At 41.9% G+C, this 144,179-nt stretch overlaps 2 protein-coding genes across 2 annotated transcripts; both read right to left on the reverse strand.

Annotated features, from left to right (window-relative positions):
- Nucleotides 1–23,518: 23,518 nt before the first annotated feature.
- TGFB2 (transforming growth factor beta 2) lies at nucleotides 23,519–89,486 on the reverse strand. Its single transcript, XM_052806395.1, has 7 exons — nucleotides 88,579–89,486; nucleotides 46,217–46,380; nucleotides 32,448–32,580; nucleotides 32,224–32,334; nucleotides 29,699–29,873; nucleotides 28,977–29,130; nucleotides 23,519–27,072 (listed from the first exon to the last, which is right to left on the reverse strand). Exons 1-7 carry the CDS (start codon nucleotides 88,919–88,921, stop codon nucleotides 26,914–26,916), a joined length of 1,239 nt encoding a protein of 412 aa, XP_052662355.1. The 5' UTR covers nucleotides 88,922–89,486; the 3' UTR covers nucleotides 23,519–26,913.
- Nucleotides 89,487–102,978: 13,492 nt separating this feature from the next.
- Nucleotides 102,979–126,375, reverse strand: RRP15 (ribosomal RNA processing 15 homolog). Its single transcript, XM_052806190.1, has 5 exons — nucleotides 126,275–126,375; nucleotides 122,516–122,790; nucleotides 120,513–120,610; nucleotides 119,468–119,669; nucleotides 102,979–103,928 (listed from the first exon to the last, which is right to left on the reverse strand). The coding sequence occupies exons 1-5, from the start codon at nucleotides 126,336–126,338 to the stop codon at nucleotides 103,776–103,778; spliced, it is 792 nt and encodes a 263-aa protein (XP_052662150.1). The 5' UTR covers nucleotides 126,339–126,375; the 3' UTR covers nucleotides 102,979–103,775.
- Between the last annotated feature and the right edge of the window lie 17,804 nt (nucleotides 126,376–144,179).

Raw genomic sequence — 144,179 nt, forward strand, 5'->3', positions numbered from 1 at the left:
GCCAATACAGAGTTCCCTTTCCACAGCAGGCAGCCCATGTTTCCGTAGCTGAGTGCTGTGTGCTCTTCTTGTGGTTGTCCATCCTTGCGGGGATGGCATTACTCTTAATAGTGGTAAGAAATGAAAGACTGTTACACTACTGAATTCTACAGTGATAATGGTAGGTTTGGGATAGAAGGCTCAGTAATGTTTCCACTACTCTGCCTACTTGTCTCTTTGCCTTTAAATATGGTAGCCTAGATCCCAATGTTATCCCTGTGGCAAAAGATCCTCATTGTAGTCTTGCTGCTATCGTTGTAGTTTTACTGCTATCGTTGTAGTCTTACTGCTAACTGTATTTGATAAATAAATCCTTACAACAATAGTGAGGGTTTATGCAATGTTCTAGCTTGCCTTTTATTCACTGTCTCAGACTGCTTTAAAACAAAGGCACAAAATACTCCCCTACTGCAGGAAAGCCTTCTCCCACTCCTCCTTCCCAGGTGGATAATCTCCTTTCAGCTGGGAAAATAAAGGCCTTTCTTTTGTCAAAGGTTTTCAAATCTACTGACAAAGGGAGCTAACTGCCAGGAAGTTACTGAAATATAAGGGCAATAACAACAACAAAGACAGACAGCATCTCAGTAGCCTAATCAAAAGCCGAAAGAAGTTTGGGGCATGGTCAAGAACAGAATGCAAGTTCCCCTCATCCTCAGATCAGAGCCATAACCACAACTATATTAAATTTCCCTATTTAATATATTTTGGTACATTTTTACCTATCAACCAAGCAGTCTCATTTTCCGGAATTTTAAGGTTTATGGCCCATTTCAGTTTCTTCCTTTACTTTATGGGAAAGACACATTGCAAATATTGGGCAACATCTTGCAAAGTCTTGTCCTAACCTAACATGACTGAGCAGTGTGGGAGGAGGAAGTAATGACTTCCCCCTGACCTGTGTAGCTGACATGAAGTCTGCCAAGAATCACAGCCTCTTTGCTCAAGGGAACACAGGAGCAAGTCTTCAGAGAGGAGGCAGGGAAGGGGGAGCGGGTTGGGGGGGGGACAGAAGTATGTCTCTACCCCCTCCTGTGCTCCATGTGGCAGAAGAGAGTGGCTGCACCACTTAAAAAGAAGTAGTAAATTCCTCTCCACCTTTTCCCCCCATCAGTAGTTCGCTTGTGAAGGGTGGGGCGGTGTAGCTTTGCACTGCCGCTTCCCGGATTGGTACAGTTTTGCAGTGCCCACAACGTGGGGTAGCGTATAAAATGCGGAGTCTAGCCCATTTGGAAACGAACATGGTTTTCCTGAGTGGCCAGAAAGACAGAGCTGTGCTGTAAGGATGGAATTTCACAACAGAACAAAAATAAAGCACAGCGCTGTTCCAGAATTTCTCGATTCTTATTCTAAACAGTAATAAACCCACCTCCCAAACCCCAGTCCGGACGAAATATTAGCATTCCCTCCACTCTGGTTACAGCTCACATCCCTCTTAATACCTCTTGCTCTGCCATGAACTATTTGTATAAGAAAGGCTTATGTTTGAACTGGAATTGGCACAAATAGTTACCCATTGGATATTCCTTTTCTGCAGAAATCTGATCTCTTTCAGTGCTTCACAAATCACAGAATCCACTGAGGACAGAAGCCTGTGTTTTCTTCTTCTCCAAAGAGAATAAAAAATCATCAGTAACCCTGACAGCTTCCTGTAGTGTGGCTCTCACAGCTTATTCCAGATGAGCCGAACATTAAACTTGCCATAAAAATGTTATGATGGGAGGATGTATCTCCCACAGTACTCAGAAATTATTTAGTGAGTTTTACCATCATCACCCCCAGGCTGTAACCATTTCCCAGCTCTTCTGCAAAGTGAAGACAGTAAGAATAAACTTAAAAACAGACCATAACAATGACAAATAACAGCAACAATTATTATAGGCAGCAAAAAAGACCCAAATGGATCACGGAAATGGCCATTGCTTCTGTGTCCTCTGTGAACAGCTTGACCTCACCTACTTGGGCACAGGGGAGCCACCGAAAGCAGTTTGCAAGGATTCACCCAAGTCTGTGTGCTGGTAGGACTAAGCGGCGGCAGGGAGGCTGGCCCCGTGCTTTTAGCAGGAGGATATGTTTTATCCCTGCCTCCACCACATACTTGCTGTGAGATCTTAGTGACTCAGCTGGCCCCAGGTTCCTTTCTGCGTAAAGCAAGGCATGCTCTCTTTACCCACTCTCAGCTCACTTTACAGTGGTGTGTATGAAATGCCCAGCAGAAAAACGAGTATTTGTAGCCTTTATTGATCTCTGTGAGCGATCAGCTGCTAACATCTGTCAGGCTGCCTCTGATTTTGCCAGTGACTGCCAGCTAAGGATCTGCCCCCTACGATTTTCCTCTCACTGAGCAGCTGCTGCTCCTTTATAGTCTATTTGGTTATGTCATCATAAGCTTTTCAAATACGGGTAAAGAACCTTAAAAATGCTTTATGCTCTCAAGAGATCTGGAATTTCTCAAAAAAAAAAAAAAAAAAAAAAAGAGTTCTGATGTTTCTCAAGCCTCCCTCCCTTTCCCCTTCTGAAAAGGGTTTAAAAATGTGGAATGTTGTGGGAAATTACTCAGAATGTAATAAAAATGTACATGTAAAAAAAAAATAATAATCTAACTCACAGCTTCCTTGGCTGGAGTGATGTCCCAGGGCTGGATCCAGCTCAGCAATGCTCTTTGGCCTTTCTCTAGTTTTCTCTTTCCAGGACCACATCCCTCATTTAGTCTTTGCTTCCAGGACCCTCTCTCTCACCCACACACACCACATAAATATACAGACACATACAGCTCTGACACACATTTCTTTCTATGGCACAGGATACCCCCAAAGCTTCTTTTCTCTTTTACAAAGTTCAAGCAGCCCCTGTGCAGAGCACCTCCCTTCTCTGCTCTCTGGTCTCCAGCTAGATACAAACAGTCCAAACCACGGTTTATTTACTGGATCTGCTTTTTTAACCATTTGGTCACTGCATCATTCATTTCTCCTCCAAGCATATCTTATAAAAAGTAACAAAAACACTCCTGGCAAGTACCTGCTGCTCAGGATTTTTTGTATTTTACAATGTTATTTTATGACTGCTTATTTTACACATACACTCTTATAGGTCACCAAAATTTCTCTGACAAATAACAACTGAAAAAAACTTTAAAAAATGTGGATGTTAACTTTAAAAAAGATCTTACTAAAGATTAAAAAATATGTAAATATATAAAAGGGAGTTAATTCACAGTTTTGCAAAATAAAAACAGCCCTGAATTTTATTGTTTTGGTAACAATTTTAACTTTCTTATCTAGAAATCACTTCAAAAAGTATGGTGTTCAGAGCTATACATCCATGAGTCATTCTCTCCACCTCTTTTATACCCCTAAATATTTCTGCTGTTACCATTTACCAAATTGCACACTGTTTACGCCTTTTCCATAAAAAAGCAGAACATTTTTGTAATTGAAAGATCTATTGAAGACGATAATTACTATTCAAATGAATATTACAGGCTTAAGCTTGCTGACTTGAGACTAAGGCTGAATTAAATGACTCACATGCAATTCAGCAGTGTAGAGATAGGCTTTTCAAAGCCAGTTAAAAGCATGAATTGAGGAAAGCATTTCATGAAGAGACTCAATTCTGAGCATGTAATAGGAAGTTGATTAGAGTGCTTGCATGCTTAAATACAGGCTTTAGTACCTTGCTTGGTCATGCCATAAATGAGTATAGCTTAGATACGTAAATAGTTTAGAAAACAGTGTGCTTAAAATAACGTTTTACCCTTTAAAAGCTCTTGTCCATTTCAAATTTTCCATCTCTTAGGCAGTATTGCTATTGAAGGACACAGAGCTGGGTACATTAAGTCCCTGGGGCTGCCCAGCTGGGGCACTTCAGCTCCTGCAGTAACCCACCTCAAGCTGGCCAACATGCCCCTTCCCACCACGGTGCGTGGCCTGGACTTTCTCTTAATGAATGAGGTTTTCCCACTGCTAAATTCCCACTCAGCTCTGCTCTGGGACATTCAAGGGGGGCATTAAGGAGGGACCTCTGCAAAGGATGAGTTTCACCCACTCAGTGCTTCTGTTTTGCCACTGCTGTTGCAAAGGCCATCTTGCCACTGCACATGGCCTGCAGCCCAGGAAAGGGAGCTCCACAGCTGAATGCAGTAGCAAGAGCAAAAGGTCTCCCAGTCTTGTAAGTCTTATCGTTTGCAGTCATTTATTCAAATTTTTGAGGCACTGCTTTAGGGAACTTGAACATTTCTGGACGCCCTCATAAGTCCTTGCAAGTCTCCCGTGCTGATGGGAACTGAAAAGGGGTCACGCTTTCTCCACACTGTGCTAGTTTTTCCAGGTTGATGGCCAACACTGACATTATCCTGTTTTCCAGGATAGGTGTTCTTCAGATGAACAGCTCCCCAGTAACTCTACAAAAGCAGTCACAAAGAGAAAAAGCTGTAGTATGTCTCCGCTATTCTATTGCCTTATGACGCTGATATATTTACAAAAGTACAGTGTTAAATGCAGACACAAGCCCAAAGTTCTGCTAGGCATGCTACCATGCTGAAGCAAACTATCTGCAGACAAAAAGGAGCCAACAACTACCTCGCATGGTGTGGTTTCGGCAGAAACCCTCTCCTTGGCATGTGGGAGCTGTCTGGGGTCCAGAGCCAGGGACAAGGTGGGGTTGAGGTCGTTCAGTGTTGCTTCATTCTCTGCCTCTCCTGCCCTTCACAGCGTGACGTGCTCTGTGCACAGAGACAAGGTGATGGGGAAAACCTGTTCATCACTAATATGTAATCCACAACTTCTACAGAGGCTGTGTTTTTGGTGTGAAATGCAACAAGGCTACACTCAAAGCAAATCAATATTGTTTCCCCTCACTTTTAAATTATCCATGTAACTAGGTGCGTTTAGAGTCTGACTGGACACTAGGGGAAGGGCATTTTCACACAGGACCTTTACTTTGTGGCTGCATTGCTGGTGCGAGGGTTCATGCCACGTACCCAACGCTTCCTAGCAGGGAAGACTGACCTGTCTCTGTAGTGTGGCAATAAGTCTTTCACAGATGCTGATGTGACTGTGGTGGACTCAGAGTAGCTACACGTGGGCACCTTGTCAGTTTTGACCAAAAAAAGCACTTGCCAAAGCTCAGCAGAGAGGGATGTAACTGGTTCTTTCCAGCCCCCAGTTTTCGAACCACCCCTCATAAGCCGTGATCCGGATAAGTGCTGCAGCAGTGGAAGGTCATCAAGGTGATCAGAAACCCTCTATTTTTGCATCCACTTTCAAAAAATTCCTCCATCAGAAGAGATCTTCCCAAGACTGAGCCACATAGGCTGTAGTAGAGGTGCAAAATGGCAAGAGAAAAGTACAAGATCAGGTGTCCCAATACCAGAGGAGTCATTTCAGATCTACCCGTATGTCTGAGAACAGCATTTCACCCACTGGCTTCCTGATTAAAAATGCTTCCATCATTTTCTGGAAAGCCGCATTTCCCTTAAAAGCTCTGGCCACAGAAGTCCTTTGCTTATTCCTGTTGCCAGAGCAGGGCTAGAGTTTGCAAAGCAGGTTTTAGGCACCTGGCTCCTACTGGCTTCTAGGGACCCTTGGAAGCCAAACTCCTTGAGGCATTTCTTCTCTAGGACACCGTGGGGTAATCCAGCAGGGTTTGTATACCAAGTAGGAGTGGAACAAACTCTGACATCTCTTCTCCCTGTTGTAATAGTCCCTCCCTGTGTGCTGTTGAGTACTCTGACATCTAGAGTATTGGACGACTGCTAGTGCGATCACTAGGAAGATGTCTTTTCTAACAACTCTTTCTGAAGTTCCTTGCAGGTTGAGAGTGTGCTCTAGGGCCTCATCTGCACTAGAAGCAGTTTGCTGGTATACAAGGTGTTGGCTATGCATATTAAAAATGTAGGCTATTTCTGCCCCCAAACAATTACAGTCTGAGTGAGAAGTGCTTTACAAAACCTATTTGTACTGATAAGCTTTCGTGTTGGTACAGCAAAATAGTTCTCCAGGAAATTGTGTTGAGGTTTGACTGCAGCTGATAATTTAAATTTAATGTAAATAACATTTGCAGATGAGAAAACATGAAAGTATGCAAAGGAGTACCAACAGTCCGCTACAGAGAGTTCTCAGAGTGGCAACCCAAAACTATTATGGTTTGCTGGTAATGCCACGCATGCTTTGGTAGTGCAAGTCTAAATATAATATTGGTGGGCATTATTCATCTGCCACAGCTTGTCACTACCATGATATATGACACAGAAATCAAAACAAACCTGTACTAACACTCAAAAATCTCAGTGCTTTCTACAAATACTAGCCACATCTCAGCTACGTAAAATGCTCAAAGCCTCCCGGAGAAGAGCTGGGAGTGGAGGACAGCTGTGCTTCTCTTTTTTAAAATTCCAAGTTTGGGTTTTGGAGTTCGCCTGAAGGAATGACAGTAAGCAATCAAAGAAAAAGATGGGTAATTCTATAGCTGATTGTACTGGAATGTCTTGGAAAAAGAAACTCATGGAATCACTGAAATGTCATTTTAGTGCCAGTGCGAAAATTACATCCAGATTACTTCGCTTGAACATTAATGACACTGGAGAGACAGGCAACATTAATTGCAGTTTGTGCTATAACCTAAGAAATTAGTGAATGCACCTGCCTTGCATAAATGGCAGTGCTCTGCCTGCTATGAAATTACCTGTAAAACAAACATAGACAAAATTTACTGAGGCTGCTTGCATGTCAGAGAGAATTGCTCCACATGGCACAGGGAACTGAACTGCACAAGGTGGCTAGTACTACAGCGTTTGAACTTTATAGCGGATGGCAGACAATCTAATGGGTAATTAAGCAAAGGGCTGTTCTACTACTCAGCTTTAACGAGAACTGTATTCCAAGGGTTGAAAGTATGGAAAAGTATTTAGATATGATTTGCTGAGAGAATTACAAGGAATCTCAGTGCACACATAAGGACGATGCTGAGATGGAAGAATAGCTGACCATTTCGTCTGAGTAAACTATTACATAACAGCTAAGCTACAATAAAACACCGATTCCAAATCAAATAAGTCTCCCAGACTGCTTAAAATGAGTCACCAACAGCTTTATAAACATACAAAATACTTGACAAGGAAGTCTCTGATAATTTTTTAGTAATTATGTCTGTGAATTGTTCTCTGTTGACATCACTATTAGAAATGGGTTCCCATAAGTTTGCACTGCCTGTTAACATCTGCTCATTAATCACTGAGGCTTTGAATATTTCTGTCATTACAAGTTTATTAGACAGTTTACACTATCCTGAATCTGTTTGCTCAGAGAGATGTTTAATTAGCACAGTAACAATAGCTGAAGACAATACAGTTTTGTTTTGTATGGATTTTTATGGCTTCAAAAGCCTCTTAACAGGACATGATTTCACAAGACAGTCACAGATGATGAAATATCTGTGCATCTCAGAAATTTGTAAGGAACAGAAAGCCATTTTTCATGAGCTTCAAGGACACTTTCAAGCCTTGTCTGTGGTCTGAACAAAACAATAAAAGTTTTGCATTGAAGTATGATTTGGAAGCAAATGAAGAGCCAAAGCTAGGAGGTCAAGCACTGTTTTCTTAAGACAGTCCTACAGGGCTGATACAATGAACAGATAAAATTGGCCTAAAAATGAACATGAAAAAGGAAGGATATAATCAGGGCCCGAGGAAAGAAGATCATCCCTAGGAATATGATTTTTGTGGAGAGAGGAGAGTCTAACAGTTACAACACAGTGTTTTGGAGGCAGGAAGGTCCTAAGTTCAATGGCAGCTAAAGTATCACCACAGGCAGTTCACTTGACCTCTGTGGTACCTCAGTCAGCTAAGCTGTAAGACTGGCTTCCATGGAAATCCAGATGTTGCCTCTGAATTAAACTGTCCTGAGTAAATAAGTTACCAGAAGAACTGCATATCTGAAAAATGCCTTAGCCAGAGGTTACTAAAGGATATTACTAATGACAGACAAATGAGGAACATCAGAGACTGCCATATTTATAGATACTTCAGTTGGGGATGCTACTTTATGTAACGCTTGGAGGAAAATAAATAATGAGTTTCATTATACTTTTAAGAAAAAAAAAGCCACAGTGCAAAGACAGATGCTACTGTTAAATGAAAGCTAAAATGCTTTCAGAAACAGAAAACCTGTAGTGGTAACTCTCAGTTGTTTTAATAGGCTATAAAAGCACAAATGAAATCCCGTGCAGTCTATCTTGCAAGGCACAAAACTAGGGCCGCTCATGGGCAATGCTTATGGAAAGAAAGTATTTCAGCTGCCCAGTAAACCATTGTTCTACACTACCTACGAAGAGGCAGATGCCAGCCCACTCTCACACAGACAGAGGAAAGGAATTGGTGGAAAGAGCCCCTGAGGAGCCAGATGGGAAACGACAGTGACCGTCCCAAGGCCCTGACCCCCGCCCAGCCCAGCTTCATGCTGCGAGGGTGTATGTGAAGCCTTCTAACAGGCAGGTCAGGTTGTGTGCAGATAACCCCACTCAGTTTTGCATTTCATAGTCCACCTAGCCTTTCGGCCTAGAAATTACAGGATGGCAGCAGCTATCTTTCATCTAGTCCTGCAGTAAAACACAAAGAAGGTTTCAAGCTAGTGGGAAATTGGAGCTCAGTTTTCCTTCATTATCTGTAACCTGCTGGGTGGAACTAAACCCACGTCACAGCACAGTGGCTGCACTGCTCTCCTCATTAGCAGAATTAAGTACGAAGCTAAAATAGATTCCTAAGTAAATAAAAGAAACACAAGCGACAGGGCAGCAACCTATATTCTTAGTGGTAAACTCTTTGTCCTGATGTGGACACGATGGTTTGTGTCTCTGGTAATGAGATGGGTAGTGGGGCTGCCTGCTGTTGGCTTCCTCTGAAGAACAGTTTTGGAGGAAAGAGTCGCCGTAGAAGGTAACAGATGATGATAGCTGGATGCAAGGGACAGGCTAGAATACATTATTTTGTCTTCATCAGGACCAAACTCCTTAGTAGAGTACTTTGCAAGAATAACTCCTGTGACAGTCACATTTATGCACTGTCCACAGCTGAGGACTATATGTAATGTCTAGCATGATCATATGTAAAACCTGCACCATGGATTAAACCACAGAAGAAAGAAATGCAGTCAATGGTGATCATAAGCCCAAAGACAATGGGCAGATCTCTGGGTCTTGTGATTATATTTTGCAAATCCTCATGCTTGCTTAATTTTTATTCTCATTTTTTTTCTGTATCTCCTTCCTTCAACAAGCAGGGTGGCAAGGGCTCCACCTAGGATGGGTCGCTATACTGGAGTGGGATGGACTTTGGTGTTTACACCTTTCTTCAACACGAGCAGCTTTGGTTCGAAAACAGTGTCTAGAAATGAACAGGGATTTTGCCATTTTTTTTATTACGTGCAAAATGCTAGGAATGTTTAAAAGTAACAGTAACCAAAGTAACAGGGAATAGGAAATAGGAGAGACATTTATCCCCTTAGAAACAGCTTTATTCCCCTTGCATTTCTACAGGAGCATAGACGTTTTCTGTCTGCTTTGGCACCAAAAGCAACTTTTTCAAACATCAGGAATTTTTCTGCTTTTTACAAGGGCTGCATATATTGGATGTGAGAGCAAGAAAATGGACTTCAGTTTTAAAACACTTTATCACTGCTACCAGCAGGACAGTGTAACAAATACAACATTCTCTTGAACGAGACAGGCTGCTGAAGAAATATATAATTTCACAGCACTCCAAAGTCTTTTTTTTGCTTTGCAACTAATTCCTGCTTTGTCGGATCCTCTCATCTAAAGACATCAAAGCAGCTGAAAACCATGGATTAGGTTAAGATGAATGTCTGTGTCACTTGTACTCCCCTGGTTGGGATGTAAGTACAGTTCAGCATTAGAAAATAGGCATTTTTATTGCGACAGTGATCCAGCAAAATCGGTCACAAGGGACCTGATCCAAAGTCCATTAACATCCACAGAAGATGGAAGTTTTTCCACTGATTTGATAGGCTTTTAATCAGACCTACTGCCTCTTCTACAACATCCATCTACTCTGATCTTTCAAAGAGAAGATTAGTACAAAGCAAAAGAGATACACATTGCCATGAATGTCATATTCACTGATCGGCTATAGCATATGCCACAGACAGTATTTCGTGTACCTTGAGTTGACATCAGAAGCAATTTAGAGGAGAGTATTGAATAACAGCCTTTTAAATACAGTAATTATAAGGTCTTTGAAACAAATACTAGCGTTGTGATTTGGGAAGCCTGAGGAATTTAATCAGCCATTCTTGATCTAATTGCCAGTGTGATTTTCACTCTATCAGATGTGAGTTGTAATTGGTTTTGAAAAGTTTGACATATGATAGGCTTCTGGGTTCTCCTCGACTTAAATGCTTTATTTATTTTATCAGACAACTTTCTAAGCACAATAGGTAACCTGGTCTGAAACTCTCACCCTTTTTCCTAGGACACAGTGAAGTAGGTGCTGAAATGACCAGAAGAACGGCTCTGGGAAGCTATCGCTGCTAGTAAGGGCTGAGGTTTTGATAGTTACAAAGGGCCAGAAATCACCTCCTGCTAGCATTCAGTATTTTAATTTTAATGGAAAGAAAAATGAATCTTTGTCTGGAATCCCACAGTACAAGGACAACTTCAGGAAAATGAAAGGAAATGCTTCTTCCTAGAGTGGAATTCGTTGCTGCAGGAAACACTGAAGTCAAATTCTGTGTCTGGATTTCTACAGGACTGCAGTGGCACTACAAATAACAACTGTAATTTCAATTTATGGGCTCAATCCTGCACAAATAGAGTCTCTGCAGGATCTGGGCTTAGATCTGCAGATTTGCCAAGGCAGGAACCCGTGTTCAGAATTATCTGTGCAGACAATGGAAAGGGATAAGGAACGCTGAGCTGGCACAAGTGTTGTGGGAGGCTCCAGCGAAAGTTGATGCCCCTGTCAAAATATCAAGGGGTTTTGCTACCTGGCTCAGGTGAAAACTCTCCTTTTTCAGGTGTGGAAATTGCAAGCATAATTGCAGTTCAGGGGTAATGCATCTCACAGTCTTCTCTCCTAAATTCAGCGTGATGCAGGGAATTTGGAAAGAGCAGAAAACCGGTCCCATTTTTGGGGTCTGATTATGTGACTGTGCCTCTTCCTACACAGCAGAAAATGGGCAAGTGCTTTCTGTCAATGGAGGAGTGCAGAGAGAGGAACGTAAGGAGGCTGTAAAGAAATGTGATGCAACACGAGCTGGGCCTGATCCAGAGCTCAGCGGAGCTGATGGAAAGACTCGTAATGATCCTTGGATCCCACTCTGGAGGGATTGTAACCATTCTCCACGGGGAGCCCAGGACCCACCTTCACTGGCTGCACAGCATGCCCTTGTCTTCATGCCAGGTGGAGCCGAACTGTGCTGAAACGTTGTTTGTTATTGTTATTGTTATTGTTATTGTTATTGTTATTATTGAAAGAAGTATTTTCACAGCAGTGAAGGTCAGCTACGAATGATGACTCACTTGCACCGCAGATCTACACAAATAGCATGTGCTAAGATTACCATCTGGTATAACAATCTACATCACAAGACTCCACATTTCCTGTTACCCAGGGTAAGTAAATTTCAAGCATGAGGGAAAATTTTAGCAAGTTTCCCCAAGTACCTTTGCAGAAAGAATAATGTGGCTTACACAGAGGGGGGAAGAGAAAGGGAAATTATGAGGTAAACGCTACTCCCCTCCCTGCTGCCCCCTCATCTCCCAAGAAGAAAAACATATTAAGTTTGCAGTTCTCATTTCTATCGTATTTAAAAAGTCAAATCTATGTAATGAATACCTGCCTGGAGGGAGTCCAGCGGGATGCTGACAGCCAGGCTTTCTGGACACTGTGTGAAATGGAGGGTGTACGTTTCACTTGCTCCCTCTATCTCCCTTTCTCCGTCTCTTTTTTATTATTATTTATTTAACGTCAGGACAGTGCTGTTCATGCTGCCACTGTGAAGGGCCTTGCATCTCAGTGGTGCTGACGGTGCTCTCCCCGGCACCCTGCGAGGCTGAGCCTTGTGGCGGGAGCACAGCCGGGCCCACGCCGAGCTGAGCTGCCCCCGAAATGGAGGAAGGGTCCACTCCTTCCACCCTGCTGCAGCCTGGCTGCAGGGGATCCGCACGCAGGCGGCCCGTCTCGCTGGGGACACGAGTCAGGCAGCTTCCTAAGCAAGGCGCAGATAAAAATACAGAGATGGAGCAATCTGGTGTATTTCCATGGGCGCCAGTGGCCCAGCTGTAGCAGCAGCTGAGACTCTTGTCCCAGCCAGAATGGCACCCGCTAGTGTTGCATCTGCCCAAGCGAGCAAAGGGGAAAGAGGTTTTCTGTGACAGCACTTGGCATGCGCGTGCAAGGTGCTGGGGGTCATATTTATTGCTTGGTGAAGTTTCCCAGTGCCACTGAGCATCACTTTTCCATCTCCCTCCGTCCTATCTGCCCTTCCCATCACGCCCACATGAGAGGAGGCCACGTCCCTGCTGGAAGCCCAGCCCAGGGCTGAAGCCACATCCCAGGAGGAACCAGCAACCCCACAGCCTTTGCGGGCTGCCAGACACCACAGCTCCAAGCTGCCATCTCGCCCTCCAGCCGCGGCACCCCATCCTTCTCCTCGCAGCTCCTGGTCACCTCCCACAAGCTGGCCGCTGGCCAGCCGGCCAAGGGACGTGGGCCAGCTCCTCCTCCAAAGAGGCACCCAAAACACGTGCCTGTGGGATTTGGCAGGAACTGAAAGACCTGAGCCACGGGTGGAGAAATAGATAAGTCTCTTCCAGACAAAACAGAGGTGAATAAAACAAATAAATAAATAAAGCCGGGCAAGCCACCGTATGCCAGAGGTGCTGCGGATGAGTGAGGTGGCTGGGAATCCCCTTTGGGGTGCTGGCAAGGGTTTCTTTGGCCTCGGGGAGTTAACGTTGTCTTTCACCGTGACTCAGTGCCGTTCAACATCAGCTGCAGAGAGACAGGCCTCTGCAAGGACGAGAGAGATTTCATCTCTTGCTCACATTTCAGCCAAAATCTGGCACTTGGGAGAAGGCTTCTTTCTGCTCATTTGTTTGCATGCTAAGGGCTGCAGCCTGCGTTGTAGTGGAAATACCAGGAGACAGAGAGACAGCAGGGCAAGAAACACAGAAGTAAAATGCAGAACCGTAAGTGCCCTTCTTTCACAGCCATGGGCACCCTTCCTGCCTGCCCTGCCCTGCCCTGCACTGCCCTGCCCTACCCTGGCTCATCCCCTCCAAATTTCCCATCCAAAACTCTCCTTTCTGTGACTCACAGATGTTTTAAGCTGTCTCAGGGTCAGTGCTGATGCCTAGCCACAAGCAGATCTTCAGCCAGGGTAAACCGGCGTAGCTCTGTCAAAGAAGCCTGAGATCAACGTCATCTGGTGAGAAAACCCTTTTAAGTGAGAAACTTTGTTTTGGTTTTCTCCACAGCTTTAGCTATCTATCTTGCAGTGAAAGGGCAAAGATTGGGTCTTTCTCCATGCTCTGGGTAGGTCTAGGGCTACTGTCAATGCCTGCAAAATAACTGCTGCTTTCTCAAGTAAAAAAGCAGTAAGTAATGCAAAGATCATGAGTTGAAACTCTGCACAGCCTGCTTGCTCACCATTTTAATCCACAGCATCAACAGAACTCTAACAAAATTGGGATCTATATATGATGTCAGCTGGCAGACCTTTGTATATCAACTTTTGAATCTCTGTGAAAACTGCTGCCCAGTGGTGCCAAAAGGAGAGATCTCCCATTCGGTCCAGACAGCCTGCAAATGCAGGGACTGCTCCTCAAACTAAGTAAGAAATCAGCCAGCGAACATGAGAAAAGACTCAATTGTTATACTTTGGATTAGAGAAGGCCATGTTTTTTCCACCCTGTGATCTAAGGAACCTTTAGAGAAACTTCAGAGAGTGAGATGCTCTCATGAGCTAGTAATATATGCAAAGCACGGTAGTGTTCCCTGGGATATGCAGCATCTATTGAATATATGATGATACTCTGGTGCCCCAAAGCTAGTAGTACCCAAAGTCAGGCCAACAACACTTTTGTTACTCATTCTGGTTTATCAAGGCCTGGCTCGGACTTGCACTGACCTAGCTCAGACCTCCCTTGAAAACACTGGACTGAACTAATGCAGCAAATGGAGACCCAGCGTGAAGGTGCAGCGTGCATCAGGACAGTTTGAGATGTGATACAGTCATGAGTAACTTCACGTCTTAGTGAACTGAAGCAAAAGCTCCCAAACCCCCAATTACTTTTATATCATTTCTTTAAAGGATGATGCACTGGACACAACAGATGGGAAAAATTTTAAAGCAGGGCAACTGTAGGGATGTTACACTTGCCTTGAAGCTGAAAATTGGGGGCAGGGGCTGCATTTTGAAAGGTATTTTCTTAGTTTGTAAAAACATTGCCTAAACCCATCTCTGAAACCTCAGTTCCAAGAGTACAGATTTCATTAACAACCTTGCAAGAATAAAACTGTGACTTCAGCACTGCTGAGTTATTCTTAACATATGAGCCATTTTCTGGAGAATCCAAACCTTTGATCAACTTTATGAGAAATACCTGTGACAGAAAGAAAACATTTAATGAGCCAGAGATGTCAATTACGAGCTTTCAAGCAATTTTATACCCTATATAATGCATATAAACCAATATAGTTTAAAGGGTATTTTATCATTCTATAAATGTCCTAAACTATCCTTTTTAATATTTCAACTTTTTTTCATTTGTTTCAAAGCATGAAAGGTAAACCCTCTTCACATGTTCATGGTCTTTCATGGCATAAGGCAAAACAAATTGGGAACAAACCAGCAGAACTGCACAGAGATTGTAAAGTTCAAACAAATGAAACACTTCTGTATTTTTTATTTTAATCAAAATTTGTTCAGATGGATAAGCAACTGATGTTGGTTTTGTGCTTTTTATGATTTGCTGCTTTTTTGTATTCTCCTTTTTTGACCATTGTGCTTCAGGACCTGACCCTGCATCACCGGTATTAAGGAGGAACTTACCACTGACTTCTTTGGAAAAAATACGTTTGTTGGTAAACATCTTCAAAAGATGATTTTAGACATCTTGATTGTTGGTGTCTGTTTTTAGGTGTCTTACAGTGCCTTGGTTTTTGAAAACGCTGAATTCCAGTCTCCTGAACTGCACAACCATTATGTGACTCGAAGACAGACTTTCCAAGTATCTTTGTGCTTCGGTAAATCTTGCTCTTTAGTCCTGGAGTTTTGCAAAGCTGTCCATCAGTATGCTAAGAACCTCTGACTGCTGGTATAATAAAGAGTGTTAAAATAATTCTACTTTAGCTATTCAAAGCTCATGTAGACCAAATTCTACTTTTTACCATTATCAGTACACTTTGATTGAGAGATAACAAGAAGTTTCCCTTATGCAACTAGACAAATGTCCTGGACAAAGAAAATGTTAAAACTTCCAAATTAAGTTAGGTACTCAACCAGCAGACAGGCTAAATCCAGCTGCTTTAAAAGTGCTTTCATTCCTTCACAGTCTCTGGGCCTATCTGTAATACCTTATGCTTCCATTTTGTGAGGTTTCTTGCAAAACATATTAGCCTCAGTAAGAGATCTTCAATTCCCACGGAGAATTACATTTCAAAATGATGCTCCGTGCTAGTAAGTAATATTTTTCCTGGGCTTCCACATATGGCAATATTTATCTTCAAAGTTTTCCTCTTTGGCTCATAGGCTGGTTTGTAAACCAGATGGTCTTGTGTGGCCTAATTGTAAGATGATTTGTTGTGTGATTCAGTAGCATTGTTTATTTGTACAGTGGTTTGATGGAATTTGTAAACTGCATAATATTGTTTTACTGTGTTTTCTTTTATGAAAGAGCCACATCTTGCTCTGGTATTTGTGGCGGTGATTATAATTAAATGTAGTTCTGAAGATACTTTGATCTCTGTTTGCTTGCTGCATTAAACTAGTAACATAAAAACACAATATTTCTTATTTAAGCAGGGAACCAGTGCTGGATTTGAAGGCTGAGTGAATGCACCAAATTTTATCTTAAAAAAACCAGAAATACAATAATCAAACAAATAAGATATTAATTGAACAGTGGACATTCGATAGCTTTTCAGCAATGTCAACTTTATGATTTACTTGGAGCTAATGTTTTTGTCCCCCTTTTAACAAGCCTCTTTCATGTAGTTTCTGCAGAGATGTCTTTGCTTTTTTGAGACAAGAATAGTTTTGCCCTACTTGATCATTACATATGGTTACTTGTATTCATATAAGTATTCCTTAGCTGTGAATATATTTAGACTGCCAAGTCTATAAAAAGATCTAAGAGCTTTCTGGCCTTCCCACTCTGTTTCCACCATGAAAGGTGCCTTCAGTGGTCTGTTTGGTTTCTGGTAGGCAGACTTGTGGAGGGGTGACTGCGACTGGGAACCTAAGTAGTACTTTGGAGAACGCGGCTCCAAGTTTAGGAGATTGGGAGGCTTCTCTCCCTTTGACAAACCCAGCTTCAAGCCAACCCACTTTACTCAAAGTCACATATATGTCTCCTAGCTATCGATGGTCTATATGGAAAACTGATGGATGCAGTTCAATGCCGTGCTCTTTTTCAAGAGATGTCCACATCAGATACAAGAAAATCAACACCATACACTCATGGCACTGATACAGCCAAACCTCAGAAGACAGGCTGGAGAAGGAAGAGATAAAAGAATCAGATTAGTTCTTTAGCCTCTGGAAGCAGCTCCCTTAAAGCAAATCGAAAACTTTTTGTATGGATTAGGAATTATTTTAGTACAAAGATATTGAGTATGCAACCTCTAGTAAGTAATTTACAACAGATTTGGAATAAAGCAGAAGAATCAGAGTCTTCTAAAAAGATCCTGTAATTATTCCTGCAGGAAATATGGGTGCAGTGATGATTCACACAGAAAGAGTCTGATTAACCTTTATTTTTTATTTGGACATTTGCAACTTTTCATCCCTTCATACAAACACATTCTGTGGCAGATTACTCTTGAAAAGATTTCAAAGGAATAGATCAAGATGCAGAGACAGACGCATACCAGCAAGTAACACAAGTTCGTGATGAAGCTGAAACCAGACTGTGATGAAGCTACTCCCACACAGTGCCTGGCCAGTTTAGGGATGTGTCATCGGTTTTTTAGTGCCTTGATAGAGATAGTCACTGCACTTTCCTAAGCAGGTCTTTGTTTGGTATAAACCCTTCTCATTCTGCCTGTTTGTCTCTGAAGATGCAGCTTACAGTTCTTGTTCTTTGTGGTCATTTTTTTGCTGAATGAAATTCCTTCGCGCTTAGATTTTCTCTTAGGTCGGGCAATGGTTGAACATCAAGATGTGTCTGAACACAGTTTGCCTTCTGCTGAGATCTACCTTATCTCAAAGGGCCATCATAGCTTTATTCTCTTGCTAGGTTGCCACTACTCGGCAGTGAATAAAAGCCCAAACTGCAAGTGAGAAGTGCAGCTAAAAACTCCTTTAAGAGGTGTTTGCTTTCCCTTCCCATTAGCTGGTGAAGGGTATTGGCACTGAGGTGCTTCGCCCTCTTATCACAGGCAGGAGAGGACTGGGTTGTTTCTGGAGAGGCTTCTCATTAGGACACTTACACAGGTGGACCAGTTCATGCTAAAAATATATAATTTTTTTTTATTTCTGGAGAGAATATTGTCAAGGCTGAGAACAGTTTAGATGATTAGCTATTTCTTTTTCCTCAGACTTTTTTTTCTCAACAAGAACCTGCAATCCTGACATTTTCATTCTTGTTTCTTAAGTACCAAATAAAGACGACAATGACTGTTTCACTTGGGAGATGTTTCTGCTGTATGCTGGAGGCATGGGGGAGAGGCCATTCCTCTGAAGAGACTATATTCTCTATTGAAAAGCTGCAATGAGCACAACTTCACTCAGTGCTCTCTTTCGGTAATTCTGCAGACTCAAGTAGATGTCGCCGTGTTAATTTAACATAGCTCATGGTTTCAAGCATTTCTTTACAGTCAGGAACAGTGGAAACTTGCTTTCATGTTTGAAATGAAAACTGATATACTAATCTGACTATATGACCCCAACAACCTAGAGTGCGAATGACTGAATTCTGCTCTCAAGCTGAACTATGAGTGCACAGCATTTCTGATTGGAGAGTGTAAGGCAAATACACTTACCTGTTCTCTCAGAAGTCAAAGATAGCTCAACAAAGTCTGATAAACTTTGCAGATAAATTTGTCTCTGGGCTGAATTCCCATATCAAAGGTTCAGCCTGAAAACTACTTGAGAAAGCTGTAAGCAACTGAAAAGGATAGTTTCCCCTACCTATAGTCATATAATATACCCATGCAATAAATACAGCACAAGAATTGACTCCAGCATTAAAGAATGTTATTTTCACTACTGTTGGATGAGATAAAAATGACAGCAACACCTTGTAAAATATACCAATTTAAGTGATAATAAGATCAATTTCCTTCTCCAGAAAATTGTCATATTCTTCATTTCTCTAGATTTCAAATATAAACTCAAATGTGTAATATAGATGCTTTCATGTAGGCGACTGTGGCAATCAGTGTTCAAACACTTTACAAACACACGTGCTTTGTGTGAAGCCATGAGTAAAATGGCAAACTGAGCCTGACTGTTCTTAGACAAATGACTTTAAAGCCTGGTTTGTCCCCTGTTGAAACAGTTGTGCTGGAGTAAAGCTAAAGTAAGAGAGCTGGGAATAAGACCAGTCAGTTCAACTCAAAAAGTAATTTCCTGCATCCAGCAACACAAGTTACAAAAACAACCGGCTATGGCTGGAGTAACCCAGAAGTGAAACAGTCTCTGAAATTTCCTTTTTTCCTCCCGCGGGCCATACAGTACGACTGCTAAGAATATAACTAGAGAAGCTGTCCAGAAAATGCAAAGATACTTAGCAAATAGAAGGAGAGGCTTACAAATACAGAAAAAACTATATAAACATTGCAGTCCAATGCAAATTTTAAAGAGGTTTTTAAATTTATATGCACCACTTTAATCTATGCATACACGGAAATGGATCAAGCATGAATTGCCTCTTTCCTTTCTTGCTACGTGCATTCTTGCTTGCAGGTGTGTAGATGGGGTTTTCAGATCTGCAACCTGTGACATATTTTTGCATATACATATTCATCAGCTTCTGAGGATAGATTTCCCCTGGAGTGGGCGAGAGTCACTGATTCCTCCTACACTGCTTACAAGGGGGGAGGGAGTCTGATCAGTGAGATAGTTAGGTGAATGAGTCCATAAGGGTCTTGTAGAGACCAGGACACAATAGTTTTGCATTATTTACATGGACAGCCCACTGCTGAGAGTGTGTTTGAGGTCCTGCTTTGTGCCCAGCCTGCAGAGAACCTGGTGTGTTACAGCGCTCCTTCAAGGGACCTGGCACCAGAGAAACCCAGGGGTTTAATGCTTGAGATCTCTTCCTTGGTCCCTGGCATACTTGCTGAGATTTCAACTGCCCAATAGAGACCAGCTGTTACCACAAGGCAGTGGAGGAACTTCTAATACTAAAATAAGATATAGAGGCCAGGAGATCAGTTAGGGGTGCTTAGCTACAGGGAAAGTTAATTAAGGTCTTCTTAACAGCTCATTTAAATTACGTCTTCTGACTGCCAATGATCTCAAAATGTATCGGTGACTTTCAATTATTCCTAGGTAAATTCCTACCTCCCTAAAGACGCCCCTATTCCAAGACAAAGGATGAGAAATGGGAACAGCCCTTTGTGCTATGGAAGCACAGCCAAATCCAAAGCAAAAAGTACAACAAAAACCAGTCCAGTTTTCCTGTGGCTTTATGTAGGGCCTATACTTTATGCTGACATAAACCTTCTGTTGTGTTCATCTTTCCTGCTCCGCTTTCTGTAACCCAACTTTGCATACATCAGTTGGCTGTATTTGACACTCGAGATCTGCAGTGATTCACCTCCTGTGTTATCCATCATAGCTGGATATCAACGTGAAAAAAATAGTCAGCTCATATTCTCATTTACAGTCTTTTGCCTTTTTTGTAATTGAGTGTTTCATAGAAGAAGCAGAGGAACCGACATATTTCAGAGTATCTCCAAATCCAGCTTTCCCTCCCAAATGTTCACAAATTGATCCAGACCACCTCTTTGAGAACAGGTTACACACTGCAGAGGAATGCATAACTTGCCCATGAACTGCTGCATATTTTGTCCTTTGTATTTACATTTTTCCAAAGGAAAAAAAAAAGCAGGTTTTTCCGGATAAAGATATTTTCTGCTTTTGATGGATGAAATTAGTCTGCATGTCCTTGGAGACTGCCAACAAGTTTACACTAGGAACTGGAATGAAGCCATTAATTTGTTTCACATGGGTTCCATCAGATGGCAAAAAAACCCATCACACAGTCCCATAATGCTGGTCTTTTAATCACTGAAGAATGAGGTGACCTAAGGTGTGTTGTCCCACTGCCGATTCTCTGGGAATCACCTTGATGTGTAGGGACACTTTGACTGTCTCTGACTGCCATTACTATGAATGGCAATTAGATTTATACATCTTTGTGCTTGGGAAAAAAAATATAAGACTGTTCTGTGAGACTTGCATCTGGCACACTCAGAGCTATTCAAGTGCAAGAACTTCTGGCATCTTAAGCTAAAAGCCTTACACACCCCAGCAGTGAATTTGGTGATTAAAGTTATTAAAGTTTGGTTACAAACTAGTTGCAGGGATTGGACCTTAGTGAATTTTGTAAAAGTGGTTCAGGTTTGAACACGACATCAGAGCCCCAAACACTTGATTTTTTAACTTTGGTAAAATGTGTACTAGCTTGTTAACATTTTGGTTTGATCCATCTCTAATTAGCTGGATCAAATAGTATGTAAGAACTCCTTTCTGAGCCTCACGGTGTATTTCACTGAACAAAAAGAGACTTGGGTCCAATTCGCCATTTTTATCTTCCTTGTTCCCTTTCTTGTGGCAAATGTTTTTGGTATGAGTTGCGTGAATCTTTTAATTGGGACGTGCCTACAGTACGTGCAAACAGTGCCGAGACCCAGAGATCAGTGACCACTGACCCTTCCTCCATTCCTGCCATCATCTTGGTTTGGCTCTAAACCACCCCATTCAAAGGAAATATTTGTTTCTAGGACCACCATATGTTTTAAGAAAGGTTTATACCCCGGGGGTTCTGTATTAGATTGCAGCAGGTTACTTCATTAAATGAGCATATCAAATTTGATTGGAAGTTCTCATCAGCTTTCTGTTCCATTTAATTTTATTTTTATACAGATGAAGAAATTACTGTTACACCCATACCCACTGACAAGCCAACTACATTACTTCACATCTACTTTATAACCACATATAATTACATAACCTCTTGGTTTATTTTCTTCCAGAACTCATGGCTCCTCATAGAATCTGTTCCGTCTGATCTAAGAGGCAGATTTTGGCCTAAAAAATGGTTTTCAAGACATTTACATGGTTTGGTTTTTTTCCTATATTGAATATTCCACATTTATTAACTACAATTTGATTCAAGCAGAGAAGCAAGGGCTTCACTGATACAGTCTGGAGAGGCTGTGTTAGCGAAAGGAAAAGACAAGCCCAGCATCAAAATATTCTGCATAAATCTCATTATCGTGGGAGAGCTTCCATCTTTTCAGTCCCATGCTATAAAATCTCTCTTAGCACACTGTGTTCCCTCCACTTTGTTCCTCTTTCGTTACAGGCACCGCAACCACTTTCCCATCTAAAATTTTCAGTCAGCATTCCTCCTCAGACCCTCCTGTTCTTCACTGACTTCAGAAATAAAGCAGACAGTACTGCAAAGTGTTCTCACATCACTGCGTGAGGGCTACCTTGAATAAGAATGGGGCTGGCAGATTACATTCATGTCAGAGCACATAGCTGGGTAACTAAAAATAGACAGAATGAAAATTGGTATCTGGCAATTTTTGCAGGACCATAGTTTTATGCTAGTATAAACTCACTGAAATCAATTAAGGCAGATCACTATAAGGCTGAAGCGTAACTGTGGTGAAATGGCCCCTAAGATTGTTTTTAATGCTCATCCCAAGTTGCATTCTTAAACACATATTCACAGACCACAGGGTCCGTTTGTTATAATTTATCACAACACTAAAAAAATCTGGCATAAACATATTCTTTCATTCATGCCAAAAAACGCTATGCACCCCTTAGATCCCAGAGAAGGCACCAGGAAGAGCAGATGTTCACCCCTTCTCATCATCCATCCCTGGTTTGGAAGCATTTCCATATATGATTTTATCAACTTTAAAAGTAATGATTCAGTCCTGGAGCCCTTCCTCCCATCAGTTTTATTTATTGAAGTGACTAGAGCTGCAGAGTCTGATAAAGAAAAGCTGCAATACCAGGCTCCTTGATTCTTATTTGCTTAGATAATGCAATTGTATATTGCAGAGTGCATGGAGAGAGACAACAAACTAGGGAATCCTATTTTCTGTCAAAAAAACCCCACTTCCACGTGGCTACGTGGCTGCTGCTGACAAACTGAAATAGCCGAGGCAGTTGATCACCAGCATTTCTCGCGCTCTTTTAGCCAGTGACAGAAATAGCGGTTGGGTTGGACCATGACTGTTTGTAGACTCACGGGGGTGGGCAGGGGTCTGCGGGGTTTCCAGCCCAACCTCCTGTTCAGAGCAGGTGCAGTGGGAGCAGGCTGCCGGGAGCCTTGCCCGGCCGGTTTTGAGCAGCTCCAAGGATGGAGATGTCATGTTCCACAGGTTGGCCACCTCCACTGTAAAAATATTTTCCTTTCACAAAGCCAGAATTTGCCATGTTCCAACTTGTGCCTGTTGCCTCTCCTCCGACACCCCACTTCATCCCATTGTAGACTATTTTGTACAACACACAAACCCAACAGTTTCACTGAGCTCTGCTGAAGGACGCAATGGTGTGGGACCATTTAATGTATGGGCATCATGAAACAGATCACCTTCTCACCTCCCACAGCACTACAGAAATAAGGAAGAAACTACTTTGATATCCTCTACCAGAGAGGAAAGCCCCCAAAACTGGTGCCTGCAGTGACAGGACTGCCAAGGCATGGTTCTGGCGAGGGACCGGGCACAGTGGGGCTGTGGGGTAGCACCGCTCCTGCCCAGGGCAGTACCTGCCCTGCACACACGTGGGACCACGCTGCTGCTCAGAGCAGTCAACCAGAAGCCACTTCTTGTCTACAGAGCAAGACGTATACTGCAGTGGCTGAGGGGAAAGCAATCCTGAGAGTAGACGTTGATTCACGCTCACCCTGGATGGTTGCTCTTCACCTCAGCCTGTGCGGGACTGCATCAAGGTCACACACGCTAAAATCACACGCCTAATCAGGCTTTGCAAGGATTAAGCTGAGCCAGAGCTGAGCTATGCCAGAACACTGCCGTACGAAAGCAACACCAGCATATAGTTGAAATAATTTATTTACCACTAGAGCACCACAAAAACAGACATACAATGTGTTAAAATACAGAGTAATCGATCACCAGAGTACAACACAGCTGTCCTTTAAGTTCCTTTTTTTTTTCTCCTTTAAACCATGCCAACCATACAATTGTAATGATGCTAAACACATAAAAAATGCTGTCCTACCCCACCCAGCTAAGTGCTAAGATTCCCCCTCAGCCCCAGTCAGCCCCTTGGGTCAGATCTTTCAAGGTGCTGAACATTTCCCACCAGTTCTCAGGGACTTTGCTCAGACAGTGGCAATTACCTCGTTGTGATAAGGCCTCTGGCACAAAGTCCTTGAGCTGTTGCAGACCCATCTAAACATCATTTGAGGGGGATTTACATCAGACCTGAGCGGTGCTTAGGACTCACATTACCCCACTCTGTAGAGGGGAATTTCACCCATGAGTTCTGCACATTGTAGGATCAGGCCTAACATCCTTGGTAATTAAAGGGAAATAAATGCCTAATAAACAAACAAAAAAAAATGTAGGAGCTTTATAACAGAGTATTTCAAATACTATCAGTGCATTTTGAGGAAAAAAAAAGTAAAAAAAAAAAAAGTATTTGCTCTTGGGGTAATGACTTACAGAAATAAGGTTCTATACTTAAATTTAGAGAAAACCTCCAAACCCAAACCGAAATTTTCAGCTGCGTCCAGCGCATAGTGAGTATAGTTGGACAACTATTGCCATCTCCTATTCTACTTTTTCAAAGCTTCAAAACCAGTTTTGAGCTGCATTCCCGTAGCAGAGAATTGCAGAAACGTATTTAAGTTTTGTAAAATGTGTTCAACCTCGTCTCCTTTCCTGTCCAACAAAAATACAGTTCTCATACTGAACCTGATAAAACTAATTTTGCTGCCATATACAGCAAAATCCAGAGTATTTACTACCCTGAGGAGTTTCACTGAGTTCAGTGCATCTTCTCACTGGAGTAAGTCTGGCTCAAGCAAGTGTTAGCAGGACAGATTTTTCACTTGTTCATCTCAACTCACTAAATAAATCAGAAGTCTAACATACCTCCTCCTCTGCGCTGAGTCAACGGGTGGGATTAGATCATCTGTGGGGCTACATTTCCATCTAGGTAATAAGCACAGGCTCTACCGAAGTCCCGAGGAGCTGCGTGTGCAAGCCGCTGCGGTACTTCAGTTTTGTATCAGTGTTCTGCTGAAGCCAAAGAAATTGCACTTCTTAAAACTGGAGCTGACAACATCAAGCTCAGGAGCGTCCTCCCGACACCACTCAGGTCAATGACAGAAAATGTCCTTCTTGTCCAAGCAGTATGTTTCTAACGTAGTTTTCCAGCTTTGCTGTGCAAACCCATTCATCATGTGAAAAGAACTGAATGCGCTTTCTTCATGATTTTTTTTTGCTCATTTAGGTTGGGGCTTTTTTTAAATGAAGTATGTGACGTGGAATTTCTTTTTTACTCCCTCTATAATATTTAAACATGTCTAACAACAACAAAATCCTAGGAACCCCACGTTGCTTTTTCCTTTTCTTTTTTTAAAAGAAGCTTTAACGTGAACTCAATTGAAAAAAATTTGGCAAACTCACAAAAATCACGGGTCTGATCGTGCATATCCTTACACACACACCGATAGCCTAAAGGGGCCTGCCGTGCCACTGCAGAAGTTAAAGGCAAACCTCTGTTACCTGCAGTAGGAGCAGGATCGGTCCCACGGACTAACTGCAGGGGCAAGACCCTGCTGCTTGCCAGGCCGACGCACGGCCTCTGACCGCAAACCGATGCCGCTCGCGCCCCATTCGGGGCATCGCCGCAGCAGGTGCTTCCTACCAGCCTTCTGCACAGTGGTGAATGTCATTCTCTGCAAGGGTTTGCCTCGCCTCAGCCAGGCTGCGATATCTCTTCTTGCAACACCTTGCTCCCTGCCCATCTGTTTGAATGTCTATAGCCGAAAGGAAATAAAAAGTTCTAGGAATCCGAACCGCATCGCGATTCAAGTGTTACAAACGGGGACAACTGAGGAGGAAGGGGGGGTGGGGGGGAGAGATCGCTTTAATCCATCCTTTTTATAAAACAGAAAAACAAATGGAGTCAGGTAGCTTATGTCATAATGATGAACAATATACAAAGCACATGTATAGCAATTATTATAAAACATGTATTTGTAGTGCAAGTCAAAATATAGGGACTCTACTCATACTGGCCAGCTAGAGGGAAACACATGATTCTGAGTGATCAAAAAGAGCCCCAAATTCAAATTCAAACTCATGAGAGCTGACAGTATTACAGAGTACAAAAATATGGTGAAAATTTACACATTACACATAAAGTACTTAATTTTTTAATAGTTTACAAATAGAGATCTACAGATATGTTTCCAATTAAGCTGGCTTTTACTACCCACCTATTGTAATACTCTAGGTATGGTTACATATACCAAAAGAACAAAAAAATCCCATAGCATAGCTATACAGCAACATATTAAGGTCTGAAGATTAGACCAGTACATGTTAAATATTTCACTGGTTTACTAAACTGACATTTTAAATCATTTACAGTAAAAAAAAAAAAAAAAAATCTTATAGACTTGTCTTTGAGACTGAAACAGAGTGTCCTTTATTAGTAAATTATTCAGTACTTAAAACAAGGGTTTGAGACCTTACAAGAAGCCTCTCTAGGCAGCTGGCATGAAAAATAAGGTATTTTAAAGGCAGAGTTTCTCAATAATGTAATAACTGATTTCTATTTTAATCAAACTAAACTAACCATTACTTTTCTGATTCTTTTGAGCTTGTATTCCTTTAGGCTTTATATGTATTTCTGGCAGCTTATTTGGTCTCCACTTTGTCCACATTGGCTGGTTTTCTTTTTTTCCAATGGCGATATGGAAATGTTCATTTGATAGTTTTTACACACAAATAAATAATGCACTGTTAACTCTACAACTAAGAGGAATGGGTAGGATGCCTATTGTGTAACAATACAGAGAGATCAAGTAAGGCACGGGACAGATACAGCAACTCCACTTCATGGGATTTTCCTGTTTTTTTCCTTTCACATAGTAACACTAACAAATTTCTTCCAGTGTTTATTTTTTAAAAGGTTTTTTTTTTTCTTTAACTTTGCTTCTTGTCTATCTCACACTATGTGTAGGTGAAATGTAGGATAAAGGCCTTCAATGTTTTGCTTCAGATGCCAGTTTAAAAAAAAAAAACAAAGCAAACTTTCAAACAGTTCAGACTAGTACCGCTTTTTTTCTTCCTTTTAACACTGATGAACCTGGATTTTCATTTTTCTTTCTTTCCTTCTCGCTCTCTCTTTCTTTTTTTCCTTGGTTTTTTTTTTTTAATACACACACGTCATGCTGTTTCAGGGGTATCCTTTAGCTGCACTTGCAAGACTTTACGATCATGTTGGACAGCTGTTCGATTTTGGGTGTTTTGCCAATGTAGTAGAGGATAGTGAGGGGTTCCAAATCCTGGGACACGCAGCACGGAGAGGCAGAAGCTTCTGGATTTATGGTATTATACAAGCTGAGTACCTAGAAGGAGAAAGGAAAAACAAGAGATTAAGACAGCTACCTCTGCCTTCCTGCCACGGCAGTGTAAATTCCTTTCTGCATCACTTCCTCCCACAGCACCTGAGAGCAAGCCCACTGAAAGCAGTATGAAGATTCCTGGAGTTTAGTATTTTTCATGCCTCTCCAGTTCAATCTGGTGTCACAACCTGCCTGAGTTTCCTAAGGTTTTATCTGTACAGTCTTAAACCTCAAAATAGGTACATGCCTGGAGCCTGCCTTGAAAGCACAGCCCTTTGAATCAACATGCACACTGTATTGGTATGCAAAGAAGAAACGAAAGGTTTTTATCTGTGTCTTCAGATTGCCATTTGCTGTTACAGGATTTTGGCTTTACAAGTGCACCAAAGGAAGAGAGCCCTTCAGAGCATAAGCACTCCTCTGCTTTTCCTCTCTGGCTACATCTCAGTAAGTCCATTAATGTCACCCTGCAAGCACCAGGACTCAAGCTGCAGCTACTCCTTTTGAGAAACAGCTACAGTGAAGTTGGCAGTGCTGGTGCTTTATGTCACGTTGGATTCATATGCATGGTTCTCTGCAAGGGAAGTATGTAGGGTTACCCGCTGATGATGCATAGGTATTTCTGAGGATGCCATTAATGTGTTAGCCAAACACCAAGTGACCTTTTCCTAGAACGTCAACACAACATTTGCAGCTTAGAGAGACAGAAGATCTGTTCAGGACAGCAACACTAACTACTTTATTGAGCAATTTCTGACTCCTTGGGCAACTATCCAAACCACATATTTGTGACCATGACAGTTATTCTTCCTTTTTCCTTTAAAAACAAGTGCTGCTCCAAAACGTGTACACTACTACTCCACACCAGCACGGAAACATACTTACCTTATTTATACCTCTGCCTGCTGACATTGCTAATAGTACCATGACACAGCCGCTGACAGCTACTAAAGATACCTCTACCTGGGTCTGTGAGTTCAGGAAGAACACACTGTCATGGCTTTACAGACCAAAGGGAAAGCAAGCTGCCCCTTGGACACTAAGAGTTCTGCCTGCTGGCTAACACTGATCTGGTATTTTAAGGGAGACTTGAAAAAGGGGAGACATCATTCTTAGTATGGACCTGAGGGTGAAATTCTTACTTTATGACAACTGCGATGCAAATGTCCGCCTCTTGCATTTACTGTCTAGACATCCTTATTGACAGTTGAGAGGAACAAGCACTTTACAGCAGAATACTACTCATCCTAAGGCAGTTGGCTAAAATAGCACATCTAATCCCTAAAACAAAAAGTCCCATCTCAGACAACTATCAGTCCTTTGGCATCCCAGACACAACGTTGCTCCTTCGCATATAAATTTTCAAAGTACAAGAATGAATACATCTTTTGAAGTAAAAGAAGCACATCTATCAGTACATTTTCATGAAATTCAGGATGGTAGCATATCAGTTAACAACAAAAAATGAAAAATGGCAGGTCATAAAAGTAGGTGATAATCAGGTGGTACAACTCAGCCCTTTTGTTACTCTGATAGTGCCTCCCTCAGTGTCTTTGCTGACCGAACTAATTGTGCCATCTTCCACTTGTGCTCTGTAATGAAAGGTCCCTTCCCAGGCAGCCTCCCAAAGGTACACCAAGCTCATACTCATAAAAAACAGTCAATCTATCCGTATGTCGTATTGATGAACACATTAAAAGAAAAGTCTCTGGGCCAATACATTCTTACTGCTTCAACACCAGCTTGAGGCCACGTGCGAGTCCCTCTATAGGGCCACATTTCATCATTGTTAGTTATAGAGATAATAAATACAAGCTTTGGGCATTCGTGCTGATGTCAGTCCCAGAAACATATTTTACCCCACAGTTATAAAATAGAAGCTGAAAATTAGCAAAATCATTACTTACCCTGCTGTGCTGAGTATCTGAGCTCCATAAATAAGGGCAGGCTCCTGCACAGAAATTAGCATGATATCCTTTAGGTTCATGAATCCATTTCCAGCCAAGATCCCTCTTGAAGTCAATATAAAGAGGACGCAAACAGCAATTATCCTGCACGTTCCTGGGAAATAAAATACAGACAAACACATTGGTCATAACAAAGACAACACAGGGAATAAAAATAATCTAGTTGCTTGCTCCCTGAATGATGTTTTACAGGCAGGCAAGTCCAAGTCCCAAAAATTCACAACCAAATCACATCAACAGTAGCTTATACTGTAGCTGAAATCAGATGCTTAGACATGGCAGGACTTGCTTATACAGACGAAGCTAATGGTGTCCCTGGAGGACTAGTATTTTTCTCCAGGTCCTACTGAGTGGCCTCTCTGTGTAGGTGAGCACAGTGGAAGTGATAATTTGGCTGCAATTATGGGGTGATGGGTCTGGGAGTCATCCCAGATAGAACTCAGCTTCTGCTTTCTAAGGCCACAACCTTCCTCATCTGCCACTGTCTCTGTGAGATTGGAGACTATTGGGCAGATACCTGCTGCACACAGACCCCGTGGGTCTGCAAATGAGGGTCTGTGCTCTGTATAAATGTCAACCTAAAGAAGCATGATAAGCAACTGCATTACACCCCACAGGCTGGTACTACTATGTAAGTATACTGAATATGGATGCATAGTTACCTAAAACAATAGGCAGCATCTAGAGCACGCTTCTTCCGCCGACTGGGCTGTTGCGACTCAAGTCTGTAGGAGGGTAATAACATTAGCAGAAGATGTGGGGTCTTCCCACTGTATTTTTTCCTATTGGACTTTAAAGCTTTCACATCACCACTGGAATATGTGTAGTCATCAATACCTTCAAAAAATACATTTTGGTGATAAACATTGTGTTGCTTTTTCTTCACAAATTAAATAAACCATCTCTTTAAAAAAATTGGTGTCAGCTGAGCATGTTTACTGGGGAAGTGAGGGCAAATTTCAACCCAAGATCCCTAAGATATTCACAGTTCTCATGTTATCTATGATATCAGCCCTCCCACATTCACAGCCATTTAATGGCATTTCAGTACATTTACCAGAACTGTTGAAACTAGTAACAGAGAAGATTACTTCAGTCACTGCATCTGCATTGCTTAGTTTCAAACGCCCCAAGCAGTGATGCTTTTGTCACTACACTTAGGGCTGTATTCCCATCTTTTAACAGCTATGTACCTTTAAAAACCTTGTAACACCATTAAAGCTGCTCTGGATACTTCACCTGTATTTCCCACTGCTTCCACCTACCCCATTTGTTTTCTCTATCACATTTACCTCTTTCTAATGCTTGTAAATTCTCTGTCTCCCATTGCCAGTTTATTTAAGTCTTTTAATTTTTCCCAGAAAGTCAGTTATTCTAGCGCCTTCTTTTGCATGGGCATGGCAAGGACATTGATCAAAATACTTCTTCTTGAAGCGGCCATCAATGACCTCACATTTTGTATTTTCTCTTGAAACACTAACTGCCTTACTAGCTTCTTATCGTGGCAATAGCATAGGCAAAAGACTCAAGGTATTAGCCTTTCCTAGGAGTCCAAACAGTTCATGTTATGCCTGTTGCTAAGATGCTTTTGAAAATTAACCAGATAATACTTGAACCAGATAATACTATCTAAAGAGAAAAAGATACACTCTTCTTTTCGTAATGTTTGCAATTACAGCAACCAAATATCATACTAACAATTTTTTAAATACACACAATGGCTTTAATCATATGTACAGTACATGTATTTACTTAGAGAAAAAATTCCAATGCAGTGAAACAATGGTTAGAAAAACTTAATACTTGACAAGGAATATAGCCAAATCCTTGGAAAACAAATGAACCAAATCATGATGTACTTTAATAAATGAGAACTGTATAAACAGAATTTGGGTTGGTTCTAATATAGCCATAGTTTTGTATGTACTTGTGGATGATAAATATAGCACAGTCAATTAAATAATATTTCCCTTTTTGAAACTGAAAATTTATTGGCTTAAAAACACAAGGGAGCTTATGTGACCTTGATACATTTACTCTGTATCACCTTGTCTGCTGTCCATAAGAAGTACATATATCCATAACCCTAACTACACACTGTTATTTTTTAACGCCCTCTCAATCCAATCTTTAAGTTTTTACCAAGCTGTCAGCATAAAAAATACTTCGTGTAACTAATATACAAATATGTTACAATCAATTCTACATGTCAATGTAGATATACAGAGATAATCAATGTTAACTACTGTAGTTCTGTTGACTTCACCTGAGAATCAGACTTCCACTGCTGGAAGTAGCAGCACATCGACAGGCAAACCATTGCTGTTTCTTCAACCCACAACACTGGCAGTAAAACACTGTAGGACAAGTCTGTCACCTATTGTTCAGCTCTTCCCAAAGCGACTGATGCCATTGCTCAGAGTAATTTAAAATATTACTGATATGACCAGAAAAAAGAAAAAAAAAAAAACTACCAGAGTAGCTGGACATATTTAGTGTGCCTGAAAAGCTCTAAGTACGTGTGCAGGTACTTACAAAGACCCTCCATAAACACTGAGGACAAAGGAAAGTGCTTCTGTAAGCAAAGCAGCCAACTGTTGCCTTACCTATACTTTAGAAATTTGCCACAACAAGTATTGTTTAACACTTATAAAACACACTATGCTCACACATATATCTACTGCAAGCAGCTTACATCCTAACGATCCTCAGCTGCAAACACCATCCTAATTCTACTTCCCAGCAGTAGCCTTCTCTGCTAAGCCTGAACCATTACAGTGCTAGGATGGACAGCAGTCAAAGGGTTTATTTTGAAAATATTCAGCAAGTTTTCTCATGACTATGCAACAGTGCATGGCCTACTGTGCAACAGCCTTCCCTACATCCAAAACTGTATGTACATCTGGTGTGCATGCTGCAAACTGTAACACAGACACTTACGGACATTGAAGCTGCACACGTGGAATGAGATGGCTTATTCCTGCCATCTGGTTTTAGAGTAGTTCAGCTGATACAGTTTTACCCTTGTGCCTTCAATACCATTTCCTACCAGCTGAGAATCAAGATTCTCAAACGAGCAAGTTTTCAATCAGCTGAATACCATTTAGAGAGGCAGTAATGGCTCTTTGTTTCCCTCGTCAATTAATAAGTAACACAACATTTTAAAAAGTTGTTTTTCTTTCATTACCTGCAAATCTTGCTTCAAGCTCCTCACTTTTATTTGGGATGATATAATTATTGGAAGGCACGAAGGTGCAGCATGGGCAATGTAAGCTTATCTTAAATCCAAGGTTCCTGTCTGTAAAACATAAAAGTAAGCAGAGTTTTACACATGGAATGACCCTGAAATACTGCTGAGTTAATGGAGGAGCAGTTGGGGCAGGTTTGAAGGCAAAGAGCACTTGTTGTCACCTCTGTGGTGGAGCCACTCATGTACAGCCTCAGTGACATCAAAAGACAACCATTCTCCTTCAGCTCTTGTTTTAACTACTTTGCTGTCAATGTAGCGCTGTCCTGGTGATGATAATTCTTTAGATTTTAGAACCTGCAAGAAACAACAAATATGATTGCCTACAGGTTAACATTTACTGTTTTTTATTAAAATGGACCACCAACGTTATAAAATAGCAGAAGAAACTATTACGGCTTAAACCTCTATGCAGCAGATGTACATTCAGGCACGTTTTCAGAAAGAATTTTCTTAGGGTGTGTGGGGAGAGGAAGGTGATATAAAAACACCCTAATGAAATCAGCTTATGCTCCCAAGCAAAACATACCATCGCATATTCTTTCCTAAGAGATATCACACAGAAAGACTGCCTTGAAAATTTGTCCTGCAACACTAGTGGTCAAGAGATCATAGTAACTGGAACACCAAAAGAGGCTATTTTACCTTCTTCAGTAATACTTACACTGGTTAGAGCACAATATCAGATGCTAAGGTAAAGCCTGTACAATGTAGTCTGTATACTGAAGATATTATATTGCTCACCAGTAACTAATCTGTATGGTATTGCCTTATTCATGCTTCCGGCCTTCCCTCTGACTTCAGGTACCAGTCATACATTAAACAGAAAAAAAGTTATTGTCCATACGGGTAGCCTGGGGGCATGCAGAGCTAACCTGGTGTGAATCATGGCCACACATGGATTTGTACAACAAGAGATACTGCTTCCATCCAAACTTTGATGCCAGATGTATCTGCATTTGTGTCAAAAGTTTCAGCAAAGCTTGCTGCTGAGCATGCAATAAAAAAATACCTGTACAAAAGAAACCCAGCCCCTCCCTTTCAAGACACAGCACTACATGCCTAGAATTTCAAGTGCCCACAGTCTTCCTCCTACCTAAACAACTCAGAGAGTGCCTTCCCACATACAAGCATAGCCTGCTATTATTTACCCTAACTCTAGGACGAAAACAACCGGACTTTTGGCTGCTAACAGGTTTCTGGTTTCCTGGTTATTACTATGTTGACAGTTTTGCGATGCAGGAAGCTGGAATGCCATGCAACATTGTCAACTCCAATCAAGATACCACACGATAACATCACTTTGTAACTTTAGGCATGCCAGCTGTGCGACTTCATATATTGTTTTGGGTTCTTTCTCTCTTTAACCATCCAAGTCCATCTCCAAATGAATAACTGACAATGTCTCATTGTTTCCTCCTATTTTCTAAGCCCAGACCAACCTGACATCTACCAAACACTGCTGGAATAAAACAATGGTGAAACTGCGTAACACATGTAAAGACAAATATTTCAAGAGAGGTGTGAAATTATGTCATCATGATAATATTAGGCTTTTCATAATTAAACAGAAAAGCAGGCTTGAAAAGGCCAGATTCTGTCCAACATATAGAGTCTCCCTATTTATTTCAAGGGAGTGCCAGACCTCTCAAGGCCTACAGTGCAGCTCCCACAATAACATTTGCCTTATGAGAAGAACGGCAGCATGACAAGCTCTTTGCCTTCTTTCTGATCAACACATTTAGCAAAAAGACATGAGAAGATGTTGGTCCAAGTCCAGAAAATTACTAAGTGCCCCTAGTAGGTGATGCTGAGTTCTCCAGTAGAAGCTGAGGGCACTCAAACATTGAACGTTGGGACTCCTTCTTATGAGGCAACGTTCAAACAAAGTGTTTGAACAACTGTTTACAGAGAGTCTGGCAGCAGCAAGGGGACTACCATTGCTCAGAAGTGCCAGAGGGATGACAGAACCAGTAATCAATGCTGGGAAAGTCCCAGAGAAGTACAAATATAAAACTTTGCCTTCCCTTTGGTGTTTATCAGGTCAACTCAAGTGTTTCTGAGGATGTAATGCAGCTGTCATTCTGCAAAGATGTGTTGGGGCGGGGGTGTGTGTGAGGCAAATGGGACATAAGAACTTGGCTCATTTCTCTTCCTTTCTGCACAGTCATATCTTTCCAAAGACTCCAGAAACTGCATACCTCAGTTTTGGCAGTGATGTAAGGATCTAAAAGTAAGTAATGTGCCAAAAGCAATCTCCTGATATTAACTATAATTGGTCTTAGATACGTTCTGAAGATTCAGCTGTGCCTTTGTAGCCAAAATAGAATGTCCTTATCCCAATCCCATTGCTACCAAAAGACACAGTCAAGAGCTGGCAGTGTGTACCTGGCATGAAAGGCATTTGTAAAAGTACAAGAAATCATCACTGCATGTATCCAGGGGTACAAAGAACATCTGTCCTCATTGATGAACTGAATGACAAGTGTTTGCAGGTTTCAAAACTGTAGGACACTGTGAGACAAGATGAACACTATGGATTGAAAGAGCAAGATATTATCCATGCTATGGTATCTATGATATCTGAAAGTAAGGCTTCTCTCTATGTTGTTTATGCTGCATGTTCAGGAAGAAAATTATGAAGAATAAGCTAAAAAGTCACAAACTAAGTATGTCATAACTTCCACAATTGACATCATGGGTTAAACAGGCACTAGTGGTTTTTAAGCAAAAGGCTGTTAAGTGTGATGAGTGCCATACTTAGTGAAACTAGCACATCTGCTTCAATCTCCTTCTCCTGGCCTAAGTATCTTTAAAGCGTTAGGGTGATATATGATCTTAACAACCTGATTGCCTGTAAGCAAGAATTACCTTCCAGCCTCACCATTTCCATTTTTTCCTTCTTTTTCTGTTACATCGTTGAAGTGAGGAAAGCTAACAGATGATAAAATCCTAGGCTGGATTCTCAGAGTCTATTTCCTCCCACAAAATAACGTGATGAAGGACTCTTCACTTCTTTTCCTACACTGCATTCTATGTTTCCATCCACACTGAAGCAATTGCACTCTACATTGTGGTAAACAAAGTGGCCTCTTTGTAGGAACCTATCAGAAATTTTTACAGCTACACTATGTTCTTCAAATGAGTCTTCCAGAAATTATTGCATGAGATAAGCATTTTACATTTTCTCTGCCAATTTCCCCCTTTCGTTTGCTTCTTTGTACTTTGCACTACATTTCTGGTCTTACCCTCCCCATCAGCAACACACCTTTTTCTTCCAATACACCCTTAAGCCTATATTCCCATTGAAAAACTTCTCTTTCAGTATTACCAATACTTTCTTCCCACTAGATCAACTAGTTTAGTTGCAAAAAAGAAGAAAAGCTTCTTCTGTGCCTTGCAGCTTTTGTGCTTGAAAGCCTGTCTACTTCTTCCAACTATACGGATTGGTCTTAGAAAAGATATTACCTTTACCTATAAACATTGCCTTGCCTTGCCTATAAACACTGCCCTACCTTTATGCTCAGCCCATCGCAACCACATCAAACACTATTATCAGAAATGTTGCTGCACAACTTGTATCTGCAGGAGCTAAATAAAGGTGCAAAAAGTATGCCTTGGTGCAAAAGAGTTTTCAGTGCACTACAAATATTAACAGAAGACATGGAAAAAAAACCCCAAACCAGCACTGGAGAGACGGAATACTGAGTTAAACTTCCCCTTTAATCCTTCCTCATTTCCTTCTGGCAGCTTGTCTAAACACTCCCTCTTAAAGAGGCAGAAAGAGTTTGGTATGTCTATGGGTCATGACATGGATGGCTAGGGCTTTTGGGTTGGGGGGGAGTACTGTGCATCACCACCTGTGTGTAGAGATGACAGATTCAATCACTTGCATGGGTAAGAGACAGAGTTTCCACACACACAACCTCACCTCCCTCATGAGCGACACATTTAAACACCTGCATGCACAAGTAGCCAATGATGCACAACAACTGCATGTGTGCAGGTGTGAGCATGCACACCTTCACACACGTGTGAGTGAAAGCTCAAAATCAACAAACTCAAAATTCAGGTTGTGCAAAATCTCTGCAGGTCCTGAACATGGGGATGTTCTTCCAGGTGTATCTGTTTATTTGGTCTTGCTTTCAACAGAGTGATAATGCAACACTGCCTTTTCTAACAAAAGATTATGCAAGGAATATATCTATAAGATCACATTATGTGGGGATGAGCTGAATAGGTAGAAGTGTTACCAAAAAGTTATCCAGCAGACTTCTAGCCCAGTATGCAGAGTAATTTTCATTCAGTAGCAATGTTCTAAATTCTAAGAACAATTTGGTTTTGCCTACCCTCTTTTTGTTCGGGCTTCCTCCCTTTCACAGGAAATCAAATAGTTAGCCAAAACACTTGTTAACCTCTTCTTGACAAAGTATCTTGTACACTTAAGCCCTGCCTTTCAGCTATCTTTTTCTATGGGCACTGCTAAGTTTCCCCTCATCAATTTTTTTTCTATTTTGACCTTTCTTAAAAACACCTGGGGAAAAAATTATCTTACAAATACCCATGAAAGATCTCTAGATATCACATACATGCAGCTACTGCCAGCAGATCAAGGCAAAGCAAACACGTGAATATACGAATAATGCAGTTAATTGCAGGAAAGGGCTCATGTAGCAGCCAGATGCAAATAAAGCATTGCTTTTGCTTGTACAGCTACACATATTTAGGAAGCCCAGTCGGGGGTCTGGGTGACGACAGCACTCACATGCCACCCTCATCAGGCCTGCCAGATTTCTGGTATTTTATAAATCCTGTTGAAATCTACTCTTCACTGGTTCTGCAACGGCATTCTGCTCAGTCTTCAGGGGGAGACCCTTTGCTCTGCTGGCAGGGATTTGTCTGTGTTCCTTCTCCTCTGTTAGAGGAGGCTGGACAATGATGCCATATTGGAAACGTATCCCAAATCACCATGACATGGCACTCAGCAGTGAAAACCTTTAGTTTTATCATGAACTGGTTTCAGAAAAATGACAAGCGAGTTTCCAGAAAATACTGATCTCTAAATTACTTCTGCCACCTGCTATGCTTATTTTTCAGATCAACTGGAGAGCATTAACTGATATATTTTTTTAAAATTTAAGTATCAAGTAGCTGAAATCTTCAATAAAATACTGGAGGATGAAACTATTTATTTATATGCACACATGTTTATACTCTCAAGTAACTATCACACAGTTCTGAGTATAAAAGTAAGGACAAGGATTGTCTTAGTCTGTATTTTGTAAACTGTAAAGTACACTGAGAACACTATTATAATTCATGATAACAAACAAAGCAGAATGTTTGCAAAATTAGCAGAAACATGGCTTCTTTAAAAAATGGGGCATATCAGAGGCTGATATAAGCAGAGCAGCAGCACTTGGTGTCAGTTTAATTATACTGGTTCAAAAACAAAACCAAAAAACCTCCAAACCCCAAGACTCTGTTAATAGAAAAGTAATTATTTTGCTCAAATTTTCCTTTGCCTACTCCCCTTGTCATATACATAGGCAGCTAAAGCAGGGGATAACTGAATGAGCACATTAGTGTATGTATTCTAGACAATAACCACCAAGAGCAGACACCAGAACAGCCCGTCTTCATGACTCATTACACATATAAAAAGAAAAAATTTGACAGAAAGACACACTGGTTCTTTCAAATAACTAGACCTCCAGGACAGCAACTTGTTTAGTTCATTTCAGATTTGATAGTCTGGCCCATAACTACTTCTAGTCTTCTATAGTTACCACAATCGGATGCAGAAGAATAGGAAAATTACAGTTAAGTATGATTTACACTGGAATAGTTTTGGCTAATAAATTCATCACCTCCCCAGCAAGCAAACAAACAAACAAACAAACAAAAAACTGAATGTGGTTCAGCAGTGATGATACACAGGCTGATGCATCAATGACATACATCTGCTGCAGCCAAGAAAACCCTAGGCACACATCAAAGGCCAAGCTTTAGCAACAACAAGGGCATTTTATAGCTGGGTTTCAGAATTACGGTCACCAACTGTTAGGAAAGATTTTTGGCGACGTACAGTTTCTTAAAACGAGTTGGTGAACTTTCAAAACATAATAATAAGATCATACGACCACTTAAAAAATATCTGTCCTGTCTGCTGCATTGCCCTGGAACTTGGGATCATCACTGCTGTCAGCCAGCGTGGGTTCTGCAATCACTGAATAGCAGTAAATATGGCATTATCTTGTAAAAACCTGCTATTAATCTGTTTTTCCTCTCCATTCATTCTGGACTGTCTGATCTCCTCCCTCCAGATGCTTTTGGCTCCCTGATAACTTCCTTCCTTCCCTTCTCTTCTCTGTCATTTCAGACTCCTGCGATGTTCTTGTGTATTACAACATCTTGGCAGGCTCACTAATCTTTCTCTTACTTATCAGTCATTATCCATGGTTTCCATTGGAACTTCAAGGGCCTTTTAAAATAATGGAAATAACCTGACATGTACTTGTAAGCTCAAAGTAAATAAGCCCAAACAATGAGATCCAGTGGTAAATGATGTGCTAATGCTGGTTGACATCAGAGATAAGTTCAGCTAAGTACAACATCATGGCTGAAAACTGCCATTTAGGATAACCTCTTCTGAACTAGAAGAAACCTGCAGGGGACTCCAGCCTAACCCTCTGCAGTGGAATAACCAGATTCCCAAGGTCTGCATATGCAGCCACTTGTGGTTTCCAAATTCTTACGTACTATTCACCCTACTGAAAGATTCACTCGCTGTCTGGTTCCAGATTTCAAAAGTCTCCTCAGACAGCTCTCAGGGACTTCATCTAGCCCTTTCTGAAGCTTAAAGTTAAATGACCATGCTAATTCTCAGTCCTTTCTCATTCCCTGGTTGAGTTTGAGGTCTTTGATCCTATCTTGGACACAAGGACAAGCAAACCCTTAATTTTGTTGCAAACCTCTCCGATCTCTTACTCATTGTACGTGGGAACATGTGCTGTAAAGTGCAAAGCTTCCATACAGTACCTTTTGCTGATAGCTGGGAATCTCCTGGCTATCGAAATCTTAGCTTCTTATCATCACTAGTGCAAGAGACTGTATTTTTTTCAAAAATTCTCAGCGTCAATTTTCAAGCTCTTCTTGTAACCACTTCTGCAGTAGAGCAATTCAGACTCTGCCTTCAGTGCTATGGAGTTAAAAGGACTTTACAGCCCCCCTGCTTATCAATGGAAGTCTTTCCATTACTTGCAAAGGTCTCTGAATCAGGCTCAAACAGAGGGTAGAATCTTTAGAGACTAGTATATGAGATGCAGAGCTCCTGCCAAAACACAAAGGTATGCAGTACTTGCCAAAGTTTTTTAAAAAAATCATAGCGCTCTGATCCATCTGCTCAGAACTTGCCAGACACGTTCTTCATGCAAACTTGCAAATAAAAAGAACATATTGCACACATAACCCAACCCCTTTTATATCTGGATGGGCTACAGCTGCAGCAGGATTCTCTTAGTGTTGGCTGCCACTCGCTTGAAGGTAACAGAGGGTGAAGTGCGAGGGGGATAAAGAGATGAGCGGCTAAAGCAGGTCAAAAAGGGAGAGGAAGTAAAGTATGTCATGGAATCGCCATGACTGACTCATTGAATCGCCCTGTGGTGAGGGGATGAGCTCTGGGAAGAGAATGGATCCTGAGAAAGGATTTCCTCTCCATTTGTTCCCCAAGCAGGGCCTTCCTCCTGCCACTGAAGATACATGTGCAGTGTAAGTTGGGGATACAGCCCTGAGGCCGTTCAGTCTGATTTATGCTTAAGCAGGCAGGAAGACTCTGCGTTGTATAAGCAATAAACAAGAACGGAGGGTCTGGGGTCCTTCTCCTGGAAGATTCCAAAATATTGAGTGCAATTTCCTGTCATTTAGGAGATTTTAAGATAGCTCCAAAGAAAGATTTTATATAAAATGAAGCAAAACAAAAAAATCCTGTAAACTTATCTAGCATTTAGCTTTAACTTGCCAGAGGCACATTATGTTTTATTAAAATATCAATAAAGAGGAGCCAAAGTCAACAAAAACAGAGTGGGTTCTCCTGTCTTCTAGCCAAATCCCCTAGATCCTGCAGAGTACTCCTGTGTTCATCTCCCCTTTACGCACCGGTCTCCCAAACCCTTCCTCTTCCTCAGTCCTGTCCTTGACAGCCATATCTCATGTTCACATGCATTTTACTGCAACATTCTAGCATGCAAGTTTCTTTGCTATCTGAATATTTGGACTTACTGCTTCTTCTAAGATGCTGCCTTCTTCTGCAAGTCACTCCTCTTTCTTCCCTTCCTTTTGCCTGCAATGCTCTCCATAAGTCACGATTCTCCTTGTGGTTTTCTCTTCCCACCACCTACAGGCTTCCACCCAAACCGCTCCCGTTCTCCTCCATTTTCTTCCACCATCTGTCCTTCTTCACATAGGCTTCTCTCCAGCAATGCTTCACATTGCTTCCTACACCTCCCCAAAACAGCAATATTACATTCCCCCCTCCAACAGGCTCCCTAGCACAAGGCCAGCAAGCCACCCTGATTTTCCTCAGCCCAGTAACTCCCATGCTGCAGTGCTTGGTTAAAACTTGCTCATGTCTCAGCGTAATGTGGGCTTGGCTACCCCACCAGACTGCAGCCCCAAGAGCAGGAACCCAAACCTAGCAGCTGGTTTCTGACCCATGTCCCGCATTCCTACACTCCTTATAATGTACAGGCACTGCAAATGGCAATTAATGTATCAGCTCAGTGCCCCACATTTCTACCTATGGCAGTGTTGAGCTGGCAGTACGTGACAGCTGGTGCCAGTAGCTAATGGGGATATTATACACTTCAAGTCATCTTCAATAACTGCCCTGTTCCTGGCAAGAGGTGGCTGCATCTGAGATGATAAGCTCTCAAATCACAGTGCATATGACACAGCGAGAAATATTTCCCCTCACCCACACTCCCAGATTAGTTGCCAAAGGTACTCTATACATGGCCTCCAGTGTACTGACTTTTTTAGTAGGGGATACAGTATTTTGAACAAAAAAAAAAGGATTCTGGAAAAAGGAGAAAGCAGCAATTTGACTGAAATACTCTACAAATTAACTTCCTCTGGTCCTGAGCTGTTGCTGAGGGGGCTGGGGAAGGAGGAGGAGGTTGGCAGAGTAGAAAGTTATTAGGACTACACTTTATACCGAGTTTGGTACTTCAAAGAGCACTGTACGTTTGCCATTGAACATAACCTTGTAACCTTTCAGATCGCAAGAGTCTGGTTTCAGGACAGCAATACATAAATTGTGAGATCCAAATATACTACTTCAGATGTGGGTCACAGCAATGGCAGTCAATTAAAATCAAATGCCCCAGGTGATATTTGTAATACAGACATCCTGCGCCAGCTCACAGCCACAAATCCTGCTTCCTGGTATCTTCTTCCGTGGCATTAGAGACGGCACTTTTTGGCAAGAAAAGAGAGCAAGGCCCCTCTGCTCCTGATTATATGGCGATCAGTCTGGAGTAGCTCTGTTGCAGTCAGTGTAAATTGCCTCAGATTTGCACCGTGGAGATTTGGCCCAAGTCTATAGTAGCTCGCTCTAAATGTATTCCCTAACTGAAAAACAAGACAAAACACTGTCTGAATTGGAAGTATTTGAACAACCGACTGTGGTTTAAATTTAAATCTGACTCATAATGGGGTAATATGTTCCACAGCATCTTCCTCCTCTTACCTCCAAGCAGGGAGAGAGGCCCTTAAAGAAACGGGGGTTACCACTGTCTGGCAGGCAGACGGTTCTTCCTAGACCCCGACCAAGCTCAACAGGAGCCCTCGGCATGGACCGGGCCCTCCCTGACATGGAAAGACCAAAGGTCTGCTCCTGCTTGCTTCAAATTCTTCATCGCAAACCTATGTCCCCCCCGGGTTTTAACCTGGCGCCATTCATTTGCTCCAAGCCTGTGCTCTGATACATCCTGTGGTATGTCCCCCCCTGCCATCCGCAGCCTCACAGGTACCCACACCCCAGCAGCCCTGGATAATGATGACGATAAAAACCAGCACTTCGGCTGCATTTTTCATGATGCTTTATGATGTGTTAACAAAACAAGGCACCGCTTCCATAGGAAGTAATTATTACTTGTTATTGTTTGACCGTCTGTACATAATAAAAATACCTTAAGAACAATACCACAACGCTCTCTGAACGACGGCTTTTCACCCTGCGAGGGTTTCCACTCATCCAGCTTTGCGGTGGTGCCTATTTATTTTTTGGAATGCTTATTCATAAAAGACAAGCTTTTTTTTGAAGGGTGCAGGGACTTTATTCATAAATACAGAAGCACCTTAATAAAAGAAAGATGTGATGAAGTCTTCAAAGCAGGCAAGAAAACTGATGAACAAAGACATTCCCATAACAACTGAGCTTTATCTGATCAAATTCCAATAAAGCCTGCATTTGGCATAAATCTTTAAAAACATAGCAAGGGCCACTGGAGGATGCTAAAACTTGTTTGTTTAATATTATTCCTCCTCTCTCCCCCAAAAGTACTTTATCCTCTTAGTGTTTTCTGAAGTCTCGGTGCACACTGAGAAGCGCATCGAGCACATGTGGCGCAGTGGAAGGACGGGAGGAGAAGCGCGGGAGAGCGCTCCCTGCGTCTGAGGTCATGTTGCTTCTTTCCTTCCTGCCCTCCAGCTTCCCACTCTCCAACGTGCTGATGATCAGCAGCACCACCAGCAGATTAACCCTCACTTTTGGGCAGAGGAAACAACAGAAAAGATAGCGCCTTTAAAGAATTTAATTCTCTGTGGCTTCACCTAATCAGAGCCAAGAAGAGACAGAAGCTTTTATACCAGCCTTGTAACAGAAACTTAATTCCTCTTACTACTTCTAATAACTACTTCTATGAGTTTTTATTATTTTCCATCCTAAGACCACTTAATATGTGCACTGTGCTTCCCATCTGCACCGGAACACACAGATGTGGCTGACTAATCCCTAAATACCAAGAGAAGTATTCTGGGTGAAAACAGACATTAAAGAAACTGTTTCTGCTCTCAGGGATTACCACTCGCCCACTGGCTTCGCAGACGCATCCAGAGCACCTCCATGAGAATTAACCTCCAGGACCTACTGCCCGGAAAAACCTGGGGGACAGCAGGCCTGCAAACAGATCCACAACCACTCGCTCCCAGCATAAATACAAGAGGGTGCTCTCTGCTCCAACCATGCCTCTGAAGCGGGAACAGGGTCCTGCTGCTGCTGCGCTGGGGGCCGGGAGCGAGGGGCTACAGCCCGGACTCGCCACGCCAAGCAGCCCCAGACTGCCTTCCTGGAGTCAGTGCAAACAAGGGCTGCAGGAAAACACTAAGTCCTTTTCTGATGTGGTTTGGAAAAGGGAGCCAAGTATAGCCCGAGGAAAGCTTAGCTGAAAAGGTGCAGTCTTGCATTTCTCTTTTCATTTTAAGGGGTAGATCTGTAAGGTCAGAGGACCACACAAAGAAACAATCAGGAGGAGAAACAAAATATTTATATTCTGCTTGCTTATTTTTTCCGTTTACCCTGCACATCTGTCTCTAGCTGTTCCTAAAATAGTCCCTCAGAGTAACATCGTCCCTTCTGCACCAGTGGTATATATACTACTACTAAACTGCCACTGGACTAAATCAGAGAGCTCTTGCAGTGCAGTTAGGAGACTTGCATGTGTTCAGGGATGGCTACTTTCCCAGTGAACCACAACAAGAGAGCTCTCAGTCTCCAGAAGACTTCTGTCCCTCTCTTCCTGCTTGACTGAAAAAGATGAGGGGACACAGGAACAACCATTACCTGAAACTGCAGGTTCAAAAACCCTCATCAAGAAGATCTCCTCAGCAAAGCAAAACACTAGGCAACCTGAAACTTGGCAGGAGGAAAAAAAAAAACCCCTAATAATGAAACGTTGCTTATGCAAGATGAAAAACCACATTGTTCCTTCTGGGCACAACAGCCCTGGCAAGTCTAGCACATATCTCACAAGACAGGAAGCAGTGCTTATGCACGGAGGAGGAGTGGCGGCTGTACATGCCAACTCCACCAGCAATCTCCGCTGCAAGGCTTGCTCTCCATGCGTGGCTTTTCATGCTGGAAGCAAAGATACCCGAGTAAGTCTTCGGCCCTTACAGAATGTATTTGCCTCTCCCACTTCCACTGAAATGAGCATCTTCCTCATTCTCCCCTTTTACCTCCCATGTTTGTACCTTCATCCACTGCTAGACAACCCTATTTGCACTATCCATCTATCATTACACAGCCCTGGAGCTCCTCTAGCATCACTGTGGCACCAATGCCTCCTACCCATCCTTCCTCACCTTCAGCTCCTTAAGATTTTCTTCTTTCTAATCTCTAAAATTCATATACTAAGTTTTAGGATGCTTTCTATAGCACGGTCATACAATACATCATAGAATCATAGAATATCTCAAGTTGGAAGGGACCCACAAGGATCATGTTTCTCTCCTCTTCAATTTCTCCCTGCTTTTGCTTTTCCTGTTAAACACTGCACGCTAACCTCATGCGTTGTGATGGAGATTAGATGCAGTGGTATTTAGGGACTCTCATGCTCCTGCAGTAGATCTGCTGCCAATGAACTCACGCAGTTCAGACTGGCCATCACAGAGCTAAGATAATACCTCCACACAAGGTTTTGGGGAGAGCTGCATACAAGATTGCAAGAAGTAAGTATGAGCAAAGCAGGGGAAAAACAACCAACAGAAAAGGCTATAGGAGCTTGTAAGAAGTAAAGCAGAGAGAGGAACTAACAGGCAGCTTTTATCATTTTAATAGGTGCTCTGCAAGCGAAATGCACCAGAGACATCTTGCCTCTCTACAGGCCAAGCAGCAAAGTAACGTGCCTAAAATACGCCTGGCACACACACTCAGAGCTCGCTGCCTTTGGCTTGCCTGTTACTTGGTGGAGGAAAGACCTAATCCTACAATAACCTGCACTCATTATTCACCTAACACTTCACTCAATATGCCCCACCCAGCCTAAAAAAGAAACTGCCTCACTCACCAGCTATATATTTATCTAAAGGACCCAAGTACCTGCCCTGGATGCAGGTGCCAGTCATTTCTATGGGCACAGGCTTGCTGAAGTCAGGCTCTCTCAAATAAGCTCCAGCTGTTTCTCATCACAAGGAAAAATCCCAGCCAAGCAAAGGCACTTTTTTCTCTACCTCCGCTGAACCCTTTGTCTCCCATGTTCCTTAAACACGGAAAGGCAATGAACTGAGCTCAGGCAACCACAGCTGTACTCCTTTCAGGTGTCTGACTAACAGCTCTCAAAAGTAGAACAACAGAAAGCCCAGAGATGCCATCAACTCCTTTTAGGATGTCTGAACGGTGAGGTCAAGACAGAACATACAATCGTTTCAACAGGCTGGTGCGGCAGCGTCACAGGGACTTGTGTAATTCTCTGTGATGGCTGTTACATATAGACGACACCAGCGACTCTCATTAAAGATTCCTAGCCTTCAACAAATGACACGCTATTTAGTCAACTTTTCTGCCAGCCTGTCCTTTGGACGGAAGGCAGCCAGATCGCAGTCATGAAGCCAAGCACCCAGTGACCACCTGTGGACCTGAACTGCGTTCAACTGGGAATCACGCTCCTCCTATGTTTAAGCAATGTCTAAACAGTCCAGTGCGCAGAAAAGGGTGCTTCTTCTAGAAAAAGTTTGCTAGAAAAAGTTTGCACATTTCAGCTTCATATGATTTTGAATTAAGCCCTTTGTAGGAAAGGCACAGGAAATATGAGGCTACTTTGGAAAGACGGGACTCAACCGCTTCTCCCTGTGGTTTTTTCCACCTGCTAGATGGGTACAAGGCGGGTTTGCTGCAGAAAGATGGGGAGCTGATGCGTGCAAAGTGCCACCGTACCTGGTACAGCTCTATCCGCTGCTCCGAGACCCTCGCCTTCGAGTTCTGCAGGCGGAAGACCCTAAACTCAGCCTTCACCAAGTTGGAGGCATTTTTCTCCATCGCTGAGACGTCAAATCTGACGATTCGGAAGTAGAGGCTGTAATAGCTCGGTGGGATGGCATCTGCAAGAAGGCAGCGTGATTTTATTTTTTTGTAATGATAAAATACATTGTTCCTTCAAACAGTGTAATACAAGACAGCCTCAGTAAGGGGAAAATCTGTAGCATGATTCAGTTTCCAATGGTGAATTTAATATTATTAACAATTTAATAAAAAAACCCCCAAACAACCCCACATGTGTTTGATTATAGGAATACCATATTAACAGAGATTAACAACTATTTCCAACTCTATTTCAGGTCATGCATTTAAACCTCCCCTCTTTCAACATACTGGTGGAAAATCCCGGATTCTTATAAATTGGGAAAAAATCACAGCAGTTGGTATCTGGAAAATGCCTTCAGACTTGCACAGAGTTCACAGGGATCTGCTAAGACAACAAGTTACAGCAACTCATCTGATTCTGTATGTTCTCTGAAGCCCATTTCCCCTCAGAATATGGAGCATAAGTTAGCCAGCTTCAGTTTTTTTCACATTTAGTTATTAAAGGGTTTTATTGGAACAAAATATTCATTCTGATCATAGTGACAAGGGCAGGAAGAGAAGAGGAAGAAGAAAGGGAGGGAAAAGGCAAGCAGATAGTAGACATTATAAACAGAATCACATGAATTTTAACCACTTGGAAGCACTAAAAGCCATAAATGCAACCCCCCCCTCACTATGTATCGGGGAGAAAGCAGAAAAAAACAGAAAAATGGACTCAAGTCTTCGGTAACAGTGTTAAACATACCAGTTTAGGTTTCAAAACAGTCTCTTCCTCCTTCCCAGCTGTCAACCCTGACTGAGGCTAAGCAGCAAAGCACTTCTGCACAACCTGGGCTACCCTAAAGGGTTCAGCGATCATCTGAGGCCTTCCCACCCCGTCCCGGCCAGCAGCACCAAGAGAAACCGGCGCCGGCATCTCGACCACCCTCCCTGTGTGCCCGACACCCTCCTCGCCCTGCTGCCTGCCAAGGCTCTCCTCACGCTGCAGAGCCAAACTCAGAGAGGAGTCCAAGTGACTCAAAGGCGGCAAAAGACTCCGTTCAAACGCAGGGAAAGGTTTCCTCCTCTCTTACAGTGTGAAAACTGAAGTGGAGAGAGGAAAAAAGGGAAAGAAGAAGGTTGTATTTGGGGGGCGAGGGGGGGATTTTCAGCTGAGGAAGCAAAGCTCACAGGCCTCCCCGGGGCCATGCCAGCAGGAAGACTTCCGATAATAATTACAAAATGCAAAGTTTTCCCTCTAGTCACATAGCTCAGGATTTGTCATGCAGCGGCAGGAGATGACAGCCTCGACATTAGGGAGGTGAGCAGTTCAGCGCCTGTGAAAGACCCAGGCCTTGTCCGAAATCCCAGCGAGGCCTCCTGCTCCGCAGCCTCCCCTGGCTATCCAGGCATCTATCAACTGAATAAAGTACCTTCTTCTGGAAGATACCTAATTCTTAATAGATATAATACACACAAGTTGTCACTTCTGTGTAAAGAGATGGGAGAAGCCGAGTCCAGTACATTTACCTTTATTTCTAACTACTAATCATTAAAGATAGTTGGAATAAATCCTTAATGTTTATTCACATCAACAAGACATATTAATAACTTAAAGACCTTCTTCCAATTATTTAGTGTTTCTAGACTGGCTGCTATTACCAGAACTTCTGAGCAATGCAGCAGCTCCTGGCTACACAAGGCAACACCACTCGCAGTTACACATTTAATAACCGATTTGTTGTAGCTCTGAATAATTCTAAATTCAAACTGACTACAGAATAAATACCAAGTGCAAGTCAGCCACGGGAGGAATAAACCAAATTTATTCTGTCTTCACAAAATTCACAAACACACATCCTCTACATAATTGAGCCAAAATCTCTTTTTTAAAGATCAAAGGTAAAAACTCCTAAAAACAATCCTAGCGATGAGAATATCTTTGACAATAAAGAAATAATCTTGACCTCAACTGTAAATGTGTTACAAGTGAGAGATGACTCTCATGTTCTCAAAATACTTAAAAAAATCCTCTGAAAGAATACTTGCTAAAGCAGACTCTCAGTATGGCAAATGGGTAAGAGGTAAAATACAAACAGGAAGCCCCAGGCTTTCTTATGATCCCATTTAATTAAAGAAACAAAAAAAAGGTTCTCAAATTTTCACATCTGCCGTGCTCAAAAATAAACCCCAAAGCATCACGATCAGTATTCTTGCCTACCAGGCACATTGACAGAAAACTGCTACAATCTTATAGTGAGAACTCAAAGAAAAACAGATGTAAATTACCCCCGCACCAGAACTGCTCCTCTCTCCCATGGGCAACACATTAGCGCTGGTCTTCTTCAAAATACCAAATTAGGGTCTTCTGAGAAAAGCTTAACTTTATGCAACAATGATCTTAATTTTGATATGTTTTGCAAATTCTTATAAAAGCTACTCGGTTCAGAGATTATATCCTCATTTAAGAGAGACACAATATCTTCAACTTATTTTTCTGTTACAGGGAACTCCGAGACTACTACTGTTCTTCAGCCAAACCTAATCCTACTAGGAATATAATTTGGCATAATAGTATGTATATGTAAGATTGATGCTTCCAGGATGAGTTGTAAGTTGTCCTTCCCTGTCATTTATTTGAGGCATCAACCTACCATTTCATTCCCTGTGGACAAGCCAAACTAACAGCCAACCACTTGCCCTGGCACAGACAAACCCTGTCCATCTTGACTTTATTTCAGATCGAAAAGTCCTATTTAACTGTCAGTTTGATTTATATTTAGCTTCTAACTTATTTCTAGAACTTTCTTATGCTATATTTGTAGTCTTTATTTTCAGTTTCTGTATTTTCGATACTGTATATTACAAATTTGTGAATATGTATCTGAACGGATTTTCCTGAACCATTTGTGCATTTACATTTTTTCTCTCTTTCATACAGAAAGAAGATAGACAGAGAAGGAATACTCTTTCAGTGTGCATGTTTTTGTGTTTGCATATGTGCATTTGTATAGACAGCGAACAAGTATTTACCTTCTACTGGAAGGCAGACGTGGGACACCCACCATGAATAAGAATGAATTCTTGCTTTACAGAAGTTTCATCTCTCTTATAAGATAGTTTTATAACTTGCAAAAATCCACATAAGAAATTTGATTTCTTTATTCTATCATTCACGACAGTATCCATAGGAAGTCAATTCAGGAAAAGGCATTATTAATGGACAGCTGAAAAAAATAGGGTTTTTTACTAGCTGGAACCCTTCCTCTGAAAAAGAATGGCTGACTGCAGAATTGGGGTTTACGTGAAAATTAATCAAGACTGAGAATTGAGACTTGCAACTCTCTTTAAGGGAATGGAAAGAATTCTATGGAGTCTGCAAGGTTTGGGATTAGCCTTTAAGTGATCTCAGATGCTGCAATTTATCTCTCTTTGTGACTCCACCTTAACCTGACAGTTGTATCAATTCGGACTCAGTTGGATACCTCTGGACTCCCCTCTGGTTTTGGCCCAATGACTCCAGTAGACGCCAGGATGACTCTGACCAAGTTAGTCTGCAAACACAGTTACCCTGCTGTAGACTACACTCCTTAAGTATTCTTTGAACCATTATCATTAATGAGTGGAATTAAATCAGTATGTTTCCTGTAGCTAGGAAAACACAGATTTCTTTTGTTCTGGAGAGAGGTAATAGTAAATGCAATGAAAGATTCCATTTTTATCATCTTTAAATTATTAATTCAACCCTCAAAAAACTGAAGACTTCCAGCTGTAATAACCATAATCACAATCATCACAGTACAGTTGAGACAAGAGTTATAAACCACAGTTGGAGAAGGTGAAGGCAGCATCCCTCCTCCTCCCTCTAGTCTGCTGAACACCAAGCATCACAAGTTTAGCTTTTTTATTCTTTTTGGTTTTGTTTTTTCTTGAACAAGCTGAAACTTCATCAGCTGCTTTACACAGGACAGTCCAAACTGCCAGGTTAAAACGTATTCTGGTATGTGAGTGTTTAAGTGCATAAGGACACTGTGGTTTCTGTGCTTCTTACTGACTTTGTTCAATTTCCAGCATCCTCTAAGCTCCTGTGCCAGCAACTAGGACAGAAAGCAGCCCTGCTCTGACAAAGCAGAAAAGCACTGATGGGAGGGGTGCAGGAGACCTATCCCAAAATACTCAACAGTATGCAGTATTGCTCCGGGTTGGAGCATCGTCGACAGGAGAGACTGAACACATCCTCTGACCGACCATCCAAAACAGCACGTAGACCCCCAGGCATTGCTCCTGGGAGGAGAGCGAGATGGAGTCAAGCTCCCTTAAACCAAAAGTGGGAACGGAAGGAGTTTGTTTCATGCTGGAGATATTCCCCACATCAGGAATCTCCTGCATAAAAGGATGACACTTTTGCCTTCCACAGTTGTGTTTGATGAACTAAGCCCTGCATTTCCACAGCTTTCCTTGCAAGTACTGCGTGTACTGACATTTCAGGAGAAACAAAACACTCTGACACAGCTCTTCTGAGAGTTGTGCTTTCGTTCTGGCGAGGAAAAAGACCTAAATTCAATCGTATCCAAACGAGGCTTTTTTTCCCCTCTGAATTTTCATTTCTGCTATTGAAACAAAAAAATCAATTATATGCACAGCCCAAGTTAGGAAATGTAAACAACTTTTCTCTTCTTGTTGGAAGAGGCCAGACAGGCCGACTTCACACATACACCCACACTGGAAAGGCTGAGAGCTTCAATCTAATCCTTCCATCAAGGGCTTACAATAAATGCTCCAAAGATTTATTTTTATTCCCTTTTGTGTTTATTAAACTTTGGAGGGTTTCTTTTCCTTTTTCTTTTCTTTCTGGTGCTTTGCCCATTCTTTATTACGGCAGCTACAAAACATGGAGTGCCCTTTTCTTCTCGCCCTCTTTTTTTTTTTTTTTCCCCTCCTCTTTCTAACTGCAGTACATGAATGACCATGTAGTAGGCTTTGAAGCAGCACATGCAAATATTTATAAGAGTAGCTTGATTGTTATTAAATGCAGTTGTTATGCTTTCCACGCTCTGGCAAGCTTCCCTAACCCCTCTAACTATTAGGACCATTTAGGCTGTTTAGATTTCAGCTCACTGATAGCAAATCCTACATTTTTTTTGTAACGAGCAGCATAATGTGACATCGTTTCTCCCCCGTGTGAATTTTACTCTCTGCTCAGCATACGAGTTCCTGCCATGAGCCGGGTCAGGCTGCCTTTAAGGACATCCAGACGTGGTATGTGAAGCAGCATCCACAAGACTGCTGGAAGGATGGGCAGCTCGTCAGCTGTAATGGCACATCTTTCCAGCAGGATCCCATCCTTCCTCTCAGGCACACTTGGGTCACAAATCTTCTCCTCTTTTCCAGGGGAAAGTCTCTCCAAGAAATCAGAAACTTGTTTAATGCATCTGGGCTCCCAAAGCCCACAGATAATTACTCTGCTCACCCCTCCTGACCCTGACGTGACTGCAGAATCCTGCTGGAAACTGCCTCTCTGCATTGAAAGGGGGTATATAAATACAGTGAACCAAATTACAGAGGCCTACAGGTTATATTTGGACACTGGGATTGGCCCTCAGAGGTAGATCAGTTGTACATCAGCTTTCCATTAGCTCTGAAACTCTATCCTGCTATGACATTAAGTTATGAGTACATCCATTAGCTAATCAGTGCTCTTGGACAGAAATACTTGTGCTGCTCTCCACTCAGACATTGTTTCCAGCCTCTTGCAGCAAGGGTTCAAAGTCAGAGTACAAAAGCAGTGTAAGAGCCTTACTCCAGTATTCATTTTTACCTACAAAGCTGCCAATGAATTATTACCTTTATCTGTCATCAACCATCAGCTGTTGAGGAGGGTCACTGCACTGAAAGTCAGAAAAAAACCTGCTGGGAACACAGTGGATCAGGCTTTCAGCAAAGACCCAGTGGCTCTGGAGCAGCTCTTCTCGCAGAACAGGGTATGCATGCACCTACAGTGCAACGTTAAGACACAAGGCCTGTTATTGCACCTTTTTTGGTGAAGAACCCATGCCAGAAACTGGCCAGTGGGAATCTTCAGCTGATAGATAATTTATCCATGGCAAAGTGATGTGGATGGTTCACAATTCCACATTCCCCAATAACTTCAGTCTTGGTATTTACTGCACGCGGGTATGCCGACAACAAGAGAAACAGAGAGGCATATATAAAGGAAGACAGAGCTTTCTTCATCAGAAAGACAGACAGACAGAGAGCAGATTGGGGATCCAATTGCTGGATGACCCTTTTGAGCATCAGAACAACCCAAGACTGAAATCTGAAACCACTTCACTCTTTTACCACCAATGCTGACCCCTGGACCTGTCCCTGCAGTCATATGGGGAAGCCTCAATTAGAGCCCTGAGGTGATTCTCCTGGAGAAAACCCAAAGAAACAAAACCTCACTCCTACAGGTACTTTCCTTCACCAGTTACACTAACAGAAGCCAATTCTGAAGATGTTTTCTTATTTCAGTAACTTCTTATATTAGTTAACTTTTCCTTTCTTTGGAATGATGACACACAGAGCTCCTCATATGCAGCAGGGAATCCATACGTGTAATTATTATGCCATAATCTGGCTATGAACACTCAATAAATGTCACTAGCAGACTCTAGAGTGCTCAGATCAAAGACACTTGGCAGTGCTTACATAGCACAACTGCGTGGGTTATTTTTTCTACCTACACTGTCTCTGTAAAGCTCCACATGACCTAAAAATATACACCAGTGAAGGTCTAGGTGGGCATGGGTTTGGAAAAGAATAATTACATAATTACCAGATTTTGTGACATATTTTCCACTGTCGAACCATTTGCTAATCCTCTTTTAAAACACACCAAGATCTATGACAATATATGAAAAGTAAACAACCCCACGATGTCCTCCAGATTGAAGAGATAGGTACAATGAGGCAAATACGGAATTTTCTGAAGATATGTTTATGAAATTATGTGTTCCTTACTTAAAATCTGACAAGGGCCTTTGGTTCTGCTGCTACTTCCTCATTGCTTCACCAAGCCTGAATCAAAAGATGACTAGCCAAAGCTATGACCTCAATAGCACAGTGATATGGTAGTCTTGTTTCCAGTTACCCAAATAATTAATTCCTTCAAGGTATTCCTATTGCTCTGGAGTTTGATGGACTTTGACACTCTTACGTAATTGTCTTTTGTACTCTTGATTTCTGTAATGGTGAGAAACATCCTGCAGTCATCTTTGCGTCAAAATGCAACTGGCATAGTAAGGACACTGAGACAGTGTAATTAGCCACTAGAGAATCATAAGTTAAGTGAAATTTTAGGGTAAGTTCTCACAAAGACAAGTAGTAAAATAAAACTCAAATCATTGGTGTTGTCGTAGTAAAGCTGCTGTGTGGGATTCTTGGTACAAAACAAGTTAAGTCTTGGCTTTGTGGGACATTTTAGAGATGCAAAGAGAAGGGCATCTCATTACATACTCCCTAATTTGTGTCACTTCATCTCCACTAGCACATTGGAGCTGGATATGAGTCCTACATTGGGCATCAAACCCTGCCAAGAAAAGCTATCACTGCTGTTTTAAGGCTGTAACAATACAACCCATTTTAAACTTTCTTCTTTTTTGTTGTTGTAATTGATCTCCCTGGGCTGGGCCAAATCATGTTGCCAGTTCAACCTCAACTGTATTTACATGCTGCAGCTGAAACTGACTTTGGATGTTCCTTAATTTGGTCTGGAGATCATTGTAAGAAGGGCTGTAGTTTTCCTGTACCACTGAACTGTCTGATTTAAGTAAATCTTATCAGCCAGAAAGCCCTCATTTAAATCCTTTTTTCCACTGGACTTTCCCTCTCTGCCATCCTTTCACAATTATTCTCATGAAGCTACCAGTCTTTGTAGGGTCAGTGCAAAACACTGTTTAGCCTGAAAAAATCCATACTAACACCAGCTAGAAAGAAGGAAGACAAAATACCTGTTTTGAACAATCAGCTATGGCTTCTTCTTTCCTCCCTCTCCTGCAGGTACCATATGAAGGAGAACTGCTGGGCCAACATCACATACGTTTGTTCACCTCCTATGAGGTGCAACACCAACAACCAATAAGTCTGGGCTATGACAGATCCCCCAAATGAACCCTTCTTGCAAAAAGGTTTGCAGCTATTCCATCACCCAAAAGGCAAAGGAGAGTAAAATTTAACACCAAAGAGAAAAATTGCAGGAGCATTCTGCTTTATCTGAGATGATCAAAAGCCTCAAAGTCCATGTGATCATTCTCCTGTGAACAACAGAGAGGCAGAGGCGTTACTGCCTCATACATTCCTGCTGCAACGGGACGGAGATTTCATGTGGGCACAGGCTCCCACAGACAGACCCAGCTTCCCTTCCCAGACCATGCTGTGAATGCTAATGTAGAGCAAGCACAAAGGGTTTAACCTCTTTTGTGCTTTAAGCCAGGCTTTAAAGACTAGACCGTATTTTCAAGTATTTAGCACCCAGTATTTTGAGGCTTTTTTTTGTTGTTGTTGGTTTTTTAATTTTTTCAAATGTCCCTAGAATGAAGTCTTCCAACTGGATGTTTCTGGCTTGATTTTCAAAGAGCCTAACTGTTCTTGTGATCTTCTGAACATCAGTTTTGGGTTTTGGCACTGAAATGGAGCTGGATCTCTCTTGGCCAGCTAGCCCCAGCTGTGGGTGCTGACACTTACAGAAAACCTTCACCTTAAATCTTGCCTCCTCACCTTGCCCAAAAACCTAAAGCCAAAATTCTCTGTCAGTCTCTGCGAGCTGGAATGTAGCCACATATGTAGAAAATATCAATGATTAAAAAAATTCAAAAACATATCTGCAGGATTAGAGGCCAAGTCACTTAGCTACACAGAAAACCCCAAAATCTACCAAAAAAGCAGGAAAGTCAGAAAAACCCCCTATGCATCTTTCCTCTCCCACCCTTTCTTTTGATATTGCGTATCATCTGCAGCCTTCATCTAACTGGTCCATACAGTACTGGTCCACTGGTCAGTGCTGGGTGTCAGTGTCATCAGCTCCTATGTTTTCCTTGACTGGACAATTAAAGAACAAATACCCCACAAAAGTGCCGTGCTGCAAGAGCAGAGGCAGCAAGAACCAACCAGTGTGTGTGATGAAAAACCAATGCTCATAGAATAACCTTCTTTAGGGACAGGCTGTAAGCACTGTGGTGTATTGCCTGAGCAATGCTAGTGTAACCTTCTCTCTACACCTTCCCTGTCCCCCATCACTACTCACTTGCAAAGATTAGAAAATCTGAATGTGTTTCAGGAAAGGGAGAAAAATACTTAAGAAAAACATACACAGTCCTTCCAGACAAGCTACACAATTTAGTTTGGAGGAAATCAGTTGCCTGTGCAGGCTGTCCTTAACAAAAAGACAACACTTGTGGAGCGTATAGGAAGACACCTGAAAGTAAGGAGTACAGACTGCGTGCATGAGTTTACATCTTCAAAAGTATGATATGGTAAATCAGCACAGAGACTGCAAAAACTTGTGTTATTACCACTTCACAGCCACAGGGCAGTGCTGAGGCAATTACAAGCCACAATCCTGGTCCTTTACAAACTCCCCTGTCCTGAGAGTGTGTTCTGTTGAATAAGACTGAATTCCTCTAAGAAAGTACACTTTTCTTTTGCAACTCTGAAGAAAGCGAGGACTGCCCAGAAGACCACTTCTGCTATAAAACAAAATGCTCTGAGTATTAACTTATAGAAGAGTCAGACTGAGGACTAAGCCTTGAATCAACTGCCCGGATCCAAACCTCTGAAGCTGGAGGAGGATCAAAAGCCAGCTGAAATCACTGAAACCTTTGGCTAAAATGAAAAGGGGAAGCTGTTCAGTCCCTTTCAGGAAAACAAAAACAAAACTCCAACCCAGGCAGACTTGGTGTGCCTAGTGCCAAATACTCCTATTTCTTAAAAAGGAGTGTGGAGTCCCTCCCAGGGGATGGCCCCTCTTGGGACAAAGCAGCATGCCTAGCACAGCCTCACGCCTGATCTTTCTCTCCCAGCAAGAAAGGCTATTTGCTTATTTGCAAAAACTGGAGTAACTGGAAACAGGGGTAAACTAGCACCTCGCATGGCAACACCTGCGAGTCCCCCTCAGGTGCATGGTGCTCAGTGGACACTTTCTGCCCCTGACTTTACAACTGCTTGAAGATGGATCTCCTGAAGAAAAATTCCCTCACGTGAACTCACCAGACTCTCCTCTCTGCTTGCCTTTAAAACTTTCCAGGCTATTGGCTTGTTTTCCCTCATCCATGCTGAAATGCAGGCGCTGGATAATGCGAACAATACTGATGGATCACGAGAGCTATTTTCAGGTCTAAATTTTGAGCTGTTGAGCAATGCTTAATTGGAGTAACCTAATTACTCGGGGGTATTCTGGAGAGCAGCAAATTCTGTTTTTTCCATTCTGGACCATCTTTCAGCATATACAAATCTCCACACATTTTAGAAAGTCTGAAAGGTCTGACCTCAATTCTCCTCTTCTCAAAGTCCTATTTACACATCACCTGTCACGCAAAGGAGCCAAGAAGGAACGTAAATACAAACCATACTGCTATCTTTGTTTCTCAACAAAGAAATCTTAATCTTGTGGCAGGTTAAAACATACGGGATAAAGAAAGAGCACAACAGCTCACTCGCTCTCAAACATAATCCTCCTATAATCTCACCTCTGCTTATGCAACACTACAGTTTTAATAGTGAAAGAGAAAAACGCATCTTCAGATGTGTCCCTTGCTCCTGGGTTGGATGCCATCATAGCAAGCCCACGACCATGCATTCATTCCCAACAGGAGCTGACAGATCCTTTTCTGCTGGGAAGACATGCGACAAGCCAACAGGAAAGCTGCTGTGTCCGTCAACAGGCATTAGAACAAGTTATAGAGTTACCAAAGCCCCTCTGAAACCTGAGTGAAGTTTTGGTCCCATTGAAGTCACCGACAAAACATTCCCATTGCTTTCAAAATGGCCAGGAATTTATCCCCACACTTGTAAGCACAGAGAGGATTTTCAGCACAAGAAAACCGTCTCCAGCCTCTCTGCCTCCTGTTATCCGTGAATTTAGTTTGCCAACAAAAGGTCCTTCAGCTTTCAGCAGTTATTTTGTGAACATTCAGGGAAGAACAACTCCTTTCAAATCCACATCAGGATCCTTTGAATGAAATCCCAGGTTATCATGTATCACCACTGAAATCAAATATGTAAATAGATGTGTGTTGTGTTTGGAAACTTCTCAGGTATGTACTTTGCTATTCTGCCTACAGTGGAATGTAAGAAAAATACTCCTAGTGTCTTTCATCTCTCTCCATGAAGGGCTGCTCCTCTTTCAGCTAGGAATCATAAGCAATAATTGCAAGTACAATTGCCTATCAGAGGAGAGGAGAGGCGAGGAGAAAGGAAGAGAAGAAAAAAGAGAAGAGAAGAAAAAAGAGAAGAGAAGAAAAAAGAGAAGAGAGAAAAGAGAGAAAAGAGAGAAGAAAGAAGAAGGAGAAGAGGGGGCAAAAAGAAAAAACCTCACCAGGCAACACAAACCTTTCTCAACGGCAAAGTAAGACCTGACTCACTGGCACTGTTCAGCTGAGTTTTTATGGCTGCAATGACCTCAGTGACTTAAAACAGATCAGACATTCGCAAGACTGACCAACAGTTTTCCTCGTAACAAAGACCTTTTTTCTTTCATTTCCCAACCTTCTTCTGGCTGCATGCTACTGAAGTGATCTGATTCTGAAGATATCTTCAGAAGCAGTCTGTAACAAGGGACCTCTCCACTGGCGGGCTGAAGAGGCAGGCATGATCACAAGTCCAGCTGTATTACTTGTATTGCTTTACACAGAGACGTTGGGATGCTGACTGCAGTGCCTAAAAACCCCTAAGCAGTCATCATACCCCCAAAACCCAAGTAACCTTGAATAATTTTTATCTAAGAAAACATTTTACCTTCTCAACAGCAGATTAGGTGTAAGGTTAGTTGTATGTCCATGTGTTTGAGAAAGTCTATGTATGTTTATTATTTCTTTAAAATCCTTCCTCTTCCTGGCACCTTCCTCATGAATTTCAATTGCACTGACAGCCCAGCCAGCAGGATTAAAACTGGCCTCATGGTGTTATCTCAGTGCCAATTTCCTAATGAGCTATATTTAAAAAATATAAATTGTGCAGACATACTTTTATTGAATCCATCAGACTCACCAAAAAAAAATTACTTCTGTTATAAATCTATTCTTCCCATCAGCACACAAGACGAGCTTGGCATGCCTGCACACAGCTGCGCATGCGCCGCATCTCTCCCTCCTCCCAGCTCCAGTGTTTCTGCAGGCACCAAAGCTGAGGTGACGGCTGGGACGGAGGCATCCTGCAACCCCGGCAGGACCTGCCGCCCATGGGCAGGACTTCCCTGTGCCCACGTGTGCTGCGCAAGTTGGGCGAAGAAAGTGGTGCTCCTGCAGCAACGCCAAAGGCAGAGAAGGCAGCCAGCCCACAGGGTCAGGCGACTGGTGAGAGCCACAGGACAGCGGTCCTGCAGGGACAACCCGCATTAGGTCCCCCCAGACTTGGGGACCAGGGTGGTCTTTTTGGGACCCCAGAAGGCAGCTCCGGTGAGGACTGTGATTAAGCCTGATCCTTGGATCAGAGCACAGGCATACACTTTCAATGCTAGAAATCAGGCTAGTATGTGTATAAGGCTAACCTCTCCAAGGAAACGGACTTATTACTTCTTTTAAAGTAAGCTGTGGTTACCCGTCATACATCTACGTCTGTAAAATTAGGCCATTCACTAAACGTCAGTTCGGTACAGCTTGCACTCTGACAGCAAACACAGTCATCACAGGCTCCGACTTGTGCCTTTAGTGCTGGATGACTTGAGCTGTGTTCTAAGCCCATGAATACGCATCTGCATTTTAATTTTCCATGTAGAAGGGCTTCTAATCGCAACTATTGTTATGAAATCCAATAGGATGGCTGGAAATCCCTTGGATATATCCTGAGGATTATACACTGCCACGGCGACGCAACACTATACAAAAATCTACTTTACAAAAAATGTACCACTGCAGAACAAAGCTGCACTGGAGAGAAAAAAACACAACTGGAAAACATTTTGAATTATTTAAAGAACTAAGAAAACTTTCCCCAAATCCAATTTTCTCCAACAGTGTCACAACAACCACAAAGCCGTCATACATGACAAACTCAGTGGTGTTGAAATCAAGGAAATGGCAGTGAAAAGACATTCTCAGGCTATTTCACAATTCAGTTTAAGCTGTTCATACTGCTGTGTTTATGTGTCTCTCTACCTTAGCACAGAATAATCCAAACATCATTTCTCTTGTTTTCAAGTCAAACATTTTACTTCCCCTCTTATTCATCTGCAGGGTGGTTCAACCAACTGGAAGTGAATGTATGCCTACCACTCCGCTTCAGAGAAACAGCATAGGCATTGGCTTCACTTTAAACACAATCCTGCTGAAGTCATCCTATGAGCTTTCCTATGCAGCCAAAACTTAGAAGCTTTCCTGCCTCAGAGCCCCTAGCTGGGAGGGAGAATGGGACGAATCCAGTCCTCATGAAACTCCTCAGACTAAGGAGAGCTCACAGGACCAAATCCTTCATGCACCGCACACTTGCAATGTGATTTTTGTTACTGCTTTCCCAAACTACCCAAACCTGTGTTTTGGAGAGGGCTCCTCTGTGCAGGAGCAATAGTGGGCGATAGCTTTCATGCCTATGCTGTTAGTGGCCTTCCAGTTCAAACTCCTGGTGACAGAGATGAAAACGAGTGTCAACTTTCTGTGAGCATGCAGAGATTTACCTGCTAGGCTGAGCTCATCCTGTTCATCTCAAACTGGCTGAAGGACAGCCACCTGCCACTAATGCTCTCCAGGCCTCCCCAGCCTAGATTAAATTCCAGTCTAGATAGAGCCATCCAGTCTCCCCAAAAACCTTTTCTTTTTAAAATTGGAAGAGAGTACAGTTTTAACTGGCAGAAGTTGGTTAACGTAGATCCCTTGCACAGAGATCAAATTAAATACTGCATCCCACAGAACCCAGTAGGGCAGCGGTCTTTGCTCTGTCATGGATGACTGTACTGCATAAGAGTATACTATAAACAGCGCTCTAAGTTGCTTTTCCTGTTAACATGGACCTAGAAGGAGTAGGGTCCTACTGCCGCAGGTCTGGAGCACAAAGTACTGTCTGTTACCTATGGCTGCAGACTACCGCACATAAGGCGATGCACCTTTGAACTGCTGTCTCCTGAACAAACCATGAACTATCCTTTTCCTCCCTCTGTCTACATACTTATACAGCCCTATGACCACAGTTTTTAAGTGTACATCTATCACTCATCACAGTTGGTAGTAGCTCTTTTACTTTTGCTGCCTCATCTCAGTTGGAGCTCTCCCATCATTTCATTCCTTTAAACCACTCAGCCATTTCCCCTCTTCAATTAGTCCCTTAAAACTTTCCTTCCTCTTAAGCTTATGATTATTCTTTCATTAGAGCATTTTATGGTGCCCTCTAAGGAAAACAAAATGAAATACCCTTCGCCCCACCCCAATTACACTGTCACGTTCTGTGCAGTAGAATAATGTGCAACTTGTAAGAAACTGAGCCAATACACAGATTGATAATGAAGGTAACACCATCAAGTTTCACTCTCTTCTGGAAGGGGAAGAGAGTAAAATTGAATATACAGTCATAAAATATATGAAATTAAATAGGCCTCTGCAAATGAAAGTTGCCTGTGAAAATACTTTCCAGGTCTATGGTTTTAATTACTACATAAATGAATGGAAAACAGGATTAAGGAATTTGCACAATTGTTACACATCATATTTGGAATCGTAGCATTTTTTTCAGCTACAATAGCATGAAGGCATAATCCAATAAAGTCCAACTGAACTGGATCCAGCTTCTCCCTGATATTTTGGTTTGGTAGACAAGAATCTGAAATCGTTCTCCAGCAGCGCTCACATGGGACTGAAACATGCAATATCGGGGTGATTTTGCAAAGCTTCCTCATTTCTTCTCAGGCTTTGGACTTTATGATTTGCACAGATTAAAAATGTTTATGAGTTCCAGTAATTCAGCTTTGCTCATTTACCAGCTGTTTTTAAACAGAGATTGCAAGCACCAATTGAACTGTGGACCACGATCTCTTCTAAAAGGAGAAGTCCTCTGAGTAGACAGAGCCATCTGGGTACAAAAGCAAAGTGTGCACAGGAGCAAAAGTATTAAAACTGCTCTTGTGCCCTTGTAAGAATCCATTTGTGTTTACAAACACAAAAGCTTAGGGCTTTCCATCCATGGCTAGAGTAGACCTTTCATTTTTTTCCCCCTTCCTTTTTCTGTTTTAATTTTACTGCCATGCACGTTGATTTTAGCCTGAATAAACTGCCCATGAGTGACTGTTCTTTACATGTCTTCATGTAAGTCAGTTTCCCAGGAAGAATTTAGCATGCTGTACCAGCTCATTCAAGCTTTTCTTCCTCAAACTTAAAATCTCCCTAACTCTCCTCTCCTCCACAGGCCTGCTCTTCATTTCCAGCTGGACTGAAATCCAGTAAATATTACACTTACAAGGTAACAGGTCTGGAATGTGAAGCATCTAGAGCTCAGCAGAGTCTCTTCTTGGCATCTTAACATATGTACTTTGTTGCCTAGTGCCAAACAGTATTCGACTGGCTTTATTCAATTCAAATGAAGGTATTAAGTCCCAGGACTGTATAAATATCATTTACCAATCAAAACCATAGTTAAGAGAAATGCCTTCCTAAGGGAAGGTGCTACTTGCCTTTTTAGAGTCCCCGAAAAGCACAGTGTCTTGAATAAACCTTTCAATCTTGAATATATGCTTAAATTTTTGTTATCATCATTCATAAATGAAAGACAAGAGAAAGAAGATAAAGGCTGGTTTGTCATGCTTTGTCCTCATATAGGAGCATTCCCTGTGACATTACCATCTGCAGAACAGCAAGAACTAACGCATGCAAACCTCTGACGTTTTGTAACAAGGTTTACAAAACAGCACTGAGAGCCAGCTGAAGGCCTTTGCCAGATGGAAGGTCTGGCACACATTTGACCACTGCCCTGCTTATACATAATTAGCCCTACCACTGAATGAATGAGGGAAGCCAGACTGAAGGCATCTGCTCAAAGCTATCTTCCACAGCTATGAATGCAGAAGAGGATGCATTTACCTGGCCTTCTCCTTACACACAAAAGATACTGCTGATATTGAAGAATAAGAACAGAGTCATAAAGCCACAATTAAGTTCAAATTCTCTTTATAATCAAGCATTATTGAATGGCACCACACAGCATGGCTTGGGAAGGAAAACTTCAAGCATTTCTCACCTGCTAACCTAGGGCTGTGTCCATACAGGCTCAGGATCGACAAACGCTAACTTCCAAGTGCTCTGTTCAGAACTGCAAGACCCTCTAAGGCTGGAAGAGCTCTTCTGAATTTAATGTTTTCTCCTACTAACTTAACTGCATGGATTAGATGCTTCACGTCCAACAAAACAAGTTAGGAAGAGACAAGATTCTTGGCTTAAAAACTTCTCTCCCATGTGAATGCAGTGGCTGGCCATGCCTACATAACCAACAGGCATGTAGCTCTGAATGGTATAGCTGGCTACATTGTAAAGACTGGTTTAAGTGAGATGCATTTCAAGAAGCATTTCTTTATCAGGATGGGGAAAAATGATAATACAGTGTGTAGAATTCAAAACGTAGGTAAGAAATAAACCCATCTTTCTCCTCCTTCCAGAGCACTCAATGGTCTCAGAACCTTCTCAGTGGCACTGTAACTAAATGTAAATGGATTTTCCTCCTATTGCAAATTACAGAACTGTCCACCTAAATGGTTTACCTGGCTGAAGCTGTAACACTGTTGAATTAGTAGTGTCTGTGAAAGGAGCAAAGAAGACCCAACTAAGACATCTACACAATACACAGAAAGTAGAGGTGTCCAATATTTCCTCTGAGGGGTGATTTTAATAACAGAAGTCATCTTACTCAGTGCTAGAAAGTTTACCTCAAGCATAACTTTACTAATCTACACATACACTATATGGTGCTGACATACCTCGAGGCAGAAAGTTATGCCTTGCTAACCTAATCCTCAGAAGCATGAAAGCCCACTCTCCTCCTCACGTGTGAGGGGTGCATTTCTCTACCAAAGCTAAGGAAAGAGGACTACTCCATAATGACATGCCTGTAGAACAGCTGCAGTAAGGCTAACAGAATACTAAAAAAATCCCATACACCCCACACAACCACCAGCTGAAGAATCCTTTTACTATTAAGCCTGGCCACCCAAACCGCTCACAGGTAACTGGCAGGTAAAGAGAGATTGCCATGTGTGCAGAGGAAGTATCTCTCCATGGTCTGCTACAGCCACCGGCAGGGAAGATTCCCACCTTCTGCTGAAAGGAGAGATGGCCAAGGCTATAGACAGACCTCAGCTCAACGTTAGACATGACAGAAAGAGAGCATATTGTTAACTAATGGATGCACTTCAGTCTCTCCTTGTTGATACCAGATCTGGAACTGCGTTGCCCTGGACCGAAATGCAGGTTTTACCTCTCAAAATACAAAGTAGAAACAAGCAAAATCCCTTCGAATCTGAAAAGACACCAATACTCAGCACAGATGATTATGCAAGAACCTCTGACTAGTGGCAAGATGTGGGAAGACCATTGCTTCTCAGACCCTGTTGTTCCATTCAAACATTTTTTTAACCCAAAGCTAGAAATGTTCTAGATACTGATTACTAGAATTTATTTATTCCAACAGTCCACTTTTTACTCAAACCCACCCTTTTCCACTCTGATCTAAAATTGTGGTCTCCAGCCTTTACTGGTCCAAGCACATTAAGAGTGAATAAATAATGCTGTTGTGAGCAAGTGAGAGCCTCCCCAGCTCGCTCCAGAACAGTGATACGATTAAAAAAAAAAAATTTAAAAATGCAGTACCAAAAAATTATAGTCAAGAGTTTGAGCTTTTCAAGTTCTAATATTTGTTACTGCTATTACAAAACTTTGCTGTTTCTGATATTCTTTAAAAAAAGAAAGAAGAAAAAGATCGTTTTTCTGAAACATTTCAGGCTAACATAGTAAGATGTCCTAGACAGCTTTCTGAGTTTTAAAACCATCCCATTTCAAATATTGGTTAATGTAAATCTGGAAAGGTGCCTTGTCTGGAGTAAAATCATATACAGATTGAAAAAGGATTAAGTTTTTTTTTACAATATAAGCACTTTTTATATTTTAACCTTCCAGTGTCTGGAACAGAAGAGGAGAGTTGGGGAATAAGAAGAACAAACAGAGGAAGGTACAGTTCACTGCAACGACTGCTGCTGCAGGTACATACTCTCTTTTCACAATACACAAGGTAATAGAAGGCACTACAGACCCTCAACTGTTATTTTATAGTGTGGCCCCTCCTTGTGACAGGTTAACACATGAGGAAATGGCAGAAGTTCATACCACAGTGGGCACTCAGTTCTTGTCTGTGCTATTCATAGCTGAGTGTTCAGGTTTACAAAGCTAGACTAGTTTTCCTGTGTCCAAATAAAACAGCTAGATGGATCCAGTTGGATTTTCCAAAGCGCAAGATAAACGTCTTTCCCCGAGACACTACAAATATCAATCACTCCAAGCGTGGCCACCTGCTTCAGATTCATCTGCAGAGGACTGGCTTTTAGATAAACATCACCAAGACTGAGTTTCTGATTCCTTTTTATTGGTGAGTTTTATCACACACTGCAGGAGACATCATGATAACAAAACCATGATGCATAACAGCTCTGCAGAAGAGGTACCTGAGCAACAGGGGTACAGACACACACCACAAGCAGGCCCACAGAATTGCCAAGACAATGGAACTACACCTGAGCTTAACAGATGACTTTTTGCCTGCTATTTTTAATGGCGATTTTTGCTTAACTGATTTCAACCCTTTACCTCTACCTGAAGTTTCACCTATTTTGTTTTACATTTTTTTTAATAATTGCAAAAAAAATAGGCTTCATATTTGCAAGCAACTTACTTTTTGCTTTTTTGGGCATGCATAAATGTTTGAGACAAAATTTGCTAGAGAAAGAGGTGTGCATACAAACACATAAATATATGCACATGAAGAAACCAAAAATATAAAAGAATATATATTTCAGACTAACAAGATGATATCCAACTAAATATTAGAAAAAGATGTTCTGACCATTTATGATTCAGAGGGATCCAAAACTAACGCAGACTCCAGACAGAGATCACACTCAGTGAAAGAGCTCCACAAATTGCATCATACAACACCATGACTGCGATAATGAATATGGATAGCAATTACAGAGTCAATGTCTGCATTTCTTAAAGATCAAAACAGACTAGGAATGCATCAGTGGCTTCTCAGAATAACCTAAAGAATGATTTGAAAACACATTAGTTCAAAGGAGCATGAAAACTATTGTGGCTCTTCCCAGAAAGTTTTTAATTTTCTGCTCTACATGCATTATTAGTCATACTTTCTACTGGTGGGGCTCTGCAGGTATTCCACTGACCTGTGCCTACAGAAGCAGGGCTCCAGAAATAGTCTCTACTGCTTTAGTCATATGACACTCGCACAAATTACACAGGATACTTAAGCTTCTTAAGAACCATATTCAGAGGGAACATCACACTGGAAGGTAGGCTGTGAAACAGGGAACTGTCCAGAGAGTCTTGTTGAGTTGGGTGTTTTGTTTGAAGTACTGGTTGCACACCCTAGAGGCAGAGTCCTTCTAAACACTGATACAAAAGAACACGTGACAGTGAAATACCATACATATCTACACAAAACACAGGATGCTTCAGGACTACTCTAGCTCTACCCAATCTAAAGCTGACCTACTATCAAAAGGAAAGGCTCCACATTTCAGAGGTGGAACTTCAGAATTCACAGTGAAGGTGTCTTCAAAACGCACATGCGAATTACATCTATAATGAGGAGGTGATGCCTTTTTCCTGGCTTTGTATATTTGATACACAGATACCGTAACACTACAGGATCACAAATTCAAATGAGAAGTATGGGACACCAGCTAACCACCCTACAGTCATGCCAAATTACAAAGAACAAATATTTGTCATTTTCAAATCTACACAACAGTAGGTTATTTTACATACACAAAAGCGTTACTGGAACCCAGGAGGTGCAAAACCATAATAAGAAGTAATCGCAAATATTAAAATGACTGAGAAAAATTAAAAAAACCTGGTTCAACTGCAAGGACACAGCAAGACAACAAGGGTTGATACTGTATGGCAGATAAATGAGTTCTCACTGCAACACTGCAGCAATGTGCTCTTAGACTGCAAGGAAAGGTGAAAATAAGTCTTTTACTACAGAAATTAACTGGGATCACACACAAAAAAATAATCTTCCTTTCAGTGCTGGACATCTCTTTTCATTAGGATAGTGTCAAAATGAAGAGAAGTCAGAGCTAAGCAAGGATATCTAGCAGCTCCAGAGTCTGAGGAAAGAAAACAAAGACTGAATACCTGTATGAAAAGTAATGGAATGGGTCAAAACTCAACCATGCAGAGACATCTGAAGCATGTAATCACCAAAAAGTGACAGCAATTTTTAGGGCAGTAATATTACCTTGGAGTCCACCTTGCTCACTAAGAGAAGTTACGGAACTGCTGCATTACTTTTTTAGGTACTCCTGGCCACAGGATGATAAAAATTGAGAAGACAATTGAGTGGACCAGAAAAAGTAAAGTGAAGAACCGAAAAAACCACCACCCCCCCCCCCCCCAAAATTAATTAGCATCTTTTTAGACTGTGATATTAAGTGTAGTTTTCTATTTGGTTTGACATGGTTCCATATTTCACCTAACTGTAGCTGGCTGTTAAGTATCTATTTTAAAGCAATAACCCAGGTGGCCTCTACAAGTAGTGCAAATGGCAACTTCCAAAAACTTCTACACTTGGCCTTTAAAAGTAGACTAAATGAAAAAGGACACACCAGCAATGGTGGGGAAACAGACCACTTGCCAAGCAGATCCCTTGTAACCTCATCTTCTACCCCACCATGTATAAGCTGAGCTCTTGGGGAAAGAGTAAGCACTGACTTCTCACATAGAACACCAACAAGTTTTGGGGAGATTAAATATGGCACACCTACCCTCCAGATTTGCCACTTATAAAAATTAAAACTTCGCAGTTGACTTCAAAAAGGAATTAAAAGAAATACAATGCAAGCACATCAGAAGCAGACTCTGCTCTCAGCTCAGCTGGAATAAATCAGGGCAGTTCCCCCTGCAGCGGACACAACTGCTTCAAGTTTTGGCAGCTAAGGATCCTGTTCATCAACATATAGTTCATTTTGAAAATAAGTTACCAAAGTGCTAAACTAATGATTAGGTGCACAGCATCTACTTACGATAAACCACATCTCCAGTTAAACTGTGGCACCGCTTGCCTAAACCATTGCAAACACATAATGTCCCTTCTCCCCTGCCAGCTACCCCAAGGGTGGAGGGAAGGACACCTGGATACAGCAAGGGAGCCACTGAGACTTGAAGCAAAAGGGAAGAGAGAGGAAAGGTAAAAAAAGATGAGCTCATGTGCAAAATAACATAATCCATGGGATCAAATATAGGCCACTGGAAAAAATGATGCTCGGAAATCACTAATAATCAGAGGAGACGAAGCACCACTGTCCTAGACCTGGGCCAGGTACTGTGCTGGGATGAAACTTGAGTAGTCCCTATCCAAAGAAACAAAGCCCAAAGAACCCAGAATATTATGTTTCTCATAAATATCAATTGTATGCTCTGGGATAGCAAACCTAGCCAATGTTGTACACTCAGTCAGAAAGATGATATGGCTTTGTTTTGATTTCTTGGAAAGAGTATGGAAAAGTTACTTCTTAATTCATTTGGTTATTTCCAAATAGAGGCCTGAGCAAAAATGCTTAGAAATTATTTCTCCATTCTTTTCATAGCTTCCATTTTTGAAAGGGCATCAAATCCTAATTCCATCCGAAAAAAAGGAACAACAATAATAATGTAAGATGGGGAGGGTCAGAGCTGAGCTCTATTCTTCTCATTTGATAGCCTACTGTAGGCATTTGTGGAGACCCCTGAATAGAAGATACTACAGAATGCTACTCATCATCCCTCAGACTGATTTTTAAAACAAAAAAAGGTACGATCATGACACTGTTCAAATCTGACAAGTGACTTTGACACACAGCCAGCAACTCAATTCGCTGCTTGCAATATATTTCGACAGAAGGGATTCCCTAAGTCTATCTCACTTCTCCAAGTACATGGCAAGCTACAAACCAACTAATTGACCAGCTGGTGGACAAGGGCCACAGCACAATGTAAAAAAAACCAGACACAGACCATGATTAGAGGCAGAGACCCAGACACAGATGCATTCAGTCCCTCTCTCCATTCTTCTACCCTTCTTATACAAGCAATGCAGGTCTAATGCACAGCCTTGGCTGCAAAGGACTATGGACATCTGCACATTTTTCTACACTTACCTTAACTTTTTAAAAGATCTGTCACAAATTAATACATTACTCTTTATCTAATTTACTGTTCCTTATTGCTTCTAGTAGCAATTACATGTAAGAAAAGATAGTTTTAAATGTAGTGTCAAGTACGTAGTACCAGAAGGTCGGAATAGAGCAACCTATAGAGCAATCCCCAAAAAGGGGGGGGTGGTGGTGGTGAGGGGATTAAGAAGTAGTGAGGAATTAAAGACAGAACAAGAGTGGAAAAATATTCAAACAAACTATTTGTTAGCACCTGGAAGAAAACAAGCAGTTGAGTAACAGCTCACAGGGACTCGTCAGAAGCAATTACTGTCTGAACAACCTGAAGTGCCTTCAGGACTGGATAACAAGCTTTGCAAATAGAGGAGGAACTGCAGATGGCATTTATCTTTCCTTCATTACGTTGGACACTGACACGCCCATTAGCAAATGAGGGAGATATGGTCTAGACTGCAAGTAGGCAGGCTGCAAGACTGGAAAACTGCCCTGAGAAAGCAGTTATCAGTGGTTCCTAGTTAAAATAGAAGCATCTACCCAACTAGGTACTGCAGAGGAATGAGATTACTACAGAGCTATAAAACATGGACTAACAAGTAAATCTGGGTTGCTCAGCCAAACCAGACTACTGAAGGTGTTACATAAAAACAACCTTCAGGCCTGTAAACAGCTGCCACAAAAAGCAGGGGAAAGATCCATTTTTCCATGTCCATGATGGATAAATCATGAGTAGTTCTGAGCTGCAGCAAGGAAGGTTTGTGCCAGATATCACAAAAACCTTTCGATATCAAGGATAACAGTGATGCACTAGAATAGGTTGCACAGAGAGGTTGTGGTGGTGACTAGAAACCTTTAAGAAAAGGTTACACAAATACCTATCTGGAATATCATGGCTACAGTCTACACCCTCTTCTAATGCAGGACCAATGGAGCAGCCCCTTGAAGTCCCTCCAGCTCAGTGTTTCCTCTGTGATTAACTGGCTGTTGGCAAACAGGTTGCCTTCCCAAACAAGCTTTATTAATAGATCTACTGACACCTGCATGTGTCAGACATATTTATACAAAGTAATTTGGAACGTATGTCATTAGGTCAGGTCCCAGAGGGTGCACATCAATACGTGAACTCTAGTAACATCAACAGACCTGCCCTCCAGCCAGCCAGAGCCGTGCCCAGTACGCAGCAAGGTATTAAGAGCTGGGAGCACAGAGCTGAAGCTGCCACACACACAAAGCTTCCACTGCAGCCAGAGTGAGCAACAGGCTTCTAAACCCCTTCCTCTGTGGGAATGATTTCTACATGCTATTAATTACAGACATACAGACAGATTAACTTAAAAATTAACAATGTTTCTTCGAAGCATTCCTGGGTGATGCACTTCAAAGTCTGCTACAACTATCCTGCAACTAGCTAATAAACCGTAAGAGCTCCTTAAGTTAAAGAGATAAGCCCTGCGTTAAAGGAATTTATACCAGGATATTTGAAATGTATAATAATGCAAGTATAATGAGTAAATTCTCTGTGGTATTACTATCAAGTTCATGCTTAAAACAACACAATAAATAATTATAACTGATACTCCATCCCCTGGTCTTGAATTCCCCAAACTAGGATGCTATGTCATACAGTGCTTTCCTCCACTGCTGATTCATTATCTTGGGACTACTTGTTATATTGCTTGAAAAGTTATATTCAGTGTGAAGAGTGATGGTGAAGTTTTAGTAAAATTACTGTGATATGCTTTTTTTATTTTTTCCCTTAGTCTTTGGCATTATTTCATGCTAAACTTTGAACTTGCTGCTTTCACTGACATGCATTTCAAGTTTAAAGTGAAACAGTCCAATAGCTGAAGCCAAAAGTTTGACCTCCATTATAACTGTAGTAATCTTCTGGGAAAATATCCTCTTGACTCTGACTTCTCTTTTCAGACTCACCATGCTGCTGCTGAGAAATAATAGTTATTGGGGCTGTAAGGCCAAGATTAATGTCTGGCCCTGAAAAAAAAAACCAAACCAAAACAAAAAAACCACCAGTAGCACTGAATGACACATGAAGTTTCTCCATTTCTCATGTACGATCACTTCCTAGATAAGCATGCTGGACTAGCGCAGCCGCGAGATGAACACTATCACATGAAGAAATACTTTAGATCACATGAAAGTCTCTGGTTTCGAGCACATGTGCTTTTTGCAGTGTAACTGATCATACCATGGAGCATCATTATCTGACTTGTCAGTTTAGACGGGAAGGTCTGTAGGGCTGGGAGAAGTACTGTGAGATCAACAGCGCCTCACGCAACAGGGTCCTGATCTCTCACTGGGGTTTGAGCAACTACTGTAATACAAATATTACAGCATTCTTCACTTTGCCTCAATTGGATAGTGTTGTTAGATGGATGCAGCATGTTTCTATCAAGAAATATTTGGCCGTGCTTCTACTGGAGTGAAATGATCCCTGTAAATACATGGACAAATTGTGGTTGGCCCTTGGCTCCACACATCAGAAAACCTCTCTGTCAGCAGCTGCAATATGGGGTGAAAGTTGGCTGATGCACTAGCAGGACCAGAATGGGAGCAAAGAAAAGGGTCTCTGTTACAGGAGCTGTGGAGAGCCCTGACTCACTAAACGTGGGCAGTTACAGCCTCCCCAGCTGGACTGTTCCTACCCATGGATGTTTTACTTAGCACCTCTCAATAAGATGAATAAGAAGAGGGGGGTGAGGAAGGAATATCCAGAGTGAACTTCTTTCTCTTTTTTCAATTTTTCTGGCAGAGAGGAACAAGACTGCTTTCACGTAGATTTTTTTCTTTGGTGACATCAACAAAAGTTTAAAGCTCCTTGTCGAAAGTGATGAAAAAATTATAAACAACACAGAACAGTTGCCAATGCCGTCAATCAAAGCGTGCTCATGCCTACCTGCTTAGCTGTCGGTACCCAGAAACGGTACCACTGCTTCATAACACTAAAATTAAGCTGGGTATTTTGGTATTTACTGGAGGTTAACAAAGTCTCTAAGGCAGAAGGATCCCAGGCTCTCACAGGCTTTCCAACTTCCAGTCAGAAACATGAATTCTTACCAGAAAGACTCTGAAGGAGCAAATGCCATTTGCGCAGCACACATGATGTATTTCCTCTTGGTGGTATTGGCAGCTTTTAGCCAAGTCAGCCACCGGCAATTTTTGCATCCAACCTGAGGAGCATGAATTGCAACAATCCAAACTAGAATTTTGTAAAGCTCTTCTCACCATACCTAGACTTTCACAAAAGCAGGGAAAACAAAGCCTCTTCCATATGTCGAATAAATTGTTTCTTCCACCTTGGAAAACCGCATGGGAGCATGTGAGAAGTTTCATCGTGACACCGTGGCTTCATACTGCTTTGAGGTTTCCCATCACTGGTGATGCAAGTGTAGCAATCAGTGCCTCAGATGAGTTACCTTTTGTGTCAGCTGTGACTTCAGGTCAAGACAGGAACGCCTGATCATTTGCCGACTTCACTCAAGGTTCATGGTAAAAGCTGAACCAGTACAGATACAGAGAAATATATCACTTACGAAGGTGGCATGAGAATCCATGGCATCTCCAGATATCTCTGAAATGCCTTAGGAAGGCAAGAGAACAGTGACAGATTTAGGCATGTCAGACTTGGAGGCAACTAACAGAAAGCCTTCTCCACGGCAGTCATTTTCATACTATGATCTCTTCTGAAACATGTCTGTGATGAAACCATGAAAGAGGAGAGATGCTTCCAAACTTCTCGGAGTCTTAGAAGAGAAGTCTTCTCACTCATGCATTTCTGATAAAGGCCCCAACAATGGAGACCAAGGAATGAAGTCTAATTATGTTTTTCCATAAAACCTGCAAAATTTCATCTTAAAGAATACTCCATAAAGTAAAGCATTTGCAGTGTTGCTGACAGCAACTTGTCTGCAGGTCCCCAAAGCCAGAATGCAATGCTGAAGCACTCCTCCTGCCCAACACTTCACCTCAGCAATGGCGTTCAGGTACTCTGCAGCACTCAGGGCTCAAAAACCAGACCCACAAATCCAAACATACGCAGAACTTTGAAAAAGAAAAAAAAAAAATTACACCACCCCCCCCCCCCCCCCAGGAATCAGAATGTTACAGCTTGCATCCAACCCTAAATATACTGAATACAATGGAACAGGATACACCATAGACCTAGAACCTACTCTTAACAGAAGAATCACATGTGGACGATTATACAAAAAGGGGATTCATACAAGGTGATAGTGATGGTGGCCAGGCACGTGGGAGCACCCATCTTCCTTTAGTGGGTATTCAAAATTGCACACAGAGAAACTTGCACTGGATTGCCCAGCACAGATTAGTATTTTTAATCCATTGCTATTTATAAGAGCAAGTTGCTCTCTCCTCCTCTTTTTTTTTTTTTTAAAAGAGTGGGCCTCACTGCTCAGCTATACTAACTGGAAGATTTAAAAGCGGTCAGGAAATTTCAGGACTGCCTTGCAGAGAGGGGAGGAGATGAAAGCGAGTCCCACGGCACAGGCTCTGTTCCTCTCGCCCCACCTCTGCCAGGAAGCGCTCCTGTTCCCCTGGCAAGCAGTGCAGCTGGCTGCCTTCTCCTGCTCAGCCAAGGGTCCAGAGAACAGCCTTTCCAAACTATTCCCTGGCTGGAGGAGGAAATGAAAGCAAGTCATTTTCAAGAAAAGCAGGTTGGATTGTCCAACCCTTTCACTCTGGGGAGGAAAAAAAAAAGAAAAAAAAGGAACTGCAGAAGAAGTAAAAGTGTAATGGAGAAGGAAAGGCAAAAGAAAACTGTACATTTTTTTGTGTTACAGACAAATCAAGATTCACAGACTCAAAGCACAGGCAACACATCTTTAAATGATTAAGATAAATACAGTGGGTAATAGATGAATGTTAGAGACAGAGGGAAGTGAAAGTTTTTAACCACATTAAAATCATGCAATCTTTCCTGCTTCATAGCAGTAATTACAATTAAAATGATTTACACCCTGGTCCACTGTAAATCAGGAACAGAAAAGCACAGAGATTGTAAATCTCTCAGGGAAAACTCTCCAGCCAGTAGAAGTTAGTGCCACTAGCTGCCTGCATGCAAGAGATGCACACCTGCCTGCCCACGTGGAGGAGCTCAGCTTTCAACTCCTTCCTCTACTTTTCACCCCAACTTGCCCTGGAAGCTCCCAGGCGGCTTGCTTCTGAAGATCCCTAAAATGCTTCATGGACTGCATGGGAAACGTGGCTGCTTACTGAGTCCAGAGACTACTATGGAGATGGACATGGAAGGATTAAGAGTTGCAGAACAAAGAGTACGGTACGACAAAGCTTGGAGGAGTTCACCTGCAGAGCTTTACGTACAGCTAGCCCCAAATCATGTTATCAAATCATGGCTATCAGAGAATATTTATGTTGAATATCTAGTCATTCTCTTTTATACAGTAACTTGTCAAAACCAGATTGCTCCCTGAAGATACTTGCCAGAATTAGCTCCAATTTAGTGTTAGGAGGATGGACTCAATAAGAGTATCAACTCTCATTATTTAAGTACAGATATTCCTAATTCCAAGGTCCTTTTACTAAGTCCCAATTACTAGGATGAGTTATGATCCATTGTGCCCTCTATGCTATTTTTAATGCAAGTGAAGTTCATAGGTTAAGGGCTCAGACCTCTGGGTGGGGTAGGAAGAACACCTCCACTAACTACTTTGCAACATGGAGTCACCAACTGAGTCAGTGACTTGGAGGTCTCCCATGTCTTGTGCTATTGAACGTGGAAAAGAAACCCCGAAACATTATTTGCCTTCCAAAATTATGGTTTCTGGCAACAGAACTAACCTCACAGCTGGTGTGTCTGGCCCCTTGTTTCTCTGAAGGAAGAGCTGCCAACTGTACGAGCACTAGATAACCCATCAGCACCTGCTTCCTCCTCTGTAGTTAGGAGATGGAGGTGGCACTGCTCCCACCAGCACAAGGGCAACTAACTCGTCAGGCCACACCATTCTATCTGGTTCCTGCTGTGATATGGTAACTCTCTGATCAGCTGGTTTCTACAGACTCCTTATTTTAGGCCCCTGGCACTTCAACAATTACGCACCTTCAAGGAGCCAGATGTAGGTACTGGTTTACTTTGAAGACGGAACTGAGGTGCTTTGGTTACCCAGATGTGACAGGAAAGTTCCATACCTTACGTAGAAGTGACCACCTCATTTTCTGCACAAAATCAAGGAGTCCCAAAGAACTGCACACATTCAGGTTTAGTATTACGAAGGAGAGAGTCATACGAAGATGAATACAATGATGAGCTCAATTGATTGGACAGAAGCGTTTTACAGAGAAAACTGGAAAGGATAACGGACGTACGCTTAGTTTGCTGGACAGGTAGAAATTACACAGTTCCACAATCAACAAATAAGACCACTCGGGTCAGAAAACTGTCTGTGACTGAAATTGAATGCAACGATAAGAAGATAAAACTAAAAAATGCAACTATATATTACAAACAGAAGTAGAAGTAATAGCTGCGGAGAACTACTATACCTCAGAAAATAAGAACTGCAGATAACAAATGAAAAAAATCAAATGGGCGTACGAGCTTCATGGCCAAGAAACTCAAAGATGAGACTTACTTAAGTACTAGGAAGGTTAACAGTGATATTCATCCATTACAACATAAAAACTGTTGAAAAAATAACACAGAAATACGAAATACATTTCTGCAGATAAAAAAGCCAGGCAATCATAAGATGAAAAGATGATTATTTTTATTATTCCAGCAGAAACTCAGAAGGTCTTAAAACAATAGCTACTACAATCAGACATTGTAAAACAAGCAAGACCAGATAACTTGCACCGAGACTTTTTAAAAAGCTGTCCAAGGAACTATCTAAATTATTAAAACTGGCTTTCAATAAATCCCACATACTGGAAAATATCTTAAGGATTTGAGGCAGAACATATTTGCTAATATGCAATGCCTAAACAGGGCAACCCATGCTATCTCACATATACAGTCAGCCTAATACTGATCCCAGAAAAAATATGCAAAGCGCAGGAATGAGAATCAGCTCAGAGGAACTAAGGGAGTATAATCAACATCAGCTCAAAGAAAACAGATCTCGCTGGTCCAGGATCTTAGCGACTGACACCGGTAGTCCTGTTGGTAAGACAACTATTTTAATATAATGTACTTGGGTAGCCGCAAGACATTTAAGCTGGTGCTACATAATGATTTCATTAGGAAACAGGAACAACAGGACACCAACATGGCCAGGCAGTAAATGAATCAAAGCCTTGCATTTTTATGAGACTCAAAATACAATGGTAGACAGGAAACCATTATTGAGAGACAAGCTTCTAACAACGTCCCATAAGGCTCATTTTACTGTACTCTACTATCTAATATTTTTATCCATCACCTGGAAGGAAACTAAACCATTATTAACCAACTGCAGATGAAATAATGATATGGATATGACAAATAATGAAGAAGATGCATCACAAATACAGTGACTTGAATCTTGAATTATCAAGATGTAAATGTCAGTAGAATCAATACGAAAAGACAACTCTAGGACAGAGAAACTAGACCATACTTACAGAGTAGGGAACTCCATCCCGAGAGTCAGCACCTCTGAAAAGAACTTTGGGAGCGGAGGAGCCTGGTGGATAATCACTCAAGAATGAATCTTTATTTCTTCTTGTAGTGCTCCTGGCAAAGTTACTGCTGAAATTAGCTGCATAAACTGTGTAATATTGAATTAGAGCAGAGTCTGCAACACACGAGTACTCGGTAACGGCACAGCCACTGTTGAAATACTGTGTCCAACACTGTTGTCTACAATCTCAGCAGTACACGAATAAAGGAGAGGAGTTTCAGAGGGAAACTGTGAGAACAATTGAAAAGGTTAGGAAGTACCTCAAGGAGCACAGCGTATTAAACTTAAAAGACCTGTGGCTCGATCACAGTCTATGGATCTGAACCATGCTCGAAGTCGGGTAAAGCAGCCCATGCTGAGCTCCTGGCTGCCTCATTGCAGGGTCTTCCAGCAGCCATGCCAGCTTGCTCTCAAGCCAGATCAGTTCCTGGCTGTAAAACTTACTTCTGCAGGTGCCTACACAATGCCCGCAAATTTGGTAATGGGTCTTGAAAATAGCAAGTGAAGGTTTAAACCAGATTCAAATGCTAGAACTTGAAGCTAAACAACTTAAACCACAAAGATGCTTGTTTCTAGTGAATGTAATTATTCACTGGAATAATTTACCAAGTGCGGTGTGAACGCCCTTTCAAAAATGAGTTTTGCTGAATTCCATGGCCTGGAAAATGCAGGTAGGGAGACCAGAAGACCATCATGATGGCTTCCAGCTTTTTTATCTGTAGGTGTCCATTCCACCATAACTCAAAGCCTCCCAGAGCAATGTCAGTCTCATCCTTTCTCAAGTACAGTATGATATCAATTGGTCATTAGCTATGAGTGTAAACAGATGTGGAACATTATACTCTGAGAAGAACATCTCATCCCTGCTGAGATTAGTATCTCCTTCAGGTGTAAGGCAACATTCATGTTCAATCAGAAACCTGCTTGCAGGTCTGGCTGTCATTAAGGCACTTTATGACACTGTAATATTGCCTTAGATTAAACAAGAACAAAGCCCTTTGGTTTCATATCCCGCATTAAATGGCTTGGGATCAAATCTCATCCCAACAGGACATAGGAAGTACCACATAGATAAAATATAAACCAAGTTTTTTTCTTTTCTCTTTTTCAAAACAAACAAACAAAAACCCAACAACCTGTGGTGGATGTCAAGTCCTCCCAGGCTTTGAAAAGTATGTAGTAGTAGTACAAACATGATACAAAACAGCATTCAGGACATTTCTAATCAGCAAAGCAGATTTACCTGACTCAGGCTTCATCTGAATAAAAGGCTGGGATTCTCAAAGGCTACAAAGGAACCACTGCTTTAGGTGCTGCTTAAAACCCCAGCTACAGTGACTTTTCTGCTTGCCTAAACAATTACTGCACAGACTCCAGTTTCAACAGAAGGAAAAATCTGGAGTGGCTTTACTGACTCAAATTAAATTGCTCCAACTTTTCATCCACGCAAAAAATGTACCTCAAAAGTTAACTCGTTATTTCATGAGCCACTTTGAGACATATCAAGTCAGAGAGGCTTTATGTAAAACCACACGCACCTTCATGCTATAAGCACAGCTCCTGTTCCCAAACTCCTTGGCTTTCCAGCTTGTAAACTCAGCATATATCATGCAGCAAATTGACTTTCAGAAGTTGTTCTCCCGGCTCCAGCTCTACTCAGAACTGACTTTTAAGATTTTATTGATAACATAAAAACACCTTGTTGGCTTAGCCCTGACCTTTCTTTACAGTCCACTGCACAGAGATTTGCCGCATTCTTATTCACAGCCTTTAGATTCTTCCCTGCTCTGAGCGCTTAGGTCTGATTTTGCACGTGTTTATAAGAAGCCTCTGGATGTGGAGTGATGAGCTTCTAGACAAAAACTCGCTGTAGGGAGGATGATAGAGATATATTATGGCATGTTTATTTGCCAAGACCTTTGCAGTCAGATGGTCATTTATTTTAGACAGGGGGAGGTGTGGAATACCTAAGAAGTACAGGACATGAACTCATGCCTCCTTCTCTGCATTCTGCAATTCTTGCCATATTGCTGCCATATGCTGTTGCCAGATGACATCTGCCATCAAATGCTTCTATCAATAAGCTACTAAGGTGTTTATTTTTAAAAGGGATTTTTTTTTTTTTTGGCAAAGCCTTATGCAGAAGAACATCTCCAGTGGCAACTCAATAAAAGGGAAAGCACCACATTACAGTAATACATCCCAATATATCTTGAAGATGTGGCTGTTCCCTGAAACAAAGGAACGGCACTTAATACCTGATCCAAAGACTTTTGCAGTCAATGGAAAGACTTCCAGTGTTTTCAGCAGGCTTTGGACCAGGGCCCTTAATCTGGTGAACACACTCTAAAAGGCAGAAAAATGGAAACGTTTGACTGTATCACATGTATAGCTGGCCTTGTGGCAAGTGTGCATGAGGCAGATTCCTTTCCAGACTCTACCTCAACAAATACACTTCCAGCCAGAGAAAATTAAGTCTCCCAATAAAGTGGGTAAATAATAGGACTCCAACTTGGAAGGAGGTAAGTTCCTTCAGACACACGATATTGTTGTAACTCAGTCTCTGGCCACCTTTATAAAGATCTCTTTTTCTAGATACTTTTGGGGCTCTTTTCCTCCCTGATTAGCAAAGGGAATGTGAAATTTCCAAATACATGGCTCCTAGCATCAGGGAGAAATGCAAGCTGGGATAGGGGAATCCAAATTCAGAGGGAGAGAAAGTTCAGACCCCCAACAATCTGTTCCGAGTCCATCCTAACTGGGATGAAGCTGCTCACTTAGCTCCCTTGTTTTCCAAACTGTATATCCTGGCAAGGAGCCTCTCAGTTCCTATCACACCACCAGATCAGAACAGCAGATTTATTTTCAAGAAAGCTGGAACTTGTTCCTCACTCGCAAACCTAAAGATATATGTATGTCTGCTGCCATAGCCTGCCATTATACACTAGGTAAACACGCAACAAGCCCACAAATGAAACATACAGACATCTTTCAGCGTACCTCAACGTTGAAATGTGGCTACTTCACTTCCAAAGTGTGCATCAGGAAAAATTTGAATACAGAGCAGTGATTGGCACAAGACAGATGCAGCCCTTGCTCTGCCAGGGAGGCCCAGAGCCAACTACAACAGCCAAGAAAACTGGGCTGGATCTCTCAGAGATTGGGCGAGATGAGAACACCAAGGATCTGCATTGATCCAACACATCTCCAGGCAGTTTAAAATATCCTATCATGTTGGAGAATACAATATATCATTTATCCTTCCCCAAGGTCAAACATTCCCTCTACCCCCTGCAGGCATCTGGATGAAGAAATGAACTGTCAGTATTACATGTATCAGTGGACCTGACCCCTGGTATCCATAATTTTTGCTTACTAGGTACTAATTAAATGCTCTGTTTTGGTATTATCCCGTCAACTGGATCGATTCCTGCATCAAACCCTCAAAGCATGAAGGCCAGGAACTACGATGCAAAGGGCAGATCTGCCCCTCTATCGTCACACCTACAGGGGAGCAAAGGCATCGCTCAGCTTTGATAACCGGGGCCGCCGCCGGGACCAAGCAGAGGTGGGACAAGGAGCAGCAGCCTGCCACAGGCTCTGGTGAATGCTAGACCCTGACCACGCTGTGCCTGCCAGCCGCTTCTGCCATTATTTCAACCCGCTGCTGCATCTGAAGAAGGTAAATTTGCTGCATTGTTTTTACACGTCACTTGGAAGATGGAAAGTTCTGCAGGTGTTCTTCTTCCTAGCATACAACTTGGCAGTCGTAGAGAAGATCTTGACCACTGTTTGCCCAAAGCCCCCCAAAAGTCATTTTATACATATTGGACAACACCCACTCAAATAAGCAAGGACTACTCTCTGTTCAATTTGGGATATTGGAGATCATCTGTCAACACAACTGCGGGCTCAGGATTAGTAAGTATTATTATGCAGAAGCCTTCATCAAGTATGGGATTGCTAGGTACTCTCTGACCACTTCAAGAGAGTCAGTGCTGCTAAGATCTATTAGCTTTTCAGCCTCCTCAGCACAAAGTCCACCCACAGGGTTGGGGTTTTTTGTGGGTTGCTTGGTATTTTTTTTCTACCCCAAGGAATGAAAACCAACATGTTCTGATTCCTATCTTTCAATCATCACTATGGTAAAGATAAGTTACCATCACTATTTCAGCTGAGCTAGCTGCTGAATTGCAAATGCTGTACGTAAATAAAAACAAGTAAGAGAAGGAACTTCAACAGGCTTAGCTCGCTTTTTAAAATTCAAGGCAGGGGTTTAAAAGAGATGAAGCCAGGGAAAACACTGGATACTAACACCAGCCAAAGAGGGAAAAATAACGAAGTTGTAAGCCTGAAAAACTGAAATGGAAAGAACGACAGATTTACTGCTGCATTTGATGCACATAACCACTGATAGACTCTCCCCAGGAAGTGTTGAAATTACCATCACTGAAATGAATCCAGAAGCTAAAAATTAAATTATCTTTCCCAGAACATTCCAATTTGGGCTTTGGCAACAACAGATGTTTTAATGCTCTTAAATATATGCATGCGCGTGTGTGCACGCATGCACACACGCACACATATACTTAAGTACAGTATCCTCTTTCACGCAAGACCTCCCTCTTAGTTTTCACAAAGTTAGACTGAACTTATGGTCATTCTGCAAAGTCTTTTCTTCAAAGTCTCTGCTCAAATGCACAACTGTCAGATTAAGCAACCCATAAGGAGTCTTACAGCAGCTCCAAGTTATGAATGAATGGTTATTTGTGAACTCGCCTGTCAAGACAGATGCGGTATTTGTCAGTGCAGCGTGGGTTAGATATGGTGGGAAGGAGCCAAACAAGCAAAGTGAAAGGTCAGTATCACAACATTTCCCTTCCCCCCACCCAGTTCGCCTAAAAGGATGCCAGAGCTTTTGCTGAAGTGTAATACAGTAGTCTATTTTCATGCAACCTACCATGCTTATTTGAAAAGCAATATTCACGCAAGAAAAGTAAAAGAAAAATGGGTGCAGAGGGGGAGAACAGGAACATTTTGATGCAAGAAAGCTACAACAGAGGGACAAATCCAAGACTGACAGAAAACAACACATTTCTAGAATCAAGACCACCCTATGAAAATTGAAACACAACGCATTGTTTTTCTTGTATTAAAATGTAATATTACGAGGATCACAGGTTAATTCATGTTGGAAGGGACATCTAGTCCAACCTCCAGCTCAAAACAGGGTCAACTATGAGGTCAACTTACCATTTATACTTTATACAGTTATTTATAATAACCTGAAGTCAGCATCACACTGTGCTAGGTCTTCTATAACAAGAAAAAGAGGCTCCTGCCCTGAGGGGGTTTCAGTGCGAAAAAGCTCAGCTCTACAATGAAGATCCTGAATATGTCAATGAGCATCACACATGAAATTAAAAGGAACCCTTGCTCATCGTCCAAACTAAAACCTGAATGAGGGAGAGATGTTCTAAAGATCCTCTCCACACTCTCAGCCATAAATCTGCTGCAGGGATGCCTGTGAGATGTAGGATCTCCTGGAAACCAAATGTGGATGGCAGAGAACCCAAACAGCAACACAAGATGTATTTTAGTGGAGTCTGTCTTTCCACAGTGAACGAGCAGTCTCTTTGCGCTGCTGCCTAAACTCATCCCACCTGATCTCCGCAAGGAGCCAAGAGCTTTCCAGGCAGCATGCATGAACTGCCGTGTGTTTCCCTTTGGAAAACCTGGCTGATTTAGAGAATGCTATGCTACCCAAAGAGGCAACTTCTCTACTCTGGACCAACTTGCAGAGCACCAAAAACATGTAAAAACCTGCTCATCAGACAGGTCTAATGAAGCCAGGTCTAGCACTTCATTTCTCCAGGGCCAATCCTGAGCCATTCCAGCTAAGAGAACCACGGTACTAAACAGGCTCATGAGTCATTCATAAATTCAAAAACAACTGGTCACACTGGAAGGAGATAAAACACAACCCTTCACACTAAATTGGTTTGGTTTTTTTTTTCAACTCCTCATCTTCTTGTCACAGACAAATCTTGGAGTTTCTCCTCCACACCTTGCAGCTGTATGTCTTGTACAGTTGGGTGCCCACCTGCAATCACTTAAGAGCAGCAAGGACAGCGAGGACAAGCGTGGGGAGCTGTTTCTTCTTAAAACATAGCTGCTTCAGACTACTACAGGAAGCCAACTGACAGCAATGCTGGAGCTAGGCACCTACTCGTTCACACCACAGACTGAAAGGGAAACAAGCAACAGCTTGTGGCTGAAGGCAGGATGCAAATTTTCCCTAAACAAATGACCAAAACAAACTTTTTAGTCTAAACAAATCAGCAGAAACATCCATAACACAGTATTACATTAAATAAAACCTGGGGAGCATATCATCCTCAAGCTAAAAACTGCCTGCTTGAAAACGTGCAGCATGTGGTTTCACAACAGGAACGGAAACATTTGTGTCTTCATTCATGACTTGTTTTGTCACCTTACCCTGGGGTTCCTCTCTTTATCTGTAATACAGGAGCAGTCTAGCACAGACAGTGCAAAGGCAAAAGAAGCCAGCTGCCCAACAGGGTCAGCCTTCTTCAGGATCACGGGAGTACTGAAGAGCCTCTTCTTTCCTCTCTAAAAAATCCTGTGAAGCATTTCCTTCTCACTGGGCTCCGATGCCCAAATGACAGGTTTGAACGCAGCAAGAGGGATTTGAACTGTCTGGCTTTGTTCATCTCTGCAAATGCGTCATAAACCAGGCCCCAGTTCAGAAAGCTGATTAGGCATACACAGAGCCTTAATGTTAATGAGTCCATTCATGTGTGTGAAGCTCCGCACATGTTTCAGAACCGTGCTGAAGAAGCTCACCGAGGACGACAGCCAGGAGTTCTCATTCATCTTTTTGCTCAGCTCTGGTGCAGGCAGGAATGTCAAACTGACAGCAAAACGCTGGCAGTAGTAACTTCAAAGTAACACAGCCATCCTGGTGACCATTACTGTTCTCACACAGCGCACCAAGGGTGAGCAAGGCTAAAAGCAGCAGCTAATGAAGATGATGCTCTGCTTTCTCCACACAATCACCTACTAACACCCAGTCCTGCAATTAAGTGGAGCCAGCAAGAGTGGCATGAGCCCTGGGCGCTCCTTGCACATGTCCAGCCACGAGCAGAATGCAAGGGCACATTTCCAGACAGGTCTCTGGGACTGTAAAATATTCACACTGCCAACGGGCTGGGGAGTAACAGGGGCAGTGATGCACATCTAACCTTTTCACTCACCAAATTAGAGTGGAAGCGCCTCTTGAAAACAGACACCGGAGATAAAGTCAAGGAGGGTTACGGAAAGGACTCGGGAATATAGCCCTACATTTCTGTCTTGCAGGTCTTCTGACCTTGCAGCGTTAAAGAGGGGGGTCATGGGTGTTTTGCTTCCGCGCTTCTTCCTCTGGAAGAAACGGAGGGACCACGTACCATGCCAGACCCGTTTGTGGACCTGCCCCTCTCCCAGCTTGGCACCCTGCTTACAGCAAGTCACTGGTGATTCCGAAGGCAGGCAGGAAACACACATGGTGCACCCCGCCATCTGCTCCATGAGTGGGAGTGGAAGAAGAGAGCGCTCTGATTTCAGCTGCCCTTGGTTAGTGCACCAGAGTGTGTTATTTTATTATCCCTCTTAGTATGTAGAGGACTGCTGTCCAGAAAATTAGCCTGCCCCTTTTTAAAGCCATTTGCAATTTCCTGGGTTTTTTCATCACCACCTAGGAAGACTGCAGTAAGTGCCATTCGTGAACAAGGAGCAAGGAACTGTTCCTCCCATGTCTCTCCTCGGGGAAGCCTTCGCATTGCTTCAGGTCCTCTCTGCAAACCAGAGAGTAAGCCCGGCAAACGCCTCCTACAAGAGGTGCTCCAGAGCACGACCACGGGGACAGCATAGTTAGAAGGTTTTAAAATAAGGTATTGCTTCTGAGACCGTTTCCGTATCATTAACATAGGAAATTCTGAAAGATTGAGTTCTGTGTTCTGTTAAATGCAAACACACGTGAGCCACGCAGCCGTAGCTGTTAACATCGTGGTAACGATGCAGTCAGTGCCGGCACACGCGGAGCACGGCCATGGCTGCGCAAGTAATTCTGGTGCCCTGAAGACAAGGAGCCCACATACCTATAATTGCTGGTAAATCAAGTCCTTGTTGATAAAGTAGAAGCATGTCATTGTGCCCTGCCAGTTTATAATGTTGTCTTTCATGAGGTGAATATTCAGCAGAATGACTGTCTCTGTAAAGCAATATTCAATGGTACAGAGCTCCTGAGAAGACTAATCCTACCACCCAGTGCAGGCTGGAACCCATGGAGGCTCCTTCATACTAAAGTAGTTTAAAATCCATGCAAAACCAGGCCCAAACCCAGAACTGTGATTTCTTAGGCTACTGAGTACTTACAGACCTAGCCCCAAGAATGCAGAAAACTTAAAAATTTACCTGCATTAGCCTTAAGCCATCTGTACCGACTAGCTCATTGACTGTGATTAAAAATTGCCATGAATGAAGATGACAGAATTGGGCCCCAGCCCCTGCATACACGTGTTGCCTGTTTTTCTCGAGTACCCCAGTTATGCATTAGTATTACAATTCACAATCCTTAACTGTGCTGGCATTGAACTTCTGTTTATTATCAGCGCCACGGCAATTATCACCCAGCCTCAAATAAATAACTAGCTCAAGTATCAGGCCCTAGGTAACCAATGAAGAACTGATAAGGAATAAACTTATAACGTGATTCGGCTTTCACAGAAATTCGTATTAAGCCTCTACTCGGGTACCTTTGCCTAGGCACAGAATTCACAAGAACTCTCCCTGACGTTGTGCTCAGCTTCCATATCCCACCTCCCTCTTTAAACTGCTCCGTCAAACAACTCGATTTCCACCTGCCAACTGGACTTAGGAGAGATTCAGACTTTCAGTATCTAATCCACACTGTCGCGAGCACAACGCAGGCACGCATGCTTGACAGACAAAAGCTTTTTGGTTTTTCCAAACCTCTTTGTAGCATTTTTTTCTGCCACTACTTTTCACATCTGTTGGTTTTAGGTCTGGCAGTCCCTGACTCGCCGAATTTCCACATATATTCTGACTTGATGTGTCTTTAACCTCAAGTGGACTGTCAAGCCAGATGCCAGATGCCCCCTTACTTCCTCAGTGCAAACTATCAGTAAACCTTAGCATAACTTTACTTTGAGCCTTAAACTAACAGCATGTGAAAAGATTAATATGAATAAATTCAAAACTAATCAGATCCCTTCTTTAAATGTTGACACAGTATTATTTATATCCCATAAATACCTTCTTGACTAAAATTCATCCCAGGAGATTGGCATCTTGCCAGTTCTATTCATATTTACTGTATTTATACAGTACAGTTGGCCAAGGATAATATTTAAGACAAAATATGCCTTAGGGTATATACAATATCTCTTATAGTTTTCCTTTTAAATCTCCTCATTGCTAAAAATATTTAGTCTGAACTTTACAAAATGCCCCACAAAGACCTATCAGCGATCTGTAGTGATATATTGCTGACTATGAGTATAATTAGAGCATATTTGTAATACTTGGGTTGTAGTCAGTTACTGAACGCTAACAACTTGTGGTAAAAACTGAACCACTGATCTTTCCCATGCCTTCCTTCCAGCAGCTTTTGACCTCCAGCGCGTTCACACTGATCCCCTTCTCCCTCCTGCCTCCCTCCGACGCAGCAGAAACCGTAGAGTTAAAAAAATTCACTCCGAGACATCCAGGAGAAAGCACCCGCAGCCGCCAGAGCTGCACTTTCAATTTCTTCCTTTAAAATATGGTGGAGCGATTTCTTCCTTTCTGTCTTTTTTGGAAAGGTTCGCTCCATCCAGCATAACTAGAGAGCAGTGGAAAAACAGTTAACCTACTTACTCTGATGTTAGCGACAGCCCTTGCACAGTAGTACTGGATCTGCTGCTAACTGGCCCTCCGATCCCAAACGTCTGATGCACTCTGTTGGTAGATACCTGCAATCTCCTTTGCTCTTCCAAAACCTCTATCGATACTTCAGTACAAATCTGGCCTCTGACAACACTTTAAAAATAGATCCTCTTTTGTCAACACCAGCCAAGTTGCACACCACAGATATTTTAATTTTCTGGAAAGTATGCGCCTACAGTTTGGACTATCGGTTCTTTGTAGTTTGCTTATGCGAGGAAAAAGGACAGATGTGCTCAGGATGGATGCATTTTACAATTCTCAGAGACTCTCTGTTACAGGGTCAACTCCACAAGCCAAGGCACTGCTATCTGTCTTCCTAACCTTTGCCCATAGGTGCTCATTCCTCTGCTCAGGGCAGGATCTGATAGGTCTCAAAACAAAGTGCTGACAAACACCAAAACCACCAGCAAAATACTACAGTATACCAACATGGAAAACGGGCATGATTTCTGTGTTCTCGCTATGGCTATGAATTATACTGAACCTCTCTGCTCATACCCACTTGGCTCCAAATATACATTAAAAAAAAAAAAAAGTATTTCTTCCCTGAGGGTAACAAGGGTGGAGTGTATTTATCATGGCTATTATGGATGGTGCCATTATTACAACAATAAAATGGCTCTGACTGCCAGGATGTCCTGTACCTGATGCTGTCATTTAAGAATAAAGGAAGAAAGGGAGGCAGCTGCACCGAGCGTGGGGTTCGGATACCTTGGCTGGCATCCTAGGACTATCGCACGCAAGACGGAGCAAGCCCCAAAGCTACAACTTGCTAAACTAAAAATAAATAAGGGGAAAATGCAATTAGAAACTCTAGGATAAAGTTACCAAGATGGCTGCGTTATCTATTTAAGCAAGAGGTATGTGCTTTTCAAAAACAGACAGCAAGTATATAGGGCATCAAGTCGCGGGGGAGGGAAGAGAGAGAAAAGTGAGCTAAATGAAAAGAGTAGGGACTAGGGTTTGGATATGTGAACAGTGAAGTTATTTTCTGCTTCTGGTATTTCACTTTCCTCAGTATAATGATGATCTAGATTCTTTTAAGGGAGTGCGGTGCTTTTTTTTTTTTTTTTTCCTATACACTTAAACTTCCCTACCAAAACAAAAAGGCACATCGTTATGATTATTAATCATTCTAAGTGGATTTCGTCAGCGTGGAGCATTTGTACCGCTTTTTTTTTTTTTTTTTTTGTGCAAAACGTGGCGTGGATCACCAGAAGGTCATTAAAAACAGCAAAAGGCAGACGGGCTGAGGCAGGTTCCAAGAACCGAGGCTACCCAGAAGGGAAAACTTTTTCTGTACCTGAAATGAAAGCGCCCATGAACTGAAACTGGAGGCTAGTTAAAGTGGGAAGCGGAGGGAGGATGCCTGTGTGTCTGTCCTCTCTGAGCACCAATCTGAATAGCGGTCTGCGGGACAATGTTCTGGAGGGGCGCAGATAGAAGAGGAGCCGGTGACTTTTTTTTTTTTTTTTTAAAGACCTCCTTTTCTTTTCAGTTATGGAGAGATGGAAACCTGCCCGATCCAGACACTCCAAGGGAAACAACAGCAGTGGAAAGATATTGGCTCTTTTTGGAGGCTGCACACGGGGCTGCCGGGGAGCTAAACCCAGTGCTGGGGAGGGAGCGGGATCCTGGGCGGGGGGGAGGGAGCTTTGCTCAGGTACGTGGTGGTGGAAATCGGAGGCACCTTTAGGGACTCCTGGGTGACTTCCAAGGGGATCGGAAACCTCTCGCGGCTGGGGGGGCAGCTGACACCCCCCACCCACCCACCCCGGCACACGTATGCCCCGCCACCTAAACGAAACCCTCGAAGCCACCACCTAAGAGATGCTGAGGGTAAGAGCGAACCGAGCAAAGGCGGCAGCTTATGATGCATGGGGCTGGTATTTGGAGGCGCCGGACACTGCCAAGCCTCGGGGGCGAAATTACACGCACATGCACAAACACAGCGGACTTACTTTCGGGATAAAAAGGCTGCATGTCTATTTTGTAAACTTCTTTGGCATAATACTCCTCGTCGCTCCTCTCCCTTTCGCAAGTGGCGGCTCTGTGGTTGGCTTTCTCTTGCAGCAGGTCCCTGGTGCTGTTGTAGATGGAGATGACCTCCGGGGGCACCTCCTCGGGCTCGGGGTACTCGTCCGGGGGGCTGGTGAGCTTCAGTTTGCTCAAGATCTGCCCCCGGATCGCCTCGATCCTCTTGCGCATAAACTGATCCATGTCGAGGGTGCTGCAGGTAGACAGGCTGAAAGCCACGGTGGCCAGATCCACGGTGAGAAACACGCTCAGGAGATAGCAGTGCATTTTAAGTGTTTAAATACAGCGCCCCCCAAAAGAAGAGTGACTTTAACAACGAACAACAACAACGAAAAAAAAAAATTAAAAAATAAAAAGGGGATGTGTGCAAACAAAGGGAAGATCTGCAGACAAAATGCAGTTAAAAACCGGACTGCAAGGACGACTCGCAATCGAAGAACGCGCGGGAGGCGTCAGTGAAAAAAAATACCAATAACCATTAAAAATAAAAGAAGCGAGCTGCCACCGCAACTAGGTAAAATTCGGGGGTGGAGTGAGCCGGACAGCAAAAAGAGGGGAGGGAAAAAAACCCAAAGAGATAAAACAAACCTGCGAATCAAGTAAATGGAAGAGAGACTGTTCTCAGCGCGCTGGCGGAGCAGGCTGGAAACCAAAAATTGAAGGGAGGGAGAAGAAGGGAGAAAAAAAAAAAAAAAAAAAAAAAGGAGGGGGAGAACACGCAGCGATGGCTATTACAGGGCGCTGCCGCAGCCGGCGGGGGAGCGGGTGCCGGCGCGGCGCTGAGCCCCGCCGTGCGCCCGCGGCGCCCGGCGGCTCCCGGCGGGCAGCGGCAGCGGCACGGCCCCGCGCCCGCTCCCGCGCCCGCGCCCGGCGGCGCTCAGCCCCCGCGGCGGCGCCGGCAGAGGCGCGCACGTGTGCGCCCGGCTGCGCCGAGCCCCGGTCCCCGCGGCCGGGCGGAGCGGCAGGCGGCGGCGGCGGCCCCGCGGCGGCGCCTTGCCCCCGCGGCGGCGGCGGCGAGCGGCGGCGATCCTCCGTCCGGCCGCGTCCCGCAGGCTGCTGCGTGCGCCCCGCGCTGCATGCACCGACCCACCCCCGCCCGGGCCGCTGCGCGCCGCAGAGCTGTTTCCAGCTCCCTCCTCTTCCTCCTCCTTCCGAAACGCCAACCCCACGCCGCAGTCAGCGAGGCAGCGCCGCCGCCCCGACAGCCTCCCCGCGGATCGCAGGCGCGGAGCGGCCGCCCGCGGCTGGCCGCAGCGCAGCGCCGCTCTCCGCCCGCCCCCCCCACCCCCCCACCCCCGGCCTATCCCCCGCGGGGCTGGGGCTGGCCCCGGCGGCGCGGCGCGGCGCGCAGCTCCCGGCGGCTCTAGCGCTCCGCCCGGCGCCCCCCGCCCGCCGCCCCCGGCCCCTCGGCTCTCCCTGCGAGGAGGGGACGGGTGCCAGCAGATAACATCACGGCCGCGCAGGGAGAGGGAGATTTATAAGGTCTCCCCGCCCGCCCCACGTGCTCGCCTCGCCGCGAAGTGACGTGGAGGGGCTGCGGGGAGCGGAGGGCTCCGCCGGCCGCGCCGCCGCCCGCCTATTTATTCCCCTCCGCGCAACCGGCGGGGGACTTGCCGCAGCCCGGCCGCCGAGGTGCCTCAGCCCCCGGCGGGGGGAGGCAGCCCGGAGCCGAGAAGAAAAAGCAACTGCCGGCAGGCTTTTTCTCAGTTTTTTTATTGTTATTTGTGAAAAGGAAGGCTTTAACTTCACCTTTCTTGCACCTATTATTAAAGTAATTGGGCCAAATACCGCCCCTGCTTTAGAGGAAGAATTACATGCCGCTCGGAAACCGCTTGGATGCGTTTCTGTTAAAGGTCGCAGGGTAAGGATCTGCCCCCCCTCCCCCCCCCCCCCCCCGCACCGCCAGCTGGAGGTGTTCAGTCTTTGCGCTGCCCCTCGCCTTGCTCCTAAGGTTTCGCGTCCAAGTGCGTTCTGGGCAATTCTCATCGCTCCCCGCTGACAGGCCGCCTGGTAATCAGTGCTACCCGCCGAGCAGGGAGGGGACGAGAGAGGAGGATTTGCTCCTTCGCCGAGGTCTCCTCTCCCGTCAGAAGCGTGCAAATACATCCTCATCTGCACTTGACAGAAACTCTCAAACCCCGAATGCTCAGGCTGCGCCTGTAATTCGATTTTTCCGCTGCCTCTTTTGGCCACAACAAACTTCACAGGCTCCATCCGTGCCTGCTCCAGCGCGTGTCTATGGGGAACGCCTCGTGCTTTGACCGCCGGAGGACAGCCGCCCTCCTCCGCCCCAGGGAAATTACCCTACAGTACACTAGGCATCCCTCAACGTTACGCCATAAAGCTTTCCTTTCACAGTCCATTTATCACCCCTGTACATCAACATTAACTTTATAAAGCGATCAAGTAGCCTTTTTCCTTACCCTCACCCATTGTAGCCCTATATTCCCTTCTGAATGAAGTCGTCAGAGGTTTTACTTGCCGGGAGTTTCCAATCACACCCTCCTAGGTGGGACAAGGCTGTTTCTGAAGAACCTCTGCTTTGTTTCCAGAGATGAAGAAACATGTAGAAGAGGTAGCTGAAGGGCCACAGGCATTCAGAAGCACAGCTGGGCCACTGCCCATGGTATTACAGGTAAACACACAGACCAGAAGTGAGATAGGATGTCTGGGATCTATCTGAAAGCACAATGAGAATCATGTAAGACATAAACCAGCCAAACACCACCAAAGACTTTTCTCTGGCTGACCACATCTTGGGAACCACCCTCCTTCTGCAAAACGTTCGAATGTTTTCTGAAGGTCGAGAATGGCAGCCCCAAAATCAAAAGTGAGTTTTTCCTTCCCAGCATGTCTGCAAAGGAGAGCGCTTCCTCCGAGCAGCCGTGGCTGTGTGCTGGGGTGAGGGAGGCACCCAGCAGCACGGAGCTGCTGCGTGCTGTTTGCATTGGCAGGGCTCTGCTGTAGGGGAATCTTGCACCAACACGGCCAGCTAACCTAGTGCTGCTGTGAGTACCAGCAAAGATGAGATCTCTGAGAGATGAAGGAGCTAAGAAAATATCTTATTTACAGGTACACGTACACACACACACTCTGAAAATAAACTTACTCTTCATTCTTTAAAAGTGCATGGGTATATACAGCACTTCAGACACGACCAAGGCTGCGCCCTCCTGATGCAAGAGTTAAAGGTGCTTTCCACTTAAATCTATGAATTCCTGCAAGGCCAGATTAAACGTCTCTGCCACAGCATCATGCTTTTACTGCTGTACATGTCAATGTCCTGCTCCTACTGACCTCAAAAACACAGCTGCAGTGTCAGGAATGGCAATGTTTCCAAAATTACTCAAATAAACAAGCAAGCTCAACATGTAGACTCAGCTGGTTTCACTTCTGCAACACACCTGTACAAAACCAGGGGGACAGTTCCTTGAGCTGTTACATCTCACAGCTCTGCTGCCGCTGCTAACCAGCTGAGGAATCAGCTCTGTTACACGAGGTACCTCAACCGCAAATACTTCTAAAGAAAAGGGTTATTAAATTATTTCCTCCTAAAGCTACAGCTGAAACCATGGAGAAATTCCTTACACAGCATCTATGGCCCTGTAACACTTCGCTGCTGTAAATGCACTGCCCACCACTTGCCTTGGGGGCTTCAGAGCAGCCATAGGGACAAGTGGTCAACACCCTCCGTCTGTAGGAAACTTCCCCCCATCTCTAAGGAGACCTCCGCAGACACAGCCCTGCCAGATCTCGCAAAGTGTTTTGAGTCTTGCAAGTTTATTTTTTATTCCAATTTAGAGAAAAAAAAAAAAACAAAACAAACTTTGCAGTGACTTTCACAAATCCTGGAGCTTTAGAGATGCCCTGCTGGGGGCTGTCAGACCCCACGTGCTCGGTGCCTGGCCGGCCAGGCAGCCCACACAGCCCCAGGTGCTGGAGGTCCAAGCTCCAGAGGAGCCCTCCACGTAAGCCGCTACAGATCCAGCCAGGCTGACAGCAAACCAGTCCAACTTGATTTTGAAAGTTGCTGAGATTCCTTCTGATTTGGCAATGTTTCCTCAGAGCCTTTCAGACCAGCTAGGAAGAAAAAAAAAAAAAAAAAAAAAAAAAAGAGAATTACAGTAAATCTTGGGTTTGTTCTCATTCTTGACAACCCATTTGCTTCTCTTCTGACCCTTTTAGTGTGACACAGACTGTCAGGCTTACCCGGGTGCAGGCCTCCGTTTTGCCTCACCGCTGCAACAAAGCTTGATTCCCTAAAACTTTCTGGTATCACCATTGTGATGTTTTTGCCAGGCAGAACTTCCCGGGCGCAGCAGAAGAGACAGGCTTCAGCTTCTCTGTCCCAAAAGCCCCGGCCACTTGAGCTAAATCCCCAGCAGCTGCAGAAAGCCCATCACACATGCCTAAGCAGCTCTGCTTCAGCCCGCGAAGGGACACCTACCTGCTAGCCAAATCATTCAAATATACATCAACATTCATGAACACCAACTTTCCATTTTGTAAATGGAAAATATCTGGAACATATACATCATGATGTACACCATGAAATACCTGATCTTATTTCTAAAATCCCTCCCCTGCACATTTAAGGGTTTTTTTTTTGCCGTAAAAGTCCTGCAAACTAGACTCTAAACAGGTGCCATTTCTACCTTGCTAAAGTGAGCAACGCACAGAAGAGGCAATCAAAAATTGTCAGGAATGACAAAGCCAAACCGTGTGCGCTCTACAAAGCTGGATAAAGAGTAATATCATCAGAATTCAATAATCATATGCCCTTCTGCACAAGTAATCCAGCTTGCACATTCTACCTTTAATTTTCAGGACTGATGTATCTGTCAAAATCATCCCAATTATGGCTTTGTATTTTAGCATAAAAAGCTTTTTACTTTTTATTTGTTCTAAAATAGTTTTTATTTAACAATTACCTGTTAGTTAGCTGCTGGGATTATCAGACACTAAAGTTAAACTCAACTTACACTTATCTGTTCCCTGGGCCTTTATGAAACGGACCTACCCTGTGGGGCTGCTGTCAGTGGAACCTTTGTAAGTCAAAAAGCAGGAACGGGCCCTTAGCATGTATACAAGGAAAGAACAGAACTTATCTGTTTTGGAGCTTTTAATTCAATACAATACTGTCTTTTTATATATTGATTTTTTTTTTTTAATAAACAGTAACTGTTTATTAGAAAAACAGGGACACCTGGAAAGTTACTTCACTAAACGTAAAGGTTTCATGTTTCCTATTAACTTAAAAATTACGTGGTCAGGATTTTACAATTTGTGGTTTCTTTTTAGATTGTTTTGGTTATACGCAAATGTGCTGTGCGAAATACAAAGGCAATAATCTTTCTAAAACTGCTGACGACCAGGTCATTAAGTAAGGTGGCTGGCCACATTTCATAAACTAAAGAACATTGTTGGAAGAGGAATAACTTTTAAAAGTTAAGAGGTGACTTTTGTAAACTCACACACTGATGACGAGTGCAGGATGATTGCACAATTAATTCTTTGTGGCACGCACAGAAGTCTGCAGCCATAACGGTGCTCATGTAGAATCTCAGTTATTCTGATGCAGGGTGCTAGGGAAAAAACTTTTGAATTCTCCTTTTTATGAAAATACACGTACGAAGGTTCAACTCATAGAGCCAAGGTGACACCTAATAAAGGCGAGGCAAAGAAGAGATGACAAATAATGGAAAATTGTAATATATACCATAATAAAACCTTAGATTGTACTGTTTATTATCCTTAGTGAAGTAGAAGTCCATACTTCTGTGCTGCACATTTCATTAGTGTGCACACTAATGCCTGGATGAATTTGAGAGCAAATCCTGCTAACCTTACTAATACAAGCAGCCCCACTGCCCCTAGGATTGCATTTCACACAACTCCAGCCCACTCCTGCAACGCTCATGTTCCAGAAGATAAAGGCTACTTTATGGAACATGCTGTTTGACACGCAAGACTGCTATCCATGTATACATACACATATGTAACTACTTGTCAACTTGCAAATCAAAGGTATGTTTCTGATATATATATAGAGAGAGAAAACCTATTTGTAGGAATGAGAACTTTTAATTTTTTATGTATTTTATATAGAGAGGAACAAATATGTAATATATATTATATATAGTAGGAATGAAAACTTTTATTTTTATATATGTATTATATATATCTATAGATATACACACACAATTTTATATATTTTCTAAATATATATTTTATATATACACACATATATATATATAAAAAAAAAGTTCTCGTTCCTACAAATAGATTCAATAACTTCAGTGGAAAGAATCACAAGACAGTAATCAACAGGATCTGGTTCAAAAAGCCATTCATGCATCACCTCCGTGATCTTACAGAATGGCACCACCTCCATCATTGAGTGGGAACACAGTACTGCAGCAAGCTGTAATGTCCCCACTGCAGTGTATATAGTCTGTGTGTTTAAAACTGTACCTTAACAAAAGACATCTAGAATGCAATTACGAACAAAAAAAAAAAAGGAACTCTAGACAGGATCCTGATCCCAAGGCACCTCAAGCCAGAATGACTAAAATTTGAAGGAAAGGGCAATGTTCATGAGGTGCTGAGTTATTATAGCTGTCCCTTAGAATAACTCCCCCTCCCCCCCAAAAAAAGACCTTATGGATAAGAAGAAAAAGGGAGCAGAAAGGAACGTGACCATTAGTCTGCATTTCAGTGCTAGAGTTATCTTACATGGCTTGGATTTGACAACCCAGAAAATAGCTTCCCTGTAGTGAAGTTGCCCTCTCTCCCCAAAGAGCACAGCTGGACATTAGGGGGTCTAGGGAAGCAATGCAACGATCAATGGTCCAAACCGCCTATTCTAAAAATACACACTTTTTCTACAAAGGCTGCGTATATCAGTGCTGCATCCAAAGAGGTTTCTACTTCCAACAGCCAATTCCCATCTTTAAATTAGTTAAGACTGAAGTCTTGATAAAAATTTTGTGTATGCCAGAGAAGTTCCCCCATGGTTACACCTCCCAGAGTTTGATCCCCTCATGTGCTCTTCCAAATCTGCTTGTCAGCCCTGAGGATGCCACACTAATCTTCTCTGTATCATTCCGGTTTTAGTCTATGTACCACCAAAAAACAGGTTTTCCTTAATCCTAGCACCTGTGGTTTTAATCACCACAGGAAATCCTGTTTCCACTAAAGTCAGTAAGACTTAAGTATCAGCAGAGGAAAATGATCAGATTCACTAACTAAAAATAAAAATAATAAAAAAAAGGGCAGAGGGGGAAATATAAGCACAGTGGTTTCTATACCAGAGGGTCTTAACATGCACTCATAGCAAGCATGACAAAGTAAAGACAGTGAAGTCATCCCTTTAATCTCAGTGTTTGAACTCCTGACCTGCATCTCTTTCTCAGTATTACAGCTGTTGCCTTCTGTTTCTGAACTGCTCAGTGATGATTTGGGTTATGCCTCATTAAGTAACACACAAATGATATCTATAAATATTGTATTCCTAACAGAGCATCTATAGGAGCTTATTCAACAAATTAAAATTATGTAACTCAAGTTAGAATATGCACCCAGACTGCACTGCTGAAGTTTTAAGAAGATTACATATAGAGCAAGATTAATTGGCAGCAACTTCAAAAGTGGGCCAGCCAGCAATGCCATGTTTTAAGTCATATTCTGCAGCTATGAAAAACAAACAGCCCTGGGTCCGGAGTCCTGTCTTTTTCACAAGCTGCCTGTGCAGTTTGGACAGAAGAAAACCTCTGATAAGCTAATGCAGCTTCAGAAATGTTTTTTCCTAATGGTTTTTAAGCAACACGTTTTCAAGATGATCCTAGCGAGTTTACAGAAAGCAATGCATTGTTTTACATTACCTCAGGAAAAAAAACCAAAAACAAAACCCAAAAAACTCATGCAATACCAAGCTTTTGTGCTGCACTCACCAAACTAGCTCTGGAGAAGGTCTTTGTGTTGCCTCTCAGCCTTACACATTTTTAAACCTGTCTTCCATGCCTGGCTACTGAAATCAATGAAAGCAGTATTCTTGAATGGCTGAACAAACTACATCCTTCCAGTCAGATGGTTTGAGCTTGGTGACTCAATCTAGAAATAGAACAGAAAGATCCATTTCTGTGATAGTGGTAATTCTGAGCCAGAACTCAATTTTAGAGCCGGATCTAGAACAGGCCACCTATATGGAGTGGCAAAGGTGTTCAATATCTACTTCTCCTGAACCAATGGTCTTTTAGATGGGATTGCAGTTAAAGACACCTACTCTCCTGGTTTTTAGCTGGGCCCTGCAGACCCAGCAGGCTACAAGATTTACGCAACTGCTCAGCTTTCCCAGCAGCAGGGCTTCTAAACCCTGTACCCAGACAGAGATGCTCTGTACTTTCCCGACTTCTGCCACCCAGAGGCACCAGCTTGGGTCCACGCTGCCCCCGGGAAGCTGAGGAGCAGCTCCACCTGCACATCCCACCACGGGCCTGAGCACGGTGCCCCATCCAGCCATACACCACATGAAAAATTCGTGCAACACCCTGTTTGCCTTGGGAGTGTGCTCAGTGAAGTGTTCTCCAGGAGGACCACCTGAGAGCACCTCCCCTATCATCCAAGTCAGGCTCTGGGTTAAAGGCAAAGATCTTTAAAAGCATAAGGAAGATCAAAAGAATTGCTGTGTTTTTCCACAAATTTAAGAGTCCTATATTTTCTAGAAAAATAAGAGAAAGCTATTGTGCAAACAAGATTTACGAACAAAAGATACCAAGAATGGGAGAACTATCTTCATTAAACATATCAAAGCCCAATCTGTCCTTCAGACATTAACTTCTAAACTTCTCCATCATGGATATAGACTGACAGCTGAAATGCCTACTCTCACAAATGTAAGTGTCATTTCAACATCCACCTCATTAACGGGTAAGTCAGAGCTTAGAAAAGCCTACACAGTGGCTGACAATGCAGATGCCAGACCCAGTACCATCTCACATAAAGGACCTGAGTCCACAGACCCATCACTCCAATCTCTTAAGAAATTAAAAGAAATTAATTCATTACAAGGCAGATGGTCCAGCAATATGCTTCAACAGTAACTGAACTGAATGAGAACCAAAGACAATGGTCTGTCTCTGGTAAGCATAATACTGACATTATAGAAAGACACACAGGTAATTAATTTCCCTTCTTACTTGAACTATCTTCTTTACAGAAAATGTATTTCACTTCTGCTTTAATTCTAGGCAATGACACCAAAACTTAAAATAAAATAATGCTCCAGCAGTTTAAAAAAAAAAAAAAAAGACAATAAAGTAACTAACATAGCAGATGGAGAGAACGGCAGTGGCACTGGCAATCCTGATCTGACCTGCTGATTGTACTGGTACAACGTCAGAAAGATGTTCAACATCTTGCAAGGCACAATTGGTCCCTTTGCTAGTGCAGTCCACAAGAATGAATGTCCATATTTCATCTCCCCAAGCTGGATTTGTTTGGTCAACGTGCTTACTAGAAGTATATTTATACTTAGGTCTGATACGTTGTTTTGGCAGAGTAACGAGCCCTTAAATTGAGGATCTTGCTTGACAGTTCTGAAAAATCTTCATAGTCTTTTTCTGTTATCATGAAGTGACACCCACTTGAGAATTTTATGAAGCCTTTGCTTAATAAAAAAAAATTTTCTTTCATAAGCACATAACAAGATTTCAGCAGGCACTGTCAAGCATTTCACTCACCTAAAAAACAACCGTTTACAAAACTACACTATTGTTACCGACACGTAGCTGTGTGACATCCTTTATTTATGAACCTTAAGCTCTTTTGAAACTCATTGGGATAACTGAGGAAGCAGACCTACACTATGGTGGAAAGGCTAACAATGTGGTTTTGATCGCCCTTCACCTCCAAGGAGCACTGCGAGGTGGCGACTGTATGGATGCGACAGGCAGGTACGTCAAAGTCTCAGTTACAAAAAGCAGTAAGCTCAGGTACTCAGCCCTCCAGTAACAGTTTTCATTCAGCTGCCTGACTTCAGGCACCCTTCCTGAAATGGATGCAGACCAGTATTTGACCCTGGACACAGGGTACCCTAAGTACAAGGCTGTTTCAAAAGCAAACTCTTAGAAATCTCTGCCATTGGCAGAGCTGGGAATGAAGCCCAGGACTTTTGATACCTCTACGCCTACCAGCAACTTCCTTACCCTCCTAATACATCATTGCCCACAAACTGCAATTTATGGATCACTTGAAAAACAAAATCCTCTTTAAATAAACTGTAAACAACCTGAAAGTCAATGCAACATCCACATAATCAAGAAAGCTTTTCACTACCATTTTGTTCGGATCAAGCAACACTTGTATTTCTGTTCTGAACAAGAATGGGAATGTCCTCTTTTACTGGGATGGAAAAACCAAGTTAAAAGCAACAAAGTGACTGAATAGCCACAGGCTCTCAGTCACAATCTCCAAGATTACATTCATAATGCAGTTTATAAATGGCTCATAAATGGCTACTGGAATCTTTAAGTACTTCAATATTCAAACAGGTTTTAAAACCATGGCAAACAACCCTCCCACCTTCTACTTGTGATCACACATGCCTATAACAGACGTGATTTAAAGACAAGATTAGTACATAACATCAGCAGGTTGTATGTTTAACCATTTCTAAACTACGCATTAAGTTTCTGCTAAGAAGTGTAACCAGTCTATCTTTTAAACGAACTCTTTCTATTAATTATTTAGCTACTTCTGAGAACACTTATGTTTGTAAGACATCCTAGTCATATCAAACCTCAATGCAAGCCTGATCCTGGTTAGCAGTTCACAATTAACACCAAATATACTGAAAGGAGAATTAACAAACACTAAGAAAATGTTGCAAAATAATGCTCAAAAAGTTCACTCACTGGCATGAGAGAATGAGCTATTGAAAAGACTGAGGCACTGTGAAGAAATAATGCTCTTCATGAGTATTCCTAAAATCACCTTCCAAAGTGCCTCCTGGAAGCCATTTGTGCACACGAGGTCACATCTGAAGGCTTGACGAAAGTGCCCCAATTCATTCTACAATTTGATATCCAACAGATTACACATGGGTTTAAACAAAAAGAAATCATTCCAAAGGATGAAGCATTACACTAACACAAGCATCTTTGGTGTTGAAGCTAGTCAGTTTGACTGGAGTTTTATTTCAACGTATTCCTTAAGACAGAAAAGCAGTTAAAAAGATGAATTTGAAAACAAAATGCTTTGTCTAAGAAGTATCAGCCACCCCTATCAGTCTGAAAAAGCATGATTAAGGAAAAGCCCTTATCTGCTAGATCATCTACAGAGGTGAAACCTTTGAGGTTTGCATACTGACAAGAGCTTAAAAGCCACTGCTTTAGAACAGTAGTAAATGAAATCGAGTCTTCCACCACCTGTTGCCCAAGAACTTGTTTGGTGTCCAGTGTCTGCCACTGAGGTCCTACAGTCTAAGTTTAACAACTTATTTAGCACTAGGATCCTATCTATTTAACAAGATCCTAAGAGTCTTCACTACCTCAAGCTTCTCTTGGCTCTCTTACCCCTTACCTCAGCAAGTCTTGAAGAAATCATTGAGCAATTTGCAGGGGTTGGAAGTGAACAACATTGATGACTGCTCTGTGTGGATATTAACTATGCCAGGACTCATTTCATAAGAATGAGGAGTTTGTCATTTTAAGATGTGCAGAGTGTTGTGTGCCAGATGACTTCTGCCTTCCTCCCTGGAGAGTGCTACTGAGCCAGCTATGAACAGATGCAGCTTTACAGACCACCTTCTTCTGGAAGCATCAGATAGTCAAAACACTTTTATGGTCTCCAAACAATTCATTTTTCTCTTCAAAACAAAACACACACAAAAAAGCCCTATCTCCACTAGGAAGTAGCTTCCAGCACTTTTGTTCTGCTCAACTTGTGAACCCAGGAGAACCTGCCTCACAGCTGCAGAAGTAGGAGCTCTTCCCACCGTATTTTAGCAGGGAAGACGCTGTGCTGCAGTAGCATCAGGCACAACAAGGATATTCCACCACCACTCCCAAAGTGTTTCCCTAACAGCAGGCTGAAGAAAAGCAGGGGGAAGATGGTTCTTTTTTTTTTTTTCATAGGCCAACTCATGCTTTCCTTGCTGAAAAAAGTTAGCACGATTAATGTGAAGAGAAATTAGACCAGAGGGTAAGAGACATGGGGAAGAGCTGACCCTGTGCCTTCTCTTATTAAAAAACCCCTTTGTTTCTTTGCATGCAATCCATAGAATATTAAACTCTACATACTCTGGAGTTGGCTTGAAGCCTAACAAAACTGGAACCACCCCATCCTTATTGGCTTTATATAGATAGGTACAGAAATATACAAAGTTGAGATGATTCATGCTTTCTGGAATGAAGGGCAGCAGCGCAGCTTTGCTTAAGCAGAGATATTCAAGGGAGCAGGCAAAACAGACCGAGTATTCTGACGGCTAGGAAAAGCCGATGAAGGTTGTTCTTGGTAGCTATCAAAAAGGAAGAACATTACTGAAAAAGCAGGTAGGCAGGTGAGTAGGGCAGCTGATCCCACAGCTGAGACAGAAGACTGGAAGGTGTTGGGGCCAAGCAGGGTTTAGCTCTTCTTCTGAATTGCTAGTCAATTAAAACAAAACTTGTGAAATAAACCAGCCACCAAATGCCCCAAATTAAAATACACCACTCCCACCTGCCATAAGAGTCCTGAGCTTATTATTTCTCTTTGGAGGTAATTACCAACTTAAGTTATTCTGAGTTTCTCTGCATATGGCACAATCAAAGGACAAGGCAAAGACAAGGTACAGTATCAAAATTAAAAAACTATCCAATACACATAAAAATTGGAGTATTATACTTCTTAAAAGGTAAGAAACACTCTCCACTCATAGGCAAAAAGTACTGCTATGCACTCTAAATGAAATGGAAGCTGAAGATATTTTTAGCAATATCCATATATTCCATGTTTTTCTTAAATACACAAGTGACACTTCAGTGCTTTAACCAACACATTACTTCAAAAATGCACAAATAAAACTCAAACACCCAAGTATTCTTGAAGCATTCTGAAAGGATTTTGAAATTTTTAATAATCACCTCAATATGTCATAGTTCCTAAGAAAAACTTTTCCAAAAGTTTGATCTCAGAGACTGATGATATCAAACTCAAGAACGACTACAGATTTAAGGGTGCTGATGTAATTTTTCCACACAAAGTAACTGAACTCTGTAGAAAGCAAGCTATGTCAGATTAGACTACTATGCTGCTTTATAGACTGAAAATTCATTGTAGTATATTTTTGTACTGCACTAATGAGATGCCAACTCTCACTGAACAGCTATACAGATGTCTAGCCTTCAGAAGCCGGGATAACCATATGTCAAACTTCTGTGGTTTTGCCACTTGATATTTTGGGTGTATGCCTTCGTTTGTGATAATAAATATCAGGCCACAAACTAATGTCTCCTCAGATACCTAATATGTTTAACACTCAAAACAGCTTGAAAGTCTAAACATTTCTGCTGTTAGCTTTGAGTTCTCCTCAAAGAATTATGCTGCAATATATACCAGATGAATAGGCTAGGGATAACACAACCATTGCCAGTTGTTAGGATGGGTTTCTCTGCCATTTTGTATGTGTATTTTTTATCCTGCAGCATATACAAAGTTCAAACCCCCTCCCCTCCTCAATGCCTTCATTACAAAAATCTGAATCCACTGTCCTGCCACACATTTCAATGCTGAAGACTGAAAACCTGAAAGTCGCTCCTAATCCTATCTTGCATATAAGCAGGTACAAAGAAAGGTTTGTACATAAGACAGAATAGTACTATGTATTTTAAGTTTCAATTAATAGGCCCCAAAGCATTTTCTTCACATAGCAAATGGGTAAATGCAATAGCAAAGTTAAACAAATGACACAGCATTAGACAGCCAGTCGGGAACAGTGAAGGAAGCAGAATTCAGCCCCAGCCTCTCATTTAGAACACCTTAATCACAATGCACTTCCTTCTGTATGCATATGCTTATACAGAATATATTCTTACCATGTATGTTAGCTTCTGCACCTTTGCAACCAAACAACTACTTAGGAGAAATTGCTGTAGCTTAAACAAAGCCAATAGTGTTATGCTGACAGACATCTTCCAAAATTTGGTACTGTTCCAGTACACACCTAAGAGGAAAGGCTTTTGTCTGACCCTTTACAGACCTGAGGAATTAGCATTATAGCTGACTAAACCCACAGGATGTATCTCAGAGGTCCGGCTCCTTACTGAAAAAGGCCAGAACACCAGAACTGCAAATGAAGCAACACTGCATATAATTTTATGTGGTATTGCTAGAAAAGCCCTCCCTCCCTCCCCCAACAAAAACAATAGCAATGACTGTCCTTTCCTCTCTTACCAGTATCTTAACTTATACAATTTAAGACTTGCACTGCAGAAAAAAATACATATGTACATATATATATAAAAAAATATAAAAGCCAATCAGTAGGATCAAGTCTCTCTTTTTACAGTTATGTTTCCAAAGTTGTCTCCAATCAAACTAATCCTCCAAGACCAGAACTATCACATTAATGGTTACTTTTCTTTATTATCTACAAAACCTTTTCTGGCCAAAGTAGTAAAGACTCTATAGGAGTCCGATAACTTTACAAGGTGACGGCATTTCTGTGTTTATTGTAAGCCATTTCTACTGCGAATCGCTAACAACTTTTCAAAGTGCAACACTGATTTGGAAATGCAGGCACATTAATACATCAATTGCCATGACTAATGTATAAACTTTTAATGACCTTGGCAAAATCTTTCTTTCATTGGGCAGGTGCCACTATTTTGACTGTACAAAATGTTTTGGAAATATGTTGAAAATTATACATGTTTTGGAAAATATTTCAGGATTTCAATATAGCAAATGAAGCTATATTTAATAAAAGTTTGACATGGAGGAGAAAACACTCCAAAGTTGTGCAAGTCTTTAAAAAAAAAAAAAAAAGATATCCTCCAAGTGTTGTACATTCACAGAATGCTGACTTTTTATCCAAACAAAGTTAAGAAGATAAAACATTATCTTGAATGGTTTTCAGTTTCATTCAGTCACTGTCATCTTCTTGTTTCAGACCACCTCCTTGTTCAGTATTGCCCTCTCCATCGCTTTCCTTGTCCCAGTCTTTCATAGATGCTCCCATCATGAAGTCATCACGCAGTATATTCCATTCTGGCCCCTCCTCGGACTTCACTTCACCCTGAATGTTTGAGAGGGGGAGAAGAGGGGACAGAGGAAGATGAGATGAATGTCAAAGGCAGTAAAAGATGGAAGCTCTTCATGCAATCAAATAACACCTCTCACTCTTATAATTTGCATCTGAAGACCTACTGAGGGCTAGCTTTTTATGCAAATGGTACACAGAAAAACACAGGACAATCATAAGTGACTTGATGCTAAAAAGCAAACTTGTTTTAACCAATGAATAAAAGAAATATGGAAACAAAACAATTATTCCTCATAGATGAAACACTCAACCCTGGGCACAGCTTCCTTTATTAAAATCTTTCTTGGCAATCAGAATGGATTCATGATATCATTTATTAACCCCCAGGTGCTGCTTCATTAGAACACTTTTTGGCACATTTCTAAAACACAAATATGGATTTAATAAAAGTTTAAAACCCCCCAAACTTAATATTTAACATATTCTGTGATACGTGAACCAAATCCCCTTTATGTGGATTATTACCTCACTACCTGGGCTTGTCATATGGTGCAAAGCTGCCTCTAAAAGAAACAAAGTTGATCTACACTCAGCAAGCCAAACAACACCTTACTCCAAATTTCCTACCTCTTGAAAGTGGATAAACAGAGGCCACACTACACAAACTGGTGAATAATAAAGAAAAGTGACACGAATGTAGTTTTAGTTTAGCACTGAAACCAGGGCTTGGTTGCAGTTCATCTCGGTGACTGTTCATATTTGGGCAGTGCAACAGCCCCATCCTGTGGCAACAGTTTTAAAGAACAGCTTGAAGCTATTGCTGAAGGAAAATACTAAAAACTGTTCAATATACTGAAGAAGGATTTCAGTGGTTTAAGCTTAGTAGCAAAATACTTCTGAGGAACAACATGGCTCAGTGTCCAGCAGGCAAGCAAAAAAACTGTCCTACCAAAATGGAATCAGGGACACTGAAAATGGTAATTTAATTTTGCAGGGTCCTTGAAACAAAGTTAATACAGGCATCTCAGGTGTGCTTTTCCCACTCCCCTGCTCAAAAGGACAGACCTCAACTGACTCACCCTAGTTTAAGTAACCAGCACCTCCTGATACTGTACAGTGGATGGCAGTTATCCTTTACAGCATCCTCTGCAGATGCAGATTTGCCTACTAGATGCAAAATCCGTAGTAAATGTATGATCACTGTAGACATTTGTTCATGCCTCTAGGAATATGCGATACATAGAATCATAGCATATTTAAGCTGATGTCCGTGCAATCTTTGGGAGAGAGCAGCATACAGAATTCAATAGCAGAAGAAATAAAGAATAGAGAATGCAGGTCCATCACTGTAAATTTAACACATCATATCGCACCAACAGAAGTTATCTGAGTGCAAAAAGTCTGCCAAACAAGATTTGTATTTTTAATAGCTAATCAAAGCAGAAGTGCTAAATGTGACTTCTCCTGCAGTTCTTTTTCAAAGACTACTCTCACAAAATAGGGTAACAAGTCCCAAAAGGAATCTCCCAGGGCCCAGTTCAAAAAAAGAGAAACTCTACAGCTGTTCCTCAAGATGTTTGCACTGTGTTTTCTTTTGTGTGTTTTGGGTTTGTTTTTTTTTTTTCTTCACAGCTGCTCTCATTAATGCCTACTCCTAAGAGTAGCTCTCCCATCCCAACAATCCCCCTTTTCCCCAGGGCTGTGTGTCCTAACCACTTTCCAGTCTTGCAGCAATTTACTTCAAATGCTATACCAGTAAAGCCTGAAATATCTCAGACTGCGTAATCAATTACCTGGAATTAAAGAGTTACAGATTAGATAGATCCCTAGGCAGACCTTAAGATGTTCACATGGGAATAATCTAATTTAGTGCAAACATAGCTACTCTGTTCTGGGACACAAGGAGAGGGTAGCTTCTCCCCCCACCCTTTTAACTGTATTTTCAGTTGTTTTATATGTTTACCTTTGCAGAGTACAGAAAAGTCGGAAAGATTACAAAAGTCACCAAGCTTTTTTTTTTTAATCCCAGACCTTTTATAAATCACTGTTTGAACATGCCACAGAGTAAAATTTGAAATACCTAAATGGAAAAAATCCCACCTTCCTTACAAAACAATCCAGTTTTCTTATTTTTTTTCAATAACAATAAACCAAACAGAGATTCCCCCCCCCCCCCCCCAAAAATGCACAGAACAGGGATTTTTTTGTTTTATTTTTTTTTAAACAGCACAGAAGCAGTAGATTACTGTCAGCAATGACAGTGAAAGGCTCAGGGTTTAAAAGCCCAATGCTCAAATTCATCACAAGCTACTATTCAGCAACCATTAGCTGTTCTTTCTGGCTATGTCAAGTGAACAACAGAACAAAAGCAGGACCTCAACAAAAGAGGGATGCTGATCCTCCATAGCATTACCCACTATGTAAGGCACCAGAAAGGTTTGAACAGTTTTACAACAAGCCCTAAGGAGAAAGACAGAGGTAGCATGTCCATTCCTCAAAGATGAAGATTAAATGCTCGAAAGCAAATATTTAATCAATTTTAAGCATGCTCCCAAGTGAAGAAAACCCCACATTTAGTATCTTCATTCCTAACTCACTTACTGCTCTATTCTCCTCTCAGAATAAAAACTCCCCAAATCTATCGTATCACAAAACATTCCTGGAGTCAAGAAAATATGCAGCAAGACTATTTGTATAATTAACAATTAGTTCAACTGTAACATCACTTCCCAACTTGCTTTATGTAAGAATGTTAATACACTTGGTTTTTCAATGCCATAATCTGGTTTCATCTAAATAAAACAAACCTGATTCTTGGCACGTGGAAAATAAACCAGCTTTCATTCTATACAACCGCTTTTGAACTTCCCATCAGCTGTTCATCCACACCTCCCACATTTCACTACAACACCGAAGTCCCCTTTGAACATCCCCAAATGAAAACAAAGCAGGCTATATGAACATTAGTGTGTAACGCTACATAAAGTGGATCCTTCAGTAAGGCAAGGAGTAAAAAGTTCTGGTGTTACTTTTTTACCCCTCTCCCTTTTTTTACACATACATTTGAATGGGTTTGCTCTTTGCCTGAAGGTGTGGCAACCTATTTCAAAAGGTCTGAGAGGCAGCAGTTAGTAAAGTATCTCAGGAGTCACTGGTTACATGGTGATGCACTTGTTATCATGAGCTGAAGTAAGACAGACCAAAACGTGCAGTGTGGTTACTCTAGTGCGGATACTTATTTGCTGGGACAGACTGATAGTCCAGTTGAAAAGAGATCATATAAATAAAACAAACACCATCTTGCCTGCTTGGTATGCCACCTAAGCTATCACAGCATTAGCTCAAGTCTGACACAAGCAGGGCTCTGTAGTGGGGACATACTTCCCAAATGAATTCTGGTTTGAAGACATACCCTCTAAAATCTGCACCAGGACAAGATGAACTGAAATTCTTAGCCAAGCCCTAACAAAACCACCCACCCACCCAACAACAAAGCTTAGGTCTGTCACCTAGAACAAACAGCCATCCCTCGTAGGATCTGGGCTGGAATTGCCTCCTGGATGCTTTTGGAAGAAGCCGTCTATGAAAGCCTCATGGCACCAGCAGCAGCTATATGATCAAGATCAAGTTAGAAATCTCCCTGGTTTGGTTCATTTCTTTACCACTGCAAAAATTTGGAGTTAAATAATTCACTCTTGATAACTGACATTACAGTAAGTATCTTCAACTGAGCCCTGCCAAACTCAACACTGGAGTTGCAGCAGACTGCACTGCCACTCAGGTGGGAGATTGATCCTCTCTACCCCTTCTGAAGTTGTCAGAAGCAGCAGCAGGATACTTGTAACTGCACATAGCTGCTTCAGTCTGCAAATGAGTGCCTTAGCTCAAAGGCTGCTTCCTTTGAAAGCTTAAGGGAATTAAGTTCAGTCTGTCTAAGTCACAGGATGTTGTCATTTTCATCTGTTGCTTTACTGGCACAGCAACATCCTAAAACCAGAGCAGGAAATTTTGCCAGAGGTTTTCAGAACCTTACGCATAAGCAGACCAAAGTCCCATAATGCTTATTGGCAAGTAACAGCATTAAAAGATATGTCTTGAAATCAGAGCCCACAGATTAAAGACAGCATTTCACTCTACTTTCCACCAGCTCGTGTCACTTGAACATACCCTAGTTTCTGCATCTGTAAAACAGCAACCATACCTACATCACCATAGAGATTCCTCTACAGCCTGCATCCAGAAGACCATAACTGCAGGGTATTAACAAATGAACATTTTTGAGACCTAGGAATTACAGTCAGCACACTGGGCTCCCACGCCTTTGCTCTGTGTACAAGATGAAATGCCAGAGCTTGCAGGGGCATCTCTCTTTACCATTACATACAACAAACGTTTATTTGTACCTGTCAGGGAAGGAATTTCTAACATAAATATCTCTCAAACAACAAATCTAAGCCCTGAGAAAACAATTCTAACATGTCTAATTAATTTGAACTGCCTCCCCAGGTTCCTCTAATTTGCTCAATACAAACATCTAAGACCTTGAAATACAGGGAGGCTTTTATCATGACAAAGAAGTTAAAAAGTGTAACTGCCAAAACATATTCTGGCATACATCTGACAATTACCTTCCCTGCCAGCCTGCATCTTGCTCCAAACAACTACTGCTATTCCGTTTCTCATCCCCAAGCAAGTTGGTTTAAACCTAGCTCAAAAAAAACCCAGGATAGGTATACACTGAGGTGTGTTAAATATAAATAAAAAAAAAAAAAAAAAAATCACTTGGCAGAAGCAGCGAGAGGAAATGGAAAACAAAGAACACCAGCATAATCATTCCTCCTAATTCGTTTTCAGGAATATCCAATATCACAGGCTAAGACAGTAAGTTCCCTCTAGGCTAGGAAGAAATAAAGAAAACTGCAGCTGAAATATCTAAAGCAGCAATAGAAGCAGAAACATAATGTAATGATTTTTAACAGACAAATGACACTTGGGTTTAATGATCAGTGCCACTTGCCACTTTATCTAATTTGAATTACAGTGAGATCTTGACTATAAGAAAGGTTCCTATGTACGCCTGATCCCAAGCAGACAAAAACACACAGATCTGGAAACTGAGAGCATATCCTGTACTGCTGCTATCTTGAACTTCTGAGCTGAAGTCTCACAGCAACTCACTTCGGGAAGCATTTTCGAGCTTGCAGAACATATGAGCTGCACAACAGAAGTCTATTCTACTGCAGCATAATTCTGCACAATCATTTATTCCTTAGGGTGAGAGTTATTCAATACCCATCTGCATCTTCTCTCAGAAAGAGAAATTAGAGCAACTGAACTAAATTGCCTTAGTGTATCTGAACTGCTGCTATACTGTGGATATCAACAGGGGCACAGGAGATTTACTTAGAGCACAAGGTCTCTTGTGCACACCAGAATCTACACTGGCATTTCTAGTAAATAAATCTAAGAATGAATTTTTTTTGACAGTGGTTTGAAACCTGCTGTTCCTGTTCAAACTTCTTCTCAAGTAACGCACTGGAATTATTACTACAAGCACAACAAATACTGATTTTCCAGCCAGAAGACCACCCAGAGCTTAATGACCTGCATGAGGAATCTCCCCATCCTCACATCATCCTCACATCCTCCTCTAGGGTTTACTACAACTGGGGATGTATGAATGAGAAGGAATGCTTTGGATTGGCACGCAGAGGCTTAAACATGCGCCAACCTTAGAGGGGTCAGAACTGAACTACAGAATTTCAAAAAACAAGCATTCATCTGGACTTAAGCAAAGAAGTAAAATCATTAGCATTGTTATTAAATGCTCAGTTGCAAAGAAGAATCAAAGAGCTTGTGAGAGAACAGATTTCCTCAGCCTTAGTTCATCAGAAACCTCATAAATCAGTATTTGTCAGAAAAAGCAAAAATATTTTAAGAATTCAAGCGTAACACAGGGCCCTTCTGCATATAGGACGCTCTGGAACTCCTCAAGCCTGTGCTGTGCTCCAGCTCCAGTAGCAGCTGTCTCAGAAATCCTTCCGCTGCGCAAGGAATTTTACCACACGCTGCTGCAAGACAATGCCTGGCCATACTGGCATCAAGATTCCCTTTACACATTTTAATGACAGGATGAACAGCATGGGCATGCAACACCCAGGAACTACTCACAGAAAATAAAAGCTCATAAAATAAAAACTCACCTGAAAATAGGCCTCACCTAATGAAACAATCTTATAGTTAAGCTACAACACAGGTATGAACTGTTACCTTTACCGATACTAACAATTCTCCTTGTGGAATATATTCTGTAATTTGTAACTCATGTTCTGTAAAATACAAGGAAAAATGACAATGTTGTGAATATCGAGTAACTACATCACTGTCTTTCCAACTGTCAGGCCAAAACACTCCACTGACATAAAAAGAAAAAAAAAGGTCCACAAGCAAGCATTTTTAAGTAGGTACCAAACAAAAATTAGCTCAAAGTAGACTGCAAATTATTACAGAGAAGATACCTGGAAAGAGAGAAATAACACATTCCCTGTATTAAGTTATCAGGCAACACATCAGGACAGAAAGTTTCCAGACAGTATACTCTTTCAGTATGCCATCACTGCTCATTTTCAGTCATGTTTGTTTTTTCCTCCTGTAAAAACAAAACTGCTTCATCACCCTCATCTATATGCTTTTACCTTCACATCTGCAATGCCTGTTTATCAGCAGTTATACTACTGACAGTAAAATTACTGTCTACCATACTGGCTACTACTATCTCAGTATTCACCTGTTATTCCTACCCCTTCTTCATCTGTAAGTCTCCACACAACTTTCACATTTCATCTACTTGAACGATAGGATCCTTAGAGCAAAGACTGCACAGCACCAAGATCAATTAACTCTTGACATAAAGACCCAATGAGTACTGTGGCTCAAAACAACATATGATCAAGATGTCTATTTAAAGCAACAAGTTATACTTTAATTGCTTATCAGACAAAAATTTGTATAGCAAGTTATGGTATTCAAAGTAGCTCAATCATAATTCTGACTTGGAAAAGACAATGCTGTCCATCAGAAAGAATAGCTTTTCACGCTAGCTAGTCATGAGCCTCAGGTAAGCAGTCTGCAAAATATTGTTCATTTTGTACCAGGAAGCGTATTGGCTCATTACCAAGAGCAAACTTACATGGAAGTCTCCTTACCAGCTTCCATTGTTATTCCTAAAAGGAAAATAAAGAACCAAGAATTTTTCCTGTTTGGATGGGATTCAAAATCAAGGAAGAAAGAACTTTTCTAGATACTTAGCCTTTCAACCCCGAAAGAAATGCCACACAACTTCTCAGAAGTGATAAAAAAGAATTCTCTCTGCCAGCTGGTCCTACATTTCTTAATGTGTATTCCTGCAGTACTGAAGACATGACAGAGTTTAAAGATTAGCCTAAACATTACGCAGATGCACAACATCCCTGTTGCAAGTTGCACAGTTCCCAAACCATCAAGTTGTACCTGGAAAATATGCAGATACAGCAAAAGTGCCTAGTAAAAAGCATCCGGTCAAGACTAAGGCCTTCAATGTGCTATCCCTCAGAAGTCAAGTACTAATGTCTTTCAACAGTCTACTTTAGACAAATATTTCCAAGTCACAACAGATTTTTCTCAGATGTCACCCATTTATGCAAGACACTTATGCACTGTCTCAGCTGGGTACCTAAAATTTTCTGCAGGTTTTTATAAAAGCTTGCCTGTTGGCACAGTAAGGAAACACGCAGGCCCACAGCTGTTTGCTGAAATCATCCACTGTTTTTCATTATGATTCAGCAAGAGGCATAACAAAGTGAGTCCCAAAAGGTTGTCTCAAACAACGAAGGCTACAGTAATGACCAAGTCCTTCACTTCCAGCACTTAAGAAATCATCTCACAGAGTAGCTGATGAGGAAGAATTGGGGCTATTAAAAAGCCTCCCCTTCCTGTCTCAGGACTTCCACTTACATTTGAGTCCCAAAACAAGTATAGGGATCCAAAAAACTATGAGGCAGGAGGGGGAGAACAAAAAAAAAAACCAACCCACAAAGAACTAGGTTTTGTGTATTTTTTTATTACTAAGTATGAAATACTGAAGTTTTTATGACTACTAAGCAGCTTGTCTGGCTAAACCTTCCCTACCCTCATTGCCCCTGCTCCTACTTAAATGGCTTTTGCAACATATCCTAAATGTCTGCAAATCCAAGTCTCTTTGATTTTATATTCCTGTAATTTCCCTCACCCTGTCGTGGGCGAGTGGTAAACTCATTAAGGAACAGACCATACCCCTCAACACTCCTAGGCTGCTTTCTAAAAGCAGTTTAAACCTGAAGAGGGAATATGTAAACTGCCGTGATCCCAATCCCTTGTCTTAGCCATCTGGCTACCTTTTCTCTCCATTTCCGACCCGTCCATCTCCTTGTATGTTTCTGTATGGGTTTTCCCAATGCCTGCAGGTGGAGGGAAAAATGACACAGACCACATGCAGAACACTGTCCAGGGTTCAGCAACAAACCAAAAAGAGGTCAGATCTTCCCAGCAAGACAGCTTTAGTATCCCTTGTAATAACAGTAGGTAAAAAAAAAAAAAAAAAAAAAAAGTGTATTTTTCTAAGATTTCGGTAAATTTTAGGAACACTTATTAAAAACTGGCCAGATTTTCCCATAGAAAAAAAAATAGTGAATTCAGCAACCCTCTAACCATTGGAAGCTAGAAGCAGTTCGACCCACCACTCCTGAAGTCTACCAAGATAAACAGATGAGTATGAGTACGTGTCCACAGAGGTCATTTATAATACACATCTGCTAGTTCAACACTCTGGAAATCAGAATGTTTTATACCTTAATACAACTTCAAAGTAAGGGAATGACTTTTCAAGATAATTTCCAATAGAAAATGCTTAGATGGAGGAAACAAACTGGTTAAGACAGACAAGCTCCACCCAATCTTTCTTACTTCCAGAGAACATTTTTTTTAAAAATACATTTTTGATACATTTTTGTCTAAGTACACTGCCCTGCCTATAAGAGTTCTGAACAAAGCCAAAAGTGGAAAGCTGCTTTTGTAAGGCTTCCAACTCAATTTACCAGATAAAAAGTCTAATAGGATTTGACTTTTTGTGCTTTGTATACTTACAGGAAGATCAAAGAAGATGTATACCACAAGTTTTTCAAATGTGGTTGTTTTAGACATAGTTTTACTGAAAAAAAGCCTTGCAACATCTTCTGGAAAACAGAATACCGTCATAGTATCCTGTGCACTAATAATCAAATAGCAAGGCAAGTTAGTTTCAAATATGACAGATGGAGCTGTCTCAGTATTGCCTGACATTTCAATCACAAGTCCCTGTTTATATTCATTTATAAAATTTGCCAAACTTCAACTGCTTCATGCTGAAGGCTTTCACTATGTTTCAACTAAAATCACTTCATCCATTTTCACAGAAAGACTAACTTAAAATATTTTGTCTACAGCTCTAAGGAGGAAGGAAAGAGACATTTCCTACAGGCATCCATTAAAACCTTGCATCATTCATTCTTTTTGAACTTAAAAATCAGTTAAGGATGTATTTTGGAGCTGGGAACATGTCTTTTGCTATCTCCACAAACATTTTCCTGGATCTGGCCAAGTAATAAACATCTGGAGGCCTGCCCTCCCCAAACCTGAGGTCATCACCTCAGTAGATACGATAGGCATTTAGTATCCAAACTCTCTTAAAATATCTGTCCTCACTGATCACATGCTATCTACATCTTAGAAGACAGCATTAAACTAGACCACGCGTGACTCATGATGACAAACAGGGAACTGGTCTTTCTGTGCGAGCAGTTGTCAGGGCTGCACTTGCATTAGGCACCAGGATGCTGGGCTGCATGCTTGGTCCTCAGGTGCAGGGGGAAAGAACTTGTCAGGAACATAAAACATGAAGAGAATAAAAAAAAAAAGACATTGACAGACACAGAGTGCGAAAATCACAATCTTTTTCCCTTCCTGACTTCTGATCAAGTATTTGAAAAAGAGAGCAGAAAAGGAAATCTGAGGATAGGAAAAAGGGGGAACCTAGTGAAATATAGCTGCCACACAGCCCTTAATCCTCTTATCTGGAGTTGAACTCACTGTGTCAAGCTCTTGACATCTATCAATCAAATACACATTTAAATATTGACAAAGACCTACATTCCCATGTTAACACAGATGTGTGTTACCAGCTATGGCAACAGATAGTGAACTGAGCTTGTACATCTTAAAAACCTAACCCTGCTGATGACCCAAACCAGGTAAGTCAATACATCTTCCTGTAAACAGATTTAAAGTAAAAATGTCACCATCAAAGACTTCTAATACTGCACAACAACCCTATATCTTAAAGAATGTAAGGAATTTAGAATATAGCAAACTGGTGGCAGGCTGCACTGCATTTATCCCTAGGGATAAAAATCTGAATACAGCATACAATTAGGTAGTCAGAAACCTTTTAGTACAAAACCAAAAAACTACATTAAAAGCATCAGCTCCAAACATATATGAGGTGACCTTCACAAGAATGTACATATATATTTGGGAAAAATAGATACAAATGCACAGTTTATAAAGGAATCCAAATTAAAAGTTTCTGTGCATGTGATGGGAAGACATTTATTAAAATCGGGAGAACACATCTACTCTGGCTGCAGCTGAACTAAATTAATACTTGGCTGCCCCCTCAAATCTGCTGGAATACATGCGCACTTGGTTACTCCTTCAATTAGTTCTGTAAAACCAGCATACAACAGCTGTAGTAATAAACTTCTGCTACTCTGCAATGTCATTATCACCTAAGAAAAAAAGTTTCCTTTTAAGATTAAAAGAGGTGTTGATACACCTTACCAAATTTCTAAAAGTCACCTATGCCTTCACCCAGACCTCAGAAACAAACTACTTCCTACAGCTGGTTGAAGCAATTGTTCAGACTACTGTCCCTCCAAACAGGTATATGGATGAAAATAATCTTTTGGGTTTTTTTCCCCCTCCCCATTTCTACATTGTGGAAAAAAGCAGAACATGCCAATGGCCAGTACCTAACGCAGCTGCAAGAAGAAGAAAGCAGTCACTCTAACAGGTTTTAAACAGATCTAATTTTTAAGCTGGAAAGCACATTTATATCCCCATCTAACTTGAAAAATGAAAGCCCCCATGCCACTTCTTGTGTCCCAGCAAGAACAGCAGTCAAAGTCAGAAGCACAATACTCCTCATGCCCTTGAACAATCTTCAAACTACTGTTTAAAATTAAAGTATTTATAAATATTAAGTGTCTAACAAACAAAAGAAAAATCTATAGTAAACCTGACTTTAATCACTGTGTTTACAAGTTACTTACCAAACACTAGAAGCATTTATAAAATAAACTTCAGGCAGGAGGAACTTTTCTGGAAAAGCATTTTATTTCAAGTCCCATATGAGCAATAGCTGATATGAAATAGTGCTTGTATTCTTCTCCGCTCATCTTCCTTCCCACCAATGAATTATTTTAGAATAGGTACTATTTTGAGACCAATACACCAATTTTTTCCAGATGCCATCACAACACAGGAAGCAAATTGTACCTCCAAGTCATGTAGTCAGCACAGTTTACAGAAAAATTACCTTGCAGAATTTGGATCATGGCTACTGAAGTAGACCAGGAAATCCTGCTCTCACTTCCACCATTGAAATGCTCTGCAACGGATCTGGTGTAAGAAAACTTACAAGTTGGAGCAAACACAGTTGATTCAGAAAACCATGCCACAAAGGCCTAATTCAAAACTAAAGGTCAATGAGTGCAGGTTATGCTTATCACGAAGAATATTTGTAACTTCCATACCAGTTATTTGTATGTCACTAGAAAACGTTTTGCCACCCAGTAACGCTTTACAGGGAGTAGCACAAATGACAAGCGAAAAGTCAAGATCAGAGCTCCTGGTACTGAATGACCCTGTTGTAACTGACATGCAGCAAGGGAGAAGAGTTGAGGCTGTTCCGGGAATGTTAACTCTGAATTTTTTTGTCTTCCTACCATTAAGATTTCAAGACCTCATGTAATTCACTACATCAGCCAACACATCTGTGCACCTCTAAGAGAACAGAAACTTCACGCAACCCTTCAAGCAAAGGTACTTCCCTAACCCACAATCCTAAGAGCACCCAGAAATTTCTTAAGTACCTAAAGAAAACAAAGGATTCCTGCAAGGAATCCTTTACCACCACTACCTACTTCTGTATTTCTTCTATAGACATAAAGATGACTTCAGCCTCTAGGGCTGGAAAGACAGCATCTCTGATATGTACCTTTTTTAAACCTGTAGTTTAATAACATTTCTTATAGTATCCTACAGGTGGGAAGCTGCAAGATACAACCAACACATACTGAAACAAAAATCTGGTCTGGAAGGATTGTGTTGGACAAGATTGAAAGCTTTCATATCTCCCAATAAATGCTTCCCCCAAAAATCACCCAAACAACAAACAAGTGGGATTTTTTAAAAAAAGAAAAATATTACATTTTTCTCCCATGCTGCAAGGCTTTCAGATAAGGTGGTGAGGGGAGGTAAATTAGAGGATCTTACCCTGAGGCAAGCATCATGTACAGTACCTTAGAAAAAAACAGGGAAAAATATTACACAAGTCAGCTGGCTCAGCAAGGATTAAGAAATACCTTGATAAACAGCTAATGATATGAAAGGCAAAGCTTTTGGCTCCAGCTCAGAAAAGTAATTACTCCCATCTGGGTACGCAAAACCCCAAGAAGAGCTATAGTTTCACATGGCACAGGAAAATTTTCACAGCCTTAGAGTCTTTTTTTCATAGCTACATTGGGTGAGTGTACACCAAGTAATATTTAGGCCAATGGCTGAAGGTATACAAGACTATAAACAATGTTCTCACAGGGCACAGGTTACCTGTCCTTCCCATCCATGCATGAAGCTGATAGAGAACAAACATTTTTAGGTGGTTGTGCCACCATGAAATCCCACTGCTACTGATCGGCCTTTACAGAGCGTTTAATCTCTTTTTCTCATGCACACATATACATAGTCAACCACAGCAGAGCTTTACAAGGGGTTTCTTCAACAACCCCTGACATTTAGAAGAAGCCACCAAACTTTCAAAAATACAGCAGCAAATCTTGCATTCAAAAACCACTGTAGAATAAGAAAAAGCATTTGCCCATTCTCACAGAGTCAAGTCTCCTTTCATAGCGCAAGGCTTGAGTCAAGAAAGGTTTGCTTTCACTGGTAAAACTTTATTCTGCTATTTTTCCTGCTGACTGCTTGCTTTATGTGGGTGGGGTGGTGTTTTTATTGTTCTGGACTGCATTTTAATTGATGGCAGAGCGCCTGGAGTTTGGGATTGGCATCTCTTCCACTGTTTTTGTTGCGATAAATAAATGTATTTCCCCCCTGTTTGTTAAAAATGAAATACATGCCATACTCTCAATTGCTAAAAACAAAGCAGGCTGCTACAAAAAAAAAACCAAACCACAAAAAACCAAAAAAACAAACCCACAAAACAAACAAAGAAAAGCTTTCAGATGGCACAAACAATCTACCAAGCTCCTGCTGCAAGGAATTCACCACCCAAAAGCCTCATCCCTGCTTACTACTTTCTGAAAAACCCTCAAAGACCAAGAAGTAGAGATATGACAGTGGAGGCCAGCAGTACTGTTCAGTGGCTAAATGTTTGTGTAATTCTGAGGAGGAGACTGAAGATCAGATTTTGGCCTCAGCCTCAAGCATCAACAACTACAAGGATGGGAGCCTGCTAAACGTGTAAGATACATTCTCAAGAGAAAATAAGACAGATTAAGAACAGCTTGAAAAAGAATTATTGAAGAGTTTGGTTCAGTACTGAATGGAGAGTCACTGAAGCAAATGCAACAAGGGAGAGAGGGAGGGGGGTGGTCTACCCAGGCAGACAGGGCTATTAAAAAAAAAAACCAACCCCCTTCCCAAACAAAAAACCAAACCCACAAGTATAGACTTATATGAGTCTATATAGTCTACTATAATGAAAAACTCCAAAATCTGAAGTTTTTGTTCACAAGCAATGTGAAAACAGCACCTGTATCAATACTCAAAATCAACACTAACCAGCCAGCATCTAAAGCACCTCCAGAGCACTTTAATGGAAATATGCTGTTACTGATGCTGCCAAAATACGTCTTTTTTTTTTATAGTATAGAAACATTTGTAATCTATGTTTTCTGACCTAGTAATTAGAAAATTGCCCTGCTACAATCTGACACAAAGAAAAAAGGGTCCTAGTTTTTTCTTAGCTGTTGATTCAATGCCTACTACAATAGTAGTTGGCACTGCTACTGCTATCACTTTTCTGCTATCCCGGGGGGGGGGGGCAGGCAGTGGGGGAAAGAAGAACCACACACACGCACACCCCCCCACCCAAACAAGCAAGCTGGAATTATTTAAGGAGAAATAAAGTGTCAGCACCAAGCTAAATTGTTCTCGTTATCCTAAGAATTTAAAAAAATACTTTAATATTACACTTGCATGAAAATTGTATGAGCTCTTCATGCCAGGCAGTGTTTCAGCATGCTCCCCAAGTGCACACAAACAAAAAACATATGACAAACTGTTGTCTCCCAACTGATTAAAGTATTTCTTTCTGGCACAGAAAAGCACTTAGTTAACTGCTGTGAGTCTCAGCCAACAGAAGTATTCCACCCACTACTAAGCACAAAGTTCAAACCTGAACACAAATATGCTTCAAAAACGTGCAGCTTCTGAAATACGAGAAAGAGTATGTCTGAGCAACTTGTTTTCAACCCTGAGCTACTTGGTGAGTTGAAAGAACCGATAAAGAGTAGCACGAGTCCAACTACATTCTGTCTCTCTTGAGCACATTTGGAAAAAGTGCAATGTGTTAAAATACTTCTTTCCAAAACATCATTACAGCAATAAAGCCACATCAGCCTAACACACACACACACAGAATTAGGGAAAGAAAAGCCTACACAGAATGTTTAGTACATCTCAGTTTCTTTCTGTTGTGGTATTCACTTGCATGGCAAAGCCCTTCCGTTCCATATACCATAATCATCCAGAGGAAGTGAGTTTGAAATGTCCAAAACTATGGGTACACAGAAGTAGTACAGTTTAATACGCCATGTAAGATGAAAAGCCCCCATACCTTTAACAATTTTAAAGAGCTGATTAACTACTATTGGCCAAATTCTGAATGTCACAACCCACTAAAATCTAGCAGTTCGTTCTGTGGTTGGTGCAAAATCCAAGATAAAATCCAATTTTTCATATTCTTTTTTTAAACACACAGCTAAACCAAGTTATTTGTACACAAGGTTTGATGTCTTATCAGAAGAGCTTCCAGTGTTTTGTACCTTGACGCTCAAAAAGACAAGGAAAACAGGCTAAGAGCTACTTGCTCCCTTCCTAAGTTGTTTCAAAGAAACTCAGGCACTTGGATCACAGGTGTTCTGAAGAGCAGGCACATGAATGGACAGCACTTATACTGAGAAGGTAACTTGTATGCATTTTTTCTCCCAGATAAAGCCTACCTGTTTACTTTTTGTGGCCTTTCCAGCAGGATTCTTCTTTCCTTTAGCACCCTCCATGTTTCTTAAAACACTGATGAAATCTTTCTTTGACACAGATGACAGTAGTTTAGCACGCTGCCTGTCAGAGCTCCCAGCTTTCTTCACCTTCTCATCAACAGTCTTTTGGTGTGTCCTGACAGCATTAAATAATTGTACAACACCTCTAAGATGGGGAAAAACAACAACAAAACAAAGTTTTTAACTCAAGTTCCCTTTACAGAAATTAACCCTCTACCAAAGCAACTAATCAGGGAAGATGCTGGATGGCTTCTAGCTCCCCAAAATGGTTACTTTGAACCTCATTTCAGTTAAGAAGTAACATTTATTACAATGTAGCAAGCTTAAATTTTCACTTTTCCTTCACACTTATTGCTAGGATCCAGAAATTAACAAATCCACAAATAACTATTCAGACCCCAACCTAAGCAAAGTAACACGGCACTGAGACCAGTGCAAGAGCATGTTTCGTCCCCAGAAGCATGTTACTCGTCTACAATCAGCTATTAAATTCCTCAGGCAAGATCTTAAGAGCAGCTAAAGTAGGGGGACAAGGCAGAGGAATGAGTAAGGAGACAGATACAGACAGCACATCAAGGTGCGTCGCAGAACTAGGTGAACCAAGCTACTGCAACACAGAACAGGCAACTGAACCTAAACGTGGATCTGGTGAATCCTCTGCGGAGAAGGAAAAAACATAGTAGAAACAAATGTTCTGCATTTTTAAAGCATTAAATGAACAAAATGAGGGGATCCAACAAAGCACTTCTGTTAAGCAAACATTACATTCCCATCTAAATTTTTACTCTTTCATAAAGCTTCTGAAATCTTTTGTTGAACTTTATACTGTACAATACAGACCTGTATATAAATCTCTCTGCTCCTGCTAGTCACCTCTTAAGAGTTCAATCTGATTGGAAACAGATTACCTGCACAGGCCAATTCTTCCCCTTTTCTTCCTTTTTTCGATATACATATATTGAAGAAAAGCATTCAGAAAAACTCTTACCTCGTGGCAATTCTCTGAAGATTTCTTTCTCTGTCTCGGTCTTTGACAACATCTGGCTTCACTCGGCACATCATTTCCCACTCCCGCTTTTTATCAAGCTGCGTTATAAATGTTGTTATGTGAAACAACATGGAGCATTGGAGAGTGCAGCATACTCTGATAGAGTATGTAGCAAGAGTCAAAAAAAAGATAAATCAACAAAACTCAGTTTGGTTTGAGGCTAAGGGGAGTTCCAGTATAGGTCTGGACAACAGGTCTGAGGCAAGTCTCTTGCATTGACACACCAGGGGCCACAGTCAAATCTCAAAGAGTCACTTGCCTTCAGTAACAAAAACTAGAAAAGTTGCACCAGTGTGATGCCTCTGGCTCAAGACAAGCAAAAGGAGTCTAGAAAAATGCAAATGCTTTCACACTGACTGCTACAGTCAAGGAAATTATTCAAAGACATCTTTCAACTCCAAGACTCACAAGTTGATCACAGAGAAATTTACACATAACAAAATCCTGGGTCTATCAAGACAGGTATGTCGCATTTTGAGCCTTGGGAATTTGACCTCCCCAGCTGAATTAATTGTGGTACAGCTTTGTGACAGACAGTGACGCATGGCAGTCTGTAACAGGCAGAACTCAAACACCAGGAAGAGCACCAAGTGCCCACTGGAGAACAACTCCTGTGCACAACACTGATTTTTGTCTTTTTTTTTTTTTTTTTGAGGCGCGCTCTTTCAAAAGCAAACTGATCCACTTTCCCATTACCAAGGGCCACACCACCACCCGCTTCTTTTCTGCTACAATAGGAGAATACTGTATTTCCCCAGCCTCTGCTTCAAGAGTAAGGTAGTGAAATATTTTTTTTCCCCTTTTAACAATTTAACAGTGTTCTAGGTGTGGTGATGTTGCATTAAGTCTGTTTGATGCAAGAAGTCTTTCACGGAATTTCAGAGTCCTTATCTTTGTAATTCCAGGCAGACTACCACGAATTTGTGAGTTTATGACCATGTTTTGGTCTTTTATCAAAAGAACTGTCCTATTCTAGCCTCCATCAGCAAGAAATTAATAGAAGGCAGACTGTTCTCACGTTTTTCTAAAGGTAAACAAGACAGTTTGGGGACCTGCAGCCCAACTCTGCTTTGCAGTACTCCCACATATTTACTGGATGAGAACAGGTATTTGGGACAATCATAACTGAGCAGAGGCCGTACTGAAGCTCTCTGTATTTAAAAGGCAGGCCATGGCCTAACAACAGCATGTCCCAGACTGTCAGGTGGATAACCTGGTTATCCTATTGAAACAGAACTGGTAAGATGAGACATTAGAACTATTAACGTATTTTTAGCCTGAGGGTAAATTAATCACAGCCTGGAATTAAAAGTTCCACTAAAGACACACAAACAAATGACCTAACTGCCAACATAGTTTTGTTTTCTTCATAACAGTTTCAGAATCAAAAGCAATTTAAGGCACAGACACTGTAACAAAAAACTCCTACCAGGAAAATCATTGAGGGGAGCAAACAACAATTCACAACCACATCAATGATTACTACAATCTCAACCTAGAGGCCTTTGATTTTGGAAGTCACAGCAGAACTTAAATGAAAGCAGTTTTCTTCTCTTTCTCCCTCTCACTCTCACTTTCAATGAGAGAGAACTATTTCAACCTGTAATGCTGACAAAGTGAATTACACCCCAAACTAACAAGAGCAATTAGAAAAGCAGCTGCTTTCACCCTCTCAACAACAAAACAACTTAAGCTGACAGACTGGAACAGTCCTGCTGCCAAAGATCAGCCTGCCTGATGGCCCAGAAAAAGCAGTGAAGGAAAAAGCCCTCCAGCATGACTGTCTGGAAAGTAAAAAAATTGAAGCTACTTGACATCATGGTGGAGGAGAGATTCCAAAACAGAAGACAGTCTCAGAGCACTCTCCCAAATCCACCCTGAGGGGATCTTGCATGTACCCCATCTGACTGATTGTACAACAAGATACTGCATCTTCTTCTCACCTTCATTCTCTTCTCCAGCCTTTCTTGTTTTTCCTTTTCTCTCTCCTCCTCCAGTTTTTTATTCTTGGCCAAGATGGTGGACTTATTTTGTGGAATCTTTTTGTTGAGCACTTTTGCCATGGCATCTGCCCAGCCTGCACCTGGGCCAGCTTTGGAGCTTGTTGCCTTTTCAACCACATCACCAAGGGCTGCTGTTTCATCTTCATCATCACCATCCAGGGCTTCACCTCCTGAAGAGTAGCTGTCTTCTGGAAGTCCTGAGCTTAACTCAGAATCTAGGGGTAAAAAAAAGGAACAAGAAAAGTATCAGGAGTTCTGTTTCTAGTAAGGATCCATCACTAGCTTAACTCACTCCATTTGTAAATGTTATCCGAGTTTGGGGCCATGTACTACTTGCTGTTACAATTAATTCCTCAAGCAGGCATACATCACCATAATGAATTTATTAGAAAGTATCCAGTGCAAGTGCTTGCTCATCTCAGTGATGATTTAAAGTGATTTAAGAGGTTGGGTAAAAGGGAAAAGGCAGCCTTGAAAATTTATTATTAGATTAATGAATATTTTGATGTTTAGGAGTGGCAAGTTTGGGGAAAAAAAACTATGTTTTCCAGTTCAAAAATTATAATTTATAAATGCATATACACACACATACATATGCATTTAAGTATGCATGTACATACTTATACACAAACTGCAACAGTGACATCTAGTGTTTAAATGCAAACAGCCACATGAATTAAATTGAAGGTAGGGCAGCATTTCCTACATGAAAGCAGAATCTGCTCAAGAAAAATAATGCCAGCAAAAATAAAATTACCTAAGCATAATGAACACAGAGGGGAGACTGCTTTGTGAAATAAAGAATTAAGACAGTTGTTGGGTAGTTCAAAAGAAACCAGAAGCACTGAGCTTTTCTGGTATAAGTAACTGCTCAAGGTTTTGAGACAAATAAAACGCCCCCAATTTCAAGTTTCCTTACCCTATGCCCCCCTTCAAAACAGAAAAGAAGGAATTAAAGTTAAAATACTGAAGTTTGGAATCAAGCAACAGCAAGACAGGAGAGAACAGCCAACTAGACAGCAAATCAAACACATGAAGAATACACCACACTTCCCTCATTAGTCTGTTCAGTGAGTCAAATAGCACAAATAAAGTCTTTAACGGTGCAGATGACTAACTAGAATGAAACAGGCTGCAAGTTTAGGGTCTGCTAAAATATGTTTGGTTATTTCAGTGGACCCACTTTATCACGTAATCAAGAGCAGAGCATAAAAGTGTCCTGCCACTATTAACTACCATTCCACTAATACTTATGCCCCTCAAAAGTTTTAAATTAATTATGTTGTATACAACTTTCAAGGCTGCAAATCAAGTGCTTGACAGAAGGAGGCTGGTCTCTGACACTGCAAGTCCAACCAGCAAGGGGACAATTCCCCACCAACTCTGAGATACCAGCTGACTGGCTTTCATCCATCTACTACTCTCACACTACTTTAAAAAGAGTATTTTAAAACCACAATGTTAAGTACTACTGAGCCAAGTGCTTTACTTTGTAAGCACTACTATATCCTGTGAACTACCTTTATCAAGCAAATTATTAAGAGAATGAAGTCAGGACTGCTTCAGCAGATCCATTTTCCGTAAAACCATGCAGACACCTATTAATGATATTCCTTATTAATTAACTGCCTATTTAATTACTTAACGAACATAAATATACACTCTGTTGCCAGACTAACCCTTTACTGTGCCTTCTCCACATGCCTTTCTGAACCAGGAAAAAAACCAACATAGCAGCAAAACAGTGATGTTAACCAATTTTAAACAAAGCCTCTAATGCCCAGGCATATTTAAAGACTGAGAGCATTTAGTTATCATCATGGAAAGAAGCAAGATTGTATGTTTACATCACAAATGTGGAAGCGAAATACTGAATACTTGCTCATTATCTGTATCGGTATGATTTTTACTACCACGAAGGTGAACAGTGTTGTGTCACACTCCACATAGGATAAATTACAGGTGTTTTTTCAACAGTCCTTACTAAAATTAGTGATTTAGAAGTGGCAAATTTGTTCAACGCATTCAGAAACTACTAAAGGCATCCTTTTTATGATATCAGTATGTCTCCATATCCTGATTTCCAAATTAAAAAAAAAAAATTCAAACCATTGCATGTAAAGAAGTAGGTGCATCACCACATCCTGGTTCCTACATGTAAAACAATTTGTCAAGTTTTCACCCCTAAGCCTTGTCCATGATAGAATATTGCTATCTAGTTTTTAAACAAGGAATTAACCCCTACTTGCAACTTTTTATACATACAAAAGCTAACAGCTACAAAAGTCTAAACCTGAATTCCACACACTGCTTAGGACCAACTTCCACAGTTAGCTATAAAAACCAGATCAGACTTATAAAAAGGAAAGTGCAAAAGCATGTATTAATCTCCTTTACTCAATATTTTCTGGCAATAAAATAGGAGGATAATGCCAGATAATACCAACAACATTTTGCTTTCAACAACTACAGAAAGATGAACAGGGCTTCAACAACCAGCCATGACTTATTCTTTAATACATCCGAGTATCTGTCAACAGCATGACATAAAGCAGACGTATTTCAAAGTAAACTAGATTAACTCTATCAGCAATAGGAGCTGGGGCTCTATTCTGAATTGCAAAGATTGAAGGCTGGCATAGATTTAATGTAGAAAGTCCCAACTGGGGGGGGGGGGGGGGAGGGGAATAAATATACACATACATCGCCATACTTTATTCTTCTAAACTTGCCTGGTGATCTAGGTGTAGACAGATACAGTTAAAAACAGCAATCATTCAGAAATGAGCTCTGAAAGAAGCTCTCACACAAGGCCTCCCCTTGAGTTCAGTTTTAACCCTCAAACCGAACAGAACCACTGAGAACTACGGCTCCAATGGCCACAACCTTGATTCCTACCGGAATAAAGATTAAAAAAAAAAAAAAAAAAATCCAATTACATGATATAATTAAGAAGCGATCACAACTAGTTAGGTATACCCTCACAACACACGAAGAAGCAAAAACGAGTGGAGAACCACGTAGAAAGAATGGAGTATGAGTGCATTTATGCCGTGTTTATACTCTGTGCTCTCCTCGTAGGTTACTGTAATTGGCGTATCTCACGGGTTTCCTCCGGAGCAGGAAGCAGATCCTTGTCTCGTACAGACAGACACAGGCAGACACACAGTCCATCGCACCCCGCAGCTCGTCCAGCTCTGCCCAATCGCTCCCCCCAAGAAAGGGGTACCCCAGAGACACACGGCAGCGAAAGTTATTTTGGTGGGCCCAGGGAACAAACGAGCTGCTGTGGGTACTCCCTGGGCTAAGCGGAGAAAAACCAAAGGCCACGGCCCAGGGAGGACAGGGCCGGCGGGCAGGGAGCAGGCACAACAACACCGGGCACGGCGGGAAACCCACCCCGACGGAGCCCCGCGGGCACCCCGCGCCCCGCTGCCTCCGCCCTACCGGGAAGCGGCTTCGGCAGGCGGCTGGGCCGGGGCCTTAGCTCCCGCCGTCCCCGACAACCGGCTCCAACCCTCGGGCCAGACTCCCGAGGGGGGGGAAGGAGGGGCTCAGGCCCACCGGCGGGCTCTGACGGGGCAGACAGAAGCGGCCGCTCCGGCCCACGGCAGGGGCCGGGGAGGCCTTAGCAGTCCGTCCGAGCAGAGAGGGACCCAACCCCCTTCCCGCCCCCGTTGGGGAAGCGGCGCCCGTTACCGCTGTCCGCCTCCTCGCCCACCGCAGCGCCGCATCCACGTGGGCCCGCTACGGCAGCCGCCATCTTCCCCACGGTCCACCCAGTATCGTCTCCCGGCCCGGCCCCCGCGCCGCGAATCTGCGTTCCGTCTCCAAAGGTTCCGGGCAGGCTAGCGGAGGCGGCGGCTTCCGGGGCGGGCCGCGGGCCTGGCGAGGCGCGTAGGCACCTCGGCAAATGTGAGGGCGTCTGGCGGGTTTTTCACTGAACAAGCGACAGAAATAATAATAATAATAATAATAATAAAAAAAATAAATAAAGCCGAGAGGTCTGCCTGGGCTTCTCCTCTCCCTCAGGCCCGGGGAGGTCCGTGGGTCTCGGGCACTGGGCTGCTGCTCCTCCCAGTAGTGGGCGAAGCCCAGCGAGACCCTGCGGGCGTCTCCTCCACCGGCTGTTCGCGGCCTTCAGAGGCGGCATTTTGGGGTCACCACCACCCAGGCACTGATGCGTGGCCTCGCTTTTCCGTGCACTGAGAAAGGCTATGTCGGCCAAAGCGTGGAGAGCACCCCCTGCAAAAGCTCAAACCCAGCAAAGCTCGGGCTGGTGATTCTCTGCTGGTTGCTCTCTTCCACCTTTGGGAGCCGCAGTGAACGTGGCAATGATAAAAATAAATTGACGTCGTGTTTGCTGTAGATTGCAGAGCGGGAAGAAGAATTTTGAAGTCCTACCTTCACAGTGCTGGCGGCCCTAAGAAAACTTAGGTCGAGGCCCAAAAGGAGGACAATTTTTAACATGGGGAAGAATGAAAATCTGTAATTATATTCTGTTGGCTTTTCTTTCAACTAGATTTAAAAAACCAAAACAAAACAAAACAAACCACCCCAAACATTTATTACACCCTCTTGAAGAAATACCATTTGCACACTGATGCTTCCACATGCTATTTTGAATATGGTTTTTCTACACTAGAGATGTTCTCTGAGGCTACTCATGGGAGGGTGCTCTCAATCTTTAAAGTAACTCTGCGCTAGCTGATATCTGTGGGGTCAATGGGCTCAAACCCCCTCAGATACCAAAGGGCACATGGGCCCCAGATAGGTGGGTGAGTCCTGCACCCTCTGTAAACAATTCTGCTTTTGTTCTGCATATTGGAAAGGACACGGTCCACCACAAGTCTCCTCTGAGGTGTTATCCTTCACATGACAGTTACTGTATTCACCCAAACTACATTGATCTAATGCTTAGCATGAGTAGTTTAAGTCCTAGATCACTGGCTATGCTTTACATGCTTTTACAAATTTTTCAGATTAAGAGTTTAGTATGCTAGAAATTTTTGCAAACTCCTGTTTCGTTGATGTACTGAAATCCCTTTCTTTTAATGGTAGTATTTGTTTTTAGCACTGGGTGTTCAGAAGAGCAGGCTGTCCACCATGTGTAGATAAAAAAAAAAGTCTCTTACCTTAAGTTAGAGAATTTCTGTCACTTCACAACCAGTAAATGGACACACAGATTTTAAGGCCAGACTGTAGCACTACCAGTTATCCAATTACTCAATTTGATGCATCTCTAAGAAGTACGTCTTGAAAAAAGCACCAGCTAGAACACCAAAACTGTAAAAAAAGCAAATCTTCTTAGGCAACTTCTTACTTAAAAGCACTCTAAACTAAACAAACAAAAGTTGCTTATCAAGAACTGTTGTTATTGTAACAATTAAATATGCTGGTAGGCAGGAGCTGCAGGGTTCCTTGGAGCCCTAAAGGTGCAGTACAAATAACCTTGGACATTGAAAAGTATGTCTGTAGATAGGAATATAGCCAGTAATGTATCTGAGAAGATTTGCCCAAAACACTTGCTGTCTTAGGTCATAATCATTAAGCATGATCATATGGACAAAATACCACACTCCTCTGCACCTTCACTGACACCTTAGAGAGCCTGTATACATAAATGTCTATTAAAATAAGGAATCATGGCTCATATTGTGAATGAGGTACAAGGCAATGCTATGCTTAGATATTAATGATCTCAGACTGGTGATTTGATTTTAAGATAACTTTGTTGTTTTTTAAAGCTCAATTATTGTATGATGGTGCCTTAGAAAAAAATTACTACAGGAGAAAAATGTTACATGTAGAGTATTCTTCAGTATTTTGCAGGTTTTAAAATCTTTAAAATGCTATTTAATTTCTACAGCTTGTATTTTTGTAAATAAATATTTCATTTGTTGTCACTGCCCTGCACAGTCAGCAAACCGTGTCTTTGTACTTCTGTCATTCCGTGTTTTTTTTCCTAATGATGTGGGTGGCAGCCAAGATAGCAAATTCCTTTTGTTACCTCAGTATCAGGTGGAAAAATTAGAAGTTGGAGAGAGATCAGAAAAGAGTGACAGAAATTATTACAAGGCCAGGGAAGCTGTTTCACAAGGAAAGATTATAAAGGCTAAATATGTATGCCTTGGTTAAGTGCTGGCTAAGGACAAACAGTATTGGACTTACTGGCAGGGCTCATAGAAAGGGCTTTAAACTAGGTTCGAAGGGGGTAAGGGATAAAACTAGGTGCACCAGAGATGAGCCTGGGGGCAGCGTGCCGATGTTAGGGGTGGATTCGATAACCCAGCTCAAATGCATCTATGCCAACGCACGCAGCATGGGCAATAAACAGGAGGAGCTGGAAGCCATTGTGCAGCAGGATAGATATGACTTAGTCGCCATCATGGAAACATGGTGGGACGACTCCCATGACTGGAGTGCTGCAATGGATGGCTACAAGCTCTTCAGAAGGGATAGGCAAGGTAGAAGAGGTGGTGGGGTGGCTCTCTATGTTAGGGAATGTTTTGACTGTACAGAGCTACACGATTCTGATGACAAGGTGGAGTGCTTATGGGTGAGGATGAGGGGGAAAGCCAATAAGACAGATATTGTGCTGGGAGTCTGTTACAGACTGCCCGACCAGGTTGAAGAGACTGATGAATCGTTCTACAAGCAGCTGGCAGTAGTCTCGGAATCGTGTGCCCTTGTCCTTGTGGGGGACTTTAACTTTCCAGACATCTGCTGGAAATACAACACAGCAGTGAGTAAACAATCTAGGAGGCTCCTGGAGTGTGTGGAAGATAAATTCTTGACACAGCTGGTGGGTGAGCCAACCAGGGGAGGAGCCTTGCTAGATCTGTTGTTTACGAACAGGGAAGGACTGGTGGGAGGTGTGATGGTTGGAGGCTGTCTTGGGCTTAGCGACCATGAAATGATAGAATTTTCAATTCTTGGTGAGGCAAAGAAGGTGGTCAGCAAAACCACCACTATGGACTTCCGGAGGGCTAACTTTGGCCTCTTCAAGGCACTGGTTGGGAGAGTCCCTTGGGAGACGGTCCTGAAGGGCAAAGGGGTCCAGGAGGGATGGACATTCTTTAAGAAGGAAATATTAATGGCTCAGGACCAGGCTATTCCCATGTGCCGCAAGTCGAACCACCGAGGAAAATGACCGGCCTGGCTGAATGGGGAGCTTTTGCTAGGACTTAAGAAAAAAAGGAGAGTTTATCATCTCTGGAGGAAGGGGCGGGCAACTTGGGAGGAGTACAGGGATCTTGTTAGATCATACAGAGAGAAAATTAGAAAGGCGAAAGCTCAGCTAGAACTAAATCTGGCCACTATCGTAAGGGACAACAAAAAATGTTTTTACAAATATGTTAACAATAAAAAGAATCCCAAGGAGAATATCTTTCCTTTAATGCATACAGAAGGGAACGTAGCAACCAGTGATGAGGAAAAGGCTGAGGTACTTAATGCCTTCTTTGCCTCAGTCTTTAATAGTGAGTCCAGTCATCCTCAGGGTACTCCACCCCATGAGCTGGAAGGTAAGGATGAAGAGCACAACATACCCCCCTTAATCTACGAGGAATTAGTTAGGGACCTACTACACCATCTGGACACTCACAAATCTATGGGACCTGATGGGATCCATCCAAGAGTACTGAGGGAACTGGCAGAGGTCCTTGCCAAGCCACTCTCTATCATCTGTCAGCGTTCCTGGTCAACAGGGGAGGTCCCAGAGGACTGGAGGCTTGCCAATGTGACTCCCATTTATAAGAAGGGTCGGAGGGAGGATCCGGGGAACTACAGGCCTGTCAGCCTGACCTCGGTACTGGGGAAGATTATGGAATGGTTTGTCTTGAGAGCACGCACATGGCAACTCCAGGATAAGAGGGGGATCAGGCCCAGTCAGTGTGGGTTTACGAAAGGCAGGTCCTGCTTGACCAACCTGATCTCCTTCTATGACCAGGTGACCCGCCTAGTGGATGAGGGAAAAGCTGTGGATGTTATCTACCTTGACTTCAGCAAGGCCTTTGACACTGTCTCTCATGGCATACTCCTTGAGAAGCTGGCGTCTCGTGGCCTGGATAAGTGCACTATTCACTGGGTGAAAAACTGGCTGGATGGCCGAGCCCAGAGGGTAGTGGTGAATGGGGTGAAATCCAGTTGGCGGCGGGTCACGAGTGGTGTTCCCCAGGGCTCGGTGTTGGGCCCTGTTCTGTTTAATATCTTTATTGATGATTTGGATGAGGGGATTGAGTGCACCCTCAGCAAGTTTGCAGACGACACCAAGTTGGGAGGCAGGGTCGATCTGCTTGAGGGTAGGGAGGCTCTACAAAGAGATCTGGACAGGCTGGATCGATGGGCTGAGGCCAATCGTATGAAGTTCAACAAGGCCAAGTGCCGGGTCCTGCACTTCAGTCACAGCAACCCCATGCAGCGCTACAGGCTTGGGGAAGGGTGGCTGGAAAGCTGCCCAGCAGAGAAAGACCTGGGCGTGCTGGTTGACAGCCGGCTGAATGTGAGCCACCAGTGTGCCCAGGTGGCCAAGAAGGCCAACGGCATCCTGGCCTGTATCAGGAACAGTGTGGCCAGCAGGAGCAGGGAAGTGATCGTCCCCCTGTACTCGGCACTGGTGAGGCCGCACCTCGAGTCCTGTGTTCAGTTTTGGGCCCCTCACTACAAGAAACACATTGAGCTGCTTGAGCGTGTCCAGAGAAGGGCAACCGAGTTGGTGAGGGGCCTGGAGCAGAAGTCTTATGAGGAGCGGCTGAGGGATCTGGGGTTGTTCAGTCTAGAAAAGAGGAGGCTGAGGGGAGACCTTATCGCTCTCTACAACTGCCTGAAAGGGGGTTGTAGTGAGGTGGGTGCTGGTCTCTTCTGTCAGGTGGCTGGAGATAGGACAAGAGGAAATGGCCTCAAGTTGAGGCAAGGGAGATTTAGGTTAGATATTAGGAAAAATTTTTTTACTGAGAGGGTTGTCAAACATTGGAATGGGCTGCCCAGGGAAGTGGTTGAGTCACCATCCCTGGAGATATTCAAAAAGCGAGTGGACAGGGTACTTCAGAACATGGTTTAGGGGGCATGGTTAATGGTTGGACTTGATGATCTTGAAGGTCTTTTCTAACCGAAATGATTCTATGATTCTATGATTCTATGATTTCTGTCATAAGCTGTCCTGCAGAGCAGAGCTATGTGGAAAGAATTTCAGTCCAATTCATTGTTACAAGCAAAGAGAAATCCTGTGCTGAAAAATTTGGGCCTCTGCTATGATCTGCAGAGTAAGAAGGAAACCATAAACATCCTCCTGGGTGTTTAATGAAGAGGCCCAAGCTTTACAGGAGACATAATTCCTAATGTTTTACACTGTAGGATTCAAATCCTAGGGTGTCTGCCAATAACAAGCACTAACCATTTGGTCAAGTCTGCTATGCGATGATAAAGACACTTAACATTTGCTTGGCATGATTCATCTCTGAATCACGTTGCATCAGAAGAGACACTGGTAGGAGAAGGTTATTAAACTGCATAGACAAAGAGCTCTTCCAGTATGGCAATTACAGTGCTCATTTCCTAGTACACACACCTTATTGAACATGTCTTACTCTTGGTAGCATATTTGTCTTGGAAGTATGTCAAAATCTTCAGATTAAGTCCTGTAATGGGTTCCAGTAAATGACGGGTCTGAACCTTCTTCCCTCAGACTGAATTAACAAGTAACATCTCTGATAGCATACTTCTCTCCAGAAGCATTATACCAAAGCATTTGTCAGCAAATTTGTTGCCAGACCTCATTTCAAATGACTGTCATTGTCTCCCATCACTCTGACCTGAATGTTTTTCTGTATTGAAATTGTGGTCTGAGGAATTCTGGAGATAAAACCACCCTACAAAATCTTTCCAGTCCAGACAAAGCAGCAGCTACCTCCCAGTTTATCATTGTCAGAAGCGTATGAAGAGCAGCAGAGGCACAAGCTGGCATTCTGCATATACAGGTCCACAGTAAAACTGTGGCTGATGAGGCAGTGCATGAAACTTTGATATGTGGATGCAGCAGAGTCAAGGTCTGAAAAAAAAAAGCTGTAAAAAGGACGGCACAGGGATTTGCAATCCTAACATTTTTTTTCTAAGATTTTAAATGTGTTAAATTTTGGGGAGCTTAAAGTTTAAATATCAACAATACTGGGATACAGCCCAGTTGAAGTGGTTACTGTATATTCCTCATTACAAAAATAGGAGCAGAAAAATGAAGCCAAAATGTCCCTTTGGTTTCTCTTTGGAGTGGTAGAGGTCCTTTCTGTCCTGGTCTGTTCTAGAGTTAGAACGAACACATAGATCCCAGCAACGTGCTAAGCCAAGTGACCAACTTCTGCCATATGCCTGTTGTCAGTTTGTCTCCAGGAAGGAAGTTTGCAAGATGCATTTCAACACAAATGTACTGACACACGTCCAAATGTGCAGTGGGTTTATGTAAAAGAAAACAAGGTCAGAGAAACATACCTTGTGCTTAAACAAGGTAGTAAACTTTTGTATTATCCTTAGTCCTTGTGGGAAGGTGCTCCACAGACTTGTCTCACTCTGTGCAAAGGTACTCTTGCCTCTGCAGACAGAATTACCCTTACTCTAAAAAGTTCAGTCATGCTGTAGTTATCAGCTGTGATCTTCATCCCAGAGTATAGCCTGTCATCTACCTGGGCACAGGCCACTGAGAGCCTTAAAGGTAGGAGTCCAGGTTTGACTTAATTGGATAGGTGTGGAAGTAAATGCAGAGGCCTGCTGCCTCCAGTGGCCTTGGGATCAAGTTCTTCATGCTGAAATGTCAATAGAATAGAAATGAAAAAATAATGTAATTGTGATAATTTCTAATGTAATCCATTGTTCTGTGCTACAAATTGTTATTGGCATCCCTGAGAACTGAGCATTGTAGCATCCTTCATACATTTCTGTGGCATTATCCTGAGCTTCCCAAGTATTGAGCCCTTATCCCAACGGAACGGCTCAGTGTTTCTGATCTGTCTGGCTGTGTTTTCTTTTCCAGCTTTCTCCTATGGCTGCTACTGCTCTCTTCCTCTTCACTTTGTGAACAAATTGCCTTGACTTACACATATCCCCCGAACAATTGCCCTTTCAGTTCCAATGAAGGCTGAATCCCAAGCCAGTATACTAAAGTTCAAAATCTTTGCCACTTTTGCAGGTCATATTCACAGCCTGATTCCTGCACTAAGAGAGATCAATAACACCAGACAGAAGATGAGCATGATAAAGCTCTCCAGTGCCCCAAGATTTAAACATGTTTATTCTCATTTCCATTTCTTTGGTTTAGCTGATGCCATGTTTTCCCCCCAACTCTGCGATGAAGAAAGAAGGGCAGTTCATGAGTAAATCACAGAATACTGCACTGTCATATAATAACTACTGCTCTAATCTCATATTCAATAAAACTCATATAAACTGACATTTAATAAATCATAATAAAATACTACCTGGTCCTCTGCAAATGTTTTGCCTCATGAAAGTTGTAGTCCAGCTCCCAGCAAGGTCAGCTAGAAACTTCCTATTTCTTTCTGTCGGTATTCATTTGGCCCCTGAGCCTCACAACCACCAGTGAAGTAAATCTTAATGAGTTTAAGAGGGAGACACAGAGGGGTAAATACAACATTTTCAAACATTTATGCCTGTATTTGTGAACATAAATGCATGGGTTTAGACTTAGCTGAATACTTGTGCAACTCTTAGCTACCTAAGCAATGAAAACCATAGAAAAGCCAAGAAGAACAACTTTCATGTACATAAGAAAAAGGGGGTTGATTCTAAGGTTCCGAGTCATGGACTGAAAAATTATGCTAAAAAGAAATTGTGAAATCATGCCCATTGAATGCAGCAGGTTTTCACATTGCATATGCATGGAGTAATGCTGGGTAATCTTAAATCTGTGTTTTCCTAACTTTAAGTGCTTGAATTTGCAACTATCCATATTATTTGACACAATTTACTCTGCATGTAATTATTGATTATTATATATTGGCTTGCAACCAATACCATGGTGCCATTTGAAATACAGCTTCCTGGTTTAAGAGATGTTAAGTTTATACGTCATGTTGAGGAGTAATTATTATTTTCTCCCATATCAATATGAGAAAATGAAAGAGATAAAAGGGCTTGATGTACCCAGTAGCTAAATCTTAAATTCCTCTCTGTTTCTTCTTCACTAATTCCATTCATTCATTCAGGCTCAATAGCCATTCTTATTCTTACATTTCATGGGAATGAATTATGGTAGTGATATATTACCTGACATAATTGAGTTCAAAACATGAACTAGTAACTGGAATTTTAGGAATTCATGTCAGATTTTCTCCATTTTATCAATATCTGAATCACAGGAGTTAGCTGGAGTTACAATGAGCAAATGAGAAAAAGAGCTTGTGCCCAAAAATGTGGGTTTATGTCCTGACTAGATTTTAAATGTTTAAGGACTTGTCAAGGAGGGCAGATGGGAGAACAAAACAGTCAATGAATATTTTATCCAGATCTTTAAGACTCTGGAGGTTTCTTTTTTCATTTACATTATTGTCAGCCACATTCATCACATCTGATAATTTTAAAGAATTCTCAGTAATGGTTAAAAAAGAGAAGAAAACCAAAATTGCGAGTATGAAAAAGGAGAAGAGCTTAGGTAAGCTTAGCAAGTTTTCTCCAGCTCTCTGGAAATCACAGAAAAGACTGTGGCTTGAGCCTGTCTGTAGTAGAAGATAACCCAAATGTTTAATACCCAAATCATAATAAAAGCCTGCAATTGTGACAAAAGTGCCAGAATAGTGACTTAGCTTGTATGCACTGAGGGTTGTACAGGCACAGTTCCTGTAAATTCTGACAATGGGAATGTCGCACCAGTTATAGAGCAACAAACTGCAGAGAAAGATAATTCTCCAAGATGATTAATTTAAAGATGAGTCATTTATTACTACAGAATAGTCTCAGGAAAGTTTATATACATTTTTATTTAAAATGATTGTCTATTTGTTACCTGAATCTTTTAAAATTATACCTAATTGCTACCTCAAATTGTAAAATCTTCCTGAAACTACTTTGTTAATTATTATAACAGTCTTCACAAAACCAGGTGAAGCCTCAGTGCAGTGATTTCACATCAGTCATAAAAGTAATTATAAAATAGAGGTGCAGAAAGGTTAGCCAAAAACAGTATTGTAGCTACAAAGCAAAAACTGTATTGGGAAAATTAAGGAGAATGAGATAATACCCTTGTACAATGGTGTAGGAGCTAAGGAAAGATTTCATGCTAAACTAACTTAAAATTTTCATAATATGTTTTATTTAACTATAAGACAGGGAAATTCTGTTTTTTAGCTGGACTTGACCTTTACTTTCAAACTTGTTTGCACAAGACCAGCAACTGCATCTATTTTTACACTTCATTTAATACCAGATTTTCATACACCTACCTTCAATAGCACCTGATTACATAAGTTATCCTACTCCAACCAGTAAAAATAAATAAATAAAAATTAAAAAAATGTGACTTCAAAAAGCTTTTCAATCCCTATTCGGCAAGACTCTTATATACCTGTGAATTCTCAGCACATGAAATCTTTCCATGAGTACTTGTGAGCTTGAAACATGTGCTTACTAAGCATGTGTGTAATTACTTTGGTGAAGCCTGAATACTTGAGGTTGTGGGCATGTGAGCTGTAACTGGGATGCGCTACTTGCACCTGAGTGCTGATGAAAAGCCATGATTCTCATATCAGCAAATCTGCTGTAAAATGATTAAGTTTTAATTTTTTTCTCCTGACAGCTGAAGTGCAATGGGAATTGGTTTACAACTGGTCTGTCATACTCTCAGATTTTCAAGTAATGGTATGTTTTTAAGAACCTGAACTTTGCTAGTAGTAAGGTCATAAGAACAATTTAAACATAGGAAACTAAACTTTGCATTCAGATGTATTGCTGCAAAGTAATTTGTTTCTAAAAATCAATTCCTCCTCCTCCACTCCCTTCTGCTTACAGCGGAGATCATCTACAAATCAGTGAATCCAGCTAATACTCCTTCGGCTGAATGAGAACTTGGCTAACAACTGTAGTTAAGACTCATTTAAACAAGGTGAGATCTATCAAGAACCTTACCATGTCTGGAACATATTCAGAGGGACCTAAACTCTCCAGTGAGAAGTGTGTTATGTAAGCTTAGAGATGGAGAAATAAAGGGGTAGGAAGAGGTGGCTCTATCAAACAAGCCCATACTGTTAAGATGGCTGCTGGAGAGGTTCATCATCCAAGCTGTCTTCATCAGTTTTTTTTCTCTATATGTTCTTGCAACAGGCACCCTTCCAGGTAACATTGGGATTATTTTTTGAAGTGTTTTAGGAAGCTTTCATCTTTAATAAAAGACAAGTGGATAAATCCATGGTTCCCCTGAAGTCAGTAGTGAATCTCCCACTATGTTCAGGGAGAATAGAATTTCACACCATATTTTTATTCCCTGTGCAAAACCACAACTACTAATGATTGTTAAGTTAATTTTCTTGCCTATAAACCTCTAGTGATCTACCTTGATGATGGAATTACTAATAGACAAACCTGTTACAGTAAAACTACTCTTTCAGTTTTCATCTGAATGCTAGCATTAACCGAACTTGAATCACTTTTTTCTTTTTTTTCCTTCTCCAGCCCCAACAGAAATGATTATTGCAAATGAACTCCCTGAATTCACTGAGCAATTTTCCTGTAGATAAAGTTACTGACTGGAACAAGGGGCTTGGCTGAACTTGTGTACCTGTTTGTCATATTTCAGAGCAAACAGTACTTGGGTCTACTTGCTTTTCTCAGGTCCATCTTTTATAGGATAAGCTTTGCTACCTTTACCCTCTCTGCAAGCAACCACCTAGCCCAATAGTGCATGTGCCTGTGGGCATGGTGAGGACACTTGGCTTCTATCAAACCTTCAACTTCAGGGTTGTGTGGTCTTTTGGTCATTTGCCTAAGGTTTCATTTGAGCTTCATCATCACATTAATCACATTAATTATGAAGTATTTCAGAAAAAAATAACATTATAGACCTTCATCTGAATCTATAGAGGAACTGGACTTCTTGATTTAGCGTTGTTTTCTTTTGTTGTAATGGGTTTGGATGTTTGGAATGGATCTAAGGAAATTATTGAAAGAATGCAAAGTCAGAGAAATAAGCTTTACTTTTAATTTTGAAAGTGGTTAATTCCGTAATTGTTCTTGGTTTTGTTTTGAGAGTGAGTTCTATTGAGTAGATCAGGCTTGTGGAGCTGTTCAGCCTCCTGCCTGATTGAGCCTCCTCATGCTTGCAGGATCTTCATTTGCTCCACAGGAATGGGGCTGCCGGGGAGTACCATGGTGGCAGCAGGAAAAACAACTTGGCTTTCAATATCTGGACAAAAACATTTAGCTAGCCTGGGATTTGTGAAGAGCCAGCGTGGAGGGTTTGTGATGATTAACCAATAAATAGACAGACTGCTGCATTTTGTATAAGAGTCGGTTTTCAAGTTGCCTGTCTTCATTTCTGGATTTAAATATCTCATTACTGCCCCTTAGGAAGAAGAAGCAGAGCAGGGGAACTGGAGAAAAATTAGAAGCCTGGCAGAGGAATGTACAGTCATTTGGGATTTGGGTGGGGGTTTTTTTGTTGTTGGGTTTGGTGGGTTTTTTCATTGTTTGGAGATAATCTTGACTCTCTCAACCTCATTTTTCAGGTGTGAAAATTCACAATACTAGAAGGAGTCAAAGTAGGATGTGTATGTGCATTACTACTTAAAACCTGACCCAAGGTTTTTAGTACTGTTGATAGCAATAAAGGAAACATACCCACATCTGTCTGAGATGAATGGTGATCCCACATACATGTGTGAGTTTCTAATGAAGCTCTATGGAAGCTCTTTCTGCCTTTAGAAGAAAATGTTTCTGTTTATCCTTAATAGAAATCCATTGCATGTAGCTATGTAATAGAATCTCTCATTTTTTATTTGCATCTGTTAGCTTTTTATTGCAAATAGGGCTCTAAATCTTACTTTAGAAATGAGTATTGCACTATATGTCAGTGCATGTGCAAAGGAAGCCATTAATAATGTTCGTTATGAAAACCTGATCATAAGTGTTTTTAGTCCATTAGCCATTCAGCTTTATTTATGTCCTCTTTCAGGAAGATTTTGAAGCCAGAATTCAAAAGATGAAGTTTGGAAAAAGAGCCACACATGAGGTCATAAAATGCTGTAACTTTCAGGATGCTAGAAAATTCTTTTCTTTCTTCAAGGTTTTCAATAACCTTTAGAAAGAGGAATGAGTATTCATCATCTATTGCTTTGCCATCATTAAATTACAGTGCTTTTAGGAAACAAAACTCTGGTGAACGAAACTAAAGTAATCTGCTAATTTCACAAAATTAGAATGTATCATACTTCTCCAGGCTGTTTAAATGTACTGCAAGTAGCACCTCTTACAGAATCTTAGTCTCTTCCCCTTAAGGTTTACATGATGTAATTTTATTCTTGAGTATTTGTCCTGACTGCCAAAATGTGTAGTTCTCTGATCCCCTTTAGGATACAAAACTTTTAAAATAAAATGCTGAAAAACATGTAGTCAACTTCCCATCTTCATGGACTTACTTCAACTGACCTGCATTTGTTTTCGGTATTGCTGAAAAAAATTAGGCCCTAGCTCCAAAATGTCCCTTGGTCCTAGTTTGCAAAAGACACCATCAGGAATAAAATTTTGCACTAAAAAAATCCTCATATTACAAGCTGGGTGAAAGCATAATCATATTCAAAAAGGAAAAGGCTTTTTCTCTCTCAAATAACAACTTGATTTCTCTCCCCTTTTCTTTCTTCCTAAAATACTGTGGGATTTGCATGATTTATAAATATAAAACTGCTTGTAGTTGCTGTTTTATCTGAAAATAAAATCACCTCATACGCAGAGCTTGAGGGGAAAAAAAAAATGTTTCTTACAACTTCCTTGGAATATAGTTACTGTCAGCTCCTGAGATTTCTCATGTATGTTTACTGTTTTAATGTATCCCTGAAGCTACAACTTGATCCTGTTGCATTTAGAAGTTGAGTTTGGGATTTGAAATGTCAGCAGAGGGGCTGCTCTCAATGCATCACTACTGCCATAGGTAGCAGTGGCTGTGGCAGCTGCTTTCAGGAGCTGCTGTTGTTCATATTTCACAAAAGCCTCAGGAAAAGAGGCTGTGTGAGAAATAGGGCAGTGTAAAAAAGAAATGGTCTCAGCTAATCTGTCTTCATCTTTGGTTAACATAGTAAGAGGCGAGTTGATTGTGTATGATACAAATTATTTCATGATGTATAGGGAGACTTTTTTCCCTATGATTTACATAAAAATGCAATGGTTAGCCTGATGTAATAATTTGGCATTCAGTGTTTTTTCGATCGTCTAACACTGAAAGGCTGAAGTGTTTGCATGAAGAATAGGTCTCTAACTTCTGAATTAATTTCTGTAGGAGACAATATGGATGCAATGTTTTTAAAGCTTAATTTAGATTCAAATTAATGTGAAGACAAGCTCCTTGAGTCACCTAGTCTTTCTCTGTGGAATCATTTCTAATTGAATGTTAAGATCAAAGTTTAAGTTTATAAGAAAGAAAAACAAGTGCAGATAAATAGTTATTATCTGACATCCTTATGAAAATTCATGACCTGCCGCTTTATCAGAGACCTTTTAAGAATTCTAATTGTGAAGTATGCATAACTATTAAATGGCTAGAGCGCTTCAGTCTCTTGATAAGAAGTGAGTTAAATAATTGTCCTGTTTAACTTGTGCTTGTTAACCTTTAAGGTCAACTAGTTTGAACATACGTTTAATGAAATCCTGGAGCCAGAATTTATGATACTGCTGCTGAATGTTAAATTGGACAATTTACATAAGCAGGACATTAACCTTCTGAGCACTAAATAGCATTTTAGCACTTAGCCGCTGGGGACAATAAGGGACATGTTCTATATATTTGTGATTAGCTTGCCTGGAAACTCTCATGATGACCAATTGGCCTACCAAGTTTAGCAGCATAATTAAATGAATGGACTCAGCCTAAGTAAATTATCAGTGCTGTGTACAGTATATCATTATAGTCCTAAGGAAAAAAAAAGATATGAATAATTTAATATTGCATTACTAATTTATCAATGCTAAGTGACTGTGAGGAGGCTCTTTGTAATTCGTTGTTTTAAATTTGATATTTGATTTACTGCTGGTGTGATTAAACTTGAACCTACTTCATTTCTTTATCAGAAATTTATGGTAACAGTAGACTTTTTTCTCAGGGTAATGGATGTTTTTTTCATTTTCTTCTGCTTTGACGATAATAGCAAATACAAAGTATTACATATTGCCAAACTTGTAATTAAGCAGTTTGTCATAACAAGGCTTGTGTGTCATCTTTTGGCTGGCAGATCTTGTAGCGGATAAGGGCAGCAGACTTGGAATTGTCAGTGCTCTGAGCTGGAGGAACAGAGTAATAGCTGCTTAGGGTACGTTTTTCTCCCTGAGCTGAAAGATGGAGCATGATATCCATGCTCTGCCCACCCAACTATTCTCTTAGGGCAAGTCAAGGCCATCTATTGCAAGCAAGCAACGTGGATTTTTTGGGGTAGGTGCTGTACTTGTTAGGACAATCGCAATTTATTCTGAGATGGTGCCTCTTGTCTGTCTTGTGTTAGGTGCTGCACAAACATGAATAATGACATGTTTTGAAGGACAAGTTAGGACCTGAGCCATTTCCCAAGGAGGATGCCAAGGAAGCACCTGGTTGCTTTTGTTCAGGTGCTTGCATTAGCTGTGAGATGCGTTCACGTGGATGTTACCTGTGGTCAGGGCTCTGCAGGTGATCAGGCCCACACCTGCAGGCAGGAGCCACACTGGCAGGCAGCTGCTTTGTGTGCAAGTGCAGCACCTCCAGCTCAGCTCAGCATCTCCGCCTGAGAGGTTACCGTCGGTCAACAGAGATAGGAAGGGGACTTGCATTCAGGGAACTGGAGCCAAACAGGAGAGGATGGATCTGACTGCCATTTCTGACAGTTGCCTGTACTGCCTGTAGACTGGGAAAGTGCAATTTTTGCAGCTATCGCTACCCGAAGGCATTGCCACTGGTAAAGTACTTGCATTACAGTCTGATAAAAAAGGACACTGACTTAGGGGACTCTTCACTGAACAAAAGAATCAGGACAGTGATGGGCATGTAGTAAATTAATAACTCATGGATGTTTCAACACAGAGAAAATAGCCCCAAGATCTAGCTCTGGAATTGTACAATAACACTGGCAGGAAGATGTGATGGCATTGCTGTCCTTCCCTTACGGGATGGAGTGAGGGAGGCTGCTGAACTCCACTCTGCGTGCCCCGTGGACTTTGCTGAGGGTGCTGGAGAGGCTGAGCATTACTAGCAGGCCCAGGCTGTCTGTGTATGTTGGTGGTGGTGGGGAAGAAGCACTCAAGATCTGTGATTTTCTGGCATTCCAGTGTCCTACTTCAAGTTCTGCACTGACCAGTTTCTTCACCTGTAGAGAAAGGATAACAACACTAGGTATGAATTTAGGCATTCTGTTGATGTGCCAGAGGAGTGTAAATTTAACCCACTGGTGAATTTACTGCTGGATGGCTATGATGTACTCGCAGAGCCTAGATGGATGAGGCTTTTGTGCTCATTCAGCTACACTCACTTCCCTAGCATCATTTGTTGTGCCTGAGAAAGTCATGATATGTGAGAAAAACACGATATAGTTCGTAACTCCATGGATGTTCCTAGATACTGTCTCAGTAAGGAAGAGAAGTGGTTCACATTCGTGGATGCTCTGAAGTTGCCTGGTGTCATCCAGAAGTAAATGAGCACGCAGTCAGTGTCTTAACATTCCCTCCTTTTTATGTCTTTCTGGCAATGCATGGGATGAACAGGAAAAAAGCTGCTTTTCATTAGACAGAGGATCAGACTGGTTTCTTAAGTCCTACTTTTTCCAAGTATTTTTGGTAGCAGGGAAAAGGGAGGAAACCTATGAACTCTGGTCTCTGAAAGAGCACCTCTCCTTACAAATGTAGTTTTGGTTTCTGTAAGTGGTGAAGTATTCATGGGCAGGAACAACTTCACAAGATTCCTGCCTGTTTCCCTGGAAACCAGCTGAAATTATTGCTAAAGATGCAATCCTGCCCTTGATATTTTTCTTGAATTTGTAAATATTTCTTGATTCAAAGTAGAATAGATCAGACATTCTGGGAAGCTTGTGACTGGTTAGGAAATTTTAGTGCTTTAAAAAAGACTTAACCAAACCCCTGTGTTTTCAACAGGCTAGACAAATTACTTCTGTTGGTGTTTTGGATGCAAGGGCTCTTAGCCCTTTCCTGGCTAGCTGATTCATGCCAGCCTTTTCATTCTCACTTACTGATTACGCTGTAGTTAGAAACTATTAATGATAAAATAGCTGAACAGGAAAAAACCTTAAAGCCATCAATAGACTTAATATGCCCAACAATATAATTCTGAGAATTATTCAAGGTGTCATCTGGCAGCTGTAGACATTTGGTAGACCTAAGAACCAACTAAGAAGGGAATTATGTGTTTTCAGAAGCCGGTTTGTCTGAAAAGAAAGCTCTTTCAATTGCTGATTGTTCCATATAGACGAACTTGGGTCACCCAAGTTCAGGGCCTTGTTGTGGCAGAGAAGTTCATGGACTGTTGGGCAAGTCACTGAGTTTGAATGCATCAGCTTCTGAGCCCAAGTCCTGCCATATACAAAATGTAGATAAGTGTTATCCCTCCTTCAAATAATTCTGTGAGGATGAATGCACCAGAACTGTGAGCTACTCTGGTGCTGCCATAATGAAAGCTGTATAAGTAATTCCCCTTTCCAGTAAATAGTAAAACTCAGTGCAAAACAGTTAACTTTTGTGATGAAGAGGTTTCGGCCTGCTGCATAATAAATACACTTGCATCTGAGGAGAAAAAAAAAGGATGAGAGACAGACAAAGTCACACACCAGCCCTTTTTAGCCCCAGAGACTCAAACTGTTGAAAAAGATACATTATCGGCACAGCATGCATCTATTTTTCTACTCCATTTTTGTGGCATCAGTGCTTTCAATCAACCATCACTGGGACTACAAGGTGCAAGGGTCTTCAGAAACAATTTTAAATGAGCTCGTCTATATATGACAATCACCTTTCCCCTCCCCTGTTCCTCCTTCTGGATATTTGTCATTTGAGACATTTCTCTATACATTTTCAAAAGAGTTTTACAAATGCAGTCAAAGTTCTTGGCTTCCCATTACTTGCTGTAAAGGAGAGCACAGCCCATACAAAGCACCAACACTGCAGCTGTACAGAGAGGAGAGTCGCAGGGGAGGTGAGAAGGGAGAGCTGACAGAGGAAGACAGAGAGGTTTGAAGAAAGTGCCTGCTAGCACAAGACCTTCAGTATTTTTATTCTTGTAGGAAGTTGTTCATAATAGGTGTAAAGGGAGCAGAACGTAGCTTACTCTACACTGAGGTTGTCCTTAATATTGTGTCTGTGCTGTTTTGTGGATCTGCTGTTGTACAGAGCCAGGGTGTTGGTGTGTAAGTAACAGGGAGGTGAG

The sequence above is a fragment of the Harpia harpyja genome, chromosome 13 (genome assembly GCF_026419915.1).
Source record: "Harpia harpyja isolate bHarHar1 chromosome 13, bHarHar1 primary haplotype, whole genome shotgun sequence".
NCBI lineage: Eukaryota > Metazoa > Chordata > Aves > Accipitriformes > Accipitridae > Harpia > Harpia harpyja.

What these genes read in the sequence shown, in the direction of transcription:
- TGFB2 (XM_052806395.1), bottom strand. Translation starts at nt 88,921, where the DNA reads ATGCACTGCTATCTCCTGAGCGTGTTTCTCACCGTGGATCTGGCCACC. An exon ending in TGAGTGGCTCCACCACAGAG is followed by an intron (nt 32,335 to 32,447) that starts GTGACAACAAGT and finishes TATGTTTTACAG; the next exon opens with ACAGGAACCTTGGATTTAAG. An exon ending in GATGCTGCCTATTGTTTTAG is followed by an intron (nt 29,131 to 29,698) that starts GTAACTATGCAT and finishes TTTATTTCCCAG; the next exon opens with GAACGTGCAGGATAATTGCT.
- RRP15 (XM_052806190.1), bottom strand. Translation starts at nt 126,338, where the DNA reads ATGGCGGCTGCCGTAGCGGGCCCACGTGGATGCGGCGCTGCGGTGGGC. An exon ending in GGGCGAGGAGGCGGACAGCG is followed by an intron (nt 122,791 to 126,274) that starts GTAACGGGCGCC and finishes TTTTACCCCTAG; the next exon opens with ATTCTGAGTTAAGCTCAGGA. An exon ending in GGCTGGAGAAGAGAATGAAG is followed by an intron (nt 120,611 to 122,515) that starts GTGAGAAGAAGA and finishes TTTATAACGCAG; the next exon opens with CTTGATAAAAAGCGGGAGTG.